The 144,179-nt window shown below is 42.4% G+C and overlaps 2 protein-coding genes across 2 annotated transcripts; one reads left to right on the forward strand and one right to left on the reverse strand.

The window, feature by feature from the left end:
- Window positions 1–21,747: 21,747 nt before the first annotated feature.
- pkd2l1 (polycystic kidney disease 2-like 1) lies at window positions 21,748–94,626 on the forward strand. The gene is made up of 15 exons (XM_052027487.1): window positions 21,748–22,114; window positions 25,205–25,318; window positions 40,075–40,202; window positions 51,906–52,153; window positions 53,816–54,040; window positions 59,040–59,268; window positions 62,811–62,981; window positions 64,568–64,749; window positions 71,733–71,853; window positions 76,732–76,830; window positions 82,073–82,194; window positions 83,233–83,350; window positions 86,972–87,111; window positions 87,297–87,432; window positions 92,993–94,626. Exons 1-15 carry the CDS (start codon window positions 21,859–21,861, stop codon window positions 93,023–93,025), a joined length of 2,322 nt encoding a protein of 773 aa, XP_051883447.1. The 5' UTR covers window positions 21,748–21,858; the 3' UTR covers window positions 93,026–94,626.
- A 7,909-nt stretch (window positions 94,627–102,535) lies between these two features.
- Window positions 102,536–111,926, reverse strand: LOC127576946 (protein phosphatase 1K, mitochondrial-like). Its single transcript, XM_052027772.1, has 6 exons — window positions 111,473–111,926; window positions 111,349–111,387; window positions 109,101–109,266; window positions 105,459–105,603; window positions 105,224–105,358; window positions 102,536–102,667 (listed from the first exon to the last, which is right to left on the reverse strand). The coding sequence occupies exons 1-6, from the start codon at window positions 111,924–111,926 to the stop codon at window positions 102,536–102,538; spliced, it is 1,071 nt and encodes a 356-aa protein (XP_051883732.1).
- Window positions 111,927–144,179: the final 32,253 nt, after the last annotated feature.

Consider the following 144,179-nt stretch of genomic DNA (forward strand, 5'->3'; position numbering starts at 1 on the left):
AAGACAATAACCTTTCTCTCAATGTCAGCAAAACAAAAGAGCTGGTCATTGACTTCAAGAAAGGGGGCAGTGTACATGCACCGGTCTATATCAATGGTGCTGAGGAAAAGATGGTTGAGAGCTTCAAGTTCCTCGGACTGAACATCACCAATAGCCTGTCCTGGTCCAACCACGTAGATGCCACGGCCAAAAAAACTCACCAGCGCCTCTACTTCCCCAGGAGGCTAAAGAAATTTGACACGTCCCCTTTGACACTCACCAACTTTTATCAATGCACCATAGAAAGCATCCTATCTGGATGCATCACGGCTTGGTATGCAACTGCTCTGCCCAGGACCGCAAGAAACTGCAGAGAGTTGTGGACACAGCCCAGCACATCACAGAAACCAGCCTACCCTCCATGGACTGTGTCTATACCTCTCGCTACCTTGGTGAAGCAGCCAACATAATCAAAGACCCCACCCACCTGGGTCATTCTCTCTTCTCTCCTCTCCCATCAGGCAGAAGATACAGGAGCCTGAGAGCACATACCACCAGGCTCAAGGACAGCTTCTATCCCACAATGATAAGACTATTGAATGGTTCCCTTATACGATGAGATGGACCCTTGACCTCACATCTACCTTGTTTGACCTTGCACCTTATTGTCTACCTGCAATGCACTTCCCTGTAGCTGTGACACTTTACTCTGTAATCTGTCATTGTTTTTACCCTGTACTACCTCAATGCACTCTGTACTACCTCAGTGCACTGTGTAATGAATTGATCTGTATGAACAGTATGCAAGTCAAGTTTTTCACTGTACCTCAGTACAAGTGACAATAATAAACCAATGCCAACACCAAAAGAGTCAACTTTGGAGAGGAATGTAAGGAATCTCAGAGGAATCCGGGTTGCAAACTGAAATTGGAACATTGTCTGGGAACAGCTGGGCAATTCAAAATGTACTCTGACCATATCTGGGGCATGGTAGTGGAGCAGAATTACCAGACTAGTAATCCAGTGACCCTGGATTTGGCAGAATGGATTTTAAATTTGGTTAATAAACTGCAATTTGGGAGAAGAAAAAAATACCAACTAGTTTTAATAATGTTGACCATGAAAAGTACCATCTGTTGTAAAGACCCAGCTGGTTCACTAATATCCCTCAGTGGAGGAAATATGCTATCTTTAACCAGTCTCACTTGTATATGACTCCAAACCCACCCCTTGTTGTACCATTACTGCTACATCTACGCCGAGAAAGAATAAAACTGGATAGACAACCAGGCATCAACCCAGGCATCGAATTTGGACACAGGAAAGTCGCTCCCAGCCCAGCTGACCTTGCAAAGTCCTCAGACACATCAAAGACATCCCACAAACTAGTCAGTCATCACTACCCAACATGAGGGATAAACCAACTTGACCATCCTCACCAATTTACCTGTGGCAGATAATCTGTCCAATGACAGCATTGGTGGAAGTGACCATCTTCTGGAGATAAAGTTCCATTAACTTTGATTAAACTAAGGACACACCCCATCATATTGTGTGGCACTCCAAATGTGCTTGATGGGTTAGAGTCACAGTGGATCTGGCAGTTCATAATTGAGCATTCATGAGGACTGTGGACCATCAGATGCAGAAACATTTCTGCAACCTGTAACCTTGCGTCCTGGCACATCTCTCAGTCTTCCAGTGAGGAGTGCAGAAGGTCATGTCAGGATCAAGACCAGGCATATCCAAAAATGAGCAACAAACAATCTGCTGGAGGAACTCAGCAGGCCGAGCAGCATCTGCGGGAGGAAAGGAATTGTTGGTGTTTCTGGTCAAAACCCTGAACCAGGAGCTGTGTTTCTACCTAAAGATGATTTTACCAGGCTAATGAAGCTGCAATACAACAAAAAGCAGCATACAATTGAGAGAGCCTAAGTGGTGTCACAAGCAATGGATCAGATCTGCAGTCCCACCCCAATTTGCCATGAATGGTGGTGGACAGTTAAATGGCTAACAGGAAGAGAAGGCTTCAAGAACATCCTCATCAGTGAGGAGTCTTTTATGAGTGCTAAGGAAAAAGCTGGAATAGTTGCAACCGTGTTCAGCCAGAAGTACTGAACAGAGGATCCATCTCACCTTCCTTGTGAGAAAGCACTGTCACTGGAGCCAGCCTACACCCAATTTGACTCACTCCACATGAAATCAAGAAACAGCTGAGAGTACAGGATATGGCAAAGACTACGGAACAAACAACATCCCAGTTGTGGAACTGAAGACCTGCATTCCAGAATTAGCTGCACCTCTAGCCAAGATATTCTGGTACAGGTGGCAACCATCCAACATGTGGAAAAATACCAGGCACATCCTATTCAGAGAAAAGCAGGGCGAATCCAATCTGTCTACTCTCCAATCAGTCTACTCAACGAAGAGATGAAGCTGTCACTAACGATGCTCACAAGTGGCATTTACTCCCCAATGCCCAATTTGGCACTTGTTAGGATCATTCAGTTCCAAACCTGATCATAGCACCCTAGCAGTACACACAGACCCAGCCATGTGGCAGCAGTTCATGGCTGAGATTTCAGCTTCAAGGTCAGCACAGCTGTAGGCCACTTAAAGACTGTGTGCTATAATAGGAGCCGAGACCACTGCCCTCACAGCTCTCTTCACTCCCAACCAGTTACAGCCTACTGCCATCACAGGGCTAGAATCCGATTGACATGAGTTTTGAGTCTATGAGTAGTGGGTTCACATGGCTGGGGGTTTGTGAAGCATCTCTCAGGATGACAGCATCCTCTCTGCTAATGCTAGTACTTCAATGGTCCCTTCACATTTTCCTTACAGCTAGCCGGCACTGACTGGGATGCCACTCTTGCCAAGGCAGTGCTGCCCCAGCCAGAGCACCCAGTCTCACCGTGCTCGTTCTCCTGTTGTTGGTCTCACAACAGGCCAGGTTGTGGAGGATGCACCCAATGATGACAAAGTGCAAGTCTCTCTCTGGAGACCCCTGAGGGTGATTCTTAATTGGTCTGGCACCAGAATCTGCCCATGACACTCCAAGTGAATCCATGGGTTATACCAGTACTCTACAGCAGGACCCAGATAGTGGTGAACCAAGGGAGGAAGGCATAACCTTGGATTCCCAAGAGCCAACTCTTGGGTGTAGTTGCTCAAATATGTCGAGCTCCATGGATTAGCTGAGAATGAGGGAGTTTTGTGGTCTCGCTGCTTATGTGGCATTCACCTTGTAGTAAATTTTCACTTCAGTTTTAATTGTTTTTACATGTTTCATATTTCCAGGAACATTTAAAAACTATTAAAAAAATTATTCAGCTTTTGCAACTGGCACAACTGAGTGCAGGGCTTCGCTGGCTGACATCAACTCAAAGGTGCTCCTCACTGCACTGCTGGAAACCCAGGCACAGGTTCAGAACACGGCACTGGAGTCTGGGATCCTTCAGGCAGTAAGTTGGCACTCTGCATCCAGGCCACGCAGGTACAGGCGCGGAAGAGCAGGTGGTGATTTCAGGCAGGGTCCATGTCAGCGAGATCCTTTCCAATAAATTTTTCAATGGAAAGTCTTTCATCAGGTTTTAGAGACAAATTTTAAATTAGTTATTGCTGTAATTTATTTCTTAGCCAAACAAATACAATTGAGAATCAAGCAGAGTACACAAAGAACAAGGAAAAGAGGAAGGAAATGAGCCTGGCCAGATGATCAAAGTTTCAATGGGGGAGCACTTTGGGAACAGCGATCATAATGCTGTAAGTTTTAAGATGGTTATGATAAGGATAAGGTTGGTCCTTGGGTGAAAGTGCTAAGTTTAAAGGCTAATTACAACAATATTGGATAGGAACTTTGGAAAGTAGCTAGGGCCCTCCTGTTTGAAGGTAAATCCATCTCTGACATGTGGGAGTCCTTTAAAGGCCCTGGTTAGAGTTCAGGACCAGCATGTCCCTGTGAGGATGAAAGATAAAGATGGCAAGGTTCAGGAACCTTGGCTGACGAGATATATTGTAAAAAAGAAAGGAAGCATACGTAAGGTTTAAGAAACTGAAATTGGACAAGGCCCTTGAGGAATATGAAAGAACCAGGAAAGAACTTAAACAAAGAATTAGGAGGCTAAAGGGGGCCATGAAATGGCCTTGGCGAGTAGGATTAAGAAGAATCTTAAGCATTTTATATGTATATTAGAAGTTAGAGGGGAGCTAGGGGAAGGACAGATGAGGGAATCTGTGCCTGGAGCCAGTGGGTGAGGTCCCAAATAAGTACGTTGCATCAGTATTCACCAAGGAGAAGGACAAGGATGATGATGAGATCGGGGGGGGGGGGGGGGGGTAGGAGTGGGGGGTGGGGGGGGTAGGTATGTTAATATTCTAGGACATATCAACATTAAGGAGGAGCCATTGGGTTGCACAACCAGAAGCTCGAGATGGCTGTTGTGAACAAAGCGCAGGTGCTCTGCAAAATGGTCATCCAGTCCACACTTGGTTTCACCAATGAAGAGGATACCACATGGGGAGCACCGAATGCAGTAGGCCAGGTTTGGAGGAGGTGCAGGTAACCCTCTGCATCACTTGAAAGGGCTGTTTAGGTCGCTGGATGGTAGTGAGGGAGGAGGTGTAGGAACAGGTGTATGGTTGCAGGGAAAAGTGCCGGGGACAGGGAAGGGTAGGTGGGGAGGAATGAATGGACCAGGGAGTCACAAAGATAGTGGTCCCTACAGAAAGCAGAAAGGGGATTAAGGGAGGGGGGAGGGGAAGATATGACTGGTGGTGAGACCGCATTGGAACTGGTGGAAATGGCGGAGGATGATGTGTTGAATGCAGAGGGTGAAAGGTGAGGATCAAGGGAACTCTATTGCTGCTCTGTCTGCGGAAGGGTGTGGTGATGAAGGCAGACATGCGGGAAATGGAGGACATGTGTGCGAGGGCTCCATGAACTATGGCAGAGGGGAAGCCTTGTTTCCAGAAGAAGGAGGACATTTCAGAAACCCTGGAGTAGAAGGCCTCATCTCAGTGGAGATGTGGAAATTGGGAAAAAGGGATGGCATCCTCACAGGAGACAGGGTGGGAGGAGGTATAGTCGGAGTAGCTGTGGATGTCAGTATGTTTATAGAAGATGTCAGTGGCAAGTCTGTCTCCTGAGATGAAGGTAGAGAGATCCAGGAAAGGAAGAAAAGTGTCAGAGATAGTCCAGGTGAATTTAAGGGCAGGGTCAAAGTTGGTGGCAAAGGTGATGAAATTGATGAGTTCTACCTGAGGGCAGGAAGCAGCACCAATGCAGTTGTTGAAGCAGCGTGGAAAGAATTGGGACTGTGTCCAAGAAGTTCAGTTTGGAATAAGGTCTATTCCACGTAGCCAAAAAAAAAGAGAAGAGTAGCGAGGGCCCAATGCTGGTGCACATAGGTACCTCTTTGATCTACAGAAAGTAGGAGGAATTGAAAGAGAGGTTGTTGTTGAGGGTAAGGACGATTTCTGCCAAGTGGATGAGAGTGTTAGTGAAGGGCAACTGGCTGAGTCTAGTTAAAGAATAAAATTAAGGGCCCTAAGACATTCCTGATGGGGAATGGAGGTGTATAGCGACTGGGTGTCCATGGTAAGGATGAGTTGGCTGGGACCAAGGAATTGGAAATCAAAATGGTGGAGAGCAGGAGAGGTGTCCTGGATGTAAGTGAGATGGATTCCAGGTGTGACAAAATGAGTTCAGTCAGAGAAGAACAGGCTGAAACAATGGGCCAACCAAGGCGGTCCTGTTTGTGGGTCTCAGGTAGGAGAGAGAAGCAGGCAGTGCAGGGTTCCGCTCAGCCACATCTTCTGCTCTACGCCCATTTTTGTTTTCCTCAGGGAGCACTCTCTTTGTGACGTCCTGGTCTGCTTAATTTCTCCCTGCAGCTATAGGAGGTGTAACACCTGTCTCTTCACTTCCTCACCCACCACCATCCAGGGACGCAAACAGAGGTTCATCTGCACCTCTTCCAACCTGTTCTACTGCACTGGGTCCTCACAATGTGGCTTTCTCTATACTGGTGAAACCAAATGTAGATTAGGCAGCTGTTTTGCAGAGCACCTGCTCTTTGACCACAATGACAATCTCAAGCTTCCAGTTGTATGTCACTTTAACTCTCCTTCCCACTCCCACACCAAGCTGCCTGGCCTCAGACTTCTCTATTGCTACAGAGAAGCCAAATACAAATTGAAAGAACAACATCTGCTTGGGTAGCTTACAGCCCAATGGTATGAACATTGAATTTTCCAATTACAGGTAACTCACATCCCTGATGTTCTACTCCCACACACACTCACCTGTCCATCCACATTTCTTCTCCCTTTGTTCACCTTTCCCACCCCCTCCAACACCAGGTTCCATCTGTCCATCAGCCCTTCACATCTGGCTAGACCTATGACCTACCAGTTTCTATCCCACTGCTATATACTGGCAATCTTTCCTCTTCCCTCTCATTCCTGATGCAGGGTCTCGACCTGAAACATCAACTTACACCTTTTGCCTTTACAGATGCTACTTAACCCACTGAGTTCTTCAAGTGTTCTGTTTCTTTTTGTTGCAGATTCCATCTGCAGTCTGATTTGTCTCCAGTCATACAAGAGCCTGATTTCAATATGTTAATGTTATAGCAGGCTTTCCACAATGGAATACTGGGATATCTCCATATATCACATTTAAAAATGCCACATACCTGGTTGGCTATAGTCTCTTTTTGCACACGTGATTATTTGATTGATTTACTAACAGTGTCTCACTCTGCCCCACACCTACCTATAAGGGAATTACACCAAGCACAGTGCAGCTTCTCTGACTTCACTTGACATTGGTGAATATGTTTAAAGGATGGATTAAAGCTGGTTGCACAATCAGAAAATGAACATAAGATGGCACTCTTTGCTGAGGCAGAAACGCATTCACCTTAAACAAATCACTTACTCTGTTTGCAAATTGCCTTTTTATGCAGTTACTTTGTGCAAAAGTGGACCAATATTCCAGAATGAAGTGAGCCCAGAAAGGGATCACCTCATTCACCTCTCCCCAGGCTTCAAAAGAATGATTCTGTTTAAAAGATAAAAGCCACATTCACAATGATTAAAACTTCTTAGTAAATACCCAAATAGTACCAGAAAAATTCATGATAAAACTTCTTACATTATTATAATTCACTTACACTATTTTGAAGTTAATAGTTCTATGGTTCTCTCGCACTTCCAAATCTGTCATTTTTAAAGGAAGTTTCTGACTCATTGGGCTCTCCCACCATGGAATTTTCCTGTTATTCGACATTCCAGGAATCCTTCAGTACCAGACTGATGTGGCAACCTAGAGCATGTGCTCAGATCTTGAATCCACAATACACTTAACCATGGCCAAAACCTGTTTGAAATAAATGATCATCCTTCATAAATGTTATTTTGATCATGACTGCTCTAACCATAAAGACAAAGACTAACCATTGTTCAAGATTCAGTTGAGCTAATATTAAATTATTAGATTGTAAGTACTAACACAAGTATTCATGGTTTGTTTAAGTAAATATGTCTAGACCTGATTAATCCAGCTGTCCACATCTCAACTGCATTTTTAAATAAAATCCACAACCAAGAGGGAGAACAGGTACATGTGAACATTATAGTATCCAAGCTTCCCTCCAGGTTAGAGTCATAGAGTTGTTCAGCCCAGAAACAGGCCCTTCAGCCCACCACATCCATACTGACCTTTTTGCCCAACTACACTAATCCCATTTGCCTGTATTAGGTTCCCTCTATGCCTTGCCTATTAAAGTGTTTGTCTAAATTTCTCTTAAATGTAATGATTGTACCTGGTTCCACTTCCTTTGGCAGCGAGTTCTGGATGTCAGTCTCTCTCTGTGTAAAATAAATTTCCCCATCAGATCGTCTTTAAAACTCCATTCCCTCACAGTAAACCTTTGCCATCTTGTTTTTGATGCTCCAGACATGAGAGAAAGATTCTGACTATCTACGCTAGCTCTGCCTCTTATAGTTTTATATACCCTTACGCTCCTTCACTCCAAGGAGAACAGCCTATCCAGTCTCTCCCCATAACTAAAGTCCTCCAATCCAGGCAATACCCTGGTGAATCTCCTCTACACTCTGTCCAGCACAATCACATCTTTCCTATAGTGTGGTGACCAGAACTTCACAAAATACTCTAAGTGCGGTCCAACCAGTGTTTTGTAAAGTTGCAACATAACATCCCAACATTTACATTCTGTACCCTGACTTATGAAGACAAGCATGCCATAAACCTGCTTCACCACCCTATTTACCTGTGTTGCCACTCCCAGAGAACTACGGACTTGACCCCTAAGGTCCTTCTATTCATCACATTCCTTAGCGTCCTACCATTTACTCTGTATGTCCAGCTCCTTCTTAACTTCCCAAAATGCATTACCTTGCACATGTCAGGATTAATTTGCATTTGCCAACGCTTGTCCAAATGTCCATCTGGTCTATATCCTGCTATAGCATTGGAGTACTATCCATATCACTATCCATAACATCACCAATTCTCGTGTCATCTGCAAACTTACTAATCATTCCTGTAGCTAATACACAGTATATCACAAACAACAAAGGTCCCAGCACTGATCGCTGTAGTACACCACCGGTCACAGACTTCCAATCAGAAAAGTAAACTTCCACCACCATCCTCTGCCTCCTATCACCAAGCTAACCTTGGATCCAATCAGCCAGCTTATTTGGATCTCATGTGCCTCAACCGTCTGAACCAGCCTACCGTGTGGGATGCCATCAGATGCCTAATAAAGTCCATATAGACAACATCTACTATCCCTAGTCAGCCCCCACTTTTCAAATATACAGAAATCATATCCCTTAGAATTTTCTCCAGTAATAGTCGCAGAGTCATAGTCATAGATTTATACAGCAAGGAAACAGGCCCTTCATCCCAACTTGTTCATGCCAACCAAGATGCCTATCTATGCTCATGCCACTTGGTTGTGTTTGACCCATATCCCTCTAAACCTTTGTTATCCATGCACCTGTCTGTCTTTTAAACATTGTATTGTACCTGCCTCTACCACTTCCTGTGGCAGCTCGTTCCTCAAACCCACCATCCTCTGTGTGGAAAAAATTGCCCCTCACATCCCTTTGCCCTCTCACCTTAAATTTATGCCCTCTAGTTTTAGACTCCCCTACCCTGGGAAAAAGACTGACCATTTACTTTATCTATGCCCCTCTTGATTTTATATACCTCTATAAGGTCACCCTTCAGCTCATTCGCTCCAAGGAAAAAAAGCCTCTACTAGCATCTCCTTATAACTCAAGCCCTGCAGTCCAGATAATATCCTTGTGAATCTTTTCTGCACCCTTTCCAGCTTAATGACATCCTTCCATAGCTGGGTGACCAGAACTGCACACCGTACTCCAACTGTGGTCTCATCTATGACTCATACAGTCCCAACTCCTGAACTCAGTGCCATGACTGATGAAGGCAAGCATGCCAAACACCTTCTTCACCACCCTGCCTACCTTTGTCGCCACTATCCCTATCACTGATGTAAGGCTCACTGCCTGTAATTACCTGGCTTATGCCTACACCCTTCTTAAAGGAACAACATTTGCTATCCTCCAGTCTTCTGGTACCTCACCTGTGGATAACAAAGATACAAAAATTTCTGTCAGGCCCACAGCTATCTCCTCGTTTGCTTCCCATAACATCCTGGGATAAATCCCATCCAGCCTTGGGGATTTATGAACTCTTATGTGTACCAAGATATCTAACATCTCGACCTGCTTAATATTGATCTGCTCCAGACTATCAATGTATCCATCCCTAACCACACTGTCTTCCACACTCTCATCCTCCACAATGAACATGTGGAGAGACATCCTGATATGAACATGTATCTCCAACTCTTAAAATCCTTAATATTATTCTGAAAGCATCTTAACTGTGATGTATTTTGGGGTGGACTTTGCATTATATTGTGAGGCTGCAGAGTGGCGCAGCTAGTGGAGCCACTGCTTCACAGCGCCAGAGACCCGGGTTCAATCCTGACCTTGGGTGCTGTCTCTGTGGAGTTTACACATTCACCTTATGACCGCATGGGTTTTCTCTGGGTGCTCCAGTTTCCCACAACGTCCTAAAGATATGCGGTTTGGTAGGTTAATTGGCCACTGAATATTGCCCCTAGCATGTAGGTGAGGGGTAGAATCTGGGGGTGGTTGATAAGGACATGGGGAGAATGAAAAAAGAATTAATGTATGTTAGTGTAAGTGGTGGTTGATGGTCAGTGCAAACAAGGTGAGCCAAAGTGCCTTTTTCCATGCTGTGTGTCTTAATGACTCTAAATTCTACCCACAGTAATATCTAAAGGACACCAGGAGCTTCAAACAAGGTATGTACTCTATTCTGTTCTGACAGTATCCCCACCAACATGTGGTACTTATGTCATATTAGAGTCATAGAGTAATATAGCACGGAAACAGGCCCTTCAGCCCAACTGTTTCATGCATACCACAGCATCCTTCCTGCTCGTCCCAGCTACCCGTGTTCGCCCCATAACCCTCCAAGCCCCTATCCTCCATGTACTTATACAAGTGCATCTTAAATGTTTCAATGGTACCTGCCTCAACCACATCCTCTGGCAGCTCATTCCAGGTACTCGCTACCCTCTGTGTGAAGAAGTTACCTCTCAGGTCTCTTTGAAATCTCTCCACTGTTATCTTGTATCTGTTCTCTCCAGTTATGGACTCACCAACCCTGGGGAAAAGACAATGACCTTCCACCTTAGAACATAGAACATAGAACAATTACAGCACAATTCAGACTCTTCGACCCACAAAGCTGTGCCGAACATGTCCCTATCCTAGAAATTACTAGGCTTACCCATAGCCCTCTATTTTACTCAGTTCCATATACCAATCTAACAGTCTCTTGAAAGACCCTAACGTATCAGCCTTCACCACAATTTCCGGCAGCCCATTCCACGCACTCACCACTCTCTGAGTAAAAAACTTGCCCCTGACATCTCCTCTATATCTACTCCCCAGCACCTTAAACCTATGTCTTCTTGTGGCCACCATTTCAGCCCTGGGGAAAAGCCTCTGACTATCTATCCGATCAATACCTCTCATCATCTTATACACCTCTATCAGGTCCCCCCTCATCCTCCGTCTCTCCAAGGAGAAAAGGCCGAGTTCCCTCAACCTGCTTTCATAAAGCATGCTCCGCATCCCAGGCAGCATCCTTGTAAATCTCCTCTGTACCCTCTCTATGGCTTCCACACCTTTCCTGTAGTGAGGCGACCAAAACTGAGCACAGTACTCCAGGTGGGGTCTGACCAGGGACCTATATAGCTGCAACAATACCTCACGGCTCCTAAATTCAATTCCACGATTGATGAAGGACAATACACCATATGCCTTCTTAACCACGGAGTCAACCTGCGCCACCACTTTGAGCGTCCTATGGACTCGGACCCCAAGATACCTCTGATCCTCCACACTGCCAAGAATCCTACCATTAAGACTATATTCCGCCAACATATTTGACCTACCAAAATGAACCACTTCACACTTATCTGGGTTGAACTCCATCTGCCACTTCTCAGCCCAACTCTGCATCCTATCTATGTCCCTCTGTAACCTCTGACAGCCCTCCAAACTATCCACAACACCCCCAACCTTCGTGTCATCCGCAAACTTACTAACCCACCCCTCCACTTCCTCATCCAGGTCATTTATAAAAATCACAAATAGTAAGGGTCCCAGTACAGATCCCTGAGGTACACCACTGGTCACCGACCTCCACTCAGAATACGACCCTTCAACCACCACTCTTTGCCTTCTGTGGGCCAGCCAGTTCTGGATCCACACTGCAATGTCCCCTTGGATCCCACGTCTCCTCACTTTCTCCATAAGCCTCGCATGGGGTGCCTTATCAAACACCTTGCTGAAATCCATATATACTACATCTATTACTCTCCCTTCATCGATGTGCTTAGTCACATCCTCAAAAAATTCAATCAGGCTCGTAAGGCAGGACCTGCCCTTAACAAAGCCATGCTGACTATTCCTAATCATATTATACCTCTCCAAATGTTCATAAATCCTGCCTCTCAGGATCTTCTCCATTAGATTACCAACCACTGAGGTAAGACTTGCTGGTCTATAATTTCCTGGGCTATCTCTACTCCCTTTCTTGAATAATCGAACAACATCTGCAAGCCTCCAATCTTCCAGAACCTCTCCCACCTCCATGGACGACACAGAGATCATCGTCAGAGGTTCTGCAATCTCCTCCCTCGCCTCCCACAGCAACCTGGGGTACATCTCATCCAGTCCTGGCGACTTATCTAACTTGATGCTTTCCAAAAGTTTCAGCACCTCCTCTTTTCTAATATCTACATGCTCAAGCTTTTCAGACCACTGCAAGTCCCCACTACAATCACCCAGATCTTTTTCCATGGTGAATACTGACATAAAGTATTCATTAATTACCTCTGCTATTTCTTCCAGATCCATACACACTTTCCCACTGCTGCACTTGATAGGCCCTATCCTTTTGCATTTCATCCTCTTACTCTTCACATACTTCTAGAACGCCTTGGGGTTTTCCTTGATCCTGCCTGCCAAGGCCTTCTCATGTCCCCTTCTGGCTCTCCTAATCTCTTTCTTAAGTTCCTTCCTTTTAGCTTTGTACTCCTCCAGATCTCTAACATTACCTAGCTCTCTGTACCTTTTGTATGCTTTTCTTTTCCTTTTGACTAGATTTATGCCTTCGTACACCATGGTTCCTGTATCCTGTCATGACTCCCCTGTCTCATCGGAACATGTCTGTTCAGAGCTCCACACAAATATCCCCTGAATATTTGCCACATATCTTCTGCACTTTTCCCAGAGAACATCTGTTCCCAATTTAATCTTCCAATTTCCTGCCTGAGAGCCTCATAATTCCCTTTACTCCAAGTAAACACCTTTCTAGCCTATCTTTTCCTATCCCTCTCTAGTGCTAATGTAAAGGAGATAGAATTATGATCACTATCATACCCCTCATGATTTTATAAACTTTAATGAGGTCAACCCTCATTCTCCTACGCTCCAGGGAATAAAGATCCAGCGTGGCCAAACTCTCCCTATAACTCAGGCCCTCTATCCAGGCAGCATCCTTGTAAATCTCTTTTGCACCCTTTCCAGCTTGACGAAGTCTCTCCTGTAACAGGGTGACCAAAACTGTACACAATGTGTGCAAAGTGCGGCCTCACCAACGATTTGTATAACTGCAACATAATGTCCCTACTCCTGAACTCAATGCCCTGACTGATGAAGGCCAACATGCTAAACACCTTCTTCACCACCCTCCCTACTTTCATGGCCATTTTCAGCGAACTGTGCACTTGTACCCCCAGGTCCCTCTGTTCCACAACACTCATCAGTGCCTTGCCATTCTCTGTACAAGTCCCTCCCCGGTTTGACTGTCCAAAATGCATCACCTTGGTAAACATCATTACATTGGATACTTCGAGGAAATCCTAATGTGGTATGGCCGAAAGTTACAAGATAAGGAGATAGTTATTTAAAACTGGGGTACATGGGAACTTGTTCTTGCAGAAGTGGTAAATCCCTGGAATTCAATGACTCAGAGGGTTGTGGAAGCTGATTCAGTGGAGGTATTTAAAGACGAGGTAAATATATTTGCAACCAGCGTCAGCCAGAAACACTGAATAGATCAGTTTCCTTCTGAGACCCCCACAGAAGCCAGTCTTCAGCCAATTTGATTTACTCCACATGTTATCAAGAAATGGCTAAGACCACTGGATAAAGCAAATAAAACAGATAACATCCTAGCTTTGGTATTAAATTTTTAAATTAAATTAAGTTTTATTTACAGCATGGTAACAGGCCCTTCTGGCCCAACGAGTCCACGCCGCCCATCTTAAACCTAAATTAACCTACCCGTACATCTTTGGAACGTGGGAGGAAACCGGAGCACTCGGAGGAAACCCATGCAGACACAGGAGAACATACAAACTCCTTACAGACAGAGACGGGAATCGAATCCCAATCGCTGGCGCTGTAATAACATCACGCTAACCGCTACACTACCGTGCTGCCCCCAATCATCTACTGAGAACATGATCCAAAACCAGCCATGCCTCTGGCCAATCTGTTCCATTGATTACAGCATTAACATCCACTCAGCTATGTAGAAAGTTGCCCAAGTATGGCCTGTTAACAAACAGCAGGACAAATCCAATCAGGCTAATTACTACTCAATCAGCCTACCCTCAATCATCATGAAAGTGTTAGAAGCTGTGGTCAACAGTGCCATCATGAATCTACGGTCCAGGTTTCATTTGAACCACTTGGCTCAAAATCTCATCAGTGATTTGGTTCAAATATGGGCCAAAGAATTAAATGAGGCACAGAGGCATCCAGCACAGAAACAAGCCCTTTGGCCTACCACATCCACACCAAACCATCTACATGAAACCTAATTTTCTCTACTCACATCCCCATCAACTCCCCCTCTTCCCTTCACTCACCTACACCGGGGCAATTTACAGTAGCCAATTAACCTCCCAATCAGCACATCTTTGGCATGTAGGAGGAAAATGAAGCACCAAGAGGTTCACTTCTTAAAATATTTTTGATTGGCCAACTCATGGAAGTTGCAATGCTACATCCCAAAGCAGCAAGAAGGGTTTTTGTACCCATGAGCTCAAACTGGATCCTTTTGTCCCTTAAACCATACACACCTGTCTCTCAGTGCATAATCTAAAACCTTGCCAAAGCTACAATGCCTTGACAGTTCTTTGAGTGTGACCATATAATCACTTGCTAGTTTTCCCATTTTCTGATTGCATGTGCCTAATTTATAGCTCTCCCCATCCCAGATGTCTGTGGGTTGAACCATTCTTCTGACATTGCTACTACCTCTGCTTAGTTTTCTCTGGAGCTGGCGCAGATGCAGTTTGTTTCAGAAGTGATTTCTGAGAATACAGGTGATTTCTCTGATGTGGTGGTAGTCCACAAGCCTTAGTCTAGGTAAGTAAGTAAGTTCAAATCCTGCAACAGCAATTGTGGAATATCAATTAACTAAATAATGTAGAATTTTTAAAAATAGCTTTCAGAACGATGACCACAGACAGGGTAAAGTAACTTAATTTTCTTGTTGGTACTGTTGTTGCAAACATAGTGCCACTTTCTCACTGGTACACTGCACCAAGTTATTTCCACCTCTGTCCACAGAGCTGTTGGATCGTTGTGAAAACCAGCCTGGTTCACGAATTTCCTTAGCAAGGAATTGTGGTCCGTATGTGATTCCACATGTTGTATGTGACTGCATTAACCACCCTATATAATAAATAGCCTAGCAAGCTATACAGTTCTATCATAACTGCTACTTTACTGCACTGGTTCAGGAAGGTGGCCCACTATCGTCTTCTGAAGGGTAAATGGGAATTAAATGCTGGCTCTTCCAGTAATGCTCACATCAAGAACAAAATACCTTGTTTTCAATCTGCAGCATTCAATACGTTCTCAATACTGTCTTCCACGTTAAAAATATTAGCCTTGAAAAACATCTCCAACTTCTTAATGTACAATATGAATGATTGACAAGACTTGTTATACATCCCAGGAGTCTGCTTCGGGCTCAGCTGCCAGTTCCTTTCCTTTCCTGCCAAGTGGTGGCCCTCTATTCTAGATTCCAGGGAATATTAGAAAACGTGCAGAAGCTGGAAATCTGAATAAAAAAACAAAACAGAACGTTGGAAGCATTTAGCAGATCAAGTAGCATCATAGAACCATAGAACCATAGAAAACTACAGCACAGAAACCATTCAGCCCTTCTAGTCTGTGCCGAAACATTATTCTGCTAGTCCCATTTACCTGCCCCCAGCCCATACCCCTCCAGACCTCTCTTGTCCATGTATCTATCCAATTTACTCTTAAAAGTTAAGAGCGAGCCCACATTTACCACATCAGATGGCAGCCCATTCCAAACTCCCACCACTCTTTGAGTGAAGAAGTTCCCTCTAATGTTCCCCCTAAACCTTTCCCCTTTCACCCTAAAGCCATGTCCTCTCGTACTGATCTCTCCTAATCTAGGTGGAAAGAGCCTACTCACATTAACTCTGTCTATGCCCCTCATCATTTTGTAAACCTCTATCATACCTCCCCTCATTCTTCTCCACTCCAAGGAATTAAGTCCTAACATGCTCAGTCTTTCCCTGTAATTCAACTCCTGAAGACCCGGCAACATTCTTGTAAATCTCCTCTGCACTTTCTCAATCTTACTGACATCCTTCCTGTAGTTCGGCGACCAGAACTGCTCACAATATTCTAAATTTGGTCTCACCAATGACTTATACAACCTCACCAAAACATTCCAACTCCTGTACTCAATACTTTGATTTATAAATGCCAGGATGACATCAGGGGAAAGTGAAACAGAGTTAACATTTGGGGTCGAAATCCCTTCAACAGAGCTGCGAATACGAGAAAACAAGATAGTTTCAAGTTGCGGAGGTGATGGTGATGGGGGTGGGGTTGTTGATGAATAGGACAAAAGGACAATCTGTGATAGTGTGAGACCAGGGTTACCATAATTATAAATTGTACTGGTCCTCAGGTCAAGTAGGGACAATTGGAAGGTGACAGTGCAAACGAAGAAGTGTAATGTGTTTGCAGGACATGCCAGGCAGGTCGGGCTGTGCCAATGGAGAGAGGAGATTGAACCAATATCACAGAAGGATGACTTGCAGCAGTAATGATCCATTCTGGTAGAATTAGAGAAAGCACATAACGGAAAATATTTTTAAAAATTGCAGCTGGTGGAAATCTCAAGGAAGTTATCTGAAGTTGGAAAATTTGATATTGAGCTTGAAAGGCTACAACTTGTCCAGATGGAAGATGCAGTGCTGTTCTTCAAGCTTGCATTGGGCCTTGTTATAAACATTGCAGAAGGCTACAGACTGATGGGTCATATTGGGAGTAACAGGCCAACAGGAAGCTCAAGGTTGCCCCTGCAGACTGAACACGGGTACTCCGCAAAGCAAGTCATCCAATCTACATTTGTTTTTTCCAGTATAGAACTGTGAACATCAAATGCAATAGACTAAAGGGCAGGCACGGTAGTGTAATGGTTAGTGTAACGCTTTACAGTGCCAGCGACCTGGGTTCAATTCCGGCCACTCTCTGTAAGGAGTTTGTACATTCTCCCCATGTCTGCGTGGGTTTCCTCCGGGTGCTCTGGTTTCCTCCTGCATTCTAAAGATGTACGGGTTAGGAAGTTGTGGGCACGCTATGTTGGTGCCGGAAGCGTGGCGACACTTGCGAGCTGCCCACAGAACACTCTACACAAAAGATACTGTGTGTTTCGATATACATGTGACTTATGTTATTTTATGTAGATTGGAAGTGCAAGTGAATTGCTGCTTCACCTGGAAGTAGTGTTTGGGTCCCTGGATGGTGGGAAGGGAAGGGAAGGGTGATAGGACCTGTTATACCTGCTGTGGTTGCATGGGAAAGTGCCAGAGGTTGGGAAGTGGCTACTGGGGGGTGGAAGAGTGGACCAGGGAATCACGGAGAGAACGATCCCCTCAAAAATGCTAAAAGTGCAGGGGAATGTGGAGGTTGGTGGAATTGCAACCTGGGGGAGTGTAATCAAGGCTTGTCAGTTGTTCATATTTTATATGAAGAGGATGGAGATGTTTTGCATGGGTATTAATATTTGGAAAGTTTAAGACAATGTTAAGAATGCATTGAAGGCTGTAGTTTTAAACAGCAGCATTTTTTTTTGTTTCCCACTGGTCAAGGTGTAGGAAGTGACAATTTAGTATCATGGATACTCTTCAAAAAGTAGTCTTGAAATATTTTGAAAATTTCAGATGCTACTTTAAGTGGAAGTCTTTCTAAATCCCTTTTATCCTTTGAATCACAGAGACATACAAAACACGGATTTATGCCCTTCAGCCCGTCAAATCCCTGCCAACCATCAAACATACATTTATACAGATCTCTATTTTATCCTCCCCACATTCACATCAGCTCCCCAAGATTCTACCACTCCCTACAGAGCAGGGGTAACTTACAGTGGCCAATTAACCAACCAGGAGGTGGGAGGAAAACAGAGAGTCCAGGGTGAACCACACAATCACAGGTAGAGCGTGCAAATTCCGCACTGATAACACTGTAGGTCAGAATTGAAGCTGGGGTCACTGGAGCTGTGAGATATCAGTCCTACTAGCTGCCCCACACAGAGTCTGTTTCAGCCAAGAGGAGAGACTGGAGAGACTGTGTTTGTTTTCCTTGGAGTTGGAGGGCAAGGGAAAATCTGATAGAGATATACAAAATTATGAAGAGCATAGTAAATTATTAGTAAATTTTCTCGATCTAAACCTCTAAAACTCTAAAACTCGATGCCATAGGTTTATGGTAAGGGGTGAGAAGTTTAGAGGGGGCCCAAAGAATACTTTATCTTCATTCAGGAGGTGATTGGAATCTGGAACACAATGCCTGAGTGGGTGGTGGAAGTGGGTACTCCCATAGCATTGAAGACTTATCTGGGCAAGTGCTTGAATCACCAAGGCATATAAGGCTGTGGACAAAGTGCTGTAAACGGGACTAGGAAAGATGGGGACCTCATGGTTGACATGGATATGGTGGGCCAAAGAGCTGGGTGACTGTATGACTCTTTATCTTCCATCTGAAAGATAGCATCTCTGACATTTAGAACCGCACTGAAATCAAAGTCTAAATTTTATGCTCTATCATAGAGTTTAACTGATAACCTTTTAGGCTAAAACCAACAACTCAATCTTAGTGTGGGTAAATGATGGCCAACATAGCTATGGTGGACTGAAGGGCCTGTTTCTGTGCTGCATGACTCTATGATTCAAACAGATGACCAAATCAATTGCTATGTATGGAAGGTTGCTGTACGCAAAGGGGGCGTTGTGGTTCCAATGTTAATTAGAGCCCACAGTTCAAAATAGTAACTTGACAGTTAAAGTGCTTCAAAATGTCCTGAGTTGTGAAAGATGGTGTATAAGTGCAAGTTCTTTATTTCTCATATGGAACTCATATTGAATAGTGGGCACTATTTCCAGGCTATGGTAAATAATGTGGTGGCTCTATTGATCAAAGGCTCTGATACAGCATGAGAAACGAAAGAATATTGAAGGTTCAAAGGGAGAATCGATTTGGTTAGAAATTAAGAAAAAGAGGAATATTATCCTGCCAGGATTATATTGTAATGGGCACAAAGGAAAAGAATTACTGAAATGTATGCATGATAACACTGTGTTTCAAGCCCAATGAGAAAGCAAGATCTCCAAGATGCAGATCTATGGACTGAACTGGTGCAGTGGGAGAACTTCAGATTATGCCTCTCTTCAAATACAAGGAGAGATGTAAACATGGAAACTACAGGACACTCCAGTTTGATTATGGTGGTGGAAAAATGTAAATTGGTATTAATCCAGGACAAAATTCAATGGCAGCTGAGAACTAAAGGCAAATGAAAACTAGCCCTATTCATGAAAAAATTGACAAATCAAGTCTGACTAACTTGATCAGGTTCTGCGATGATTGGCGTGGATAGTTGATGGTAAAGTGGTTGATGTTTTGTACATGGGATTTGAAAGGATGTTCGATAAACTACCTGTAATAGGTTATTGAGCAAAATTAAAGCTCAAACGATTCAAAGGAGTAGTAATAGTATACAGTAGATATAAAATTGACTAAGGGACAGAAAGTAAAGATTGAAGATGCATCTTCAGTTTTGTGGGCTCTGAGGTGGCTGATGAAGCAAATGTGGGAACTACAGAGTTTTTCACAGAAAGGGTAGGAAGCGTCTGAAAGGGGTGTGGGTAGGTTGTGAGGTAGTGTGCTCCTTCTGCCATTTACACAAGCGTTGTTGCATCTCAACCTGAAATGAAAGTAATTCACCATAGATTTTTTTACCCCTGTTACTTTAAAGCTCTGTTCAAAATGACAAGTTTCAGACATATAAAATTATGTTTCTATGTTTTTTTTCCAAATTCTGGTTTGTATTAACATCAAAAGTTTTCAGGTAGAATTTATCTAAGATTCAAAGCTGGATGGCAGTTTATAAGGAGGACGCAGAGAGGCTTCAGGGGAAGAAGATGTGCTATTAATCAGCAAGGATGATGGGTGATGTGGCAAAATGGGCATTCATCCATTTTGATAGAAAAGTAGGGAGGCAGGGTACATTTTAAATGGTGAGAGATTGAAAGGTGTTGATGGTCAGAAGTACCGGGATGCCTTTGTACATGAATCACCAAAAATTAACATGCAAGTACAGAAAGCAATTAGGAAGGTAAGTGGTATGCTAGGCTTTATTTGCAAGAGGATTTAAGTACAAGAGTAAAGCCATTTATGTAGGGCCGAGTATGACCACACCTGAAATACTGCACACAGATCTAATCTCCCTACATTAAGCAGAATGGGAATGCAATGAAGGTTCACCAAACTAATTCTGGGACAGGGGATTGTCTGATGAGTAGAAACTAAGCAGATTGGGCGGTGCTCTCCAGAATTCAGAAGAATGAGAGGTGATCTCATTAAAACATAGATAACTCTTAGGAGGCTTGAGGTGGTAGATGCAGGGATGATGTGGAGCCTGGTTGAGGAGATCAGAACCAGGGTTAGTGCCTCAACATAAGGGGTTGGCCATTCAAGACTGAGGTGAGGAAAAAAAATCTTTTGAATTCACCACCCAGTGGAGTATGGAGTCTCAGTTACCGAGTAGGTTCTCTATAATAGATGGATTTTTGGATATTAAAGGGGTCAAGAGATATGCAGAAAACGGCAGGAATAATGGAACAGCCGTGGTCTTAATGCAAGGGGAACAGGCAAGTTTCTGTTTCCTATGGTTCATGAATACTTGCACGATATCTTACCATTTCTTCTCGTATTAACCAATCACTATTTACTGTCACCTAACTCGGTTGTTAAATTGCAGTTACTGCCCGCAGCTGTGACTGTTTCAGTTCAAACAGGGCTGAGGTCCGTGACAATTGGTAACCAACTTTGCCTTTCCCAGAGCCTAACAGGTCAGAAGTCTTGAGGGTTTTCAGCCATTACCTGTTCCCCTAAGCTTGATCATTAGTATAAAAATCAGCACGAACATTTACTTCTTGCACTTAGAATTTTATCAAACTCGGAAAATCTCCAACCATCAGGTTCGGGTCATTTTCGTAACATGGGATTAGAACATTGACAAAACTCAATTTTATTGGTGGAAGTGGGGCAAAAATCTGTGACCAAATTTATACGCGTTGGGGTATATACTGTGGGGTAATGCAAGCAGGGGGGCAAATCACAATCCAACTTCAGTTTTTATGGGGACTTCACTCGGCCATAACTCCACCGTTCCGTCTAAACCGAAAAATCTTAAGAGACCGAATTAGTTTTTAAATGTTCTGCTCTCCGAAACCTTCGAACGATTTCCGACCTTGGGCACCGCAGCCAAGGGACGTGAATCAGATGTTGCCAACTGCAAATGGGTTCTGTAACGATCTGTCCTCGTCCATTAAGCGCAATGCGACCATCTCCCTGGGGGATTCAGCAACACTCTAGTCTCGCTGCCTGTGCCCTGGACTTTTCTGTGCTTCGCATTCGCCACCTTTCCCACTGGGAGCTCCAGTTCTCCCAGGACCCATCCCCTCCCCTTCGCCCGGCGTCACCTCAGAGCAGGCTGGGTGAAAGGGGCGTTGACAAGACTGACAGTGGTGTCTGACCCGCACTCTGCCTGCCAGCTGTTAAGCTTTCATTGCGAACCGCTGTGCAGACGGCTCGCCACAGCTGGGACCCAAGTAAACCCGAGCTCTTGTGTGAAAGACTGAGCTCGACAACATGAGCTTAGGTTGGGACAACGATCTGAAGCTGCCGATCCAAGAGGTGCACGAAATGGAAAGTTTACCAAATAAGAACGCCTGGGATAACGCAGCGTACGAGGGTTCGCCTCCCCGCTCCCCTTTGAAAGTGCAGGCTATCTACAACCCCAGCTCTTTCCCAAACAACCCTTACGGATGCGAAAAGCCCCCAATGTACCCGGAAAAGAGCAAACCTTCCTCGGGATGTTGCACGGCGTTCATTAACGGAATTCGCAGTAAGTTAGAGGGGTTCGGGCCATGTCCAACTGGGGTTTTCAGGAGGGTCCGGTCTCAGCATAGTTTTAATTCACCGGACTGATTTTAGCAAAAAATGTTTAAATGCTGAAATATTAACGGGCTTAACATTTACCCGACTTCCATATTCCAGGTATTTCTATTTTAGTCTGAGCCCAACTTAACATATTAAAGAAATATCTTTTTCCCCCCTGAAAAGTGTTTTCCTTTGCTTGCTGAAATGTGGGATAAATACAAATCTTATGCTACTCCTGGGATGAAATAGTTAATAGTGAAAAAAGAAAGCTAACATTTATATAGAACCTATCTTGGTCCAGGAGGCCCCAAACACTTTGCAGCCAATAAAGGACTTGCAAAGTGTAGCCATGTAAGAAACAATGCAGTCAATCTGGATTTGGGGAGCACCCATAAAGAGCAATGGGATCATGACTAAATATTGGTCAGGACACTGGGGATTAACCATCCCTGCTCTTGAAGTATTGCCATGGGATCATTTCCATCCGAGAGAGCAGATGTGACCATGGTTTAATGTCTTATTGAAAACCTATTTCTGACAATCTAGCAGTAGTCCAGGAACAATGAGCATTTTGCAAAATCATTCCAACATCACATGGAAAGGTTTGTTGAGAAAATGGTGATGTAGACATTTGAAAGGGAGAAGTGTGGAGAAATGCTGATGAGAAAATCTCTGGAGATTGCACAGCCATATCGCCAACAGTATTGGAATGGAACCTGCAGTCGGACTAACTCATGTAAAATGCAGCTGATGTTTTGCATTGAAATGGTCACAATTTAACTCAATGTCAGGTGCAGCTATCAAGCTGAAGTATACTTTCAGAACAGTCTCTCTTCAATGGTTATCCATATGCATTTTATAAGAATACAACTTCAGGGAACAATCTGGTTTAAAAAGCGAACAGTTGGACCTCCTGGCTAGCTAATGAAGATATATGTTTTTTTTCACGTTTTGAGAAAGTGTTGAAGGCTACCTCAGCTCCCAGAACAAGCAAGGGTAGAATGCTCTGTACGCTCTGATTATTGGCTGAAAATGGTGCAAACAGTCCTTTGCAATATATCTGCAAGGCTTCCACCAAAATTTTGGTGAATGATTGAAAGAATCCTCAGAAATTAGTATAGTTCCAGTCTACAAAAGTCAGTTTCATTTTCTGTCCTGACTTGACAGATCTAGAGACATAAGCATAAAAGTCTAGGCTGAGACTCCAAAGGATTGCTGCAGAATCAGAGGTGCTAACTAATGGATGTGACATTAAACAAAGGCCATATCTGCCTTCTGAGGTGAAAAGAATACATGATACTTTGAAGATGGGTAGAGGAATTAATCCAGATGTCACGGCAACATTTTATCTCCTAATCAGCATCTCATACATGTCCTTCTATATCAAATGAAGACGTGAAATAGAGGTTCATTAGACTTACTTTTTTGGGTGAGAAAATTGTATTTCCTCAAGTTTAGATGAACTGGAGGTGATTTTAGTGAAGTGATTAAAATTAGCAGGATAGATGTTGAGAGACTGCTTCCCATGGTTAGGCAGCCTTGAACTATTTGAGGGTATGGTCTTGGGATAAGAAGCCAGGTATATAAGGTGGCAAGAGGAGGATTTTTTTCTTTACTTAGTGTGGGAATTGTAGAATAAATTCGAGTCAGATTTAGATTTTTCTGCATACTATTGTGATAGTGAGACAATGATATTGTTATTAATTGGGAGATAAATAATCCATCCCTTGCATTCTTTACACTCTCTTGTGTGAGCACCAGGACATTCTGTCAGTTTTGGACAGAAATGATTAATGAGTGCAGAGGGTCTTGCAATCATTACAGCCACAAATTCCAGGACAATAAGAAGGATGCACAGAACCAAATGAAATTCATCTTCGGACTCGTGTTGAGGGACAAAAATCTTTTTATAGACTTTCAGTCTTTAAATTCTCTTTAATTTTGCACAGCAATTTCAACACTCTACACATCCAGTATTATATCATGGTTGAGGGTAACAACAAGAATAATTATTTGATTCCCCTCCCTCTTTGATTCTGAGAGTATGGGCTAGTGGAATTGTCCTTAAACCTAGCTAGAGTGTAATAATGAAGTTTATACCATTCAAGTCATAGGATACACAAAACCATAAAATTAATTGGAAAATGTCTATTGAAGAATGAATTATTATTTCAAGCCACATAATCACTTTACGTTTGAAGCCACAGATATGTACATAGAACACAGAAAAGTAGAGCACAGCATTTAGCCCACCATGTTTACGCCAACCATGATGTCAATATAACTAATCCCATCTGCCTGCACATGGTCTGTATCTCTGTATTCCCTCCATTTTCATGTGTCTGTCTAAATGCCTCTTAGCTATAGGAATCTTGTCTGATTCTACCATCAGACCTGACAGCATGTTCCAGACACCTGCCACCTCCTGTGTAAAAAAAAAAAAATTTCCTTGCACAACTCCTTTAGATTTTACCCCTCTCACCTTAAACCTATGCTATCTAGTATTTGACATTTCCACCCTGGGAAAAGGACTCTGACTATCATAATATGTCTGTCATAATTTTATATACTTCTATCAGTTCAGCCTTCAACACTCTAGAGAAAACAGTCCAAATTTGTCCAACCTCTCCTTATAGCTAATACTCTTCAACCCAGACAATATTGTGGTAAACCTCTTCTGCACCCTCTCCAAAGCCTTCACATCCTTCCTGTAATGTGGTGACCAGAACTGCACACAATACTCCAAATGTGGCCAAACTAAAGATGTGTACAGCTGCAACATGACTTTTATATTCAGTGCCCTCACTGACGAAGGCAAGCATGCCATATGCCTTCTTTACCACCCTATCTGCTTGTGTTGCCACTTTCAGGGAGCTATGGACTTGCACCCCAAGATCCCTCTGTACATCAATGCCATTTACTGTATACTGTCCTCTTGTATACACGGCAGGGTCCTTAAATATCTGACAATACTGTTTGGAGACTGTAGCATTTGTTGCTGTTATATCTTTTAAATATTGTACTGAATGTGTCTTTGTTCCTTTCATGATTGCAGGCTTGTGGGGCACAAAACTGACTGAGAATCTGTCCAACAACCCAGAGCTGTACATCAGGAGAACCTTACGTGAATTAATAGTTTACGTAGTTTTCCTTGTGGACATTTGTTTATGTAAGTAAGTTATGTTTAACCATACAGTATCCACATTCTGTTCTAGCTCCTTTATTGATTTTAAAAGGACAAATACACTTTGATTTAAATTTTCTTTTATTTTTCCAGTGTGGAGTAAGTTCTTCTGTAAATTTTCTTCCAATATGCACTGCATTAAAGGGGTGGTATGAAATAGTGGACTGAATCATGCTTGATTCTGCCTGCTCTCTGCTCTCAGTTCCCGTGCTGTTCAAGCAGCCATACCAGTTATTTGCAAACCTGCAGAATTAAATAATAATAAAAAATACAAACGCTGTTAGAAATGTATTTTAAACAATAAAATAAAGAAGAAAAAAACAATATGCACACCTATATTTAACCCTTTTCGATCAAAGTCGACTAACCCATTCAAATGAATGGGATCGATAGAAATCAGAGACAAGCCTACAGGTGCAGAGGGGTTCACTGATCTCTGGCAAGGCCAAGTATGTTTTGGGCTGTTGTCACCACTATTGAGACCCTCTCGTCTTAATCAGCGTAGAAACTCATATATACCTACAGAAGTGGCTTGTTTCACTGTTCTTGGCCTGTGGGCCCACTGGCATTTAATTAGTTGCCTAACCCCAAATGGCCTTGAGAAGATGAGGTTGGTGTTCAACAGGCCTTGAACACCAGCCACATGTGATTACAGAGGATGTACTAGGATTTTCAGCCTAGAACAGAGAAGGAATGGTCATCTATGGGATGGTTTGTGACTTCCCCTGGAATCTACTGCCCTTGTACTTCAAGGTGGTGAAGGTTATAAGGTTTGGGTGGTGATGGCAAATAAGCCTTGGTGATTGTGTCAATTCAAATTTAAATTGAGGGGCCAGGTGGCCTATTCCTGCTCCTATTTTCTTGTGTTCTTGTGTTTCAATGCATCTTGAAGATTGTACACATTGCACATTGGTAACAGATTGGGGTGGACATTTAAAGTGCTGGACGGGTATTAGATCAAGTTGACTGCTAGGTATTGAACTTATTGAGTTTTGCTGCGGCAGCACTCATTCAGGCAAATGCAAAATATTCCATCCGTTCAGAAACATAGAAACATAAAAAAAGGAAGGAGTAGGCTCTTTCGAGCCTGCTCTGTCATTCAGTATGATCGCGGCTGATCCTCTCTCCCCCTACCCTTTAACCCCTCGTTCTGTCTAGAAATTTATCTCCTTATTATGTATATTCAAGCAATTTGACCTTCAACTCCTTCTGTGGTAGAGAATTTCACAGGTTCGCCTCATCTCTGTTGTAAATGTCACGTCCTGCACTCTGTGACTGTGACCCCCGGTTTTGGATTCCCTAGCTGGGGAAACACCCTATATGCATCTGGCTTGTTGAGTCCTGTCAGAATTTTGTATGTTTCGATGAGTCCGTGACTAGTGGTGTTCCGCAGGGATCTGTACTGAGACCTCTGCTGTTTGTGATATATATAAATGACTTGGATGAGAACATGGATGGGAGGATTAGTAAGTTTGCAGACGATACAAAGATTAGTGAGATTGTGGATAGTGTAGAAGATTGCCAAAGGATACAGCAGGATATAGCTCAGCTGCAGATATGGGCAGAGAAATGGCAGATGGTGTTTATCTGGCCAAGTGTAAATTATTGCTTTTTGGGAGATCAAATGTAAAGGGACAGTACACAGTTAATGGCAGGACCCTTAACAGTGTTGATGTACAGAGGGATCTTATCTTCCAAGATCATTGCTCCCTGAAAGTGGTTGCACAAGTCGATAGGGTAGGAAAGAAGGTGTATGGCATTCTTGTCTTTATCGGTTGAAGCATTGAGTTCAAGAGTCAGGAAGTTATGTTGTAGCTTTATAAAACTCTGGTTAGGCCGCATCTGGAGAATTGCATTCACTTCTGGTCGTCCCATTGTAGGAAGGATGTGGAGGTTTTGGAGAGGGTGCAGAAGATGTTTACCAGGACGCTGCCTGGATTAGAGGGCATGTGCTATACGGAGAGGTTGGACAAACCTGGGGTGTTTTCTCTGGAGCAACGGACGCTAAGGGGAGATGGAATATAAGATTATGAGAGGTATAGATAGAGTAGATAGCTGGTATCTTTTCCCCAGGGTTGAAATGTCTAATACCAGAGGGCATGCATTTAAGGTGAGAGCGGTTAGTTCAAATGAGATGTGCGTGGCAAATGTTTTACACAGAGCGTAGTGGGTGCCTGAAATGAACTGCCAGGGGTGGTAGTGGAGGCAAATATATTAGAGGTGTTTAAGAGACTCTTAGATAAGCACATGACTATGCAGAGAATGGAGGGATATGGACTTGTATAGGCAGAAGGGATGAGTTTAGTTAGGCTTTTAATTACTAATTTAATTAGTTCGGCACAACATTGTGGGCCAGAGGGCCTGTTGTTATGCTGTATTTTTCTACGTTCTATGTTGAGATGTACTCTCATTCATCTGAACTCTCATAAATATAGCCCTAGTCAACCCAATCTCTCTCATACAATAGTACCACCATCCCAGGAATCAATCTGGTTTACTCCCTTTATGAGAAGTATATCCCATCCTAGCAAAGACTAAACCAATATATCAGTTGTGATCTTATCAAAACCATTGATAATTCTTCCCTGTTGAGAGTACAGAGGCTTTAGAGAGGCAGGAGATAAGCCATATGTCATGGAATACACAACCACTGAAATGCTTTTGTAGCAAGATGCTTCGTGTTTGGGCTCTCTCTTTGGAAGCTTCAATTTCCTGCTGCCAGTGTTGTTCAAACCAACCTGGCTACTGTCCAAGGCTCATTAAGTGAATTCTTGGCTACTTCATTTCAGTTAGAAATTGTAAATGGAGATGAATTCTGTGCAATTTGGGGAAATAGGCCTACTCATGACATTTTGTTGAAAGGGAAGTTATTGATGCCAAAGTTGAATATCCTTGAACATGACGTGTTGTCCTGAAGAACTGCGACAATATCCTCAGGTTCCTATGAACCATAACTATTTGTCTGAGTTAGATATGACTTTCTTCATTTGTTTTGATTTTACGCACATTCATTGGTGACACAATGGAATAAATGCTGGCTTGGTATCATTATTGAACAATTATTCTTGGATGGGTCTGTTGTTAACTCCTTCCATCATTTTGACAGTTGAGTGTAGGCTGATAGTATAGTGGTTGGTCAGCTTGGAGTCACCCTGCTTTATGTAAACAAAACAATTCTTGGTAATTTTTCACTATCAATGACATAGCTCGACTGGAACAGATCAGCCTGATGGCGAGCTTGTTCTGGAGCAGCACTTCCGCTTGGATACTCTTGAGACCCAGAGCCTTTACTGCATCTGGGTTTTCTTGATGTCTCCTGGATTCAAATTGGCTGAAACCAAAGATGTCTGATGATGAGGATCTTAGGAAAAATCCAGAAAGACTATCTTAGCACTTCTTACATAAACTGGTTGCAAATGTACACAAGTGTCCTTTTCCATAAGTTTGGGGTGATCATGGAGCCCTTCCTCCTGTTCGTTGTTCTACTACCCACCTCCATTGGTTGTTTTCAGCATCCTGCCATGTGCACTGGCCTGAACCATTTGTTCCAGAGGTACTGGGCAGTGTCTTCTCTGACAAGTATTTTTAATGTTTTAGTGAAATCAGAATTGTCTTCTCTTAGAATTAAATTAAAACATTAAAAAAGGACATTTTCATGCTGTTAGTCACGATCATAAAGTAAAACCCAAGAAGGCGTCCTCCCTCTCAACATATGGATTTACCTTGGATGCTCCAGTTTCCTCCCACATCCCAAAGACTTGCTAGTTGGTTAATTGGCTACTGTAAATTTCTCCTCATGTAGATGGATAGCAAGAAAATCGGAGCGGAGAAAGGGGCTGGTTCATAGACAAGTGTGAGAGAAGAGGGAAATAAGTGAGGAAATAGGATCGATGAGATTACTCTGAGAGCTGACACAGACTCGATGGGCTGAATGGCCTCTTTATATGGTGTAAGAAAATATGAGAAATGCAAGATAAGAGAAGTCACTTGGCCCATCTGCCTTAAATCCATTATACTTCCATAAAATCTAAAGAATTCATGTTTTAATTAATTTATTTTTCTTGTGAATGCTGCTTATATGACGCTATGTGCCTGTGATGCTGCTGCAAGTAAGTTTTTCATTGCACCTGTGCATACATGTCCATTTGACAATAAAATCAACTTTAATTTGGAATTAAATTTTATCTTGGGGTGTCCACAGTTGTTCACCTGGTTTATTCTGGATGCCATTCCCCTCAAAAGGCTGTACTGTTGTGTGATCTAATGGGTGACTTTCCCTTGTTATTTAAAGAGTTTAAATTGACATACAAGAGGTAACCTTAATGCTGACACAGAACCTTGTAAACTTTCTCCTTTACTGTAGTAGGCCATTGTATCTTTTGATAATGTTTGATGGTACATTAAGGCTTTACATGCTTAGTGGGAGATTTTAAAATTAGTGATTTTTAAAGTTTGAGATATGGAATAAAATTCGCTCTCATAGAACTTGTGAAAAAAGTAAATAAATAAACACATGTATTTTTTCAATTCTCATTTCTTGACACATGCACAGATGACACAGGGTCACCTGTATCATTGCATTTTCTGGGGAAAAACTATTCTGCAAGATTTTGTAGGGATTTCTGTCAAAAGAAAAGTTGCGATTGTTAATTTCACATCTCAAGACATGTCAAAACATTTCAGGTTGTATGAGATACTTTTGGAGTGTAACTATTGTAACCAGAGTTGTTGCCCCACGCATCCAGTGGCCTGAGTTCAATCGTGACCTCTGGTTCTGGCTATGTGGAGTTTGCATGTTCTCCCTGTGCCCCAGTTTCTTTCCACATCTCAAAAATGTGCGAGTTGGTGGTGGGTTAATTGTATGCAATAAATTGCACCTGTCATATAGGTGAGTGGTAGAATCTGGGGGAGGTTGATGGGAATGTAGGAGAATAAAAAGGGTTAGGGAAGTATCTGTGTATAAATGGGTGCTTAATAGTTGGTGTGGACTTGGTAGGCTGGGGGCTTTTCCATGCTGTATCTACAACTCTATGGCTTTCATTTGTTTCATAATGGCAGTATATAGCAACATGACTGCCATTTTGTACATGACAGATTCCACAAACAAAGGTTTGTGTGTTGGTTACTAGATGAATATTGTCCCAGACTTCAGGAAACTGCTGATCTTGCTCATGGTGCTCTGCCTTCTTTTATGGAAGGCACTTGTTTAACATTTCAAACAAAGGATAGAATCTGCAGTACTTCCTCTTTACTCTAATGAAGTGTCATCCTGCATTTTGTGCTCAAATCATGCACTGGTTCTTTAATCCATAACCTTCTGACTCAGTTGCACAATAACTGCCCATGGTTGAAGATTGGCATTGCAAAGAATGCCCAACTTTCCTACTAAACTACATTCTACAGATTTAAGTCATAGTAAAGGAGCTACAGGCATGTCTGTGTTTTAGGGCAAGTTGCACTTTCTGTATCTCTGTGTATAGCACAATACATGATGTTCTCATCGCAGTTCTCAGTTTATCATCTCCATTGAGACGTGCCATTATCCATACATACAAGACTTAATTATATTAATCCCCTGATTATTTGGAATGGACCTCAGACCTATTTTGAATGCAACACTCAAAAATTGAAGGGAGCAGCATCAGCAAAGATTTACTGTCCCTGTTTCTGTAGTCCTGTCTCAGGTAAGAAATCATAAACTACCATTTTCATAGTTTTCATTAATCCCATGTTTTCTTTACCATTGTTATAGAGATCATGTTACCCTCCTTTACCATGCATAATCTGTTTAATAGACTGAAGTGGCTTCATAATAGTTTTTGTTTCATAATATGTTTACAAATCTTGGATTGTTTAAGTTTTATCTTGTGAAACATGGATAAGTTTAGTGCTTTGCAGATGTGAGTGGAATTGGCTTCGTAAAGTTTGAAACAACTACAACAAATTTAGTGGCACCTTCTCGACTGAAGTTGCAGGCATGAAGGTGCGAGATTAATGATTAGTTAGAATGAAGTAGAATATAACTCCCCTTGAACATGTGAAGCTGATGGAGGAGACCATATATTTTTGAATCAAAATCGTCTGGATTTTATTCATAGAAGAATGTTAGTTTAATGCAACACACAAAACGCTGGAGGAACTCAGCCGGTCAGGCAGTGTCTGTGGAAGGAAATGGACAGCTGGTGTTTCAGGTTGAGACCCTTCATCTGCCCTGACCCACTGAGTTCTTCCAGCATTTCATGTATTGCTCTAGATTCCAATATATGCCATCTCTTGTGTCTCAATGTTAGTTTAATGTTCATGTTCTAAGTTAAGATTATGAATTCATTGCTCTATTATTCCTGAATTATCTGTTGGATAATCTACCTCTAGCTTTAGTGTTCAAGTGTCAGAGATTTGCTTAATGGCAACTCCTAGTGTGTAGGGTCACTCACTCTGAATGTAGTATATCAAACAATGTGTGCAACTTGCCCTAAAATACTGTCGTTATTGTAGCCCCTTTACTATGGCTCAAATCTGTGCAAGGTAGTTAGTAGGAATGTTTTCTGTGTCATTTGTTGAGTAGAAGAAAAACATGCAGAAATTTTCCAGAGCTATCAATTACTTGGATGAATTGACTCCACAACCTTGATCAAAAGAGTTGTCTGTTAGAAAACTTCTAGAAAGTCAAGTTGAAATTTATTGTCATGTACATAAGTACGGTGATGTACAGGTACAACGAAAAACTTGCTTGCAGCAACGTCACAGGCACATAGGTGCAGACAAAACACAGAATATAAATTATACATAAGATTATACCATACAGTGAAAAAAAGTGTGCAAATGCAAGACCTTAGTGCAAAACAAATAATTGAAGACAAGTCCATAGTAATGCAAGAGGTGGTCTGTCGTGTTTCATTGCTGAGGTAGGGTTAGGGTTGTGTAGGTAGGTTCAAGAACCTGATGGTTGTAGAGAAGTAGCTGTTCCTGAACCTGGTGGTGTGGGACTTAAGGCTTCTCTACCTCCTGCCTGACAGTAGCAGCGAGAAGAGGTTATGTCCCAGATGGTGGGGATCCTCGATGATAGATGCCGACTTCTTGAGGCAGCACCTCCTGTAGATGCTGTCAGTGGTGGGAAGGGCTGAGCCCACGATGGACTGAGCTGTATCCATCGCTTTTTGCAGCCTCTTGCATTCCTGTGCATTGGAATTGCCATACCAGCCATTGAATGGAGCTTGGATTATTTGGCACACAGCCATGCAAGTGTCCATTCTTGTTTCTTGGATAGTGAAATAATTCCAGATGAGGATGACCATTTAGTACATCCAAGTCTAGAATGACCCATAAATCCAATTATATCCATTATTTTATCCAGATTGTGTCAATTTCCCTGTGTACTAAACAGTTTGGTGTTATAGGTCAGCATGAGAATGATTCAATTTTTGTGTGAATATACCTTCAGGATGAAACAAATTTGGTTGGGACAAACAATTCAAGAGTTGGGACGTCATGAAACAACTCTACAAGACATTGGTGAGACCACACTTGGAATATTATGTGCCATTCTGGTCACCATTCTATAAGAAGGATGTGATTAAGCTAGAGAGAGTGCAGAGAACATTCACAAGGATGTTGCTGCGACTGGAGGGCTTGAGTTATAAGGAGAGACTGGATAGGCTGGGACTGTTTCCCATGGAGCAAAGGAGGCTGGGAGGTGACCTTATAGAGGTTTATAAAATCATGAAGGGCATAGAAAAGGTGGATGGTCAAAGTCTTTTTCCCAGTGTAGGGAGGTCTAAAACTAGGCAGCATAGGTTTAAATTAGAGGGCAAAGGTTTAAAGGGTCCCGAGAGGCAAGTTTTTTACACAGAAGTTGGTGGTTATGCAGAACAAACTGCCAGGTACAATTACAAGGTTTAAAAGACATTTGGATATGTACGTGGATAGGAAAGGTTTAGAGGGATATGGGCCAAATGCAGGCAAATGGGACTGGCTCAGGTAGGCATCTTGGTCAGCATGGATAAGTTAGACCGAAGGGCCTGTTTGATTTTGTCTCAGAGTAGATCAACTCTTCATCCAGAGGGATTAACTGCAATTACTTCCAAGAAACTTGGTAACATCCAAGATGGAACAGTCTGCCTAATTCTTAACTTCCAGGCTTTTACATCTTGTTGCATTGTGGCTGCAGTGTGCACAATTTTATTGCAACAATTCATCAAGATTACTTCACTTCTTAGTCTCTGTTGTTGAGGACACCGTTATCACAAGTTATAATGAGACACCGTTATCACAAGTTCCACTCAAGGTCACACAACACCAATCACTTGAATTTCCTTAGTCTCCACAATGTACAGCATAATCTATAGCTTCATGGAAGCAAATTCAGGCAAAAATTAGCACTGAGCAAAAGAGTAAGATGTTAGAATTGGTAACTTAAGGATTTGTGTGAGAAATAGGTTTTATGAAAGTAACTCATACACAGATAGAGAGGCTGGAAGAGCTATGGAAAAAATACCAGTGTTTATGGCCTGGACAGCTGAAAGTACAATTGCTATTGGTGGGGCGAAGTGCTTGCACAAGAAGACAGACTTGGAGGGAAACATATTTCTTTGAGGCCTGGAAAAGTGTTCAGAGGTAGGGAGCATCAAGACTGTGAAGACAATTGAAGACATGTATGAAAAGTTTCAATGGACTAGGGGCCAGTGTAGATTGGTGAGCAAAGGATCAATGAGTGATGGAACTCCTTTTCAAATTTGAAAAGGGACATCAAAACTATGGTGGGATTGGAAGATGGAGGACTAATCAGGAGAACATTGGAATAGCCCAGTCTGGGGGCAGCAGAGTCAGAGTTGAAGGTTTCAGCTGAAGCCGTAGATGGAGATGGTTCATGTTATGGAGGGAGATAGTAGGCATGCTTTAAGATGCTGGAAAAATGGGTTGAATGTTCAGCCACAGCTAACCTGAAGATTGCAAACAATCTGGCTTAGTTTGAGATTGTGGCCAGAGAACAGGATGGAATCGTTGGGAAGATCATAATTTTCATTGAAGACTAAAAGCAATGGTTTAGGTTTTTCCAGTGACTAAACAGAGGAAATTCATCTAATAGTCTTGACAACATAGAGACAGTTAAGGGATTAAGATATGTTGTTGGCACAATGTGGAACATCATCAGAATGTATGTGGAACATGAGGTCTTGTTTTCATTTGATATTACTGAGGCAAGCCATGAAGTTATGGGAAGGCTTTGTAGGAGATTCTCTGGCCACGATCAGTAAGAGTGGAACAAGGCAAAAACAGTTCTATACAAGTGGACAATGAAGGAAAAGCTTTGGACAGCAGAGTGGCACAGATAGTAGGCCTGCTACCTCACAGCTCCAGTGACCCAGGTTCAGTGTTGACCTCCAGTGTTGTCTGTGTGGAATTTACACATTCTCCCTGTGACTGCTTGGGTTTCCTCAGGGTGCTTCAGTTTCCTCGCACATCCCAAAGATGTGGGGTTTGGTAGTTTAATTGGCCACTGTAAATTGACCCTTGTGGTAGAATCTGGGGGAGTTCATGAGAATGTGTGAAGTATAAAATGAGATTAGTGTAAATGGGCACAGTGTGGCATCAGGTCAAAGGGCCTGTGTTACTCTGACTCTAAGATGATGGTGCCATCAGCTACGTCAAAGGCTACGGACAGATGAGAAACAATACAAGATGGTTTACCACAGTCACGCACAGAAAGGAAGTACTTTGTGAATTTAGTTAGGGTCACACCAGATCTACGTAGCAGCAGAAATCTGACCAGCAGTTTCAAACATGGAATTGCAGAAAAGAGGAAGACTGATTAGGGACATGAAGGCACATGCAGAGAGTTTGGAGAGTGAAGGAGATTTAAGATGGAGTGGCCGTTTGCATTTTTGGGTTGACCCAAGGTTAGCTATACTTTGAGGAGCAAGCAGCAACAGCAAATTTTACAGGAGAAGTGACATTTCCTGAGTCTAGAAAACTGCTCATAAAGGCAGCTGGATTGGGGGATGGGGTGAAAAATGCAACCGAATACAAAGCTAATCATCAAATAGAAAGCTTCAGCACTCTCAAGGAAATGTGGTTGGGAGAGCAGGTTGGCCTCAATCATTGGAGAGGGTTTAGTGGATGATAAAAGAAAAACTAGGGAAAGGCATGAGTTCAGGGGTGAGGCAAGTGAAGATTTCAAGGAAAACTTGAGTGCATTGGGTTAGATGGGGGAGAGGTGCACCAGTGGCAACTGAATGGATGATCCCAGTCATTCAGGGGGCAGATGCTTAAAAAGAAGCCTGTGATTATCCTTGCAAGGTTATTCTGTGTTTCAAAGCATTAGAAAAACTTTTCCACATTTGCTGTAGTTTATGAGTGCTGTTGGTAGAGCTTTGGTGAGCTTAACTGTTTCGGCTGCTTAGCAAGTTCCAAGTAAAGGGCAGAGGAGAAAATATTTACAGAGTGATCTCTTCCTAAAGATTACAATTGTCTGGTACTCACAGACAGGTTGCCCTGTATAGGTTTGAGATAATTGCTCTTAATAACAGCCTTTTACTTCCTAGGTTTTTGTTTTTGGCAGCTGGCCAGAGGATTGTTTTATTACTTCTCCTGTTTGCTCAGCTTCCTCAAGTACACAACATCTGTTTGTCTTTTTTGGAGTTTTCTATTTGATGATCCATTCACTATAATTAATCTTGGCTTCAGATTGCATTTTTGACTTTACACACCAACTAGCACTGATGTCATGAATTTCAATATAACCAACATAAAAGCAGCAGAATTATGTGTGCTTTATTCTAAGTAACAATGTCCATTCTACTTTGCTGTTGAATTAATAGGTACCTGGAAAAAGGTGATATGGAAGCAGACCTTGTGTTTATGTTTTAAAACATCCTGTTTTGGTTGTGAGCAAGCTAAATTATGACATTATGTGCTTTCGATCACAAAACATTCTGAATGGTTCATTTGTAAATTGGTTCTTCTGCAGCACTATTAATTCACTATCTCTGACAGACACGTGTAATAATTTAACACTTAGTGCTAAACATTTTGTAATTTAATTAAAAAAGATGAGCCACTGATTCATGAATCAGAGGCAGTGACAAATATTTGGGAACTGTGAACTTAGTGTCACCCAAGCACTTAATAGGTTTGAAGAAAAATGGAAGTGATGAATGACTGACGTATCAAAGCAGAAGGTGCGTCTGATAAAGAGATCTTTCTCTTTATGTTTAAGGTTGATGTTTCCTCGGATGAATGAAGAAATACAAGATGATGTTTTATGTGGTGTTTCTGTCTTTCTGGTTTGATTGATTACTGGGAGTTTGTCTGGATCTTTTACTTATTTTGCCTGTTGCTTAAGGATCTCTGTCAGGCTCTGAAAGGTTTCTATTAATTTTGGTTTCAGATAGCTACCACCAATTAACTAGGTTTTTAATCTCAATCTTAGGAATTTTCTATAATTCTCATCTCAATGACACATTCTGTATAACCGCAAAGGGAAGCAAATCACAGGGAAAAGTTACGGATGACTTGACTCCCATTTGGGATGATAAAATTTTATTTTTTTAACTCATAGTGAAAAGGATTATGTTTCCTCAAGTTGCATTGATCAACGTTTACGGACATTGGTCTATTCCATAGGGAATGAAGATTTGTATAATATGGTTTCTGCCAGCCCATTTGCTCTCAGTGAAAAATTAATTGATGACTTTATTTTGATAATTCTCTTTTTATCATATAACATCAATTGTAAAAATTATCTTGATTGTTCCAAATAAAATTGGTAAATTGGTTTATTATTGTCACATGTACCAAGGTGCAGTGAAAAACTTCTCTTGCATACCGTTTGTACAGATCAATTCATTACACAGTGCGTTGAGGTAGTGCAGGGGAAAGCAATAACGGGGTGCAGAATAACGCGTTACAGTACAGAGACAGTGCAGTGCCGGTAAACAGTGGTCACAACAAGGTAGATTGTGAGGTCAAGAGTCCATCCTATCGTACTAGAGAACCATTCAATAATCTTATAACAGTGGCATAAAAGGTGTCCTTGAGCCTGGTGGTACGTGCTTTCAGGCTTTTGTATCTTCTGCCCTATAGGAGGAGGGGAGAAGAGAAAATGTCCAGGGAGGGTGATCTTTGATTATGCTGGCTGCTTTACCAAGGCAGCGAGAAGTATAGACAAAGTCCATGGAGGGGAGGCTGGTTTCCGTGATGTGCTGAGCTATGTCCACAACTCTGCAGTTTCTTGTGGTCACGGGCACAGCAGTTGCCATACCAAGCCGTGATGCATCCAGATAGGATGCTTTCTATGGTGCATCGATAAAAATTGGTGAAGGTCAAAGGGGCATGCCAAATTTCTTTAGCCTCCTGAGGAAGTGGAGGTGCTGGTGAGCTTTCTTGGCCATGACGTCAATGTGGTTTGACCAGGACAGGCTATTGGTGAAGTTCACTGCTAGGAACTTGCTCAGCACCATTGATGTAAACAGGAGCATGTCTATCACACCCCCTTCCTGAACTCAATAACCTGCTCTTTTGTTCTGCTGACATTGAGAGAAATGTTGTTGTCATGACACCATGTTACTAGGCTCTCTATCTCTTTCCTGTACTCTGACTCATCATTATTTGAGATACAGCCCACTACAGTGGTATCATCTACAAACTTGTAGATGGAGTTAGAGCAGAATCTGGCCATGCAGTCGTGATTGTATAGGGAGTATACACTCAGTTTAAATTTAAAAGCAAACTTCTTTCAGCTCTGTTTTTCATGACATTTTATGAGGATTTGGCAAGTTAAACTAGGGCAGAACTTACACAATAAATGGCAGGGCCCTGGAGAGTGTGTAGAACAGAGAGACCTAGGAGGTACAAGTATGTAGTTCACTGAAAGAGGCGACAAGGTGGTGAAGAAGGTGTGTAGCGCACTTGCGTTCATCCATCAGGGCATTGTCTACAAGAGTTGAGACATCATGTTACAGCTGTACAAGACATTGGTAAGACCGCTCTTGGAGTATTATGTGCAGTTCTGGTTGCCCAGCTATAGGAAGGATGTCATTCAGCTGGAAAGAATGCAGTAAAGATTCACAAGGTTGATACTGGAGGGCTTGAGTTATGAGGAGAGACTGGATAGGCTGGGGCTATTTTCCTTGGAGCATAGGAGGCTGAGGGGTTACCTTATGGAGGTATATAAGATCATGAGGGCGCAGATAAGGTGAATGGTCACATTCCCAAGGTAGGGGAGTCTAAAATTAGAGGGCACAGATTTAAGGTGAGAGGAGAAAGATTGAAAGGGGATATGAGAAGCAAGTTTTTCCACACAGAAGGTGGTGAGTTTGTGGAATGAGCTGCCAGAGGAAGTGGTAGAGGTGGATACAATTACAACACTTAAAAAAAAATTGGACAGGTGCATGGATAGAAATGATTTAAGGGGACAGGGGCTAAACGCAGGCAAACAGGACTAGCCCAGGTTGAAAACTTGATGGATATTGACAGGTTGGACTGAAGGGCTTGTTTTCCATGCTGTATAGACTCTATGATTGAAAATTCACTATACCTGAATTATGACAATGATTGGTTATAATCAAGTTGTTATAATCAAGTTCCCAATCACAAGTCCAAATGTTGTTGCAAGTTTTCTGAAACCATAACAAAGCCGAGAAATTTAAACTATACAATGAGTTCCAGCTCAGAAAATGCTCTGTTCACGTGAAGTCACAATGCTGAGTTGATAAGAAATGAAGGGTCAGACCTTCCCACCAGACCTGCAGCAAAGCAGGTGTTCCGGCTGCCTGATTCAGAAGGTGCAGCTCTAAAATAAGCCTTAAAGGTCTTATCTGTGTTACGTATGATTTGTGAGGAACATTCAGATAACAAAGTCCTCCAACTTCTCTGCACTGTTACCCAGCTGAGTAGCGCCACACTCATTTCTCTATCCAATCAAAGTCAGAAAATGACCTGCACTAACTTGGTGACCCTCAAGGATCCGTCTTTGGGCAACATCATCCCCAAACACAACATCCAACTCTGTTCCAGCCACCTCTGTCTCTACCACTGCACTGTCTCTGAATTCTCTGTCATACTGTATTTCCAGCATCCAGTAATAGACGAGCTGAAACTTCTTACAACTTGGGAAAACCAAAGCTTTTGTCTTCAGTCCTCATCTGTGAACCCCATCCATATCCTTGGCAAATACCTGAGGCCAAATCAAACCATCTGCAATAGGTATGTCAAAGCTGACCAAAGGTGAAGCTCGCACCATAGAGCCACATAATCACTAAGGTGAACTATTAATCAAATCCACCCTTGCCCATGCTTATTTGCTGATGAATACTTCATACATTTATCACATCTAGACTTGAGTATTGCAGCACACTATCCAGTGGCCTCTCTCAATTTACCCTTGCAAACTTGATGTTGTCCAAGTTGTTTTCTGTGCCAGGATATGTATTCTTCTTTCCCACAGCAACTTATCATGGATTTCAACTGGACTGGGTAGCCTTTCTTTTTTGAATACTGCTATCCTTTTAATCACCTCCCCTTTATCTATTTTTATCTAATCCAGTCTCCCCTTTGTTATTTTTGAACAAGGCTCACATTTTAGCTGGCAATGATATAATTTGCTTGATAAGGAGGGAGAAATATTTCATGTACAGCTTTGTTAGTACTCTTTGCAGAAAAATGAAAGTCCTCAATATCAGCTAGACATGATAATTAACAATTCAATTGGTATCAATAATCATCTGGATTCTATTTTTTGCCAGTGACCTACGGAATGACCAGTTCAAATACCTATTACTACACCAAGGTCATGTCAAACCTCTTCCTCTCAACTGCAGTAGATTCAGGGGTCACCTTTCAAACCATCCACAGCATGGCTGACTTCTGGAATGTAAGTAGAATTCAGTGTAATACTTTTCTATAACAACACTGCAATGTGTAAAGCATCATGTGTTATGCCAGAGGGTGTTTCTCAATCATATATAATGTCCAAAGTTCTCAGAATTGATATTTGCTGAGAATGCAGATGTTTGTAGCCTTGGTCTCGAAAGGTGTATTACAGTTGTGTTGTGTGGGAGAGGGTGGCATATAATTCTTGTGCAGGACATATCAGCAAACAGATTCCATTATGAGCAAGGGCGAAGCACATGAGAACACGGCAGGCAAGTGTGTGGAGAAATTCAGGTCATCCACAGATTGTAGTCCTGGGATAGAAGAGAGTGGGGTGGTGTTGGAAGTATTGGGACCTTGAGCTGAGGTGGGGGGTGGTGAGATGGAGCAACACCTGAAGAAGAGGCAGCAAAGGATGGAGAAGCTCCAGGAGAAAGGATGTTGAAGAACAGAGTGGTGACCCACTTGATCAGGTGCTGGAAAAGCAATCAGGCAGTTGAGGCTGGGGGGAGTTGTTGGTCGTGATAGGGCCAGGATCCTGGGGAGGGATATCTGAATAAATATTCACTGAATGACTCAGATTGCTGATCTGTTCTGTGGCAGCAGCTAATCATCAGTAGCACAACAACAGGCTAGTCTTCATATATGGTATTGGTATTAGTTTATTATTATCACTTGTACCGAGGTACAGTGGAAAACTTGTCTTGCATATCGTTCGTACAGATCAATTCATTACACAGTGCATTGAGGTAGTACAGAGTGCATTGAAGTAGTACAGGGTAAAAATAATAACAGAATACAGAGTAAAGTGTCACAGCTACAGGGAAGTGCATTGCAGGTAGACAATAAGGTGCAAGGTCAAACAAGGTAGATTGTGAAGTCCATCTCATCGTATAAGGGAACCATTCAATAGTCACCATGGGATAGAAGCTGCCCTTGAGCCTGGTGGGATGTGCCCTCAGGCTCCTGTATCTTCTGCCTGATGGGAGGGAAGAGAAGAGAGAATGACCTGGGTGGGTGGGGTCTTTGATTGTGCTGGTTGCTTCACCAAGGCAGCAAGAGGTATAGACAGAGTCCATGGAGGGGAGGCTGGTTTCCGTAATGCGCTGGACTGTGTCCACAACTCTTTGCAGTTTCTTGCGGTCTTGGGCAGAGCAGTTGCTGTACCAAGCCGTGATGCATCCAGATAGGATGCTTTCTATGGTGCATTGATAAAATTGGTGAGTGTCAAAGGGGACGTGCCAAATTTCTTTAGCCTCCTGAGGAAGTAGAGGCACTGATGAGCTTTCCTGGCTGTGGTGTCTATGTGGTTGGACCAGGACAGGCTATTGGTGATGTTCACTTCCAGGAACTTGAAGCTCTCAACCCTCTCAAACTCAGCACCACTGATGTAGACAGGTGCATGTACACCGCTCCCTTTCCTGAAGTCAATGACCAGTTCTTTTGTTTTGCTGACATTGAGGGAAAGGTTGTTGTCATGACACCATGTCACTAAGCTCTCTATCTCCTTCCTGTACTTCGACTCATCATTATTTCAGATGCGGCCTACTATAGTGGTATCATCTGCAAACTTGTAGATAGAGTTAGAACAGAATCTGGCCACGCAGTCATGAGTATATAAGGAGTAGAGTAGAGGGCTGAGGACGCAGCCTTGTGGGGCACCAGTGTTGAGAATAATCGTGCTGGAGGTATTGCTGCCTATCCTGATTGCGGTCTGTTGGTCAGAAAGTCAAGGATTCAGTTACAGGGGGAGGTGTTGAGTCCCAGGTCTCGGACTTTGGTGATGAGTTTGCTTGGAATTATAGTATCGAAGGCAGAGCTGTAGTCAATAAACAATAGTCTAACATAGGTGTCTTTACTGTCCAGATGCTCCAGAGATGAGTGTAGGGCCAAGGAGATGGCGTCTGCTATAGACCTGTTATGGCAGTAGGCGAATTGCAGTGGGTCGAGGTTTTCCAGGGGGCTGGAGTTAATGCATGGCATGACCAGCATCTTAAAGCACTCCATGATGGTGGATGTCAGAGCCACCGAGCAAATGATTCAGGGTGAGCCTCAAAATCCGTGTGATTCATTCAGACAAGTTGTCACGCCCTTGTGCTCTGCAGGTCACTAACCTGCAAGCACCATTAGGTGGTCTGCCTACTCGTCCTGCTCCTCAGCTCAGGTGGGTAATACTAAGACTGATTTTCTTAGAGAGCAGAGCAATGACTCTAATGGACCTTGCTGGTCCACACAAGCTTCAGCTAACACTACAGTCTAAAGCTGAGCTACACTGCTGGAAGTGCTAGCATTCAGCTGAGACCTTAAACCAGGGCCCTGTTGGCTCTGTCAGGTAGATGCAAAAGATCTCACAACAAAGAGCATGCTTTCCTTCCAAAGATTATTTAACAACTTGAAATTGGGAATTGCTACTGCTGATTGCAAACATTACACCTTTGCACGCGCAAGTCAGGTGCCTGACAACTGATGCAGGTCCCTTGGTGAGACTTTCACTGCTGGATGCACACGGTGAGACTTTCACTGCTGGATGCACACAGTGAAACCAACCTGCAGACTGTCTGCAGCATAATAACAAATTCATTTAGTGCAGCATCAAGAGGATGGCTCCATTCCTCCCCCTCTACCCACCCAACAACCCTCTGCCTTACCAATTCCTGTCTCAGAGCTGGACTTCCAGGCTCCCCACTCTTTCTACAACCTGCCCACTGATCATTTATGATGCCATCTCTGAGCAGTTCACCCTGAATCACTTGCCCATCGCTCACTGCTGAAGTGTGACCTTCAGAGGTTTACAAAATTATGAAGGGCAGAGGTAGGGTAGATGGTCAGAATCCTTTTCCCTGGGTAGGGGAGTCTAAAACTAGAGCACACACGTTTAAGATGAAAGGAGAGAAATTTAAAGGAGATTTTTCGCAGAGGGTGGTGAATATTTGGAGCATGCTGCCAGCGGAGGCAGATACAATTACAATGCTTAAAAGGAGTTTGGGCTGGTACTTGAATAGGAAAGGAGTAGAGGGGTACAGGCCTAATGCGGGAAATGGGATTAACATAGACAGGCATCACAGCCAGCATGGATGAGGTGGTCTGAAAGGGCCCAGTTCTGTGCTGTACATTTCTATGATTCTATCATTCACTTCTAGTGACATGTAGTAAATTGAAAATGTAGATGCAGCTCATTGCATTTGTGATTAGCGAATAAAAATTGTATAATAGACACAGCAGTTAGGCATTCAGTCTCGATACTCATACTCACACGGAGCATGGATGTGTATTCTAAACATTTTGTGTATTTATTGACCTGATGGTAAGATAAACAGCAAAAGGAGCATATGTTTACAATTGAGTGATTTGCCTGCTTGATTACTGAATGGTGGCAGATGCTTGCTAAGTAAACATGCCCATATAAAGTCCATTTGTAGGTATTGTGTAAGCATTTGTGAGATGTTCATGAGTAAATTAGTTGATAGGGTTAATAGTGTCACAGCTGTGACCATGCAATTTCTGTTGGGCACTTAATAAGGATGGAAACATGGAATTTCTAAGCTTTTATGTTTAAATTTTAATAATGGAAATGAGATAAGGATATAGTTTCTATTGTAATACATTAGCAACACAAAGTGTAAGTATATTAGTGAATTTCTCTTTTAGTTGGAATATGACGTGGCTACCAAACTAATACAGCCACTTATCTATTAGGACTCTTGTTGGATCAAAAATTCAGGAGGGGTTATCATTGCAAAGATTAATGAGGTGAAAAACTGCTCAGAATCGCAAACGATTTCAGGCAGACAGCTGAAGTGAGGATGGGATGTTTGGATGGAGTGACGACTGTGTGTGTGTGTGTGTGTGAGAGAGAGAGAGTGTGTGTCTCTCAGTGAAATAGTGTGCTTGTAGCTTCAGTGGCACCTTTGTACCTTTACAAGATCAAACGTGCCGAGAAATTATGCAGTAAACCATGGTGGAGCTTAGTGGTAATATTAAACTGGGCCTCCTGCAAAATACTATGAAATGTCCAAAGTGATGTTTGAAAAAGCACTTGGATGGTTTGTGCCAGGGATAAAGCATTCAGATGGTCAGTGGGTGGATCTTGGGTTGGACCTCCCTGCTAACGTTTTGTGACTCATGCATTTAAGCAGGGTTGCTGGAACTGTGAGACAGTAGCTCTAGGCTATGCATGATTTAAAACAAACCTCTTAGCTGTATGATTGTGGGCTTCAAATGTTGGCCCCTTGAAGCATCATCTTACCATTAAAACCCACTCTGATCAATGCATTGTAATGTAGATTTATCTCAGCCACTGTGATGTGGAGCAGTAGTCCTACACGTTCAAGTTCTCAAAGGTGCTTATGCTACTGAGGTCAGAGCTTTTTAACCTATCAAGAAGTAGAGATTTTGTATAAATTGATTTAAGTTAGTGGATCAGGGAATCAGTTATAAGCACACAAGTGGACTTGCAAAGCAGGATGTGAGGGATCACTGTACATCCTCCGGGCTTTCCCAGTTGAATATCAGTGGATTTTGTTGGTGTTAAGGATTGGATTCTATGGAGGGTTATTTGGTTTGTATTAGGAATAAGGCTTCTTCTGAAAAGCATCTTTCTGCAAATCTCCCTCTTCTGCTGTGCTAGGAGGCAGCTGCTGTTAAATTGGGTCTTACACCCAAAAGCCACCTTCTTCCCCCATGTGCTTCTTGTTGCTGCAGCTTTTCAGCCTCAGGCACTGGGTATCCTTACTGTTGTTGCCCTGGCACTGGCTGCTGTCTTAAATTGGCTGATTCGTGCAGCGTACAGTACACAATGAAGAAGTCTCCTCACATGGTTGCAAGATGTCAGCAGACTGATCCAAGCAATGGAATCTCACTTTTAGAAATATATTAACCTTTTCCACATAAATTTCAGCACTTCGGTGGTTCTCAATGTGTCACTGCTGTGATAGGACTGTGATCTGACATGTGATGAACCAGGGCAGTAGAAGATAGCCCTTGTTCCCCAGTGGAATAGTGTTGGGTGCTGAACATGTCTACAGTGCAGGCTCCCTGAGGATGAAGGTATCAAGGCGTGTTACTGACCATGAGGAAATTCTAGTGATCCTCAACCACCTGCAAGTCCTTGATGTTGATGAATAGCTGTTGGTTATTAGCAGAGCCCTGTGGGCTTGAGTGCAGAAGATGGGGAGCTGGCAATGTTGCAAATCCCATTACCTGAAATGTCACCTGTTCTGCACTGAACTGAAGGAAGATGAGATCATTTCTTTGCAAATACAGTACAAGGATGACGTCTCCTATATCAGCAATGAGCAGCAAATTGGGAGAGATCTGCTATGACCGCTTGGAAGAATCATCTGGCAAGGATGTAGAGAGTCAATAAGGCTCTGACCTTCACAGGGAGACCAGTCACTTACTACGAAGTTCGCAGTTGCAGTCAGAACTCCAATCTTGTCACAAGAACTTGAATCAGGCAATGTGCAAATGGTGATGTTGTTTACAAGTGCGTATCATGCCAAGTAAATTTGAAATGCTAGAGTAGATCACAAATGGAAGTGTCTGGTCCAATTTTGTAATGACCACAGTTTTATCTGGAAGTGATTTTGAGCCTGATCTACTCCAGGCACAATTAGCATACAAAAACTGGGTACTAATGGGAATGTACAGCAGTCAATTTTTCTATTCATTCAAATTTCTACACTGCGCACCAGCACAATTGGTAAATGAGTTTAAACGAATCACATTGTAGTTTGCTGAATGTGGACCACCAGGCAAAAGTGTATCATGAGAACAGGCAAATCATTATTTCCTTGTTTACAAAATTACACTGTTTTCATCTTCAGGAATAGCTTTTCCATATTTCCTCATGACATACAGGAAGGTCATTTGGCCCATCGAGTCTGTGCTGGCTATCCATCAATCCTGTTCTGCACTAATTTGCCTGTTACCTGCTCTCTCAAATATGCCCATTAATACCTTCTGGTTCCCCCACCAACCACCAGGGGTAATTTACTGTAGCCAATTAACCTAATAACCAGCGCACAATGAGATGAAAGAGGAATCAGAACACCCAGAGGAAACCCACGTGTTCATAGTGAGAATGTGAAACCACCATGAAGACAGCACTGAAGGTCAAAATCAAACCTGTTGATGGGCCATAAGACAATTGGGCCACCTGCAGCATCATTTTGCTTTCCTTCAGTTTATAATGAAAATAGTGAAGCTGCAGTAATATGACTGTCCAGAGAATGGTCCACCAGTGGTTCAGCAATGAGGGGATGTCTCAGCCATCTGCAGGAACAAAATCTTGAACTGTTATTACAGGGAGTGGAAGCCACCAAAATATAGGCCTATGGAGAAGTTTTCTGAAAGCTGGCTCCCACGATGCTGCCTTGGCTGACAGGAAACTATGTCAGAAAATTGTGCACACTCTCCAGAATCTCCCATCGCAGTGAAGGGAAGTCATGATAAAAACAATTCATAACTGGTTAATTCTTGTACTCATTTTACAATTGTATTGCTTACCTGTGGTAATTCCACATGGAATTGTTGGAAGTCCATGCAGTAATTGAATGTGAAGGAATGAACTTGCATTTATGTTACATCTTATTACTTGTTCAGGACATCCAAATGTCAAAGTATGGCTTTTGAAATGTAATCACTGTTTTAAAAGCAAAGAAAGCAGACAATGTATACACAGCAAGATTCCACAAAAGACAATCACCATGGATGTTCAGACTCTAAAATGCAAACAAAAAATGTAGGAACACGGAGCAGGTAGCATCAGTGAAGATATCTTCTGCTGAAGTAGTCTTTCCCTGTTGTCTTTCCTGCACCTTATAAACAGATGACCTCCCGGCGAACAGGTATCTTCTCTGTGATCAAACTGAATTATGATCCACTGCTTCACCAAAGACCACTCACCTTCAGCTCCTATCTAAACCCTCAACCTTTTGCTGACCCCCATTAAACCCTAATAATCAAAACACATGGGTCCACCCCCTTAATGACGTCTACCACTGGCAGCAGGAACTTACCTGCTTCTGCTATGCTGCCCCTTCTGGAAAATACCCCATGCAACAGGAAGGTATACTTGTTAAAGCCATGCTTCATGTTTTAATATCTTGCGTGAATTAGGGTATGACTCGCTCTAATCCAATATACATAACACTGATGTAAATGGTGAACAAAACAGACTCACTTTGGTTCTTGCTATCTATTTCTAACCACTGTCAGTCAACTCAAAGCTCCCACCCTACTTCTTTTCTGTTTTTTTAATCCAATTAGCCACCTTTCCTCAATCTACTCTTTAAAAAAAAAGGTCCTTCATGGCAGGCTAGTCTGGAAGGTTAGATCACATGGTATCCAGGGGGAAATAGCAGATTGGATTCATAATTGGCTCAGTGGCAGGAAGCAGAAGGTGATAGTGGAGGATTGTTTCTCAGACTGGAGACCTGTGCCTAATGGTGTGACGCGGGGTTGGTGTTGGGACCTTTATTGTTTGTAATTTAGATGTGAATGTACAAGACATGGTTAGTAAGTTTGTGGATGATACTAAACTAGGTGGTGTTGAGGATTGGCATATGGCTTTCAATCCAGATAAATGTGAGGTATTGCATTTTGGGAGATCAAACCAGGGTAGGACATACAGTGAATGGTAGGGTCCTGGAGAGTATTATGGAATAGAGGGACCCAGGAGTGCAAGTGCATAGTTCACTGACAGCAGCGTCACAGGTAGATAGGGTGGTGATGAAGGCATTTGGCATGCTGGCCTTTATCAGTCGGGGCACAGTGTATAGGAGATGGGAAGATATGTTGCAGTTTTATAAGACATTGAGGCCAAACTTGGAGTATTGTGTACAGTTTGGTCACCCTGTTATGGGAAATATGTTAGTAAACTAGAAAGAGTGCCGAAAAGATTTACCGGGATGTTGCCTGGACTTCGGGGTCTGAGTTACAAGGAATTTTTCGTAGACTAGGACTTTATTCCCTGGAACATAAGAGATTGAGGGGGTGATATGATAGACATATATAAGAACATGAGGGGCATAGACAGGGTGAAAGCACGTAGTCTTTTTCTCAGTTCCCAGGGAGGGGGTGCTAAAAACAAGAGGGCATAGGTTTAAGATCAGAGGCGAGAGATTTAGAAGAGACTTCAGGGCAGCTTCTTCATGCAAAGGGTGGTGCATATTTGGAATGAGCTTCCAGAAATAATGGTTGAGGTGAGCACTTGAGCAATATTTAAAAGCCAACTAGATAAGTACATGGATAGGAGCGGTTATGGGCCAAACACAGGCAGATGGGACTAGCTCACTGGGCAACACAGTCGGCATGGATGAGTTGGGCCAAAGGACCTGTTTCCATGTTGTATTATTCTATGACTCTAAAAATTATTCAATAATACAAAGTGAAAATACTGTGAATGTTGGAAGTCAGAAATTAAAAATATAGAAAATACTTGAAATTTGTCTGGAAAAATGAAAAGAAGCCTAATGTCTAAATGGTGAGAGATTGCAAAGCTCTGAGGTTCAGATTGCTAGTGAAACAGAGTGAAAAATTTGGGAGGTTATGTTTTAATTTTCAAGATTGGTATGGTCTTCTTATTTAAAGAAGAACATTAATGCATTTTAGGCATTTCAGAGAAGGTTTACTAGACCAATACATAGAAACATAGAAAAGCTACAGCACAATTCAGGCCCTTCAGCCCACAAAGCTCTGCCGAACATGTCCCTACCTTAGACATTACTAGGCTTACCCATAGCCCTCTATTTTTCTCAGCTCCATGTACCTATCCAAAAGTCTCTTAAAAGACTCTATGGTATCCGCCTCCACCACCGTTGCCGACAGCCCATTCCATGCACTCACCACTCTCTGAGTAAAAAACTTACCCCTGACATCTCCTCTATACCTGCTCCCCAGCACCTTAAACCTATGTCCTCTTGTGGCAACCATTTCAGCCCTGGGAAAAAGCCTCTGACTATCCACACAATCAATGCCTCTCATCATCTTATACACCTCTATCGCTCCAAGGAGAAAAGGCCAAGTTCCCTCAAACTGTTTTCATAAGGCATGCTCCCCAATCTAGGCAGCATCCTTGTAAATCTCCTCTGCATCCTTTCTATGGCTTCCATGTCCTTCCTGTAGTGAGGCGACCAGAACTGAGCACAGTACTCCAAGTGGGGTCTGACCAGGGTCCTATATAGCTGCAACATTATCTCTTGGCTTCTAAATTCAGTTCCACAATTGATGAAAGAATATGCCTTCTTAACCACAGAGTCAACCTGTGCAGCTGCTTTGAGCGTCCTATGGACTCGGACCCCAAGATCCCTCTGATTCTCCACACTGCCAAGAGTTCTACCATTAATGCTATACTCTGCCATCATATTTGACCTACCAAAATGAACCACTTCACACATATATGGGTTGAACTCCATCTGACACTTCTCAGCCCAGTTTTGCATCCTATCTATGTCCCTCTGTAACCTCTGACAGCCCTCCAAACTATCCACAACACCCCCAACCTTTGTGTCATCCGCAAACTTACTAACCCATCGCTCCACTTCCTCATCCAGGTCATTTATAAAAATCACAGAGTAAGGGTCCCAGAACAGATCCCTGAGGTACAGCACTGGTCACCGACCTCCATGCAGAATACGACCAGTCAACAACCACTCTTTGCTTCCTGTGGGCCAGCCAGTTCTGGATCCACATTACAATGTCCCCTTGGATCCCATGCCTCCTTACTTTCTCAATAAGCCTTGCATGTGGTACCTTATCAAATGCCTTGCTGAAATCTATATACACTACATCTACTGCTCTCCCTTCATCATGTGTTTAGTCACATCCTGAAAAAATTCAATCAGGTTCATAAGACAGGACCTGCCCTTGACAAGGCCATGCTGACTATTCCTAATCATATTATACCTCTCCAAATGTTCATAAATCCTGCCTCTCAGGATCTTCTCCATCAACTTACCAACCACTGAGGTAAGACTCACTGGTCTATAATTTCCTGGGCTATCCCTACTCCCTTTCTTGAATAAGGGAACAACATCCACAACCCTCCAATCCTCCTGAACCTCTCCTGTCTCCGTTGATGATGCAAAGATCATCGTCAGAGGCTCCGCAATCTCCTCCCTCACCTCCCACAGCAGCCTGGGGTACATCTCATCCGGTCCCGGCGACTTATCCAACTTGATGCTTTCCAAAAGTTCCAGCACCTCCTCTTTCTGAATATCTACATGCTCAAGCTTTTCAGCCTGCTGCAAGTCCTCACTACAATCCCCCAGATCTTTTTCCATAGTGAATACTGATATAAGGTATTCATTAAGTACCTCTGCTATTTCTTCTGGATCCATACACACTTTCCCACTGCTGCACTTGATAGGCCCTATTCTCTCGCATCTTATCCTCTTGCTCTTCACATACTTGTAGAATGCCTTGGGGGTTTCCTTACTCCTGCCCACCAAGGCCTTCTCATGTCCCCTTCTGGGTCTCCTAATTTCCTTCTTAAGGTCCTTCCTGTTAGCTTTACACTCTTCCAGATCTCTAACATTACCTAACTCTCTGAACCTTTTGTAAGCTTTTCTTTTCCTTTTGACTAGATTTATTACAGCCTTTGTACACCATGGTTCCTGTATCCTATCATAACTTCCCTGCCTCATTGGAACATGCCTATGCAGAACTCCACACAAATATCCCCTGAATATTTGCCACATACATGGACTGGCAAGGTGTCTTATGAAGAAAGGCAAGGCTTGTGTCTTCTGGAGTTTAGAAGAGTGAGAGGGGAATTGACTGAAAGGCACAAAGGGGTCTTGACAGGGTGGATGTCGAGAGTATAATTCCACCTGTTGGAAGGTCTAGAACCAAGAGTCACTGTTTACAAATTCTAACCACAGATATATTAGAGATTGTATATCATCTGGGTGGACTTCCTTGCTTTCACAAGAGTCATAAGGGTCACTCATTTAAGGCAAAGTTGAGGGGAAACCTTTTTCCCTCAGAGATTTTGAGTCTTTGGACCTCAAAAAGTAGAGAAAGTAGAGTCTTTGAATATTCTTAAAGCAGAGGTAGATAGACTCTTGATAGGCAAACTGGTCGGCAGGAATGTGGAGGTTATGATCAGTTGAATTATGGTGTTATTAAATGATGGAATAGGCTCAAAGGATCAAGAGACCTCCTCCTGTTCCTAATGAAATGGCAGATCAAGCAGTTAATGTTTCAGGTCAGTAATATTTCATAGAAATTGGGAAAAATTGGAGATAAATAAGCTTCAAGATGCAGAAGAAAAGGTCAGTACAGCCTTCTGCATCAGCATCCTGTAGTTAATGAGAATGTTCCTGTTTTCTGTTGTGGTCAATGAACTCTGATTTGCATGTTTTATTCAACTGTTCCAGGCGGTGCTCTCTCTGGATCCTAATCAGATTATCAATGGAGAAACAGCAGCAGGGGGACTTGCAGTTCACATTTTCTCATTTTTGCTCCATTCCAACATAAAAAATAAGAATCTAGTATCACTTTTACATATTTAAGAAAACATTGTAGCATTGTAACATTGCTTGTAGCAATAACCCACAAATTTCCTAAGAATATTAACCTGTCAATATCACACTGTTGTAATTTTGTAATGTAAATAATGTCTTGAAACACTCAAAATCACAGGTTTGTTTCTGAAGTTTGCAGCAGCCTGTTTCATTTAATGCTTTCATTTTATGTTCAGTATGCACAGGGCCCGTTGCTGAATGGATTGTACTGGACCAAATGGTACAACAGTGATTTGATTTCACATGGTCCTCATTCATTTATTTACTATGAAAATATGCTTCTGGGTGTTCCCCGAATCCGACAGATCAAAGTCATGAATAGTTCCTGTGTAGTTCATAAGGACTTTCGAAAAGACATCATTGGATGCTATGATATCTATACAGCAGATAATGAAAATAAATCACCAATCAAAAATGGAAGTGCGTGAGTGTAATCTTTTTACTTAACGAATGGATTGCAAACATCATTGCAACTAATAGCTATATTGTATATTCTACTCTTCTCCCCTCTTCCTAATAAGGCATTACTTTTGAGTGGGATCATGAATACTTTTCACCTTCTGAGTTAATTGATCTCCACTCACCTACAACAATGTGTTCCAAATAACCAGTGGTTAGCCCCTGAATGCAGATGGGTGAAAGAGATTTTATGATGGGACCTGTAGTACAGAGCCTCATTCAAAGCAAGGGTGACCTGTGCTCCCATCGAGAAAGACTGCACCAGGAGCTTCAGCATAATAACAACAGCAGAGAAGTCTAAGCCACCTGTGACATCAAGTAGCCTAAAACTTATTTTATTGATGGTTCACATAAACTAATCTTGAACTAATCATGAACATGTTATACCAATATTTTTCATGATAGATTAACTGAATCAGTATGCATTTAAAGAAAAACAGATAAAAAAGACATTTTATTTGATGTGTTATATTCGTATTCTGGATTAAAATAAAAGAAATGAGTCATATCTATTTTAAACCATGCCTTCATTAAGACTAAACTATGAATACATTTTGTGAAAGCTAGAAAGTTCACACTTTCTATCACTAGATAATCTCCATTACAAAAATCATTATAATCTTAGTGGACTTTTCTACAACTCTAGCCTCTCATGGAACCTTCATGTTCTTTGGAAAGTGAGGTAGAGAGGTTTATGGATAGAATTCCAATACATGGCGTTTAGAGAGCTGAAGGTGTGGTGCAACATTCAGTGATGAACAGAAAACCCAGACATTCAACTACCACAACACTTAAAAGTCTCGGTAGATATACCATAAAAATAGGCAAAGAGCATTTTGGATTTTATAAAGAGAAGCAGTAGAAGAATAAAAAAGTAAAAGTTAGTTGTAGAAGGTAATAGTCAGGACACAGTTAGAACCCTACATCATGGAAGTGAAGGTGTTCATGCAGACATTGCCCACATTGCACTGCAATACAGTACATCAGCAGGGATCATGCCAGGGAGAAGAAATTGTAGGTAGGATGAGGGACTTGAGAATCTGGTGGTACTTCCACTGGAGTAGAAGGTTTAACCAAAGTTTTGAAAGTTATATAAGTTTTGACAGGGTGAATAGGTAACTGGAATTATCCTGGATTGGAGAGCCTGTGATCAGCAGTCATTAATTTAAAGGTAATGAATAGGAGAGAGTTGAGAGGAAAGGCATACACACAAAGGGATATTGGCCATGGAGTAGTTGTGGCAGAGACCATTGTATCTTTAGAGGGGAATTGGAATAAATACTTGATGCAAATAGAAACAGGATTATGGAATGCAGAGTATAGGAAAGAAGTCGTTGCAAGAAAGAGCATACTTACTTCTGATGGGCCAAATGTCCTTCTGTGTGGCTTTGCGGCTCTGCCTAATCCTATTCCTTGGAATCTTCATCCTACTCCTCTCTGCCTCAAACCTTCTGAAAACCTACTTATTCAACCACATCTTTTGTTATATCTTCTAATTCTCCTATATACAGTACTTGGTATCTAACTGTGTTTGATCTCTCTGAAACTATTGAAAAGATTTCTCTGCTTAGGGAACTATAGAATTGAAAATTTGCTGTTATTAATCATGAAAATGGTCTGTGCATAGGTGGACATACTATTCTGAGAAAGAACTTGGAGGTTCCTCACACTGGGGTAAAATAACGGTCTACGGTGGTGGTGGTTATTACCAGGATCTCAAGACAAATATGGATGAAAGTGCCGCAATTCTGCAAGATCTGAAGGATAGCCTATGGTTGGACAGGGGAACTCGAGCAGTTTTCATTGATTTCTCAGTGTACAATGCCAACATTAACCTCTTCTGTGTTATAAGGTAGGTCATACCAAGTTCAGTTTGGCTCAGAACGAATATCATAGACCATAATTTATTAAAACAGATGACCCTCCCCCACATGGCCATTGGGGTTAAGGAAATTTGCCCTTACAGAATTCACAACTCACTACCCAAAAATTTGAGATACGGAATAAAATTCGCTCTCTGGATATTGATGTGAAAAAAAGTAAATAAATCAACACAATTTTTTTTCATACACACGCAGGTGACATATTATGGAAAATCGTGATACAGACCGTTTTCTAGGAACACAACCCCCACCACCCCCCATAATACAGGGTCACCTGTATAACTGTTGCTAACTATTGAAAAGTTTGGTTAACTTCATTTACTCAATCTCTGAATTTCTGAAGTCGAATGAACCCAAGCATTTCACGCATGCACACACACACGCACACACGTATATGCACACACATATATGCATACACACACATGCACACACTCAAACACATGCACACACACAAATATGCATGCACACACACACAATTTAAAATACTTATATTTTGGATTACAGCAAGTCTAAAAATGTTACAGCAGTAGTGATTCTATTTAATTGTGTTTTATATGACTTTGAGTACACAGACTTCCAACTTCAACAGCAGTGAAAACACAGGCTGCAGAGACAAGCTGCCTGTTGAAGTAAGAACTTTTGCCATCACGTGGATAGAAAGTGGTTGAACCACTCTCACCATCCTAAGAATTTAGACCACATTAAAATTTGGAAAATAACTTAGATGTGTTATTTTGCTGATGCAGAAAGATTGAATGAGAGGCTAGTATGTAAGTACAAGTAATTAGGAAGCTAACAGAATGCTAATACTTATTGGTACTATAATATAAAACTAGGGAGGTTATGCTTCAGTTATATAGTGGTCTCGTTATTTAAGGAAAGATGCTATTATATTCCAAGTGGTTGAGAGAAGGTTTATTAGACTAATACCTGGAATGGGCAAATTGCCTTATGAGGCTAGGCTTGTCTGCTAGAGTTCAACAGTAAAAAAGGGAACTATATAAATATAACATCCTGACAGATCTTGACAAGTGGATGTGGAGAGGATATTTTCTCTTGTGGGAGAGTTCAGAATTAGGGGTCGCTGTTTAAAAATAAGAGGTTGCCCATTTAAGCTGGAGGCGAAGGCAGTTTTTTTTTATCTCATAGGATACTGTATTGTTCTATGTTTTATGTTCTAACTCATTTTTCAAAGGGCCATAGAAGCAGAGTCATTGAATATTTTTAAAGCAGAGGTAGATAGATTATTGATAAACAATGGCAAAAGATAGTGGTGGCAAGATGCTTTTCTGATTGAAAGTCTGTGATCAGTGGTGTACCCCAGGGATCGATGCTGGAACCTTTGTTGTTTGTTGTTCTATTAACGACTTGGATGTGAATGTAAAAAGTATGATTAGTAAGTTTGGGGATGATACAAAAGTTGGTAGTGTTGTGAATAGCAAGGAAGGTTGTCTAAGTCTACAGCAGGACAGAGATCAGCTGGAAGGTTGGGAGGACCATTAGCAGATACATAAAGTATAAGAAGCAAGGATCAGATAGGGCTTGTGAGGAATATAGAGTAGCAAGGAAGGAACTTAAGAAGGGGCTGAGGAGAGAAAGAAGGGGACATGAAAAGGCTTTGGCAAGTAGGGTTAAGGAGAATCCCAAGGCTTTTTTCTCGTATGTGAAGAGCAGAAGGATGGCTAGAGTAAAGGTAGGTCCGATTAGAAACAAAGGTGGGAGGCTGTGCCTGGAAGCTGTAGAAGTGGGTGAGGTTCTCAATGAATACTTCTCTCCAGTATTCACCAAGGAGAGGGGTCTTCATGACTCTGAGGACAGTGTTGGTAAGGTTAATGTTCTGGAGCATGTAGATATCAAGAGAGAGGATGTGTTGGAGCTGTTAGAAAATATTAGGACAGATAAGTCCCCGGGGCCTGACGGAATATTCCCCAGGCTGCTTCGCAAGGCGAGGGAGGAGATTGCCGAACCATTGGCTAGGATCTTTGAGTCCTCGTTGTCCATGGGGATGGTACCGGAGGACTGGAGGGTGGCAAATGTTGTCCCCTTATTCAAAAAAGGTAGTAGGTATAGTCCAGGGAATTACAGACCAGTGAGCCTTACGTCTGTGGTGGGCAAGCTGTTAGAAAGGATTCTAAGAGATAGGATCTATGAGCATTTAGAGAATCATGGACTAATTAGGGACAGCCAGCATGGCTTTGTGAAGAGAAGATCTTGCCTCTCAAGCCTGATAGGGTTCTTTGAGGAGGTGACTAGGAAGATTGATGAGGGCAGTGTAGTAGATGTGGTCTACATGGATTTTAGTAAGGCGTTTGATAAGGTTCCACATGGTAGGCTTCTTCAGAAGGTCAGAGGCCAAGGGATCCAGGGAGGTTTGGCCATGTGGATTCAGAATTGGCTTGCCTGTAGAAAGCAGAGGGTTGTGGTTGAGGGAGTGCATTCGGATTGGAGGGCTGTGACTAGTGGTGTCCCACAGGGATCAGTTCTGGGACCTCTACTCTTCGTGATATTTATTAATGACTTAGATGAGGGAGTGGACGGGTGGGTTAGCAAAGTTTGCAGACGACACAAAGATAGGTGGTGTTGTGAATTGTATGGACGGCTGTCGAAGCTTACAGTGGGATATTGATAGGATGCAGAGCTGGGCTGACAAGTGGCAGATGGAGTTCAATCTGGAGAAGTGTGAGGTGGTACACTTTGGAAGGACTAACTCCAATGCAGAGTACAAGGTTACTGTCAGGATTCTGGGGAGTGTGGAGGAGCAGAGGGATCTGGGGGTCCATATCCACAGATCACTGAAAGTTGCCTCACAGGTGTATAGGGTAGTTAAGAAAGCTTATGGGATGTTTGCTTTCATAAATCGTGGGATAGAGTTTAAGAGCCGCGAAGTAATGATGCAGCTTTACAAAACTCTGGTTAGACCACACTTGGAGTACTGTGTCCAGTTCTGGTCACCTCATTATAGGAAGGATGTGGAGGCATTGGAGAGGGTGCAGAGGAGATTTACCAGGATGCTGCCTGGATTAGAGAGTATGGATTATGAGGAGACACTAAAGGAGCTAGGACTTTACTCATTGGAGAGAAGGAGGATGAGAGGAGACATGATAGAGGTATACAAAATATTAAGAGGAATAGATAGAGTAGACAGCCAGTGCCTCTTTCCCAGAGCACCAATGCTCAATACAAGAGGACATGGCTTTAAAGTAATGGGTGGGAAGTTCCAGGGAGATGTCAGAGGGAGGTTTCTCACCCAGAGAGTGATTGGGGCATGGAATGCGCTGCCTGGGGAGGTGGTGGAGGCTGATACGTTGGTTAAATCCAAGAGATTGATAAATAAGCATATGGAGGAATTTAAAATAGAGGGATATGTGGGAGGAAGGGGTTAGATAGTCTTAGGTGTGGTTTGAAGGTCGGCACAACATGGTGGGCCGAAGGGCCTGTATTGTGCTGTATTGTTCTATGGTTCAGATAGAATTTAATCCCAACAAGAGCAAGCTGATGCATTTTGGGGAGTTAGGTAGTAGTAGGACATATACATCAAAAGGTAAAGTGCTAAGGAATGTTGATGGACCTTGGGGTTCAAGTGCATGGTTCCCTGAAAGGGCAATACTGGCATATGGTATGCTTGCCTTCATAGGTTGTGGCATATGCTATAAAAGTTGGGATGTTATGTTGCAACTTTACAAACACTGGTTGGTCCACACTTGGAGTATTGTGTGCGTTCTGCCACACTCAGAAGGATGTTGTTGTGCTGGAGAGAGTGCAGAGGAGATTGACCAGGATGTTGGCTGGATTGGAGGACTGCAGTTCTGGGGAGAGACTGGATAGGCTGGGCTTGTTTTCCCTGGAGGGAAGGAGGCTGAGGGGTATATAAAATTATAAGAGGCATAGATAGGGTAGATAGTCTGAATCATTTCCCCATCATATAAAAAAACGGCATTGGTTTAAGGTGAGATGAAGAAGGTTTATACGGGATTTAAGGGCAAGGTTTTTTTTAAACATAGAGAGTGGTTGATATTTGGAACTCACTGCCAGAAGTGGTGGTGGAGTCAGATACAATCACTGTGCTTAAGTGACATTTAGACAGGCACTTAAATGGGCCAGGCATAGAGGAATATGGAATTAATATGGGATTAGTGTAGATGGGAAAAAGGTTGGGATGGACCTGGTGGGCTGAAGGGCCATTTCTTTGCTGTACAACTCAATGTTACTGCAGGTAAACTGAATGCCAAGATGTTATTAAATGGTGAAGCAGGATCAAGGGTTCTAATGACCTTCTCCTGCTGCCAGTTTGTTTGTTTGTATTTTGAAAAACAAAAACAGGTAGTTGCTGGATATCTGAAATAAAAACAGAAAATGCTGGAATTTTTCAATAGGTCAGGCTGCATCCCTGGAGAGAGAGATCCCTTTTGTCAGAACTGGGAAATGTTAGTTTGATTCTGGTTATCTGTTCCCTTTTCATGTGACGCTGTGTCAGGAGAGCACCACCACATCAGGGACATTTTTAAACAAAATCAAATTCACTCTCCTTGATTCTGGACACTTTTGGCTGAATTTCAATAGGGACCAGAATTTTTAACCTTTTGCATTCACACATTGGATGGAAGGAAGTTATTTTTAGTGAATATTTTTTGTATTCTTTTGGCCAAGAAACATGAAGTATATTGTCTTTAATGGATTAAATTGTGGTTTATTAACAGCCATTGGTCCCTTTTACAGAAGGTACTTGTTAGAATCTTTCTTGCTTTTTAAAAATGTGTCAAAATACATGTTTACATGGTGGCAGTACAGAATAATTTGAGACCTTTTAAATATTTAGCAACATGCAGTCCAGGCTTAAGCCTTTAGTCCATCTGGTGCAATATTTTATGTCCCAAAATCCCTTATATGTGTTCTCAGTCTTCAAAAGCATGTGGTGAGCTGTCAAAGATTAATATTTACCAAAGTATTTATTATTCTATTTTGTTAAAGGCTTGTGGTAGAATTCCCTGCAACAGGTGGTGCAATCCCTTCCTCACAGTTCCGCACAGTGAAACTCATCCGTTACGTCAACAACTGGGATTATTTTATCATAGCCTGTGAAATAATCTTCTGTGTCTTCATCCTCTATTACATTGTGGAAGAAATATTGGAACTCAGGATACATAAACTGCAGTACTTCAAATGTATTTGGAATTGCTTGGACCTGGTGGTAATTCTGGTAAGTTCCTATTTTCATTCTTCTGTTGTAACAGCAAGACCAACGTGCACTTATGTAGCACTTCTAACATGTCAAGACTATCACACAAAGTGTTATTACATAGAAAATGGCACTAAAGCACTGAAAGTAGAGTGGAGCAATGGCATAGCAGTTGGGCTGCAGCATCACAGCTCCAGCAGCCCAGATTTCTTCCTGATCTTGGGTGCTTTCTGTGTGGAGTTTGCACGTCCTTCCTGTGAACACCAGGGTTTCCTCCAGGTGCACCAGTTTCCTCCACAGTGACGTGCTCCTGTTAATTTCCCCTTGTGCAAGATGGTGGCAGGTGAGTTGGAGGGAGAAGGGAGTTTGATGGGTTGTGAGGGAGAAATAGGGAACCAAGGGAAGGGGGTGGACTGACGGAAATGTCTGAGAGATGGCAGGTGGACTAGATGGCCTCCGGTGTCACTTTGCAATTAGAACAAAATATTAGGGTAGATAACCAAAGTGGGTCAAACAAGTGGGTTTTGAGTAGTATCAGAAACAGATGTAGCAGGATCCTGAAGAGAATTTCAGAAGCTGGGGTCCCGGCGGCCAAAGGATCAACCACCAATGGTAGAGCGATTCAATTTAGTTTGAACAAGAAGTCAGAGTTTGAGAAGCAAAACTATTTCAAAGGATGAGGAGGTTGTCGAGGTGGAGATGGCAAAACCATGGAGGGATTTGTGAACTGGAATAAGGATGTTAAAATCAAAGCATTGCTTCACCAGCTACCAGTGTATTTCGACTAGTAGGCAGGATAATGGGTGAATGGGATCTGGTGTTACATTGAACCCAGAAGCAGAGTTTTGGATGATCTTAAATTTATGAAGAGCAGATGAAGAAGGTTGGCCAAGACTGCACTGCTATAATCAAGTCTAGGAGTCGTGAACCACGAATAAGAGGTTCAGCAACAGTGAGCTGTGACAGGAAAGAGCTGGGTGTTACAGATGTGAAAATAGGTGGTCATAGCGATGGCAGGTATATGAGGTCCAAAATTCAATACCAGATCAGTTATCATCTGGGGTAAGGGGGTAAGAGATTTAGAGAGAACCTGAGGTGGACCTATTACACCCAAGGAGTGGTGAGTACCTGGAATGCACTGCCGGAGAGACTGATGAAAGCAGAGTCACTGACAGCATTTAAGAAGTGTCTAGATGAGCACTTAAATGGGCTAGGCACAGAACACAACGGGCCAAGTGCTGGAAGATGGGATTAAATGAGATGGGTGCTCACAGGTTGGTGTGGACAGTTGCCAGTGAGAAGGATGGAGTTGGTGGCAGGGGAATGGAGTTTGTGACTGAAGATTACAGCCTTGGGCTTCTCAGAAGTTTAATTGGAGAAAATTCCTATTGATCCAGTACTGCATGACAAACAGCGGAGAGGTGAACGGTGGTGAGGATGAGGTAATCTGCGGTCATCGGCATATTTGTGGAAACTGCCATGTTTTCAGATGCTTTCGCCAGAGGAAGTGACGTGGATCAGAAATAGGCGGGGGCAAAGATGGATTCACTGACTTTGACTGGTGGTTAGGAATAGTACCAAGTGACTGCAGCCCTGCAAAACAACAGCGGCAGTGTGTTGGTGAATGGTGGGTTGTAGATGGTAAAGGCTATAGGCAGATTAAGAAAGGACTGAGTGCCTTTATCACAATAACATAGAGAATATTCTGGGTAATTCTCTTCATGGTATGAGATGTCTGGCATGGAATGTGACTGACATCTGAACAAGACAGCTCCTATCACTTCTCCTCCTTAAGATGAAACACCCACAACATGTGCCAAGTCTTGATGGATACCTGACAAATAAGTGATACATGTTTGTGGCAGAATATTTTTGGTTACCCACTTATAAGTTACTGATTACCAACACCATCATTGATGAGAATCAAACAGATGAGTGGCTGCTTTATTAGATGGTAATCTTTTGAGTATTGAGGGCAGATTTTCTGGTTACTTATTTCTGATCTGGAATCTTGTATTTGAGTACATTTATTGATATGCAATCCCAGTGGGCGAAAACACAGTCAAGAAACTTATCTTTGATTTACAAGTAGTTTAATGCAATTTACAAATTTATTTGATGTATCAACTTATACATATTATTGATTAAGAATTACAGGTTTACATTTATGAATATAACATTATTTTGCCAATTTAAAAGCCATTTTAAAACATTTTGGTCAGTTAAACCTGGGCAGGACCTCCATAGTAAACAGTAGGGCCTTGGAGAGTGTTGACGGACAGAGAGAGCTAGGAGTATAAGTACATAGATCCCTGAAAGTGGCGACACAGGTAAACAGGGTGGTGAAGAAGGCTTTTAGCATGCTAGACTTCATCAGTCAGGGCAGTGAGTACAAGAGTTGGGATGTCATGCCACAGCTCTACAAGACATTGGTGAGACCATACTTTGAGAATTTTGTGCAGTTCTGGTCACCCAGCTATAGGAAGGATGTCATTAAGCTGAAAGGATGCAGAAGAGATCCACAGGGATGTTATTGGGACTGGAGGGCATGAGTTATAAGGAGAGACTGGATAGGCTGGATATTTGTTCCCTGGAGCATAGGAGGCTGAGGTGTGATCCTATTGGGGTATTTAAATCATGAGGGGCATAGGTTTAAGGTGAGAGAGGAGAAATTTAAAGGGGCTCAGAGGGGCAGTTTTTTTTGTACAGGGGTTGGTGGGTATGTGGAATGGTACATGAATTGGAGAGGTTTAGAGGGATATGGAGCAAATGCAGGCAAATGAGACTGGCTCAGGTAGTCAGCTTGGTCTGCATGAATGAGTTGGGCTGAAGGGCTTCTTTCTGTGCTGTATAACCCTATGACTTTAAAAGCCATTTCAATAAACATAATCTATATGTATTTATTATTATAATCATTAATGTACATGTCCTGCTTGTCATTGTAACATGAAGTAGAATAGAGTGACATGGTCCACTATTCACTAGGCAAACAGAACTGCACAAAATACTCAAAGTATGGTCTCACCAATGTTCTTGTACAGCTGTAGCATGACGTCCCAACTCTTGTACTCACTGCCCTGACTGATGAAGACTAGCATGCTAAAAGCCGTCTTCACCACCCTGTTTTTAACTGTGTCACTGCTTTCAGGGATCTATGTACTTCACTTCGGCACAGACTAGAAGGGCCGAATGGCCTGTTTACTGTGCTGTGGTGTTCTATGGTTCTATACTCCTAGGTCTCTCCATCTGTCAACAGGGCCCTACCGTTTACTGTGTAAGTCCTGTCCAGGTTTAACTGACCAAAATGTTTTAAAATGGCTTTTAAATTGGCAAAATAATGTTATATTCATAAATCTAATATATATATATATATATATATATATACACACACACACATACATACACAGAAAAATTATATTATACATCAAATAAATTTGTAAATTGCATTACTCTATTTGTAAATCAAAGATCTGTAAAAATAATGAATATTATTTTCCATTAAAGTTTGGTTTCAAGAGTTTATAAAGACAGTGAATAACAAACCAGTCTTCTGTTTTTTTCAGCTCTCCCTACTCTCAATAGGATTCCACATTTTCCGCACCATTAAAGTGAACATACTGATGGGAGCACTGCTGACTGATCCAGAATCCTACGCTGACTTTGAGTTCTTAGCATTTTGGCAGACCCAATACAATAATATGAATGCTGTCAACTTGTTTTTTGCTTGGATAAAGGTAGAAAAAAGTTCTTGTCATAATTCCTCTGTATATCCTAAAGCATCTTAAATTTGAGTGACTTTTTTGAAGTCTTGCCGTTGGTATAGGTTCTTGCAGACTATAATTCAGACATGACATCACCAATGGCTGCCCTGAATGTTCCACTCTCAGTGATGGTCATGATCTCCCCAGCTCATTGCAGCATTGTAATTTCACTGATTGCTGTGAATATTGTTAGTTTTGTTCTTCGTTACTAAGACTACCACTGGGAAGATGAACCTGCTGATTGTACTGCTAATTCCTGAGCTATTTTTGTCACTAAACATTTAAGTTTGTTTTATTGTCATTAAAAGATTGGCAGATATTAAGAGTAACTCCTCAGTTTGCATTGCTTATCAAACAGATTTGAATCTGTAGCTTGTCATGGAAAAAGGTTGATTAAAGCTCTATCTTAAGTTACAATGCCTTTTTGCACAATGCCATTTCTTAGAGTTTTTTTTCTCATTTCTTTAATTCACATGCATTCACTTGTCTAAAATATTTACAAGAGTTTAAACTGGAAGCCCCTGTAAACTGGGTGGCACGGTAGTGTAGTGGTTAGCGCGACGCTATTACAGCACCAGCGATCGGGGTTCGATTCCCGTCGCTGTCTGTAAGGAGTTTTTACGGTCTCCCGAGTCTGCATGGGTTTCCTCTGGGTTCTCCGGTTTCCTCCCACATTGCAAAGACGTACAGGTAGGTTAATTGGGTTTAAAATGGGCGGCGCAGACTCGTTGGGCCTGAGGGGCCTGTTACCATGCTGTAAATAAAATTTTTGAAATTTAAAAATTTAATTTTCTGATCGTGACAAAAGTAACAACATATTTATAAGGATTCTGTGATGTAGCCAAATATCCCAAGGCATTTCATAAGAATGTTATCAAACAAAACAACATCAAATCACATCAGATATTAGGGCAGAAAGAGAGGTGAAGAAGTTTGTAAAGACAATTACAGAGCTTAATGTCTTGGCAGCTGAAGCCGCAACAGACAATAGTGCAGCAGTTGTATTTGACAGATGATCAAGTGGTCAAAATAGGAAATGCCCAGGTATGTAGAGATGAAAGGAATTATGGAGATAGGCAGCAATGAGTCCAAAGAAAGATTTAAAAAAACTACTGAGGCATTGCTTGACTGGGAGCCAACATAGGTCAGCAAGCTCAGGATGGACTGAATGGTGGAAGCTATTGACAGTAAAGTTTTGGATTACCCCAAAGCCGTAGAGGGTAGAAAGAGAAAGGCTAGCCATGCTTGCATTGAAATAGTCAAGTCTAGAAGTAAAAAAGGCATGGTTGAGGGTTTCAGTGGCGGGTAAGCTGAGGCATTTGAGGAAGGGGTTGAGTCATGCCATGTAATGGAGTTAGAAATAGACAGTCTTGGTATTGGCACAGATATGAGATCTGAAGTACACCTTGGAGTCAAGTATGACATCAATGTACTCAACAAAATGGTTCAATTTGGAGCAATTCCCAAGGAAGAGGATGGACTCAATGACTGGGAACTAAGTTTATGACTTTTTTTTTCACAAACATTATTTTCCTAATACTTCTCTTATTTTAACTCAGATCTTCAAGTATATAAGTTTTAACAAGACAATGACCCAGCTATCCTCAACCCTGGCTCGATGTGCCAAAGATATTCTTGGCTTTGCAATTATGTTCTTCATTGTTTTCTTCGCCTATGCTCAGCTGGGATATCTTCTGTTTGGAACCCAAGTGCAAAACTTCAGTACTTTCCTCAAATGCATGTGAGTACTTTACTGCTTCAGACCATATAAAACACTAGAAGAATACATCATTTCAACTACAAAAATCAGAAATCATTTGTCATTATTCTTTCCAGTAAATTCAGAAAATGATAAGGAGATGATAGTTAATTAATTGACACATTAATAGTTAGTTGACAAATTTCAATTAGTAATTGTTAATTATATATAAGATTGTTGGTGTAGTTACAATTTTTCTGGAAAGTAGAAACAACCACACAGGTTTTGCTGTAAGGCTTCTGGCGTGAGTGGCAGCATTGGACTGACAGTGAGAACTATCTTTTGTTCCAATGGATTTTGAGCACAAGTTATATTTCAAGGGTAGTTTCATGAGGCTCTGCTATCAACACAATGCCTCACTAAATACAAGAATAAATCAGAAACTAAACCATAACCCTAATCCCAATGTTACAACATTACAACTTACAAAACAGCAAATAAATCTTTATTTATCCATTCATGAAATATGGTGTCATTGATTGCCAGTGGCATTGATTTGCCAATCTTTAATTGTACTGAAGAAGGCTGCCTTCTTGACAAGTGGTTTGCAAGCCCATTTCCGAAGGGAGTTAACAAATACCCACATTGCATTGGCCAGTCCATCTAAGGATGACAACTTACCTTCCCTAAATAACATTAAGGATGCAGATAAGTTTTAACAATAATCTGGTGATTTTATGGTCACTATTATTGATACTGGCCTTTTTTTTTTCAAATTACCTAACAAAATTTAAATCCCCCAGTTCATTTAATGGATTTCCAGATTAATAGTTCAGGCTTCAGAATCAGAGTCAGGTTTATTATCACTGACTTATATGTCATGAATTTTGTTGTTTTGCAGCAGCAGTACAGTACAAAGACATGAAATTACTATAAATTACTAAGTAAATAAATAGTGCCCCCAAAAAAAAGGAATAACGAAATAGTATTCACGGACCATTCAGAGATCTGTTGGCGGAGGAGAAGAAGCTGTTCCGAAATCGTTGAGTGTGGATCTTCAGGCTCCTGTACCCCCTCCCCTGGTAGTAAAGAGAAGAGGGCATGTCCCGGATGGTGAGGGTCCTTAGTGATGGATGCCACCCTCTTGAGGCACTGCCTCTTGAAGATGTTGTTGATGGTGGGGAGGGTTGTGCCCCTGATGGAGCTGACTGAGCCATTAACTAATCCTCGGCCAGCAGTGGACACTCACAATCTCATCAGTCACACCTTCAACAGATGTCTGGGAGCCCAATGTGGGTCAAAGTTAATTTTAAGGCTGATGATAGGTCAGTGACCCAATACATTAACTCTGTTTTACTGCCTCCACAGAATGGATGCTAAATGCATTCTCTGTTTTCATTTAAAATTTCTAGCATCTGCTCTATTTTACCTTAACCTAAATGTGGAATATTTTGCAGTCTCGGGATTGTGTAGCAGCTATGAAGTATGTAAATGTAGGTATTGCGTAAGGAGTTGGGACATCGTATTCTGGTCGCCTAGCTAAAGGAAGGTTGTCACTAAGCTGGAAAGGGTGCAAAAAAGATTCATAAGTATGTTACCAGGACTGGAAGGCTTGAGTTATAAGGAGAGACTGGATAGGCTGGGACTGTTTTTCCTGGAGCATTGGAGGTTGTGGGTGACCTTATAGAGGTTTATAAAATCATGAGGGCCGTAGATAAGGTGAATGGTCATAGTCTTTTTCCCAGGATAGGGGAGTCTAAAACTAGAGGTCATAGGTTTAAGGTGAGAGGGGAAAGATTTAAAGGGGACCCGAGGGGCAATGTTTTCACACAGAGGGTGGTGTGTATGTGGAATGAGCTGCCAGAGGAAGTGGTAGAGGAGGTACAATTACAACGTTTAAGATATATTTGGACAGGTACGTGGATATGAAAGGTTTAAAGGACATGGGCCAAACAGAAACAAATGGAACTAGGTCTGATAGGCTACTTGGTTGGTATGGATGAATTGGGTCGAAGGGCCTGTTTCCATGCTGTGTGACTCTCTATGACTCTAAGTGTGACATACTGCAAAGTCCTGCAAAAATGGCCAGATAAACTGTTTAGTAATACTAATTGAAGGGTAAATGCTGGTAAAGGCAGTAGAAGAACTTTCTTATTTCCAATAATTTCATGAAATATTTTTTTTATTAACCTGTGGGAATAGACAAAATCTTGATTTAACATTTCAAATGATAGACAGCATCTCCTACACCAAAGTGTTCCCTCACTACAGATTTTGTGGACCACATGGATTATGTGCTCAGGTACTACCCAAATGGTTGTGTGTGTTGAACTTAACTTTTTCACTCTCCAGCCATGGATGTTTCATCTGTGGAAATATCTTGGAAGCAGTTTAAAATTTTCAGGTAATTAATTGCCGGGGAATTAATTGTTCATGCACAACAAAAGAAATGTGGCATAAAATATTACAGCTGATTGTCATTTGTTTGGTGTTATGTGAAAGTATTAAATGATATTGGTAGATTGCATTTGGGATTAATCGTGTGTTCAGAGATGCTGCTGCAAGAGGATGGAATGGTTTGTGAATGTGGTTTCATTCGCAGTTGAAAACAACCACTGACCCTGTTGGTTTCAGTGCAGCATTCCTGCTGCAAGTTCTTGCAGTTTTCAGCACCAGTTCAGCTGGTGTGAGCTCTGAAGCCACCTCTTAAAGGCACGTTCCATGATACAGACACACTCTTCCCCGCCCCCCCCCCACCCTTTCCAAGTGTAGATTAATGCTGTGCCTCAGAACTTTTTCTAATAACTTCTACAGTCATTAGGCTCACAGACCTATCATTACCAGGCTTTTTCCTGCAGTCCAACGTAAATAAAGGTATCACATTTGCTGTCCTCTAGTCATCTGGCACCTCTTCTGTGGCCAGTGAAAATTTAAAAATCTTTCTCAAGGCCTGAGCAATCACCACCCTGGCCTCCCATAGCAGCCTGGAGTACATCTCATCAGTCACTGGGGATTTAACCGCCTTTAAGCCCATCAAGATATCTAATACCTCCTCCTTTTTAATAGTAACTTGTTCTAGAATTTCACCATTCCCCTTCCTGAAATCTCCAGTGACAATGTCATTCTCATTAGTGAATTTAGAGAGAAGTTTTCATTTAAGATCTCATTTATGCCCTCTGACTCCACACACATATTGCCCCTCTGGCCTCTAATGGGTCCTTTGTTACCCTCTTGCCCTTAAAATACTTTGGATTTTCCTTAATGAAGTCTACTAATGATATTTCATGCTCCCTCTTTTCTCTCCTAATTTTGTTTTTAAGTACAATCACACATTTTCTATCCTCCTGTCAGGCCTCTGCTGTTTTCAGTTGCAGATACTTGCAAATGCTTCTTTTTTTCTTTATCAAACCCTTGATTTTCCATGAAATCCAGGGTTCATTGGACTTGTTTTTCTTATACTTCACCTTCATGGGAAGACGTTGACCCAGAACTCCCATTAAACTTTTTAAAATGATTCACACATCAAATCTGGACTTACCATTAAACAATACAGGCCCTTCGGCCCACCATGTTGTGCCGAACTTTAAACCACATCAAGGACTATCTAACTCCTTCCTCCCACATATCCCTCTATCTTAAATTCCTCCATATGCTTACCCAACGATCTCTTGAACTTGACCAACGTATCAGCCTCCACCACCACCCCAGGCAGCGCATTCCATGCACCAACCACTCTCTGGGTGAAAAACCTCCCTCTGACATCTCCCTTGAACTTCCCACCCATTACTTTAAAGCCATGTCCTCTTGTATTGACCATTGGTGCCCTGGGAAAGAGGCGCTGGCTGTCCACTCTATCTATTCCTCTTAATATTTTGTATACCTCTATCATTGTCTCCCCTCATCCTCCTCCTCTCCAATGAGAACAGCCCGAGCTCCTTTAGTGTCTCCTCATAATCCATACTCTCTAATACAGGCAGCATCCTGGTAAATCTCCTCTGCACCCTTTCCAACACCTCCACATCCTTCCTATAATGAGGTGACCAGAAATGGACACAGTACTCCAAGTGTGGTCTAACCAGAGTTTTGTAAAGCTGCACCATTACCTAGTGGCTCTTAAACTCAATCCCACAATTTATGAAAGCTAACATCCCATAAGCTTTCTTAACTACCCAATCCACTTGTGAGGCAACTTTCAGTGATCTGTGGATATGGACCCCCAGATCCCTCTGCTCCTCCACACTGCCCAGAATCCTGCCATTTACCTTGTACTCCGCCTTGGAGTTTGTCTTTCCAAAGTGTACCCACCTCACACTTCTCCAGATCGAACTCCATCTGCCACTTGTCAGCCCAGCTCTGCATCCTATCAATATCCCACTGTAAGCTTCGACAGCCCTCCACACTATCCACAACACCACCAATCTTCGTGTCATCTGCAAACTTGCTAACCCACCCTTCCACCCCCCCCTCATCTAAGTCATTAATAAATATCACAAAAAGTAGAGGTCCCAGAACCGATCCCTGTGGGACACCACTAGTCACAGCCCTCCAATCTGAATGCACTCCCTCCACCACAACCCTCTGCTTTCTACAGGCAAGCCAATTCTGAATCCACACTGCCAAGCCTCCCTGGATCCCTTGGCCTCTGACCTTCTGAAGAAGCCTACCATATGGAACCTTATCAAAGGCCTTACTAAAATCCACGTAGACCACATCCACTGCACTACCCTCATCAATCTTCCCGGTCACCTCCTCAAAGAACCCTATCAGGTTTGAGAGGCAAGATCTTCCCTTCACAAAGCCATGCTGGCTGTCCCTAATCAGTCCATGATTCTCTAAATGCTCATAGATACTATCTCTTAGAATCCTTTCTAGCAGCTTACCCACCACAGACGTAAGGCTCACTGGTCTGTAATTCCCTGGATTATCCCTACTACCTTTTTTGAATAAGGGGACAACATTCGCCACCCTCCAATCCTCCAGTACCATCCCCATGGACAACGAGGACTCAAAGGTCCTAGCCAATGGTTCAGCAATCTCCTCCCTCACCTCACAAAGCAGCCTGGGGAATATTCCGTCAGGCCCCGGGGACTTATCTGTCCTAATATTTTCTAACAACTCCAACACATCCTCTCACTTGATATCTACATGCTCTAGAACATTACCCTTACCAACACTGTCCTCAGCGTCATCAAGACCCCTCTCCTTGGTGAATACTGAAGAGAAGTATTCATTGAGAACCTTACCAACTTCCACAGCTTCCAGGCACATCCTCCCACCTTTGTCTTTAATCGGACCTACCTTTACTCTAGCCATCCCTCTGCTCTTCACGTATGAGAAAAAAGCCTTGGGATTCTCCTTAACCCTACTCGCCAAAGACTTTTCATGTCCCCTTCTCACTCTCCTCAGCCCCTTCTGAAGTTCCTCCCTTGCTACTCTATATTCCTCACGAGCCCTCTCTGATCCTTGCTGCTTACACCTTATGTATGCTGCCTTCTTCTTCCTAACTAGCTGTTCCACATCTCTTGTCACCCATGGTTCCTTCACTCTGCCATTCCTTCTCTGCCTCACCGGGACAACTTTATCTCTAACATCCTGCGAGAGATCCCTGAACATCAACCACATCTCCACAGTACATTTCCCTTCAAAAATGTCATCCCAATTTACCCTCTCAAGTTCTCGCCTTATAGCCTCATAATTCGCCTTTCCCCAATTAAATATCTTCCCGTCCTCTTTGCTCCTATCCCTGTCCATGACAATGCTAAAGGTTATGGAGCAGTGGTCACTGTCCCCCAAATGCTCACCCACCGATCGATCTGTCACCTGACCCAGTTCATTACCTAAAACTAGATCTAATATGGCATTCCCTCTGGTCAGCCTGTCAACATACTGTGACAGGAATCCATCCTGTACACACTTAAACTCCGCCCCATCTACACCTTTGGCACTAAGCAGGTGCCAATCAATATTTGGGAAGTTGAAGTCTCCCACGATAATAACCCTGTTATTTTTGCATCTTTCCAAAATCTGCTCCTCAGTATCCCTACTGCTACCGGGGGGCCTATAGAATACTCCCAGTAGAGCAACTGCTCCTTTCTTGTTCCTAACTTCCACCCATACTGACTCTAGAGAGGATCCTTCTACATTATCCACCCTTTCTGCAGCTGTAATAGTGTCTCTGACCAGTATCGCCACCCCTCCTCCTCTTCTCCCCCCTCCCTATCCCTTTTAAAACACTGAAAACCAGGAATATTCAATATCCATTCCTGCCCTGACGTCAGCCATGTCTCTGTAATAGCCACGATATCATAGTCCCATGTACTTATCCAAGCTCTCAGTTCATCTCCCTTCTGATGCTTCTTGCATTTAAGTAAATGCACTTTAGCCCATCCACCTTACTACTTTTATACCCTGTACTCTGCTTCTCCTTCCTCAAAGCTTCTCTACCTGTTAGATCTGACTTTTCCCCATCCCCTTCTTCCTCTGACCTACTCCTCCGGTTCCCATCCCCCCTGCAAACTAGTTTAAACCATCCCAAACCACCCTAGCAAACCTGGCTGCAAGGCTTACCTGCAACTAGGTGCTCCAGGTCTACAACCAGAAGGAATAGCATGTGGAATATTTGTAGATATTAATTATCAACCAGATTGTCATTGCTGAGTAACTTTGGAACCCACATTTCAGGAACCCAAAATTCATTTTCCACCTCAGTTTGGAAATTCAAGAGGCTGAATAGATCATTACCAAGTAATGAAGATGAAGAGATATTCAGGGACAACCAGGAATAAGGGGAAATTGCAGAGACTATATCCCAGTTGGAAGAAACAGTGCAGTCCAGAACCAGGTGGCAAGTGATCTTGGGCAACTTTAGGCGTAATGCAGGAGGGAGTAGTAATCACAGGAAACATACAGTATCTTGGGAAGTTGTGCACTGTGTATTGACATGGTTCACTCACTACCCATTGGGAGTGCTCAATCAGATCCTGATGTGCTTTTCGTCATCTAATTCTGCTTTAATTTCTTTCCAGCTTCACTCAGTTTCGAATAATCCTTGGAGACTTCAACTTTGATGAGATAGACAATGCCAACAGAATCTTGGGTCCAATTTATTTTGTCACCTATGTATTCTTTGTCTTCTTTGTTCTGCTTGTAAGTTACAATTTGTATTGAATTACTTATAAATGATGGAAGCTCGAGAGGAGAGATTTGTCACTTTGAAGGTGATGGTCAAAATATGGCAGAGATCGTCAAACAAAAAACACCAGGGTGAGATAAGTAAGTGAGACAATGAGTGAGATGAGGGACGTTACAATGAATAGAAGTTGTGCATTTTAGCTATTCCAGTAGAGTTGAAAGGCATCAGGATGTCAAGGACTAATGTGGTGTATCCAAGGCAGGTTTAAAAAAAGGAAGTTGGTCGAGTTAATATTTTCTCCTGACAAGAGGCCATTCAGCCCATCAAATCCATGCCAATTCTCAGAGCAATCCATTAAATCCCATTCCCTTTTTCTCTGTAACCCATTTTCATACATCCTCTTGATTCTCCTACCAAGGCATAAGTTACAGTAGTCAATTAGCCTACCAACCAACACATATTTGGAATGTGGGACAGAACCAGAGCAGCAGGGGAAACCCACATGGTCACAGGGAGAATGTGTAAACTCCACACACATTACCTGAGGTCATCATCAAACCCAGGTCATTGGAGCTATGAAACAGCTGTTTTGCTGGAACTGAGCTAAGGTGAGTGGGATGGAGTTAAATGAAGTTAAGTATCTAACGACCTGTCTTCGACCAATTGGCATGGCAACCCATTCTAAACCAACAGTCTTTAAACATGGAGGTCGCGCCTCTCTAGCAATCATGAGAAGTGATCTTTGGGCTTTTCTGAGGCCTGAGTGGGTGTCTTCTCCCTCTTGTACCTATCTAGCTGCTCCTTGTTTGCAACAAACCATCCACCCCAAACCACTTCCTGTGGTGGCAAATTCTGCAGCCTCACCTCTCGAATAAAGAAAATTCTCATGAGTTCTGTATTTGATTTTGCTGTGACTTTGAACAAATCAAAAATTCCAAAGGAACTCAGAAGTTGTCTATGAAGTAAATCTAAAAATAGACGATAGCTTCACAGATGGAATTCACAGTCAGTGGGTGATATCTACTTGGACTTCACTAAGGCAGGTCCAGAAGGTTAGGGCACAAGGGATCCAAGGTGTGTTGGCAGACTAGATCCAACATTGTTTGGGTGATAAGAGGCAGAGAGTAGTGGTGGGCTGGTGTTTTTCTGAGTGGAAATCTGTAACAAGTCGTGTACTGCAGGAATCAGTCCTGAGACCTTTGTTGTTTGTAATATATATATAAAAGACTTGGATGAGAATCTAGGTGGTCTGATTAGTAAGTTTGCCGATGACACGAAAATTGGTGGAGTCAGAGACAGCAAAGAAGTTTGTTGGAGGGTACAGCGGGACATAACTCAGCTGGAAAGTTGGGTGGATTTGTGGCAGAATCAAGGCATATGTAAAGTAATAGCCTTTGGGGGGTCACATTCAGGTACAATAAGTGGCAGGGACCTTAGGGGGTACAGAGAAATCTTGGGGTGCAAGTCCATAGCTTGGGTGAAAGTAGTAATGCAGGTGGATAGGGTGGTGAGAAAGGTATTTGGCATGCTTGCCTTCATAGGCCAAGCCACTCAGTGTAAGAGTATGTTGCAGTCGTACAAAACATTAGTTGGATCGCACTTGGAGTATTGCGTGCAGTTCTGATCGCCACACTACGAGAAGGATGTAGTAGCCACAGAGAGTGTGCAGAAGAGACTCACCAGGATGTTGCTGGGAATGGTGGGTTGTATTATAAGGAGAGATTGGATAGGATGGGTTTATTCTCAAGGGAATGTACGAGGCTGAGGGATGTTCTTATAGAGGTTTATGAAATTACGACAGGCATTTTCCCAGGGCTGGGGATCTAGAACTAGAGGGCGCGGGTGTAAGGTGAGGGGGGAGAAATTTAAAGGAGATCTGAGGAGGAAGTTTGTCACATAGAGGGTGGTGAATATCTGAAACAAGCTTCCAGAGAAGGTAGTGGAGGCAGATACAAATACAACATCTAAAAGCATTTGGACAGGTACGTGAATAGGGAAGAAGTAGAGGGATACAAGCCTAATGCAGGCAAATGGGATCAGTGTGGATCGGTGTCACAGTTGGCTGAATGGGTCAGTTTCCATGCTGTATGATTCTGTGATTCTATAATAAGATAGGATTGGCATTGTAATTATACTCCGAGTGGAAAATTACCTGAGTGCTGTGGAAGGACATAAGAATGTTTGGATATAGGTTCATAAGAAAAAGAAAGCAAGATCTCGGGTTGTTAAGGCCACCATGGCCACAAAATATAATGAGATGAGAGCTGGAAAATTGGATACACAATTGGCGATGGTAGAAAGCAGAGGGTGATGGCTGAAGGTTGTTTCTCAGACTGGAGGCTTGTGACTAGTGGTGTGCCTCAGGGATCGGTGCTGGGCCCATTGTTGTTTGTCATCTATATCAATGATTCGGATAAGAATGTACAAGGCATGGATAGCAAGCTTGCAGATGACACTAAAATAGGTGGTATAGTGGACAATGAAGGAGGTTATCAAAAATTACAGGGGAATCTTGATCAGCTGAATAAGTGGGCCGAGGAATGGCAAATGGAGTTTAATTTGGATAAGTGTGAGGTGTTGCATTTTGGAAAGTCCAAATCCAGGTAGGACTTTCACAGTGAATGACAGGGCCCTGGGTAGTGTTGTAGATGAGAGGGGCTTAGGAGTACAAGTACTTGGAGTACTTGTACTTCGGAGTACAAGTCCCTGAAAGTGGAGCCACAGGTAGACAGGGTGGTGAAGAAGGCTTTTGGCACACTGGCCTTCATAAGTCAGGGCATTGAGTATAGAAATTGGGATGTTATGTTGATGTTGGTGAGCCTGCATTTGGAATATTGTGTTCTGTTTTGGTCACCCTGCTATAGGAAAGATGTTATTAAACGGGAAAGAGTGTAAAAAGGATTTACAAGGATGTTGTCAGGGACCGAGTTATAGGGAGAGGTTGGACAGGCTAGGACTTCATTCCTTGGAGCATAGGAGACTGAGAGGTGATCTTATTGAGGTGTATGAAATTATGAGGGGCATAGACAGGGTGAATGCACTCGGTCTTTTTCCCAGGGTTGGGAATCAAGAACTAGAGGGCATAGGTTTAAGGTTAGAGGGGAAGGATTTAATAGGAACATGAGGATAAGGATTTTACACAAGGATTGGTATGTATGTGGAATGAACTGCCAGAGAAAGTGGTTGAGGCAGGTACAATAACAATATTTAAAAGACAGGTACTTGGATTGGAAAGGTTTAGAACACCTGGTGTTGTAAATTCCATCAATTTCCTTTAATTTACCCATATTAGTCACCAAAAATATGAAATACTGTTTATGTCATTCTTTTATTATCCCTACAAATCTTATGAATTTCCCATCCTGAACTGGTTCTCTCCCATATTGGAAGAACAATTCATTTCTGAGAGACTGGTGTCTGACATATTGGTTGTTTACTGGACAGGTCCTGTATCTCACACACCAGAGTAAGAATGGCTTCAGGAGATGACTGCTGTATATCATTTTCATTATCTCTCAGTGACACACAACACTATCAAACTTGGAATATCAACAATATCGAAAAGACAACCAGCTGATCTCTGCGATCCAAGCACTGAGCGAAAACCCTTTGCTTCTTTGTTGAACTTGGAGGGAAATACAGCCACTGGCACAAGCAATGGACACTCTGACAATTGCCTGGCTAAACTGGCTGCTATTCTGCCAATCAACTTCAACCAAATCAAACAAAAAATCAAAATACTAGAGAGCATAGCTTTAAGGTGAGAGGGGGCAAGTTTAAAGAGGATATGCGGGGCAAGTTTTTTTACACAGAGAGTGGCAGGTACCTGGAGGGGTGGTAGTGGAAGAAAGTATGATAGTGGCATTCAAGAGGCTTTTAGACAGGCACATGAGTATGCAGGGAGTGGAGGAATATGGATCATGTGCCAGCAGAAGGGATTAGTTTAATTTGGCATCATGTTCGACACAGACATTGTGGGCCAAAGGCCTGTTCCTGTGCTGTACTATATTTGTAGTGTTCTATGCTCTAAACCAAGACACAGGTCAGCAACTTCCACCTGTGTGTCCACAAGTGTGAACAAAGATTGAAGCATCATCAGGAATAGCAACTTTTTGAATTACAGCACAGCCCACATAGAAAGACCAAGAAAGGAAAATCAGCACCCGAATCAACATCATCCACAAGTTTGCAAGTTTGCTCACAATCAGGATCTCCACACTTGCCCTGTGTATTCTCCAACATTTAATGCACTTGCTCAGTATGGGAACAAGTCAGCAATGTGAAGAAAATCAATTACTGGAGGCAACCTTAAACCAACCAACATCAATAGCTTCATTTTCTATGCTGGAACAATACAGCCAAGCACCTGGAGATCCCTGGCCAGCCAAGCTGGGAGGAAGTAATAGACAGAGGACACCAAACTCCATTCATTGTCCACATGGTCACACCATGGTAGCCAATGCCTGGAGCTGTGAAGGAATTTCCTCATGATCTCAGTAGTGAATGTCCACGACCATCGGTGAGGTGACAGGCATGACCTGGGGATCTTAGCGCAGGGATCAGCAAGGGGATTAGGGCAACTAAGGAATTTCCTGAAAGCTGGGAGGAGGGTTAGATCGCTTAGAAGACGCAAACCATCTCCAAGTTGAAGTTCGCAGGTCAGGAGCCAGCAGAGCAAAATGAGAATACTCCCCATCAAATCAAGTAACAATGACAAGAGGCAAACCATCCATTGTCCACTGCTCAGTATAGAGCAAGGTCAGGCCAGGGCCAAACCATAAACAGTACTTGTCTCTGGAGCAAAATATGAATTTTGTAGATCCATGTGATGTAAAAGGAAGAATTATTCATACCATTTAATTTAATCATTTATCAACTGCTTTCTATTACAGAATATGTTCCTGGCCATTATAAATGATACATACTCAGAAGTGAAGGCAGATCTTTCCAATCAGAAAAATGAACTTCAAATTACAGACATCATTAAACAGGTTTGCTTTCATATGACAATATTAATGTTTTATGTAATAAAATAATAACTAAATAGCTGTAAGTTTCATTGCTTAAGAATGAATACATTTCAGATAGTTGATATTGGAAACATCATCCACGAAATCTCCATCACAATATTCACACTGAAGAGGCATTAACTTTTTGTTATTATTGTTGGGATACAAGTGTACCTTGCTGGTCCGTAGTTATCCAGGGCCATTAAGGCAGTAATTCTCACTGGACTGAGGTTGCATACATCCAAGAAAGATACAGTGAATTAATTGTGTTACATCCAGAAGTTTTTGAGCCAATCCACAAATAAGCAGATCTAATGGAATCCACATTGCAGCTAACCTGATGGAGTCTGAGCTCACAGCCTTTCAGCTGTGCCACACTAGACTACCAAACTGATCACTCAACTAATGCCTACTAAAATGTGATTATATTTCACTTACCTTGATGCTTTCTCTGCTTTGGAGTTCTCATGGGCCAGTATAGTGGAATGCAGTGAAAACTAGTCCTTGGCAAAATTATAGCCCCAGCACAGGGCAACGGTGAGGGATTTACAGATGTCCTGACAAAAATGACAGCAGGCTATCTTTTATCAGGTTCCTGTTTGGCAAAAAGCAGTTCGCACTAGGCGGGAAAGGTTGTATCTGAGGTTTAGGCGGGAGCGAGGGAATGGGAAGAAGAGGCAGGCTGTAGAGATGGCAGGAAGGTTGATCACGGGAAAGGAAAGATTGAGGTTGGGCTCCTCAGATGGAGGCCAGAGAGCTCATTATGGAGATTAGTGGGGAAATTGCAGAGGAAGAGGGGAAGATGAAGATTGAGGAATGGGAATTGTAGAGATTATAGAGGGGGCATTGGGGATGGGTGGGCTGAGTAATCACAGACACTCTGCAGAGGTTTGCATGGTGGGCCTAGTGGAAACACCCCTGCCCATCCTAAAAACAAGTACTGTTATGAATGCACTAATGAAAACAGAAATCAGAATGGTTGCCCACTCTGACTCACTCTTCTGAGCTATTTGGTCATGCACTCTGACTCACTTCATGAGAGTGGATTGGTTGGCTATTCCATGATCTGGCACAAGTAAAACCAGAAATGATGGAGCTGAATTCTGTTTTGAAGTTATTAAAATAAAGGCTACTTTCTGCATGCCCCAAACCCACTGGTTTTCAGGAATTAACATTATCTCCAAACGTTCCTAATGTTTCAGGCTGAAGACCTTAGCTCTGTTTCTCTTCCCACAGATACGGCCTGATCTTCTGTGCATTTCAGGCATTTTCTGTTTTCATTTAGATGCTCCAAAAACTCCTTGCAAATCATTTTGATCATTTTCAGAACTCCTGTTTTATAGAAATAAAGTCTGCATTTAAAATAAACATCTTTTATTGCAGCACCGAATTAATCAGAAGGCTCAAATATGAACACAGCCCCCACTTGTGGTTGAACATGAGCCATCCATTTTGTCTAAGTCCAGTGAGAATGTTGAGTCAATAAATACAACAACATCCCGTTCAACCACCAGGAAGGAAGTGCAGGTGAAGGTCAGGCTACAACAACGTGCAGACTCCAATCTCCACCGTACAGAATGCAATTTCTGCTCCCAGCTCATGCCATCACAGCAGACTGCTGTCTGCATGCCCTCGATTAGATCATCTCTTGCACAGTACTTGTTCAAGGTGATAAATGTGAACTTGTAACTCTGGAAATGTGTTACTTTTTAAACCTTGTACAAGCTTAAACTTAAACAACACCCTTTAGGAGGACTATGTAGTTCTGGTCACCATACTATAGAAAGGATGTGATTAAGCTGGATAGGGTGCAGAAAAGATTCACAAGGATGTTACCGGGACTGGAGGACTTGAGTTATAAGGAGAGACTGGATAGGCTGGGACTGTTTTCATAGAGCAAAGGAGGCTGACGGGTGACCTTACAGAGGTTTATAAAATCATGAGGGCTGTAGATAAGGTGAAGGTCACAGTCTTTTTCCCAGGGTAGTGGGAATCTAAAACTAGAGGGCATAGGTTTAAGGTGAGAGGGGAAAGAATTAAAGGGGACCCGAGGGGCAAACTTTTCATAGTTAAGATGGCGGGTATTTGGAATGAGCTGTCAGAGGATGTGATAGAGGCAGTACAACATTTAAAACACATTTCGACAAGTACATGGATAGAAAAGGAATAGAGGGATATGGGCCAAATGCAGGAAAATGGGACTAGCTGAGGAAGGCACCCCAGTCTCATGGATGAGTTGGGCCAAAAGGCCTGTTTCCGTTCTGTATAACTATAACTCTGACTCAAAGTGCATCAGGGTGGACTCCATTTTACCTTTGAGCTAAATATCTCATCTACAGCAGCACACATTTTTGTAACTTTGGTTACTCATTACAAACTGCACCTTTATAGAATTGAAATATTATGTATTGGTTTATTATTGTCACTTGCACCGAGGTACAGTGAAAAACTTGTCTTGCATACAGATCAATTCATTACACAGTGCAGCTACATTGAGTTAGTACGGAGTGCATTGAGGTAGTACAGGTAAAAACAATAACAGAGTACAGAGTAAAGTGTCACAGCTACAGGGAAGTGCATTGCAGGTAGACAATAAGGTGCAAGGTCACAATGAGGTAGATCGTGAGGTCAAGAGTCCATCTCAACATATAAGGGAACCGTTCAATACTCTCATCACAGTGGGATAGAAGCTGTCCATGAGCCTGGTGGTATGTGCCCTCAGGCTCCTGTATCTTCTGCCTGATGGGAGAGGAGAGGAGAGAGAATGACCCAGGTGGGTGGGGTCTTTGATTATGCTGGCTGCTTCACCAAGGCAGCGAGAGGTAAAGACAGAGTCCATGGAGGGAAGGCTGGTTTACGTGATGTGCTGGGCTATGTCCACAACTCTCTGCAGTTTCTTGCGGTCCTGGGCAGAGCAGTTGCCATATCAAGCCGTGATGCATCCAAATAGGTGCATTGATAAAAGTTGGTGAGTGTCAAAGGGGACATGCCAAATTTCTTTAGCCTCCTGAGGAAGTAGAGGTGCTGGTGAGTTTTTTTGGCCATGGTGTCTACATGGTTGGACCAGGACAGGCTATTGGTGATGTTCACTCCTAGGAACTTGAAGCTCTCAACCCTCTTGACCTCAGCACCATTGATACAGACAGGTGCATGTACACCGCCCCCTTTCCTGAAGTCAATGACCAGCTCTTTTGTTTTGCTGACACTGACGGAAAGGTTGTCGTCATGACACCATGTCACTAAGCTCTCTATCTCCTTCCTGTACTCCAACTCATCGAATACCAGCACTGGGTCCATAGCCTTCTATATCTTGACGATTGAAACCCTTATCTGGGGGGTACTACTTAAACATTGTGAAAGTACCTGCCTCCACCACCCAGTCAGGTGCTGCATTCCAGATTCCATCCACCCTCTGGGTGCAAATGTTCTTTCTCAGATCCCCTCTAAACCTTTTATTCTTTACCCTAAAACTATGCCCTCTAGTTTTAGATTTCTCTGCTATGGGGAATAGTTTTCTTGTATAAACTCTGTCTTTCCCCCTAAAAATGCGTGTACCGCTTCAGGTCGCCCCTCAGCCTCCTCCACTCCGGGGAAAACAAATCCAGCCTTTCTAGTTTCTCCCCACAGCTGAAGTGCTCCACCACAGGCAATGTCCCAGTGAAAACAGAAAACGCTGTAAATACTCAGTAGGCCAGACTGCATCTGGGGAAGAGAAAACATAGTTATTGTTCAAGGTTAAAGAGCCTTCGTCAGACCTGGGAAGAAGACAAAAGAAGACAGAGGAGAGGGAGCAGTTAGAGAGTGAGAACATAGAGAAAAGAACATTGGTAAAAGAGTATAGGAGTTGCAAAATGCGGAGCAGGAAGACATGCCCAGCAGGTCAGGGTGGGCATGTCTTCTACTCCCAGGGGGAGAAAAGATTTTTAAAAAAGGGGACAAATACAAATGAGCTGAGCCAACATCACAGATAAGTGATTGATACAAGCAGAGAGGTCTCGTTACCTAAAGATGTAGAATTCAATATTGAGTCATGAAGGCTGCAACGTGCCCAGAGTGCTGTTCCTCAAGCTTGTGTTGGGCCTCATTGTAACAGTGCAGGAGGCCACAGATGAATCGGTCAGAGTGGGATGGAGAATTAAAGTGGCAGGCAACGGGAAGTACTTCAGCTGTGGCCTAACTCATATTTTAACCAAAATATCTAATTAATATATCCAAATTAATAGAGGTTTATGCATACTGCAGCACACTAACTTTTTACATGTTGAATCTCTAAACTCCTGGTGCAAGCCGGATGTCCTAGGCTGTGAAAGTGTTACATTGTTTGAAAAGCAGGCACAACACGTAACCCTACTGTCCAGTCTTCATCTTATTAGGCAGTCCCTTGGGATTGAGGAGGACTTGTATCCACTCTGATTTTTGTGGGTTCTGAGGCAGCCAATGAGGCTAATGTGGGAACTGTGGACTCTTTCTTCCATAGGTGGGGAGATGGTGGCTGACGGGTCCAGTGGTTGGGCAGTTGGTGAAGTGGTACTCTCCTTCAGCTGCTTATGCAGAGCTCCTTTGTGCTCCTGATGCATGGACTGAGGTTCTCGATCCATGCTGAATGCTCCTTCTCCATGTTGAGTGATCATGGGACAGAGGTTCTCATGAGTCAGTGAGGATGTTGCTCTTCTTCAAGGAAGTTTTGAGTACACGCTTAAAACATTTTCTCTGCCCACCTGTTAATCTCCTCCCATGACAGATCTCAGAATAGAGTGAGGGTTTCAGGAGCCCGACGTTAGGCATGCAAAAACATGGCCTACCCAACTTACCTGCCTGAGAGTAGACAGGGCCTGAATGCTGGGGATGTTGGCCTCTGAGAAGAGTCTAATGTTAGTTTACTCTTCCTTCCGGTAAATTTGTAGAGGCAGCATTGGTGATATATTCCCTGTGTATTGCAGTTTCGTTCACACATAGATACAGAGAAGTCAACAAGTTTAGTGCTCAAACATTCTATAAAACTACTCTGCAGAGAAAGTTTTCAGGTAATTTATGAGAATTTGTAATTTAATGAGACACGAGCATTGTGACACCAGTGTTCAAAAATTAACACCACTGCATGGTGGTCCTCTGTACGTCCGTGGCAATGAAATAAAGGGGAGAGAAATTTCATATGAGCAAGCATTGTTATCTGTTAACATTAAGTTCTAGATTTATGTCCTGATATTTCCTGTTTGAACTTTAGGGCTATAATAAGGCTTTGATGAAAATGAAGCTGAAAAAAGAGCGAATTTCTGATGTGCAGAAAGCTCTACAGAATGGATCCAAGAAGCTGGATTTTGAGGATTTTAGAAGCAATCTTAAGGGGTAAAAATTTAATTGTAATATAGATTTTAAATTATAGTGGCTGAAAACATTTATTTACAGGACAGTTTTAAAATGTTTTCTAGATGAATTGTGGAAATTATGAAAATGACATACCAGAATTCCCAATTTGCGTGCACAGCGTGGGTGTTCGTGAACAAGGTTTCCTAAAATTAACACTTGTAAATAAAAAGTGAAAAAAGTAAAGGTGATAGGAATCTGAAACAGTAACACAACAATGATGGAAATGCAGCCGTCTAGAAATTGGATGGTGTGTCCCCACCTCCCTTCCAGCAGTGGCAGAATCCAGCTGTTACATGTCAGTTTTTGACACCCGACTGAACCAAGCAATTGTTGAAGGTGGACATTTGCCTGGCATTGCTGCTGCATGGTTGTTACGGTTGAGGCTGATGGTGGGCAAGGCTTGTGTCTTGCTGTGAGGAATTCCTCCCAGTGGATCACAATTCAAAGTAGGTTTGAATTTATTTTTGTATTCAGTGGGGAGTTTGCCATGTTTAGCTGTCTCTGCTCACAGCAGGCTCCTGACTATTGAGTTTTTCCTGGCTCTGGACTCAACATTTGAGACTCAGAAAAATCATAAGTGCATCGCACTGATCTCATACACCATCATCTCATAGAAGGGACAATTTCCCTTTCAAATATGGGACAGTTAGCATTTCTGACCAAAGTGACAGACATGCTGGGAAGGTCTTTCTTCTGGTTTCTCAGGGTTCTGGGCCACGGTCTCACCCTCTTTTACCTTTGTCAAGTTCCTGCTCGTTCTCCTGGCTCAGGGCAGATAGCCCCTGTGTGGAGGGATCCTAACACCATTCCTGCCATTGAGGGGAAACCAGAAAGATGTGCTGCACAAACTGGGGTGATGAAGGACCTGGGAGGACCTGGACGGTGCAGGTGGGGGTGTTGGGTATTGAAACCAGTGAGTTCCCAAAAAGCTATTCGCACTGGGACCATCCACTTTTATGGCCCGTTTAGTTACAACTTGCTTGATGGCTTTGTAGTCAAGAACCAACTATTTTTCAGCTTGGGCCACTCTGACCAAGAGATCAAAGATACTTTTGCAAGATTTGACTATGACGACAATAAAATACTGGATGAAGAAGAGCAGATGAGGATGAGGAATGAATTAGAAGAAAAGAAGGTAAGAAAATTAGACCTAAGAGCATGAATTGACCAATATTGGTATATATTGGTACAATACATGTTCAACCCAGATAAGTGTGAAGTGGTTCATTTTGGTAGATCAAATATGTTGGCGGAATACAGTATTAATGGTAGGACTCTTGGCAGTGTGGAGGATCAGAGGGATCTTGGGGTCCGAGTCCATAGGACGCTCAAAGCGGTTGCGCAGGTTGACTCTGTAGTTAAGAAGGCATATGGTGTATTGTCCTTCATCAATCGGGAAATCGGATTTAGGAGCCGTGAGGTATTGTTGCAGCTATATCGGTCCCTGGTCAGACCCCACTTGGAGTATTGTGCTCAGTTCTGGTCGCCTCACTACAGGAAAGATGTGGAAGCCATAGAGAGGGTGCAGAAGAGATTTACAAGGATGCTGCCAGGAATGCGGAACATGCCTTATGAAAGCAGGTTAAGGGAACTCGGCCTTTTCTCCTTGGAGAGACGGAGGATGAGGGGGGACCTGACAGAGGTGTATAAGATGATGAGAGGTATTGATAGGGTAGATAGTCAGAGGCTTTTCCCCAGGGCTGAATTGGTGGCCACAAGAGGACATAGGTTTAAGGTGCTGGGGAGTAGATATAGAGGTGATATCAGGGGTAAGTTTTTTACTCAGAGAGTGGTGAGTGCGTGGAATGGGCTGCCGGCAATGGTGGTGGAGGCGGATATGATAGGGTCTTTCAAGAGACTGTTAGGTACATGGAGCTGAGTAAAATAGAGGGCTATGGGTAAGCCTAGTAATTTCTAGGGTAGGGACATGTTTGGCGCAGCTTTGTGGGCCGAAGGGCCTGAATTGTGCTGTAATTGTTCTATGTTCTAAGAGTAATATGTGAGAATTGAGATATTGAGATGATTATGAATATATAATGACTAAATATATAATGAAAATATAATGATTATCCAGTCATTGACATTTGTAATTAAGGACTTGTTTGAACATCAGGTGTAGAATACACAAACTATAAAGAATTGTGATTTCTTAAATATAACTTTATAAGGAAAGTAAAAAGTAATACTGGAATGCTTCCATGGACAAGAGATTTTAGCTAATAAGGTCAAACCGAAAAAATTGTTTTTTTTCCTCCTTGAGGCAGAGGAAAACTGTTAGAGGACTGCAGGATTATGATATTTAGTTGGGGTAAATGGGCTGGTAGGGGCAGGGGTAGATGTTCCCATTAGCAGATGGTTTGAGGTCAGATCCAGAAATGATGGGCATATGCTATGCCTCCTAGTATTTGACATTTCCACTCTGGGAAAAAGACTCTGACCTTACTTATGCCTCTCATAATTTTATATCCCTCCATCAGGTCACCTCTCTGCCTTTGACGCTGCAGAGAAAACATTCCAAGTTTGTCCAAACTCTCTTTATAGCAACATCCTGGTGAACCTCTGCACCCCCTCCAAAGCCACCACATCCTTCCTATAGTATGGCGACCAGAAATGCCCACAATACGTGACTGAACCAAAGTTTTATACGGCTGCAACATGACTTCCTGATTCTTATACTTAATGCCCCAACCAATGAAGGCAAGCATGCTGTATGCCTTTGTTACTACCTCATCCACTTGTTTCACCACTTTCAGGGAACTATGAATTTGTATCCCAAGATCCCTCTGTACATCAATACTCCAAAGGATCCAAATATTTAATGTACACTATCCTCTTACATTTGACCTCCCAAAGTGCATCACCTCACATTTGTCCAGCTTAAGCTCAATCTGCCATTTCTCTACGCAAATTTCCAACTGATCCTGCTTTATCCTTTCAAAACCTTCCTCACTATCCACAACTCTGCCAATTTTTGCGTCATCTGCAAGTGTACTATTCAGACCACCTATATTTTCATTCAGATCATTACTATTTATCACAGAAAACAGAGGTCCCAGCAATGATCCTTGCAGAATATCACTGTCACAAACCTACAGACAGAAAGCACCCTTCTACCACTTCCTTCTGTCTTCTATGACCAGGCCAATTTTGGATCCAATTGACCAACACGGTGTAGATCCCATGTGACTTAATCTAATGTACCAGCCTACCAAGAGGAACTTTGTTAAATTGTGTACTAATGTCCATGTAGACAACATCCGCGGAACTGCCCTCATCAATCACCTTCGTCACTTGCTCAAAAAACTCAATTAAATTTTGTGAGACAGGACCTCCTCCACACCAAAGCCATGTTGACTTTCCCTAACAAGTCCGTGCTTTTCCAAATGCGAGTAATCCTGTCCCTAGGAATCTTCTCCAATAATTTCCCTACTACTGATGTAAGGCTCACCGGCCTGGGTTGTCCCTGTTGCCTTTCTTAAACAAAGGAACAATGTCGGCAATACTCCAGTTTACTTGTCACCTCACCCATGGCTAAAGAGGATACAAAGATCTCTTTCAAAGCCCCAGCAACCTCCTTCCTTGTCTCCCTTAGCATTCTGTGATAGATCCCATCAGGCCCTGGGGATTTATGGGATGTTTTTCAATACCTCCTCCTTCTTAATATCAACATGCCCCAGAATATCAACATACCTGATCTCGCCGCCATCCATGTCCTTCTCCTTGAATACCAATGTGAAACACTCATTAAGGACCTCATCCACACATCTGGCTCTCCTCTGGGTGACCTGAGGTATGTCCACTTAAGGACAAAGTACTTCCTTTGTCCTTGAGTGGACCTGCCCTTTGCCTAGCTACCCTCTTCCTCCTAATATATGTATAAAACACCTTACAATTCTCCTTTATCCTACTTATGAAGGACATTTCAAGGCCCGTTTTAGCCCTCCTAACTTCTTGTTTAAGTTCCTCCCTCCTTCCTTTAAATTCCTCGAGAGCAGTGTCTAATTTCAGCTTCCTAAACTTTACATATGGTTCCTTTTCTTTTTGACCAAACTTACAATATCTCTTGTCATCTAAGGTTCCTGAACTTTGCCATCCTTACTTTCATCCTCACGGGAAGATGCTGGTCATGACTTCTAATTAACTGGCCTTTAAAAAAAACTCCCTCGTGGACTTACCCTGAAACAGCCACTCCCAATCTTGCTTGTTATAAGACAATGAAATCTCCAGAGAAGTAGCTATTATAATTAACCAAACATTCATTCTCTTCACCGCTGGTGCTCTGTGTGAACCATGTCTAAAATGTACTATAGTCACTCGCCCAGACTATTCCAATAACAATCTTACTCACAATCTCTACCACCAAGAAGAACAAGGGAAGTAGGTACATGGGAACATCATGAAGTTCCCATGCACCTTCCCCTCCTACATGCAGATTCCCCTCCAAGTCTCACGCTGGCCTGACTTGGAAATATATTGTCAGTCCTTCATCACCATTGGGTCTAAATCCTGGAACTCCCCGCTCGACAGCACTGCAGGAATACTTTTGCCAGAAGATCTGCGACAGTTTATTTGGGTGGTTCTGTGGGAATTAAAGATAGGGAATAAATGCTGGCTTTGCAAAATTTGAATCATTTCCTGACTGTGTTTATTACCTGGGAAGTAAACTTTCTGATTACAGTGTATTCAAGTATTACTAGATCAAACTAACATTCTGTTGTTAACAGATCACTTTAATATCTATTATTATATTTCACAGATTGCTCTGAATGCTGAGATAGAGAACTTGGGAAGGAACATGGACAATTCAAAAGTTTTCAGCCAGTCTGCTGACTTTGATAATGTAAAAGACAACAGCAACAAACCAAACAGCGGTGTGACAAATGAGGAGTTCCAAGCGTATGTATCTAGGGATTCGATGGTGGATGCTAAAATAAAAATGAAGTGGAGCGTAGGAATCTAACAGACCTAGTATTATTAAAATCGTCACGCGATGCTAAACAAGTACTTTCTTAGCAAGCAAATTTCCTGTTAGTACCAGCATTTTATGAAGTGTTGCTAACACAACGTGATGTTATTTTCAGGTTGGAATACCGGGTTGTCCAGCTGGAACATTCGGTTAGCAATATTATATCTAAAGTTCATGCGATCACTGTTAAACTTGAGATAATGGAAAAAAACAAAGATGCGAAGGGAAAGTTGCTCCAAAATGTTCAAGAGGTAAAGCTGATCTGTCACTTTAACTTCCTTCACTCAATGTTCTTTGGTGAACTGAGAGAAAGAAAGTCAGGGGGTGCCTTTCAAATATTGATTTGGGCTTAAACCCAAAAACTAACGAGGCTAAACTCAAAAATTACAAGGGTAAAAGAAAAAGACATGGAGACAAAAGAATGCAGATTGGGCTGAAACATACTGCAGGGGAATGCTGAAATCCCTTTGGTGACCACATGTTATGGGAGGCTGAAAGAGATCACAAGTGAAAGGAGAATTTTTGTGTATTAGCAACGGATTGCAGTTGTAGCTGACCCTTGCTCTTTGATGTGTATTCACGGTACTTTTCCAGCTTGGGAACAGTGGGCATTAAGCATCAGCACATCAGAACAACACCTAACCGCAACAATTGGCGTAGGTGTGTGACTTTGGAGGAGGGAGGGTGGCAGGACAGTAATTGAACTCCTTGAGTTTGCACACAGAAACACTCCAATGTTTCATGTCAGCCAATTGATCTCCAGAAACATGCTCCACTCTGATCAGTTTTCCATAGACAGTTTTCCAGTCCCGATGAAGGGTCTTGGCCTGAAACGTCGACTGTTCATTTCCCTCCATAGATGCTGCCTGACCCGCTGAGTTCCTCCAGTGTTTTGTGTTCATGGCTCCAGATTTCCAGCATCTGCAGCTCTCTTGTGTTTCCATAGATTGGTGACTCTTCTGGAGGTATTTGCTCAGGGACAGCATCCAGACACTCTCAGAAAATGTGTGACAGTGGTTAACACTTTTGTTTTATGGTCTAAGACTTTTTTTCAAATAGTTGTTGTGGATACTCCACCATCTCCTTGTGCATTGTCATGGACAAGGATAGGAGCAAAGAGGACAGGAAAATATTTAATTGGGGAAGGGTAAATTATGAGGCAATAAGGCTAGAACTTGCAAGTGTGAACTGGGATGACATTTTTGAAGGGAAATGTACTATGGAGATGTGGTCGTTGTTAAAGGATCTCTTGCAGGACGTTAGGGATAAATTTGTCCCGGTGAGGCAGAGAAAGAATGGCAGGGTGAAGGAACCATGGGTGACAAGAGAGGTGGAGCATCTAGTTGGAGGAAGAAGGCAGCATACATAAGGTTTAGCCGGCAAGGATCAGATAGGTCTCGAGGAATATAGGGTAGCAGGGAAGGAACTGAGAAGGGGCTGAGGAGAGCAAGAAGGGGACATGAAAAGGCTTTGGCAAGTAGGGTTAAGGAAAACCCCAAGGCATTTTTCAATTATGTGAAGAGCAGAAGGATGACAGGAGTAAAGGTAGGACCGATTAGGGATAAAGGTGGGAAGATGTGCCTGGAAGCTGTGGAAGTGGGTGAGGTCCTTAATGAATATTTCTCTTCAGTATTCACCAAGGAGAGGGGCCTTGATGACGCTGAGGACAGTGTTGGTAAGGGTAATGTTCTAGAGCATATTGATATCAAGAGAGAGGAGGTGTTGGAGCTGTTAGAAAATATTAGGACAGATGTCCCTGGGGCCTGACGGAATATTCCCCAGGGTGCTCTGGGAGTCAAGGGAGGATATTACTGAGCCTTTGGAGGATCTTGGAGTCCTCATTGTCCACAGGAATGGTACCAGAGGATTGGAGGGTGGCAAATGTTATCCCCTTATTCAAAAACGGTAGTAGGGATAGTCCAGGGAATTATAGACCAGTGAGCCTTACGTCTGTGGTGGGCAAGCTGTTGGAAAGGATTCTTAGAGATAGGATCTATGGGCATTTGGAGAATCATGGTCTGATCGTGGACAGCCAGCATGGCTTTGTGAAGGGCAGATCATGTCTCACAAGCCTGATAGTGTTCTTTGAAGAGGTGACCAGACAGATTGATGAGGGTAATGCAGTAGCTGTGGTCTACATGGATTTTAGTAAGGCAGTTGACAAGGTTCCACATGGTAGGCTTTCTCAGAAGGTCAGAGGGTATTGGATCCAGGGAGGCTTGGCTGTGTGGATTCAGAATTGGCTTGCCTGTAGAAAGCAGAGGGTTGTGGTGGAGGGAGTACATTCGGATTGGAGGGCTGTGACTAGTGGTGTCCCACAGGGATCAGTTCTGGGACCTCTGCTTTTCGTGATTTTTATTAATGACTTGGATGAAGGGGTAAAAGGGTGGGTTGGCAAGTTTTCAGATGACACAAAGGTTGGTGGTGTAGTGGATAGTGTAGAGGATTGTCGAAGATTGCAGAGGGACATTGATAGGATGCAGAGCTGGGCAGATGGATTTCAATCCAGAGAAGTGTGAGGTGGTACGCTTTGGAAGGACAAACTCCAAGGCAGAGTACAGAGTTAATGGCAGGACTCTGGGTAATGTGGAGGAGCAGAGGGATCTAGGGGTCCATATCCACAGATCCCTGAAAGTTGCCTCACAGATGGATAGGGTAGCTAAGAAAGCTTATGGGATGTTAGCTTTTTTAAGTCGAGGGATCGAGTTTAAGAGCCACAAGGTAATGATGCAGATCTACAAAACTCTGGTTAGACCACACTTGGAGTACTGTGTCCAGTTCTGGTCGCCTCAGATGGATGTGGAAGTGTTGGAAAGGGTGCAGATTTACCAGGATGCTGCCTGGTTTAGAGAGCATGCATTATGAGGAAACACTAAGGGAGCTAGGGCTTTACTCTTTGGAGAGAAGGAGGATGAGAGGAGACATGATAGTAGTGTACAAAATATCTCTTAATAGATAGAGTGGACAGCCAGCGCCTCTTTCCCAGGGCACCAATGCTCAATACAAGAGGGCATGGCTTTAAGGTAATGGGTGGAAAGTTCGAGGGAGATATCAGAGGAAGGTTTTTTACCCAGAGAGTGGTTGGGCATGTAATGTGCTGCCTGGGGCAGTGGGTGGAGACAGGTACATTGGTCAAATTCAACAGATTACTAGATAAGCATATGGAAGAATTTAAAATAGAAGGGTATGTAGGAGGAAGGGGTTAGATGGTTTTAGGTCAGCACAACATTGTGGGCTGAAGGGCCTGTATTGTGCTGTATTTTTCTATGTTCTATCTAACTGAAACAAAACTCAAAAGATGAAAGTGCTGCATGTAAGATGTTTTAGTAATGTTTTACATGTACCCTTTCAAATATACATATGAAGTACAACTGTTTTTTGCTAAAAACCAAGTTCAGTTTTAACATTAGCATGCAGCAAAATTCAAATAACACAACTTCCCTTGTCTGATCAAAAACATTTCACATCATCTTCTGTCCTGTGGTGCTCTCGTGTGGACAATCTCCTGCTTGCCATAGAAAGCCAACCCCCGTCCTCCCCACATGATATTTTTATGCTTTCACGGAGGTATCTGATGACTATGAGGAACTTGGTGTATTGCTATATCCCTCTCAAAGCACAGTGAGTTACTAAATGGCCTTGTTAATATTAAAATTAGGCCGATGTTATATTTTACACTGAAACATTATGGTGAAAACACCCCCCCCCCCCCCCACACACACATCTGGCCCACACTCATCTCAGAAAATCCATTATTTTGTTAAGCACCTCAGTCAACTTGATTCTGCAAAAATATTTGTTGCCAAAAGAACAAGTACATAATGGCAACTGTGATCCAAATTACTGGGCGAGTAGTTTTAAAAGATGGCAGGAGATTTCACAATGCAGTTTATGGAGAGTTTTAACTGTATCATCTTAATGAGCTTTAGTAAGAGTCGAGAGAAGCAGGTACACAGTTTGAGAACTGGAACCAGTGTGCAAGTGATCAATGTCTGGAATGAGTGAGGACTGAAGAGATAATTGTGGTATTATTGGCCCAAGGCGGAGTTGCACACCTTTGTGATTCACTCATTTTGTTTGACTTTGCGTTGTTATTTTGCTGACAAATTCTCTCTGTGAACATACTGGAAAACACAGAGCGTGGAACAGTGCAGAACAGGATCAGGCCCTTCAGCCCATCTTGTCTGCACCAACCATGACACCAATCTAAACTTATTCCATCTGCCTACACATGGTCCATATCCCACTATTCCCAGCCTGTTCATGTGTCTGTCTAAATGCCTCTTAAACATTGTTATTGTATTCTGTTTCTACCACCTCCCCTGCCGGGGTGTTCTGGACACCTACTACTCTCTGTAAAAAAAAACTTGTTCTGCATATCTTCTTTAAACACCGCAACCCCCCCCCCCCACCCCCACCTTAAACCTATGCCCTCTAATATCTGACATTTCCAAATCGGAAACGAGCCTCTGACTATCTACACTTCTCATAGTTTTATATAATTCCAGCAGGTCACCTCTCAGCCTCCGACGTTGCAGAGAAAACTATCCAAGTCTGTCCAACCTCTTTACGGCTACTCTCCAATCCAGGCAATGTTGTGGCAAACCTCTTCTGCACCCTCTCCAAAGCCTTCAGATCCTTCCTATATTGTAGTGACCAGAACTGCACACAGTACTCCAAATGTGGCCCAACTCAAGTTTTATAAAGCATGGAACAGTGCAGAACAGGATCAGGCCCTTCAGCCCATCATGTCTGCACCAAGCATGACACCAATCTAAACTTTTATATTCAAGTTGCATTTCTACTTTCAGATAAAGCTAAAACCAGGGGCCTCTTTCCAGAATAACTCCTAATAAATACAGTAGACAAAAAAGGAAGAAGTTGCACTGCTTGGAATCTTGGACTTCGAGCTACAGAAAGCATTTGAGGCAAATGTCATAGATGCTTTCAAGTAGAAAATAGGCAAAGAAAATTATGTTGAACAGATGAAGTGAGGCAACTAGAATGGGAGGGACTTAAAACATAAAAGATAGAACAGTGCAGCACAGGAGAGGAAAAGAGTTAATGTTTCAGTTCCATTAACTTTTCATCAGAACACTCTGGAAGCACTCTTCAAGGAGATGCCACCACCTTCTCAAGAGTAATTAGGGATAGGCAATGCTGGCCTTGTCTGCAACGGCACATCCACCGGAAAACAGAAACCAGAGGAGCTCATGCAGTAGGCATACTTTTTTTTTCCTTGAATTGTTCATCATTGATGAAAACCTACTATAAGTAATGCACATTGGGAACAAAATAAATGATATCTTTGATTTTCTGACTACATATCAGTGATGCTAACTTTAATGGTCTAGTTCCATTGGCTTTACCTAATGACCTTGTGGGTAAAGATGGTGCCTACCATAATGCCCAATCACAAGGGCCAGAAGGCCTTATGTTGACCAGCTGATTAGGGTGATGAACAGACCTCCAACCATGACTCCTGTTCCTCTGATTGTATATGGCCGGGTGTGTTGACATTAGCAGATTTCAGCATGGCCTTGCATCATGTTTGTACCATCTCGATCAACTTCATGTGGGGAAGAAGATATAAGGGAAAATGGAATTGGGTTGGGTTGATGGAGGGAGTTTGGTGGTGTAGTCGGGAATATTCCTGAGAGAACATGACATTACACTGCAAAAGCCACAACTATAAATGGGAATTTGTGTTCATCCGAATAATTCATGTTTCAGAGAATTAATTACTTTCAAATGGATATCATGGATTTGGCTGCTTAAGAATAACACTTTGCTTTAAATTGCTTTCTCAAGGGTGAAAAACATGATGCGATTGAGAACCTGTAACACTCAGGAAAGGAAGAGCAGTAAAACTGGGACTCTGGCCTGGCTCCAAACTGAAATCATTGAGAAGACTTCCCCTGGTCACAGCTCACTCCGCCTTGGCCAGCCCACCTGGACTTCACCTTAAAGAATAAGCAGCAACCTCATTCTCATGCTCACCTTCAGAAATGGAAACTTCCCAAAAGGCTCAGATGGGGTCTTGTAACAACGTGTAGTGCCGGTTATAGATGTCACAAAATAATAGCTGATCTTTGATTATTTGATTTCCCATAACTTATCATTTATGTAGTGCTTCAAGCTGTGAGACTGGATAATTTCTAAATGTTAGCATATATTCATTTAATTAGAATAATATTCTAATTACACATGGAGAAACATGAATTAATATGGGCCATTTATCCCAGCTTTGAACCAAGAGGCCATTTTTGATGTGGCTGTTGGGTACCACTAATATATAAAATTATAATTTTACTGAGTACATGCAACTTAACCAGTGTTGAGCAACATGACTATTAAAAGGAATATCACTCTGGCTCCAAAATGTGTTCAACCAGCTTTGGTCTCTGCCTCATCAACCCCTACACATCACTTCCTGTCCCATGCTCTGAATGCCAGCTGATGACTCTGACTTTCCCCAATTGCCCGATTGGCTTGAAATCACTGCACACCAGCTGCCATTCCACGCACAGGAGGTCTGGATCTCAAAATTGCCCAGTTTATCCCAGTGTCTACAAGGCACGAATTAATGACCTTGCATTTTGTTTACCCAAAGTGAAAATCAGCATGTCTTCATATGCTAATTCCTGTATCTGAAATGTTCTCAAATTCAGAAAACAGTCTGTCTGAAGACACCCAAACTCAGTTTTCACAAATTGCTTCCAGAGTCCATCACTTCTGTCATCTCACCCAGTGTCCGAGACATTGTGACTACTCTCTCCCCACAATTTGTACTGTGATGATCATTGGATGCTACACTGCAGCTCTTACTTTAAGCTCAAAGGACTAACCTCCCCACGGCTTGACTCTAGATCTTTCAAAGCTTATCAGTAAATCTTACACAGTTTCCTCTGCAGGGTCTCTCTCTGCCTGATCCTAACTGCCAGTCAGGTCAACAGACTGGCTTTTATAAAATGATATCAACTACAATGAGAAAGAGACACATGAGGGTCGTGTGGTGAGATTGGGAGCCATGCAGAAATAGAGATGACATAAAAGGGAGCAGCAAATAAATCAGCCCTGTTTTCCACAGCTCTTTTTAAATAGTCAAAAATTCCACTTCCCGGGAAGGAAGAAAATACATCCATACTGGCACTGGAGCCTGTCTTAGTTTATTCAAACAGAGTAAACCCTTCAAAGAGCTGAGACCCTCTGGTAGGGTTAGTGACAGATTGAGAGCCCTCCTGCTGCAACTCAAGGGAAAGAGTACAGTTAAGGAATTTTGGTCCTATGAACTTCCTGACCTTTTATTTCTCAAAGGTTGTTCTCTGAACTCTGTTGTACATTATTACCTTAAAATTCAAATAATAATCTGCCTATCAGTGTACATTGTCCTTTCTCTACCAACCAAGCCCTTGCTGAGCCAACTAATAAACTGGTAGTTATTTGATGTGTCTCTTTCTCATTGTAGTTGATAACATTTTATAGAAGTGTAACTGCTTAAAAAATTGAGAAATGATTCAGACAGGCTTTTTAATCTATTTCTCATCAAATATGTGAATATCTTCACGTTCTCGAAAAAAAAATTCCTCAATTATCCTCCACTTGTCTTCCTACTTACCTCTTGTTTCATATTGAGGCCAAATTTAGGAATGGGTGTAGGATTGTCAGCCCATCAAGCCCTTTCCATTTTACACATTTTCTCTTTATTCCATAACATCCTTGGTTATTAAAAATCTCACAGATTAAGTTAACAGTTGACCCAGCATTAATTGTCACATGCAGAAAGAGAGTTCCAAATTTCTACGGTCTTCTGTACACTGCATCTTCCTAACTTCACTCCCAAAAGCCTTGGCTCTAATTTTTAGATGGTGCTGCCTGTTCCTACCAGTAGAGGCCCATCCTCTTTCACTCTCTATCACCTTGTCCCTTAACCTCCAAAATACTTGCATCATAAATTAAGCCTATGAATTCAGGTACCATTCCAGTAAATTTATGCTTCACACTTTTCAGGCTAATATATCCTTTCTAAGATGCAGTGCCAAGACAATACTGAAAGCATGGTTTAATCAGAGTTTAGTTTAGCAGAAGCATAATTTCTACCCTTTGAAGTAAATCCAAGAGAGAGGGAGAGAGCTTATCACATTTGTTTTCTTTGCCTAGCCATAAACAATTTGTACTTAGAGGTTCTAGTCTCTTTGGGCCTCCACTTTTCTACCTTTTCACCATTTAGAATATACTCAATTCATTTTATGTTCACATTTAGCTTCACATTTGTCAAATCACTTGCTATAGCTTTGCTCACCTGATCAATCGTCTAATAGAATCATATAACTTTTACAGCACAGAAAAAGGCCATTCAGCCCATTTTGACCATGCCAACCAAAAATGGATTTAAGGTTAATCCCATTTCCCAGCTCTCTTTGCCCTGCAGGTTAGGGCTCTTCAGGTGCTCACCCAGGGGCCTTTTAAATATGATGAGGGTTTTTACATCCACTTCCCTTTCAGGCAAAAATATTTATTTATAATTCTCCAATCCTTCCACTAATTAGCTTAAATCAATTACTCTCCTTTTGCAGTTCCGTGCCTTCACCTACGCTACTTATAGTGCTCCAAGTCATCAGCAAACTTGGATACATAGCTTTCTATCCTCTCATCCTAGTCATTTATAAATGTGCAGCCTCCAAACACAGATCTGAGTACCAGTTCATTATTCCCTTGCTGCTCAGCCAGTTTCCTAGCCAGTTCACTGATCTGTCCTCAATTCCATGAGATTCAGCTTTTTCTGGCCGTCTGCAATGAGAGACTTTATCAAGTGCTTTCTGAAAGTTCATATGATTAACATCCATGTTGATTACCCCTTTGAAAAGTTCAGTCAGTCAGGTCCATCAGACACAATCTTCTCTTTACAAGTCTATGCTAACCCTCTCTGATGAAGAGAAAGCATCCAGTGTCTTTAGTCACTTTAATCATGGACTCTAGTGATTTTCCAACAAAAGACATTAGGGATAAGTGGTCTATAATCTCCTGTCTTCTGGCAACCTTCTTTATAAAGGGTGGGTATTGCATGGGTTGCTGATTTACTCCTAGATGGAGAGTATATGATTATACACACCATAGTGTCTAAATTCTGAGTGTTAATCTCCCTATCAAATTCCTAATATATGCAGGGCTCTGTGGTAGGAGGGTTCTGCCAATTAATAACCTTGTTCACTAGACCAGATTGGCAAAATTGGAAACTGTATTACCAGCGCCCCTTTCCTGTGAGAAGCTCAGTGTATTCCTTATCCATACAAAGGTGTTCATCTGTTTACGTTCCTGCAGCTGATTCAAGTTGTGGCTTTAAGCTCCAATCCAAGATTTGAACACTTAAATCTGACGCCAGGGGGCTAGCTCATGGCATTATAAACAGAGCAGGGAACTCTCCCTCTGGCCAACACCATTGAAACAGATTAGGTGGTCATTTTTATGATTTGATGTTAATGTGACTTTGGTACTAGAACGAGTTACTTCATTTTCCTATGTAATATCAACAGGTAATTTATTGGTTATGAAACATCTTAGGAGTTAGGGTGTGAAGAATGGTGTACAAAGATAATTAATACAAGCTACTTATAAGATATCTCGTCTTTTCTAACAAATCTATATGTTGCTGTTGAAATCATGGTCTTAATGCTCATTCAGTGTCTTTGTTAGATCGTGATATTTACTCATGGCAGTTTTAAAATGCAGCAACACAAAATCTAAAAACTATTTAAGCAGTTACAAGTGTGTTCTTTATGCAAAAGCTTAAACTTGGATTTGCAACAGCTAGAAAAAATGATAGAAACCTAGGTATATTTGTGTACATACCATTTTGTAGAGCTTGTGTGTTTTTTCATGTAAATTGGATCTGTTCACTGCAACGAAAACACATAGACTGAATAATGTGGCTGCTTCTCCATTGCTGGCCTTATATGATCATGCCTCAATGGAAGATAATGGCAACAAGACTGTGGGTAAGTCACAATGATTGAATGTGCTGTATCTCACTCTTAAAGTACACAAGAATTGGAATTATATATCTCTCATATCCCTTTCAGAATATCCCAAAGTTCTCAACATTAACATTCACGTTATCAACAAGAGCCACCAGCTGACTCATATGGCAGCCCAATTGTTAAGTAGCTATGAAATACTTCTTTCAATCCATTTACTCTGGTCATATGGACAGTGACTGTGTTAAAAACAGTGCTGTGTTGGATGCAAAGTGCTCTGTGATCATAAAATCATAAAGGTTGGTGGATAAATGCAAGCTCTCTCTTTAGTTCTTGATCTGCATTGACCTGCATCTCTATGATCCTGGATGTTCATGGTCCCAGGCTGTGTTAGTAATAGATTCTGGTAGATTTCCACAGTCCTAAATTCTGGATTCTCCTCATCCTGGATTATAGTAGACAGGGGAGCCCAAGGTGCAGGAGGGTGGTAGTAATAGAATCTATCATCCTCGATTCTGTTGGGCATGGAATTCTGTTGATTCTGGATTTTCATGGACATAACACTATTGCTCAAGCATCAATGAAAAATACTACAGAACCCCAGAAATAAAAACAATTGAAAAGTAATGAAACAAATAGCAGAAGATCCTACAAAAGCACAGTGCTAGATAAATGATGGAATATTGATTGAATATAGATCCCAGTTTTTCATATAATCAGATCGATGCCCTTTTCTCTATAGATAATAACAGACTTAGAGCACTTTCAGTGTTCTTTTTCTTTCTGCTGTGTATTACTGGAACAAGTGATTGACAAGAATCAGAGAGGAGCAGGTGTGAGACATTCAAATAGTGGTCAAATGTATTTAGATTTAAAGCTTTTCCCTCATTTTCCCTTTCAGTTGTGATGCACAAGTGCAAAAGTTATCCTCATTACCTACAGGTTTAGGATTCACTAGGAATGTAATGTCGATCATAAAGCACTTTGACTACAGAATATCTAATGTACTTTACCTGCATGTGTTAGATTTGATGTTTATAAAAGTGAATTGCTTAACTGACTTAAGTATAAATTTTAATAAACATATATAAGCAATGCCATGTTGATTCATTTTTATTTACAACTGCTGTACAATTCTAATATTTTGAACTGCATGACAAGCTGTCCTTACACAGATAAGAGGTGGTCTATGCTGGATTATTAATCAAGGTTAGTAGAAGTCTGTTTGCATTCCCGTGATAATCAATGCAAGTTCTGCACATGGAAACACAAGCAATTCATTTTGAACTATTGGGCCTGATACATGTATCAGGAATCCAGCTGTGTGTTTGGGGCAACAGGCAGCACTCCGAAGATACAGGCAAATGGCCAAGAATTGGACTGCGGAGTGGAGAGGGAAAGGGGAGATGACAGGTTGGAAGAGTGGTGGGGAGGAGGTGGCCAAAGTGATGGTGGGGAAAATACTTGCAGATCAACTGTTAATACAGTTAATCTGACTGCCAGGATGGTAAAGGTTAAATTAGATGCGCTTTAGTTCCTAGCAATTCCTGTTCTGACACCAGAACAAGTGGAAAAACCTGAGCATTTAATCCACTCTTCTTAATAATTTATTCGCACTCAACATGACAGAAGACCAATTTTATTCATTCCATCACGAAGAGGAATAAAAATGGACACAAAGTTTACATCCAGATACAAAAGAGTTTTACTACTGAATATGCCATATGCACATGATGACATCAAACACCATTAATATGAACCACCATTCTCAATTCAAGTTCTATACACACATACATATTAAATTTTGTTGTAATGGGTTATAACAGAGGCCATATGGGTGGAGCTGAGGAATAGGAAAGGTGTGGCCACACTCATAGGGTTGTATTATAGACTACCCAATAGTCAGAAAGAATTGGAGGAACAAATCCGTAGTGAGATAGCAGACCGATGTAAGAAACAGGAAGTTGTAATAGGGCTTTTTAACTTTCCACATATTGACTGGGACTCCCACACTGTGAAAGGGCTGGATAGCTTGAAATTTGTCAAATGTGTTCAGTAAAGTTTTCTAAATCAATATATAGAGGTACCAACGAGAGAGAATGCAATACTTGATCTCCTATTAGGGAACCAGACAGGTCAGGTGACAGAAGTATGTGTAGGTGAGCATTTTGGGTCCAGTGACCATTAATTTCAAGTTAATTATGGATAAGCGTAGGTCTGGTCCTCGAGTTGAGGCTCTAAATTGGAGAAAGGCCAATTTTGTGGAAATGAGAAAGGATCTAGGAAAAGTGGATTGGGATAAATTGTTTTCTGGCAAGGATGTGTTCAGTAAGTGGAAGGCCTTCAAAGGTGAAATTTTGAGAGTGCAGAGTTTGCATGTTCCTGCCAGGATTAAAGGCAAAGTTAACAAGCATAGGGAACCTTGGTTTTTCAAGGGATATTGGCGATCTGGTTAAGAAAAAGAGAGAGGTGTATAGTAGGTATAGGCAACAAGGAACAAATGAGGTACTTGAAGAGTATAGAAAATGTAAGAAAATACTAAAGAAGGAAATCAGGAAGGCAAAAAGAAGACATAAGGTGTTTTGTCAGATAATGTGAAGGTAAACCTGAAGGGTTTCTACAAGTATATTAAGAGTAAAAGGTTAATAAGGGACAAAATTGGTCCCCTAGATCAGAGTGGTCATCTATGTGTGGAGCCTCAGGAGATGGGGGAGATCTTAAACAGTTTTTTTGCATCAGTATTTACTCAGGAAACAGGCAGAGAGGATATGGAAGGAAGGGAAACAAGCAGTAGGATCATGGAACATATAGAGATTAAAGAGGAGGAGGTTCTTGCTGCTTTACAGCGAATAAAGGTAGATAAATCCCCTGGGCCTGACAAGATATTTCCTCAGACATTGAGAGAGACTAGTGTAGAAATTGCAGGGGCCCTGGCATATATATTTAAAATGTCCTTAGCCATGGGTGCAGTGCTGGAGGACTGGAGGGTAGCTTATCTTGGTCCGTTGTTTAAAAAAAGGATCTAAAAGTAAACCAGGTAATTACAGGCCGGTAAGCTTGACATCAGTAGTAGGTAAATTATTGGAAGGTGTTCTGAGAGATCGGATATACAAGCATTTGGACAGCCAAGGGATGATTAAGGATAGTCAGCATGGCTTTGTACGTGGTAGATCGTGGTTAACGAATCTTGTAGAGTCGTTCAAGGAGGTTACCAAGAGAGTAAATGAAGGAAAGGCTGTGGATGTTGTATACATGGACTTTAGTAAGGCCTTTGACAAGGTCCCACATGGGAGGTTAGTTCAGAAGGTTCAGTCACTAGGTGTCCATGGAAAGGTTGTAAACTGGATTCGAAATTGGCTGTGTGGGAGAAGACAGAGAGTGGTAGTGGATGATTGTTTCTCAAACTAGAGGCCTGTGACAAGTGGTTTGCCTCAGGGATCTGTGCTGGGGCCATTGTTGTTTGTTGTCTGTGTCAATGATCTAGATGATAATGTAGTAAATTGGATCAGCAAGTTTGCTGATGACACTAAGATTGACGGTGTAGTGGACAGTGAGGAAGGCTTTCAAAGCTTGCAGAGGGATCTGAACCAACTGGAAGAATGGGCCAGAAAATGGCAGATAGAATTTAATGCAGACAAGTGTGAGGTGTTGCATTTTGGAAGGACAAATCAAGGGAGGACATACACAGTAAATGGTAGGGCACTGAGGAGTGCGGAGGAACAAAGGGATCTGGGAGTTCAGATACATAATTCCCTGAAAGTGGCGTCCCAGATAGACAGGGTTGTAAAAAAGATTTTTGGCATCCTGGCATTCATAAATCAAAGTATTGAGCACAGGAGTTGGGATGTTATGGTGAGGTTATATAAGACATTGGTGAGGCCAAATTTGGAGTATTGTGTGCAGTTCTGGTCACCTAACTATAGGAAGGATATCAGTAAGATTGAAAGAGTGCAGAGGAGATTTACTAGAATGTTTCCAGGTCTTCAGGATTTGAGTTACAGGGAAAGATTGAACAGGTTAGGACTTTATTCCTTGGAGTGTAGAAGAATGAGGGGAGATTTGAGAGAGGTTTACAAAATTATGAGGGGTATCGACAGAGTTAATGCGAGTAGGCTCTTTCCACCTAGATTAGGAGAGATAAGTATGAGAGGGCTTTAGGGTGAAAGGGGAAAGGTTTAGGGGGAACATTAGGGGGAAACTTCTTTACTCAAAGAGTGTTGGGAGTGTGGAATGGGCTGCTATCTGATGTGATAAATGCAGGCTCACTCCTGAGTTTTAAGAATAAATTGGATAGATACATGGACGGGAGAGGTCTGGAGGGTTATGGACTGGGTGCAGGTAAATGGGACTAGTGGAATAACATTTCGGCACAGACTAGAAGGGCCGAATGGCCTGTGGTCTGTGCTGTAGTGTTCTATGGTTCTATAATGTGTAACTTCTGTTGTAATGTTTTGAGAAAGTTTAAATTGAGAAACAAAAACAGACAAGTTTTAAAATATTAAACCCCTAACAATTACAGCTTGTTGGAAACAGTACTCATGATATTGCTTGGCAATAATTAACATATTAAAAGGGTACCAAGAAGGGCAAGATATGAGTTTAGTTGTATTTATCAGGCAACAGAAACTTCATGCCAATGATTCACCCTTTGAAATATAGTCAGCAAAATAGCATTTTTGCAAATGTTACAATAGCGCTGTACATTTCTGGGGACAATTAACTCCATTACTTTGGCATGCTTGGGACCTGGAGTGTTGTTGGCCAGGTCAATTGTCCGGATTATTGGATGTTATTGCACAAATAATCCTCCAACACACACAGTAGCATAATAAATTTTCAGGAAAACCTGGTAAGTTGAAAGGGAGTGCAGGAAAAAGAACTCAGTGAGCTTAAGGAAGCATGGGAACAGCACCCAGTAAACCAGATGCTGAACTATCCAGGTTTCTGAAAAATCAGACAGCGATATATTAAAAATGTTACTGTCTCTGAATTTACTTCTGCATTTGCCTCTTGCCAGAAGTTGCTGCATCACTTTTGTACAAATAGCAACAAGTATTATTGACTTCCAACATTAACAGGAAAATATGGATAACAAGTTGTAGCTACAAATTAACTTTGGCAAAGGCAATTTTCAATGGCCAAGTGAAAGGAAAGGATTGATATATGATGCCCTGTATAAAAGAAATATCAGTATCATTTATAAGTTAACAACTAACCCAGATGGAGAAACAATACATTCTTCTGTAAAGGGTATTTCAATACGTCATCCAACCGTTAACAAAAGTTAAAACTACAGCAGTGGTCGTAAAAAATGCAAAAAAATGCTTTTACAGACAAGATCCAGACAAGGGAGAGTCGTTTTCCGATATCAGTGCAGCACTCAATGCCATCGGGAGCCTGCCACCATCATTCTTCCAAAACTGGTACAAGTGAGTGAAGTGCTGTATTTTCCCCAAGCTCCAAATGGCACAACGATGGTGGTTACATTATCATGGGAACCATATTGCAATGCCTGAAAGTTACATTTAAAAATTAAAAGTAGTTCTTAACAGGACAAGAATTATTAATGCCTTAGAGGCTCTGGGACCAAGTGGATGATGGGGAAAGTTTAGCTACATTTGGAAGAAGTTAATAGAGCTAATTACCATTATAAATGTAGAAATCAACAAATATACAAGCCAATGCTAGATACCAATGAAGGAATATCACTTAATTAAGATGCAAACTACACTTGGCAACAGCGGCAAATAAGGGAAGAGGACTTTGCCTTCAAGGTGACCAGCAGCAGTTTTCAGAAAGTGAAGTGCAGCAACAGGAGCCAGCCGATTGGTCAGTATGAGTCAGGTGACTGCAGAAACTAGCTAAATGATTGGTGAGTACAGCACGGAAACAGGCCCTTTGGCCCAACTTGTTCATGCCAACCAAGTTGCCTACCTGAGCCAGTCCCATTTGCCTGTGTATGGCCCATGTCGCTCTAGCCTTTCCTATCCACATACCAGTCCAAATGACTTTTAAACATTGTAATTGTACCCACCTCCCATCTGCACCCACCTCTACAGTCCCAGTATCATCTTTGTTAATCTTTTCTGCATCCTTTCTAGCTTAATAACTTCTTTCCTATAGCTGGGTGACCAGAACTTCACACAATCCTCTAAGTGTGGTCTCACCAATGACTTGTACAGCTGTAACATGATGTCCCAACTCCTGGACTCAATGCTACCACCCCGTCTACCTGTGTCACCACTTTCAGGGAACTATGTTCCTGTACCCCTAAGTCTCTCTGATCTACAACATTCTCTAGGGCCCTACCATTTACTGTGCAAGTCCTGTCCTGGTTCACTGACCAGGTCATGCACTTCAGTGAGAGAAATCATAAGGAAGGTTATTATTTAAAAGGTGAGAAACTGAAAGTGAGGGAAGTACAAAGGATTTCACAAAAAGCTAGTAGGCAGATCCAACAAGTAGTTGAGAAGGCAAACAGCATTTCATTGCAAAGCAGTTGGAGTTTAAAAATAGAGAGGTTTTGTTACAAGAGTGCTGTTGAGGCCTCACTTGAAATAATGCATACAGTTTTGGTCCCATTATCTAAAAGAAGATATAGGAGGACATTGGAGGCAGTCCGAAGAAGATTCACTGGGCTAATTTTTGGGATGACAAGGTTGTCCTATCAAGAGAGATTAAATAGCTTGGAGCTGCATTCTTTGGAATTTAGAAGAATTAAGGGTGTTCTTATTCAAACATATAGGAGCCTAAGGGGGCTTGATAGGGTGGCTGTTAGGATGTTTTCGCTTGTGGGAGAGTCAGGAACAAGGGGACATAGCAAGAAAATAAGGGGCTGGACATTTAAAACTGAGGTACATAGAAATTTCTCCTTACAGAGGATGGTGAATTTCTGGAATCCTCTGCCCAACATCATTAGAAGCTTCTAAAGTGGAGGTGGATTAATATTTGATAGATCGAGGAACAGAGGTGTATGGCACAAAAGAGGAGTTGAGGCCAGCATAGGTCAGCTGGGATCATATTAGATGGCAGGGCAGGCTTGAAAAGCCCAAAGGCCTACTCCAGCTCCTCTTCTCTTGTGTTCTTCTGTTATGCACCAAGGTAAAATGGTTCAGGAACTAGTTGTCATACATTAGGGCAAGCACGGTAGTGTAGTGGTTAGCGTAACGCTATTACAGTGCCAATGACCCAGGTTCAATTCTGGCCGTTGTCTGTAAGGAATTTGTACATTCTCCCTGTGTCTGCGTGGGTTTCCTCCTGGTGCTCCGGTTTCCTCCCACATTCCAAAGATGTATGGATTAGGAAGTTGTGGGCATGCTATGTCGGCGCTAGAAGCATGGCAATGCTTGCAGGCTGCCCCCAGAACACTCTTCACAAAAGGTGCATTTCACTGTGTGTTTCGATGTACATGTGATTAAAAAAGATATCTTATTATGATGCATATACAAATCCTAATTCCATTTCAGTATGTCACCAAATACTCTTTTTGTTGATGTGCAGTGGAGAGCATTCTGACTGGTTGCATCACAGCCCTCCAGTATTGTGGAGGTTCCAATACACAGGATCGCAAAAGGCTGCAGAGGGTTGTAGACTCAGCCAGCTCCACCACAAGCACAACACTCCCCACCATCAAGGACATCTTCAAGAGGCGGCACCTCAAGAAGGTAACAGCCATCACTAAGGACCCTCACCATCCAGGTCATGCTCTCTTTCTGTTACTGCCATTGGGGAGGAGGTACAGGATCCTGAAGAGCCACATTCAATGATTCAAAAATAGCTTCTTCCTCTCTGCCATCAGATTTCTGAAAGGTCCATGAACCCATGAACACTACCTTATTATTCCTTTTTTTTGCACTATTTATTTATTTTTGTAATTTATAGTAATTTTATGTCTTTGCTGCTGCAAAACAACACATTTCACATCATATGTCAGTGATAATAAATCTGATTCTGATTCTATAATAGGAGCTAGGGGATTTATGACAAAAGGTCATTGCCCACAACACAGGAATGACAAATCGGGCTGTTCATGCAGAACTAAGGTTTTTAATCAATGATCTTTTCTTGCCTGCTCGTTTATAACAGCTGCAGCTTCTGATGGATCTTGGCACCTTTTCACAACATCACACACTTCTTGGGCCTCCATAAATGCACTAACTCCATCAGTAGTCAGGACCAGGAAACAGTCTTTCATATGTTGCAACTAGTAAAGATGAAAAAAAAGCCATAGGTAGATGCTATAGTTACAAATCACTTGGATAAGAAATGTGCAAGAGACCACAGATGAGGCCCAGACTTTTTACCTCCACGGTTTTAACTTCCGGTTGAGCAGTTACTCCATATGGTTTGAGATCCACATCCCCAATGCTACGGGTCATGGCTAATCGACCATTCACATATGGGTTGGTGGCACAGCTCCAATCTATGAAACCGCCACACTCCTTGATCCTTGTATTAAGAAAATAAGTCTCCTAATCTTAAAAATTCAAATGCAATTTCCATTCAACTTAATTCCAAGAAAAGTTAATATATTTACTATTCAATAGCAGTTTCTTTAAAGTGAACAATAACCCAAATCTGAGTGGTTAACTGTCCAAATTTTCCTCTCCACTGGATAGCTCATTTTCCTCCAGAAAGATGAAGCAGGAAACCAAAGGGGTTGATGGTGGACTGACAATAGATAATATTTATAGAATGAATACACAAGATACAACATCTGGTATGAAAATAAGTCATGAAGGATGGTTCAACAGTGCCTTATGAAGGAAATTTAAGGTAGCACTACATCCAAAGAAAAACAAAATCGCTGGAAAAAGCAATGTGCCCAAGGAGCAGTTTGGAATTAATCAAAGGAGGAATGTAAATGTGAAATCTGACTGTAAAAGCTTCTGTGAAAATGTGAAGAGACAGAAATTAATGAATGCAAAATGTTATATCTTCACAAAGAAAGAAACAAATAACCTTCCAGATACGTTAGAGAACCGAAGGCTGAATGAAAGGAAAGAATTGAAGGAAATTAGTACGTAAAGAAATAATGCTAAGGAAATTAATGGGGTAAAAGCTGACAAATCCCCATGGCCTGATGATCTATACCTCAGAGTCTATAGGAAGTAGCCTTGGAAATAGTGGTGGTCATCTTCCAAACTTCTTTGGACTCTGGAGCTATTCCTAGAAATAGGAGGTAGCAAATGTAACCCCACTATTACTTCTTTAATAAAAGGAGAGAAAAAACAAAAGCAGGGAATTATTGACCAGTTAGCCTGATATCAGTAGTGGGGAAAATGCTGACATCGCTTATAAAAGAAAAATCCTTAATGGAATTGGACATAATCAGCATGGATTTATGAAAGGGAAATTATAATTGAAAAATTTAGAGTTTTATTTGAGGGTGTAGCCAGTAGAATAGATGAGATAACTAGTGAATATGATGTTTCTGGACTTCTTGAAAGCTTTTCATATGATAAATTAGTGTGCAAAATTAAAGCACATAGGACTGGGGATAATATACTGGCATGAACTGGTTGACAGACACTAAAGAGAGAGTGGGAACTAGGGTCACTTTCTGGGTGACAGGCAGTGACTAATGGGGAGGGACAGGAATCAGTGCTAAGGCCAATGCTATTCACGACGTATATCAATGATTTAGAACATAGAACAGTACAGGTCCTTTGGCCCACGATGTCTGTGCCGACCATGATGCCAGTTGAAACTAATTCCATCCGTCTGCACATTCCCTGCCTGTTTATGTGCCTGTCTAAATGCCTCTGAAATGTTGGTATCGTATCTGCTTCCACCACACCTCTCCCCCTACCCCAGCACCTCCTCAGGGAGTTATGGACTTGCACACTTGATCCCTCTGTAAATCTATGCTCCCAAGGGTCCTCCCATTTACTGTATACCTTTCATCTGGCATTTAACCTCCCAAAAAGCATCACCTCACACTTGTCTAGATTAAACTCCATACTGATGCAGGGGGCAGGGTTTCAGGCTCTTGGATCACTGGAACCTCTTCTGGGGCAAGGGCGACCTGTACAAGAGGGACGGGGATGCACCTTATCTGGAGGGGAACCAATATCCTGGCTGGGAAGTTTGCTGGTGCTACTCAGGAGGGTTTAAACTAGTTTGCAGGGGGATGGGAACCAGACCACCAGGTCAGAAAGTGGAGGAATTGAGAGTAAGTCTGTAAGGAAGGACAAGCAGGAATGAGGTAATAGACATGATGGGATGGAAGGGTTGAAGTGTGTTTATTTTAATCCTAACAGTATTAAGGGAGGGTGATGAACTTAGAGCATGGATCAGTACATGGAACTATGATGTTGTGGTCATTACAGAGACTTGGTTGAGAGAGGGACAGGACTGGGTGCTTAATGTTCCAGGGCTTCAATGTAGAGGGAGATAGAGAGAGAGGTGAAAGAGCAGGGGAGAAGTTGTGCTATTAAACAGGGACAATATCGCAGCTGCACTCAGGCGGGACACAATGGAGGGTTCATCCACTGAGTCTATATGGGTAGAACTCAAAAATAAGAAAGGTGCAATCATTCGGATGGGATTATACTATAGACCCCTCAATAGCCACTGGGACATTGAGGAACAGATATGCAGACAGATTAAGGAAAGGTATAAAAACGGTAAGGTTGTTGTTGTGGGTGGCTTCAACTTCCCTCATATAGACTTTGACCTCCTCAGTGCAAGAGGTTTAGATGGGGCTGAACTTGTTAGGTACATCCAGGAGGGTTTCTTAAATCAGTATGTAGATGGTCCAACTAGAAGAGGGGCCATACTGGACCTGGTGTTGGGAAATGAGCCTGGCCAGGTGACTGACCATTCAGTGGGAGAACATTTAGGGAACAGTGATCACAACTCTTAGTTTTAAGATAGCTATGAATAAGGATAAGTATGGATCTTACAGGAGAGTATTAAATTAGAAAAGGGCAAACTATGAGAGTATTAGGCAGGAACTAGGGAGAGTTAATTGGGAACTGCTGTTCTTGGGCAAGTCCACATCTTACACGTGGAGGGTGTTTAAAGACCAACTGCACAGAGAACAGGACAGGTATGTTCCAGTAAGAAGGAAGGACTAGGATGGCAAGGTCAGGGAACTTTGGATGACAAGAGAGGTGGTGAATTTAGTCAAAAAGAAAAAGGAAGCATATGTAAGGCTTTGGAAGCTAAAATCAAATGGAGCCCTTGAGGATTGTAAAGAAGCTAGAAAAGAATGCAAGAAGAGAATTAGGAGAGCCAGAAGGGGCCATAAAAAGTCCTTGGCAAGTAAGATTAAAGAGAATCCCAAGGCATTCCATACATACATCAAGAGCAAGAAGATAACTAGGAAGAGGGTAGGACCACAAGGATAAAGGAGAGAACATGTGCTTGGAGGTGGAGGATGTGAGCGAGGTCCTAAATGAGTACTTTGCATCAGTATTTACCAAGGAGAAGAACATGGAGAATAGTGAGATCAGCACGGAGCCTGCTAGTAAGCTACGGCACGTTGAGATAAAGAAAGAGGTGGTGTTGGGTCTCTTGAAGAACATTAAGGTGGAAAAGTCCCTAGGACCTGATGGGACATACCCTGGGTTATTGAGAGAGACAAGAGACCAAGATGGCCTGGTCTTCTGCCTGGTTCTGGTATAACACACTAAAACTACCTCCACACACAGTTTCAAATATGCAGGTCAAATTTTCACCTTGGATACAATGTCATTTCAGCTAATCACTTAACACTTGGGACATTTTTACCAATCTCTCTCCTCATTCAGTGATTATTTTAAAACGACTCTTTTCAATGACAATAAAAATTCTTAACATTAAGAATCAATGTTTCAACTAGTTCCCCATCACTGGCATACTACTGGTAACTTAATATAGTACATGTTGCATTAATGTCTTTTCCACAGTAGTCACTTGAATGAGATTGTTCTGAAAATTTACATTAAAGTACAAGTCACCTTTTTCTTTCATCTCGCCTCCTTGGGGTGTGATCTTCAGTTAATTGCTCAGCTTTTCCTTCATGACAAAGAATAGCTGGGCTATCTCCAACATTAGCCACCATAAGAAGAGATTCTTCCTTCAACAAAGCCACAGTTGCAGTTGTTCCTGATGTGAATAGTGCACCTGGAAGGTTAAAAAGGATACAAACAAAATGTGAGTTGTCAGCCTACTATAATCCAATGTTTGGATGATCCAGCTAAAAGTGCCTTAGGTCTTCCTATCACAAGAGAATAGATAGAATTTGATTGAGAAGAACAAAAACAAATCAAGGCTTTCAAAAACAAAAGCAATATGACTCAAAAGTAACCAAAAGGAGTTTTTATTCAAACAAACTGGAGCACTTAGTTCCATGACTCACCCAACAAGTCTTTATCAAAATGCAACTCCCACAACCACATCCCAGCTGATATTATATCATAGCAGTGGGGAAATTCGCAGGACTCCCTCAGTTTGTTGCTCATCGATCTGCTCATGCAGTGGATCCCATCAAGTGCAAGTTTAACCAACAGCAATTAGTCAATATACAAAAAAGGATAAACTCAAAGAGTTTACATAGTAATGTTTAAAACATCTGTAATCTTCTGAAGCCCAGACAAGGAACAGCTGGACTCCTTCACCTAGACTGAAATATAAAAGTAGTAACAAACAAAAGCCAGCACGGCTTGTTTACAAATCAATTAAGAAATCTCTTAATGCCGCTTCTTCATGTCTTATATAGCAGTTTATTTCTTTTATTGTTATACCACAAATCGGGCAGTTAAACACTCAGAAGTAATCTTGAGATGCAAGTTAAACGCTTTACTCTTCAGCAAGTGTTTCTTTTTGCATAAACATTTGCAGATTGGAGCTACTTTTCAAAACTAGTTACAGGAAGATAAAATATCAGACTGCTTCTAATGAGTAAAGCTCATGACAGAAAAAAAACTGTCCAGCCATTGAATTTTTTATTTTAACAGGAATCTTGCCCTGATATCGTGGGGATAGGGGCACCGAGTGCCAGCAACAGAACATCAACATTTGAAAAGCAATGCTATTAAACCTGGAAGATGGCAAGCCCTTTAATAGGATACAAAATAAAACAGGGAATTCAGGCTAAAGGCAAGAAGGAGGAATAGCAACAGCTATCAGTGAGAATGCTTATGGACATAAAGCAAATTTTCCCGAAAATTGGTATAGTTAAGAGACCCAGATGAATGATTTGGAGACAATTTAAAATTCCACTAGCGTTTGAGAAGATTAATTCATTCTGAAATTTAAAAGGAGGTGTCAATGTGGTGACCATTACATAAACAGATGTTTGTAAATGTGTTTCTGGTTCAGTAATGGAAAGGAAATCGGATATCCTTACTCAGTCTGCCCAGAGCACCACTAATGTGGGCTGAGTAACTGGACTCTGAAATGGAAATACCAGCTGCAAGGATGGGTCAGTCATTGAGCATCCACAATACCCACAACCCATGTGAAAACAAAGATAAAAAAGGCAATTATTAAAACAAAGCATGATAAAAACAGGAAATCAAAGCAAGATGAAAACCCTTTAACATGGTTAGGAATGAAAATAATGAATGGACGAGCTTTGCCACTGTCTCTTCAGCTCCCCATTTAGCACCTTTATCCTCAAGGTAGAGATACCGTAGAAATCAGGCAGCATCTTTAAAATGATGGAGCAAGCTCGAGGTCTCAGACAGGAGAACCCAGTACCTGGTTATCAAATACAAACATTTGCAATACCTGGTTTAAAGCCTGGCCTTTCTGATCAGACATTAAACCAAGGCCTGCTCACTGCCAGATGTAAATGATACCATGGGTACTATTTATAGGAAGACAGAGTTTTCAATGTTGTTCTGATCAATATTTATCGCTTTACCAATATCAAAGCAACTTGGTCATTTTCACTTTTCTGTTTAAAAGAGGTTGCTAACTACACATTAGCTGCTATGTTGCCATACCTTACAACACTTAAACAGTAAAGTGTTTTGAGCTTTCCTGAAGTTGTGGCAAGTGTAACATTAAAACAAATCTTTCTATAAAAGTTTAAGGCTCAAACTTGACAATGCTTTGGAATCAATGGGAATAAACAATTGATATCATGTTAGAAACTGAGAAGGTTTCACACACGCAAGTCATTTCATTTGTTGCAACATAAACACCACATTCCAGGTGTTAGTAACTGTCAAAATTAAATACTAGAATATTGTAACTTACCTTTCCCTGAATCACAGACATCTTGCATGAAGTCACTATCTATTTGGAGAAAAGATTTCAGCAAGACATTTTCCAAATTTACTTCTGACTGTAGATTATGTCTAAAAATATAAAAAAAAATTACCAGTTGCACCCAAGTTGGTTGAAAATTCAGGTACTATTAGGAAGTAAATACTTGCGTACTGAATATAATGTCCAATGTATCTGGAACAAAACTCAGCGGCATCAGTCCCTCCGTGTCCATCAAAGACAGCAAAGCAGAACAACCCATCGGAGAGTTCAGCTATACTGAAACGATCTTCATTGTCCCTTCTTTTTCCAATCTGACTTGCATAGCCAATGTTGGCAACCTTTTTACTTTGAAGATTTGCTACTCGAGGCGGTAGAACAACTGGGTCGTTTAACCAAATGCCAAACCTGTCCCAAGGTGCCAAGTGTTTCTGTCTTGCAACAGCTGCTCCATTTGATTTAGCACTGGAAGAAAGGTAGGACTTTTGCTGGATACATGTGAGCTTCGCTACTTTAGCAGCTGCAGCTCCATGATATCGACATACAAGAGCAATTGCAAGCGTAGCCATAATGAAGTTACAAAGACCTAGAGAAAACAAAATGTTACTCATTGACATTGCTTAGGAGGTCAAAATCTGCATTGTAAAGTGAAAGCTTTCACACCGCTGTTTACTAAGAATCATAAACGTACCACACTGCAATCTCTGGGCACATGTTTTCAGCAATAATGATTAAACAACTTAATTAAATTATCGATAAAAGTGCAATAATACAAAAATGATCTAATGTGCACATACCTCTTAGCACTATTGGGTCAAAGCATGGGGATGTTCCAATGTGATATCAGTTACCACCTCTTACCACATTACCTGCAGTCACACTAACCTTTTGGACCTCTGCTGTCAATACTACAATCCTTCAGAAACACAATGCCCCAATCTGAGTGACTCAAGCCAGTCTAATTCCCATAATCACTGGTGCATGCTGTTGGCCCATAGCAATAGCAGGTATCTTGACCTATCTATTCCAAATAGGTGCACAACACCATCTTGGTCCACCTCAGCAGAAGATGATTATAATATTCCAAATCCAGAGCCAGTCCCATCACTGAACTAACGCCTTGGCGCCTTTGAGCAAATTCATAGTTGACATGGTGGTCTTCTTTATTTGCAAAAATACCTTTGAGTATTCCTATTTCCCTTTCTACATCTTCTGACTCTACTGTATGTAAAGTACCCCAGCCATCTGTTTCATACACTTGTTCCTGTGCTTCCAAGGTACACAGGGTTTACACTAGGCCATTTTGAATGGGTGTCCTGAGGCTCTGCACCTTTTCTGCCCATGCGAAAGAGGCCATCATGCCTGCAGCAATCACGTGAGTCAGCCTTGAAGATCAATCATGCCACCATTACTAATTGTCAGTTTATCTCTTGTTTAGAACTACATCCCAACTGAAGATTCCTCACATTCTCATGTACAATCTTCCGAAGGTGGCAAACCTACACGCTTCCTTCAATGTTGGGCCCACTGCATTAATCTACTTCTCTTGAATTTGCAACAACACCCAAAGTGTCTGCTCACTATCTGCACATTGCCCTCATATGATACTTTGGCAGTAGCTCGGTTTTTTTTTAAATTTTTATTTACAGCGTGGTAACAGGCCCTTCCAGCCCAATGAGTCCACGCCACCCATTTTAAACTCAAATTAACCTACCCGTACATCTTTGGAATGTGGGAGGTGATGGTAGAGTCAATGTTTCATGCTCCCAGCCCTATTGCCAGCAACAATATTGCAGTTCTCTCCTCAGATGTTGTGTTTCTCTATTTCCTGACCCAGGACCTCAATGATATAGTTCACCTTACAGAAGCAACTCCACACCGTCCACATAACAGGTGAATGGCTGAGTCTGCTCACACCCCAAGCTTCCCAATCTACCTTGCTGAGCCATTTCCTGCCATCCTTACCACATCTGCTTCCACTCACAGAACTCAGTTCTCTGGTTTTACTATGTGGAGGTCTGTCTCCTGTCACTCTCACAAGCAGCAACATACCAAGCTCGACATCAATATAATGTCTGAAAATTTCACATTCATCAACACTCAAACATGTTACATTTCCCTCAAGTTCTTCCTTAACCAGAATTAAATCTTTCCTCCCACAATGCCAAAAGCCACATGATTTCTGAAACCAGATACATGTTCTTCAGCATCTTCTGTAGCAAATGTGTTGGCAGAATCCAATCACAACAGCTGTATGAGCAACTAGACAGACAGCAGACCACAGGCCTGAAGTTAGCTGTTCCAGAAGAATGGACAATTGCAGTGTTCATGGGATGTTCACGTGGGAGACACCAGAAATTACAGCTCCACCTGCTCAAACCTGCAAATCCACTGTTCATTAGATTTTTGATTTCTAATTTCAGAAGTATACAATTTAAAAAATAATTTGGATCCCCACCAAGGGAGGAGCTCCAAAAGAACTGTGTTTCTGCATTTCTGAAGATACTTACTGTTTCTCTCTCCAGAGATACTTTTTTTTATTTTAACCAAGTTACAAACTCTCCCCTCTAGATCAAGCAAAGACTCTCCACACATTTAGGAGAAATAATCCTGACCTATTCTCTGCATTCCTCCCTAAAGGGGACGAAATTCCAGCTGTGTTGGGGATATCTCACACAACACTGTCTGCAGGCAGGCAACAAGTTAGTTCATGAAGTCCTTGTTGGTCCATACCTCTACCTTGTGGGCCAAGCCAGGATGTCACTCAGCACCCCCAGTTATCATCCAAAGAAGCAGACATTACCAGCATTTGTTTGTAAAGTTTTTAATCAGATTTAACAGTTACAACATTAAGTGAGCCATTTCAAAAATCTGTAGAAACGAACATCATTAAATGATAACTGCACAGGATCAAACAAATGCACAGGATCTACATTCAATTCTGATTAACATTTCCTGATTTGGACAGCTATTTTTTAAACCAAGAATGAACAGGAAAGGGTTGGGGGGTGGGGGGGGGGGGGGGGGGGGAGAAGAGGAAAAGAATAAAAACAGACGAACCTGGCAGAGCACAGGATAATTATGTCACCGGCAACGAAGCTTCCAAATTGCCTGTGCACTCACATCACAAACGATATTCTTTCCTGATGCGAACCAATTGTTTTCTCAGTACAGCATAGTTTCCATCTCCTACTTTGGGCCCGGACACACCAATAATCCCCCTGTCCACCCCTCACACCACTGGCAGGCATGGCACCCCCACCCCACCCGGGGGAGTGATAGGCCTCATCTGAGTTTGAATACAACACCCCAAAAGGACATATCTCCTCTAACCCTTCTCACACAACCTTTTTCACAGCCCACATACAACCAGGAATGTCTCCTCCATAATCTCCACCCAATCCCATGCCTCCAATTCTCCTGTGAAATCTCAGCATTAACCCCAACAGGCACAGAACAGAGCCCCCCTCCAAAAATTACCCCATTCCATAATCCCAATCAACTCCACCCTGCTCCCTTGTCTATCCATCTCCCTCCCACTCCAACCTCCCCCCTCTCTTTCCCAGCCGCCTCTTTCCCCATTCCAAACTCCTTCCCAGTTGTCCAATGACCCTGCGCTACCCAAATGTACGTACCCGCACGCAAACAAAGCGCAACGTGCACAAGCAATGTCCAAGCTTTCGGCAAATGTCTTAAGGGTTGGCCAGGCTTTATATTCGGGCGCGGAGTGATACTTCGCTGGCCTCCAATAATCCGCTGAGCAGAGGAACAAGACACCACAGAGCGGAGTGGAGAACCTCACGGAGTGGAGCCCAGCGCTGACCGGGCGCGGAGTGCGCTCCCCTTGCTCGCAGCGCAGCACTATCCTGGCATTGTCTGTGCTCCTCGGACAGCACTGTGGAGTACAACTCTGTCCTAACGCTCTTTGTGTTTCTGTCTCAGCATTCCCACCACAGATCTGTCCTGATAAAGTCTGCATTGCTCTCTCGAAACCGCGATTAGAAGGGCTGCAGAGGCAGGCGCACTGCCTCTCCGTTGTTCAGCAGTGTCCAGTGGAGCGGCACATTTTGTGTTAGTCTCTCCACTACAACCCGCGCGACAGCAGTGGCCATCACTGCACCGTCAAAACGTCGGTCGCGCATCTCACACAACAGTTCCCAAGGCTTTCTGCTGGCCCAGTTTGTCATTTGCAATTCCCAGTGTGGATCTACCCTGGTACAGGTCGTGTTTAACGCGACTCCGGTGCCCAGTGTAGCTCTGACCCGCACGGTTGTGCTTCCCAGACCGCAGTGCCCAGCGCAGTAACACGGTGGCACAGGCTGTGTTTCACGGGCAGCAGAGCCCAGCACAACATGCATCTTCGTTGTCAGCAGGGTCTGATGCAAATCTCTTCAAGTACAGTTTATGTTCTTGCCTTGGGACGGCAACACTCAGTACATCTCCGTCCAGCACCGATTACGTTGCTGTCTGTCGACAGCTGTATCCATCGCCTATCTCTGTACAGGCACAGTTGTGTTGCTGCCCCTCGACAGCAGCTTCAAATGCCGGTCAGTTTGTGTTCAAAATCATAGAACATCAAACATACAACAGGAACAGGCCCTTCAGCGCACGATGTCTGTGCCGACCTTGATGCCAATCTAACTAATCCCATCTGCCTGCACAGGATCTCTCTGTCTCTATGCCCGACCTGTTCATGTGTCTGCCTAAACTATTGTATCTGCCTCTCCTGGCAGTGAGTTCCAGCTACCTAACACTCTCTGTGTAAAAAAACTTGCCTCACACATCTCCTTTAAACTTTACCCCTCTCACTGTAGGGCTATGCCCTCTAGTATTTGACATTTCCACTCCTCTACCCTCTCTATGCTTCTCACGAAGTTATAGACTTCTATCAGGTCTCCCCTCAGCCTCTGACACTCCAACAAAGACAATCCAAATTTGTCCAACCTCTCCTTACATCTAATACTTTCCAATCCAGACAGTATTTTGGTGAACAACTTCTGGACCCTCTCCAAAGCCCCCACATCCGTCCTGTAATGTGGCGACTAGAACTGCACACTATACTCCAAATGTGGCCTAATCAATGTTTTATACAGCTGCAACATAACTTCTCAACATTTATACTCATCTGACCAATGAAGGCAAGCATGCTGAATGCCTTTGTAAAGTCATAGAGTAGTTCAGCAGGGCAATGGGTCCTTTGGCCTAGTTCATCCTCTTTACCCCTCTGTCCACTTGTTTTGCCACTATCAGTGAGCTATGGACTTGCACAGTACACCTGCAGTCCTGTTGTGGCTCCAAAGTAGCTTATTTTACCTTTCTCTCTCAGCAGAGTTGTGCTGTGCAGTTCTGCCCTGGTACAGTCTGCCTTTCTTTCAACAGTGATGTCCTGGGACGGATTCTGTTCTCAAGAGCAGAGTCCAACAAATCCTTGCCTTGATACAGTTTACATTCTTCTCTCCCTTTAGCAATGCCCAACATAGCAGTGTTCTCACTCAATTTGTGTTTCTCTTGATGGCCTTGTGCTGGTAATAATTTGTCATGACACCAGTGTCAAACACAGTTCTGTTCTGGCTGAGGTTCTGTTCTACTCTCGACTGAGTTGCTGAGGGCAGATCTGTTTTACTCTTCATTGTATTTTTCTCAACAGTGGTGCCCATTAGTGCCTATCACACCTCTGTACTAGTACAGTTTTGTGTCTCTCTCAACAGTGGTGCCCTGCACTGCCCTGTCCTGACTCTGCAGTGCTGTGTCTTAACAGGAATATCCAAACGTGCTCCATCCTAGCATAGTCTGTATTTCCATCGAGAAAGCAGTGCCAATGTCTAGTTACAGTTCGTGTTGTCTCTCAACAACAATGTCCATCTGTACTCACAGTTTCTGTATTTGTTCTCTTCACAACGGTATCTAACACAGTTTTTCCCCAACACAGATTGTGTTTCATACTCTTGACAACAGTGTCAAGTGTAGCTCCATCCTGGTACAGTTCTGTTCCTGTTTCCTGACAAGTCACTAGCTGTGTTTCATAGCAGTAATGTCAACGTGTTTTGTCCTGTCACTGGCTGTGTTTCACAGGTGGCAGTAACTCACACAGTTTTGTTCCAGCGGAGTTTCTCTCCCACAATAATAATATGCGGAATGGTTCTGAAATGGTGTCATTTGTGTTCCTTTCTCAACAGAGTTATGTTGGGCAGATCGTCAAGGCACATTTCGCACTTCTCACAATAACAGTGCCCAACGTTGGCACAGTCTATGTTGCTGTCTTTCAACACAGGTCTGTACTGCTGTATTATGTCTTTCTGTTTCTTGACAACGGTGCCCTGTGCAGTTTCATCCAGGCACAGTTTGTATTTCACTCTCTCAACACCAATGGCCAGCACAGCAGTAAGCTGACACTGTCTGGTAAAGTAGTGCCTCAGCAGAGCACACCACTGAATTGTTCTAGGTCTGCTTGTGTTACTCTCATCCTTGAAAGCAGTGCCCAGAGCAGCACAGTCCTGGTACAGTTTATGGTTTATTGACAGCAGTGCCCAGAGCTGGTCTGTCCTGCATTTAGTGTTCTCACAGCCGTGACAGCACTGTCTCAGAAATGTTTATTTTTCTTGAATGCTCAATCAATTCAGATACTGAAATAAAAACACAGAGGAGAAGGAAAGATTAGATTAAGACATGTTTTTTCTCAAACTATAACATGTTTAAACTTAGAAAAAATTAGGAGTGGTACTGTTGATCCTTTGCTTAAATTTGAGGAAATTTGGAGTCCATTTATTCAGTATTTCCATATGATATAAGCTGACCTTTTTCAAATCCCTTTCAATAACCTTTGAATACAGAGGAGAGGAGCTAACAGCATAATAATGTTTTTTTTAACCGAAGAAATATCAGTCCAGTTTTTTTTTGAAGTTTTTGGTTTGTTTTTGTTTATTTTTTTTGATTTGGGGGTTCTCTTTTCATATAATCAAATTTCTTTTCAATTTTTTTTTGTATCATGCTCACTTAGCAAGAGAGCAGGAGGTCCAGATTATATATTTTACTCCCTGTGAGCATATATATTAACTGTTATTGTTGTTATCCCGATCTCTTCACACCATGTGTATAATCATTAATGTTATGTATATTAATTTGAATTAATTTGAAATTCAATAAAAAGATTGAAAAAGAAAGATTAAGACATGGAACCAAAACAAAAGAAGTACAGTGTATGGCAGTTCAGGTAATGGAAATTCGCACTTACAGAATTCACAAACCAAAAAACTTGAGATACTGAATAAAAATTTGTTTTGTGAAAATAAATATATAATAACCAAACACAAAATGTATACAGAGAACTGAACAAGTTTACCAAGGACAACGATCACAGGCTGCCAGTTCACAGCTGGAGGCCACTTAAGGGATTTGCTTTGGCAACTATTAATATTTGTACAACAATACTTTATCAAACAACGTAACATCTATTTCTAGTTAATTAAAACAACAACTCTTTCTCTTCTACCTACAATACAATCAGAATTCCATTGCCTATACACCATACGCCCACGAGGTGTTGAGAGAAAAGCTTCCCGTAGGAATAAACCACCACTTATAACGTGGGATTCAATGGGAAAAAATGGTTCGCATTATGGAAAATCATGATTCGAACAGTTTTCCAGGAACACAACCCCTCTGTAATGGGGAGATACATTGCATAATAATATGATAGCTGTCAAGTTGAACTCCATAGCAATGTTTATGTTTATGTTGGCAAGTTGCCCCCAGTTTAAGGCACAAATCACAATTGGGCATTTTTAGCATCACTTGTTCCAACCAAGTTACTCCACCTGTGAGAATGAGATAGTACATGGCCGTATGTAGCAGGAATGAGACAACATTCAGACATAGGCAGATAAGTGAAAGTAACATTTGTGCCACACCTGTGAGCTAATGAATATTTCCAACAAAAAAATACACTATTGTAGCCAAACGCAATGCACTACGAGGAACGACACAGAGGCAGCGAATGCTGAACTCAAGACTCTTTACTTCAAACCAAAAGCACGCCAAACTCTCTACCCAAAAATCCTCGCGATCCAAGGGGTGGACATGACGTCAGACTGTTCCGAAACAGTTTCTGTTCCGAAACAGTCAGACTGTTCCAAACTCACTAGTTTTCAGGTTCTTCTCCACTGTAAGTTCGGAGAGTTATTCATTTAAAACCTGTGACGTCAGAAGGTCCGCCCCGAACGGGTAGTTCAAAACGCGTTTCCACGCGTGCGCCCGTAGCTCCCAATGGCAGTTCGAGCCCCGCATGTGTGGGCCGCCACACTATCTCCTTTTTACAATCAACTACATTGCTTTTGCTAAACAGCCCACGTCAACATCCATGGGCTCTAGAATAACAGCCAACACAGTCCCTTTCAAATAATGGTGAACAACTCTGATCAGCACAAACAACCTTCAACAAGTGTTCACCACTCATAAATTTTGATCCCACAGATGCGCACTGAGGCAATGCACATCATGTTTAGCATTGACTGGCTGCTGAAACTATTACAAGGCCACATCAGAAATCTTTTGCGCATTCTGCACTTAGAGTCATAAAGTTATACAGCACAGAAACAGGCCCTTCAGCCCAACCCGTCAATGCTGACTAAGATATCTAACTAAGCCAGTTCCATTTCCTGTGTTTGGCTCGTGGCAATCTAAACCTCTCCTATCCACGAACCTGTCCAAATGTCTTTTAAACTTTATAATTGTACCTGCCTCTATCACTTCCTCTGGCAGCTCGTTCCATATACCCACCATCCTCTGTGTGAAAAATTTGTCCCTCAGGTCCCTTTTAAATCTTTCCTCTCTCACCTTAAACCTATGCCCTCTAGTTTTAGACTCCCCTACCCTGGAAAAAAGACTGTGACTATCTACCCTATTTATGCTCCTCAGGATTTTATAAACCTCCATCAGGTTACTCCTTCACTCCATGGAAAACAATCCCAGGCTATCCAGTTTCTCCTTAAAATGTAATCACTCCAGTCCCAGAAATATTCTTGGTGAATCTGTTCTGCACTCTCTCTAACTTAATCACATTCTTCCAGTAACATGGTGACCAGAACTGCACACAATACTCCAACAGCAATTTCACCAACAGCTTGTACAGCTGTAACATGATGCCCCAATTCCTGTATTTAATGCCCCAACCGATGAAAGCTAGCATGTCATACGCCATCTTCCTCACCTGTCTATCTGTGTTGCCACCTTCAGGGAACTATGTGCTTGTACCCCTTGGTCTCTCTGTTCTACAACACTCAAGGCCCTGCCATTCACTGTGTACATCTGCCCTGCCTTAACTTCCCAAAATGAATCACTTCACACTTGTCCAAGTTAAATTCCATCTGCTCTTCACTTACCTACTTTCCCATTTTATCTTATATCCTTTTTTAACCTTAGATAACCTTCTTCATTGTCCACTATACCACCAATTTTGGTGGGATCTGCAAACTTACTAATCGTGCCACCTACATTCCCAACAAAATCATTCATATAAATGACAAACAAAGGACCCAGCACCAAATCCAGTAGCACATCTCCCATCACAGGCCTCCAATCTGAAAAACTAACCTCTACTACCACCCTCTGACTCTTTTCACCATGCAATTATGTATCCAATTGGATAGCTCATCCTGGATTCCATATGATCTATTCTTCCAGACTAGCATGCACGACCTTGTCAAAGGCCTTGCTAAAGTCCATGTAGAAAATGTCTACTACTCTGCCCTCGTCAATCCTCTTCGTCAACTCTTCAAAAAACTTAATCAAATTTGTGAGACATGGCTCCCCACGCACAAAGTCATGCTGACTATCCCTAATCAGTCCTTGCCTTTCCAAATACAGATAAAACTTGTCTCTCAGAACCCCCTTCAGTAACTTACCCACCACAAATGTTAGGCTCACTGGCCTGTAGCTTTCAGCTTGTTCTTTCAGCCCTTCTTAAATAAAGACACAATAGCCACCCTCCGATCTTCTGGTACCTCACCTGTGCCCAAGGAAGAAACGGAAATCTCTTTATGCATTCCAGCAATTTCTTTCCTTGCTTCCCACAATGTCTTGGATATACTTGGTCAGACCCTCTGGATTTATCCACCCTTAAGCACTTCAAGACCACCAACACCTCCTTTTTCATAATATGGTTATATATCAGGACATCACTGTTCTCTTCCCCGAACTCACTAGTTTTCATGTTCTTCTCCAGAAAGTTCTGAGAGTTATTCATTTAAAACCTCACCCATCTCCCATGGCTCCACACACAGATGACCACATTGATTGTTAAAGTGATCTACTCTCTCCCTAGTTACCTTTTTGCTCATTATGTACTCATAGAACCTCTTAGGATTCTCATGTTCCCTGTTTGCCTTCCTAATTCCTTTCTTAAATGGCACTTCTCAAGGGACTCACTTGATCACAGCTGCCTATGCCTGACATACACCTTCTTTTTCCTGTCCAGAGCCTCAATATCACTGGTCAGGGTTCTCCAATCCTGCCACCACTGCCCTCCTCTCTAACTAGAACATGCTGGCCCCAAACTCCCCCAGGTCACTATTAAAAGCCCCCCACTTAGCAGACGTCCCTTCACCTACTCCCAATCAATCTTTGCAAGTTCCTGTCTAACGTCATCAGAATTAGCTTTGCTGCAATTTAGGACTTTAACGTGGGCCAGTCATATCTTTTTCCATAACTACTTTAGAATAGAATTATGGTCACTGCTCCAAAGTGCTCCCCCACTGACACATCAAACACTTGCCCAGCCTCATTTCCAAAGAGGAGGTCCAGTGTTGCCTCCTCTCTAGTAGGACCATCTACATATTGCTGCAGAAAGCTTTCCTGGATACACTAAGCAAATTCTGCACCATGCAATCTGTTAATACTATGGCAGTCCCAGTCAATACTATGCAAGTTAAAATCACCTATTAATCGTCCTCAATGAGTATTTCTCCTCAGCTTTTACCTTGGAGAAGGACATAAAGACTTCAGACCTTGAGATAGTTAATGGGAAGGTCTTGAGGATAGTCTGCATTACAGGTACTGGATGTCTTAAAAAGTATTAAGGTAGATAAGTCTCCAGGGCCTGATCAGGAATATCCAAGAAAACTGCAGGATTGTGGGAGCGCTGGCTTAGATATATGCATCATCATAGCCAGAAGACTGAAGGGTGGCTAATGTTATACCTTTATTTAAGAAGGGCTGCAAAGGAAAACATGGGAACTAAAGACCAGTAGGCCTAACATCTGTGGTAGGTAAGTTACTAGAGGAGATTCTGAGAGATAAGATATACAAGCATTTGGGAACACAGGGGTTGATTAGGGATAGTTAGCATGGCTTTGTATGTGAGAGATCATGTCTCACGAATTTGATTGAGTTTCTTGAAGAAGTAACCAAGCAGACCAATGAGGGCAGGGTGGTAGATGTGGTCTATATGAACTTCAGTAAGGCCTTTTGATAAGGTTCCACATGGTAGGTTGCTGTGGAAAGTTAGATCGCCTGGGATCCAGGGAGAGCTAGCTAATTGGATACAAATTGCCTTGATGGTAGGAAACAAAAGGTGATAGTGAAATGTTGTTTATCAGACTGGAGGCCCGAGACTAGTGGTGCTCCCCAGGGGTCGGTGGTGGGCCCATTGCTATTTGTCATCTATATCAATGATTTGGATAAGAATGTACAAGGCATGGTTAGTAATTTTGGAGATGACACTAAAATAGGTGGTGTTCTTGACAGTGAAGATGGTTATCAGGATTTACAGAAGGATCTTGATCAGCTGGGTAAGTGGGCCGAGGAATGGCAAATGGAGTTGAATTCGGATAAGTGCAAGGTGTTGTATTTTGGGAAGACAAATGAGGGTAGGATTTTCACAGTGAACGGTAGGGCCCTGGGGAGAAAACAGGGACCTAGGAGTACAAATATATGGTTCCCTGAAAATGGTGTCACAGGTAGGCAGGGTGTAATTGGAATTGGTTTATTATTGTCACTTGTACTGAGGTACAGTGAAAAACTTGTCTTGCGTACTGTTCATACAGATCAATTCATTACATGTGCATTGAGATAGCACAAGGTACAACAATACAGAATGCAGAGGAAAGTGTCACAGCTACAGAGACAATGGATTGCAAGTAGACAATAAGGTGCAAGGTCATAATGAGGTAGATTGTGAGGTCAAGCGTCCATCTTATCATACTAGGGAACTATTCAATAGTTTTATAACAGGAGGATAGAAGCTGTCCTTGAACCTGGTGGTATATGCTTTCATGCTTTTGTATCTTCTGCCCAATGGGAGAGGGGAGAAGAGAGATGGACTGGGTGGGTGGAGTCTTTGATTATGCTGGTTGCTTTACCGAGGCAGTAAAAAGTATAGACAGAGTCGATGGAGGGGAGGCTGGTTTCCATGATGTGCTGAGCTGTGTCCACAATTCTCTGCAGTTTCTTGCAATCCCGGGCAGAGCATTTGCCATACCAAGCTGTGATGCATCCAAATAGGATGCTTTCTATGGTGCATCGATAAAAGTTGGTGTGTATTAAAGGGAACATCTCAAATTTCTTTAGCCTCCTGAGGAAGTAGAGGCACTGCTGAGCTTTCTTGGCCGTGGTGTCTATGTGGTTGGACCAGGTCAGTCTATTGGTGATATTCACTCCTAGAAACTTGAAGTTCTCAAACCTCACAACCTCAGCACCGTTGATGTAGACAGGTGCATGTGTACCACCCCCTTTCCTGAAGTCAATGACCAGCTCTTTTGTTATGCTGACATTGAGGGAAAGGTTGTTGTCATGACACCATGTCACTAAGCTCTCTATCTCCTTCCTGTACTCCGACTCATCATTATTTGATATACAGCCCACTATGGTGGTATCATCCGCAAACTTGTAAATCGAGTTAGAGCAGAATCTGGCCATGCAGTCATGAGTATATAGTGAGTAGAGTAGAGGTCTGAGGATGCAGCTTTGTGGGGCACCAGTGTTGAGAATAATTGTGCCGGAGGTGTTGCTGCCTATCCTGATTGCGGTCTGTTGGTCAGAAAGTCAAGGATCCAGTTGCAGAGGGAGGTGTTGAGTCCCAGGTCCCAGAGTTTGGTGACGAGTTTGCTCGGAATTATAGTATCGAAGGCAGAGCTGTAGTCAATAAACAGTAGTCTAACATAGGAGCCTTTACTGTCCAGATGCTCCAGAGTTGAGTGTAGGGCCAGGGAGATGGCATCCACAGTAGACTTGTTTCAGCAGTAGGTGAATTGCGGTGGGTTGAGGTTTTCTGGGAGGCTGGAGTTAATGCATGCCATGACCTGCCTCTCAAAGCACTTCATGATGGTGGATGTCAAAGTCAACAGGCAGTAGTCATTAAGGCACATTACCTTGTTTTTTTTACTGGGTATGGGGATAATAATGGTCTTCTTAAAGCAGGTAGGAACCTCAGATTGGGAGGTTAAAAATGTCTACAAATACCCTTGCCAGCTGATCTGCACAGGATCTGAGGACATGGCCAGGGATACCATCCAGGCCAGATGCTTTCCTCAGGTTCACTCTCCGGAAGACTGATCTTACGTCCTCAGCAGTGACCATGGGTTCAGCTGCATTGGAGGCTGTTGGGGTGGGTGGTCACATACCAATCCCCTTCTGTTCAAAACACGCATAGAATCCATTAAGCTCATCGGGAAGGGATGTGCTGTTGTCGGCAATGCTGCTCGGTTTCATTTTGTAGCCCGTGATAGCATGTAAGCCCTGCCACAACTGATGGCTGGTCTGAGACTTGATTTTGGACCGACATTGTCTCTTGGCATCTCTGATAGCTTTACGGAGGTCATATTTCTATTTCTCGTAAAGGTCAGGGTCACCTGATTTGAATGCTGCTGTCCTAGACTTCAGTAGGGAGTGGATCTCCCGGTTCATCCATGGTTTCTGCTTTGGTGCACAGTCCTCAACACACTTGCTGATAAAGTCTGTGATGGTGGTGACATTCTCATCTAGACTAACAGATGAGTCTTTGAACATTGACCAGTCCACTGACTCAAAGCAGTCATGTAGAAGCTGATCTATTTCCTTGGATCCTCCCATTTCAGCTTCTGTTTGTATGCAGGGAGGAGCACAGCCTGGTGGTCTAACTTAGCAAAGTGAGGATGGGGGGTGGCTCGGTGGACATCTTTGATGGTTGTATAGCAAAGGTCAAGGGCGTTTGGGCCCCTGGTGGGACAGGAGATGTGCTGGTAGTATTTTGGTAACACACTCTTGAGGTTGGCCCGGTTGAAGTCACCCGCAATGATGAAGAGGGCCTCAGGGTATCCCATTTCAAGGCTGTTAACCACAGAATATAGTTCATTGAGTGCAGGCTTCATGTCCATCTGGGGTGGGATTTAGACTGCCGTCAGGATAGCTAAAGTGAACTCCCATGGCAGGTAGTATGGGCGGCACTTCACCGTTAGATATTCCAGGTTGGGACCTTTCTCACTGGAGCATAGGTGAATGAGGGGTGATCTTATGGAAGTGTGTAAAATTATGAAGGGCATAGATAGGGTGAATGCACACAGTCTTTTTCCCAGGATTGGGTAATCAAGAACTAGAGGGCATTAGTTTAAGTTGAGAGGGTAGAGATTTATAGGGACCTGAGGGGCAACTTTTTCACCAGAGAGTGGTCAGTATATGGAATGAGCTGCCAGAGGAAGTGGTTGAGGCAGGTACATTAACAACATTTAAAAGGTACTTGGACAGGTAGATAGATTGGAAAGGTTTAGAGGGATATGGACCAAATGAAGGCAAATGTGATGAGCTTAAATGGAAATCTTGGTCAGCGTGGACCAGTTGGGCTGAAGGGCTTGTTTCTATGCTGTATGACTCTAACAACCCTATTATTCCCACACCTATCTGTGATATACAGATTTGCTTCTCTAATTCCCACTGGCAATTAGGAGGCCAATAGTACAATCCCATCAAAGTGACCACCCTCTTCTTATTTCTAAGATGTCCCCATATATCCTCACTGGACATTCCTCCCAGAAGATCCTGTCTAAGTGTTGCAGTGATGTTCTCCCTAATCAATATCACAACTCCCTTTCCTCTCTTACTCCAGCTCTATCACATCTGTACCCCAGAACATTGAGCTGCCAGTCCTGCCCATCCCACAACCATGTTCCTGTAATAGCTATGATATCACTGTGTTTATCCATGCCCTGAGTTCATCTGCCTTACTTGTCAGGATTTAGCCTATCAGACCTGCCTTGTTCCCTGCCCTGCCTACTGGACTTGTTCGCTTTAACTTCTATCTCTGCCTCTCCTTTCTCATCTGCCACACTACTGCCAGATCAGTTTAAACTTTCTTGAATAGCTCTAGCAAATGTCAAAGCCTCTCTTGACAAAACCTCAGCACTTATACCTCAAACACAGCACTTTGATCTCAGACACAGCCACCTTCAGAAAGGACACTCCAGAATGGTTGAACAGGATCTAATCATACTTTACAATCCTAGTGCACATATTCCAGCACTTTCTAATTACTTTTTATTGATCACCAAACAATTCACAACCAGAGACTTCATTCTTAGAAAGCTTAAATTTTGGTAGAGGAATTGTTTAGCTGTCATTCATAATTATTAATTGTTAAATAGTTATTTATAGTGTTAATTATTAGATCACTTTCTGTGCCAAATTTAATAGTTTCATTAAATAAACATATAGGATAATTCAGTGTAAGGTGGTTTTATTTCCAAAACTGACAAAGTGGGGCAAATCAACCAGCAAATTGTGGTGGCTCACAATCCCAACTATATCCTTCCCACTGTCGATTTCTGCTGATTTATAAAGATAAACTGGTTGTCTAAGAATTGCTATTTGTTCAGCAAAATCTGGCCTGGTATATTCAGGAGAAAGGTGGGCAATAGAGACAGCAAGTGCAAGCAGTATTGATTAAAGACTTCTTAAAGCCCTGAGAAGTGACATTGAGCTTCAGGGTTCAAAGACAGGATCTACCTGGTTCAGCTCAAGAACAGAAATAGTTTGATGCTGATTCCATATTAGAGATTGCCAAGTGGTGGGAAAGAAATGGAGGAGCTACTAGCAGATACATTTCATAAAGATTTATCAAAAGATGGGGGTGATATCAGTTATCCTAATATGAACTGGATAAAGATACAACTTTAATGTTGAAGAGAGGAAGACACTCTTCAATGTGTACTAGAGAACTTGATCAGTATATGGAAGGGAGCATTGTTGAGCAGGTGAAGTTCACATTAAGGAAACAGTAGGTTAGACTAATTATGAAAAAGAACAAGAAAAAAATTCGAGTGAAAATATTCAAGTGAAGGAGTAATAATTTCAATAAACTGATAATGAATCTCCCTCAGGTGGACTAGAATTAAACTTCTAGAAATTAATCAAAAATCCAGGCTAAGAATAGTGCTGCATACAGGCTTGTGCTTGTTTGATTCAGTTTTGGAGGAGATGGGTGTGGTGGTGATAAAAAAAATCACCTATATTTCAACAGATTAAGCCATGTAAATTGAAAAGTAATATATATCATCTTTAGAGTCGTTAAAGAGATAGCTCTCAAATGCTTGGAGTGGCAGTGCGGTCTGGAGTGAACTGCGGTGAGAACAGTCGGGACACACGCAGGACCCAGCACCTCACACCTCTGTCACTAGGCTGGAGACTATAGTGGCAGAGGTAGAACATAGTAGATAGGACACAATCTCCGCAAAAATTGTGGAAAGATAATGATCAAAAACCTGGTCCATTATTGCTTCTGAAATGAATCTGCCAATGTCTTCTGCAACAGACTGCCCAATAAACTTGGAGGTAAGATCTATTCCTTTAAGCAGCATGTGAGTGGGCCAGATTCCTCTTGTGCCTGCTTTTCTATTTATGGTCCACACTATGTGTTCGTCATGTCTTGATGCTCCAATAGAGCAGTAAAGTCAAACATGCATTGCACAATGATTGATGTCATTTCTGATGTGTGGTGTTTGGTGTATTATGTTCATGGAAACATGCAAGCCACTACGTATATACAAAGTCCCCTGTGCACACAGTGATGCTATAATTCAATTGCATTTTACATTAAAAAAGCACAAATTTCACAGGCAAAGGGCCTAGGTGAAGTAATGATTAAGCATCAGGAAGCATGCAAAGAAAAGATAATTTGGGTTGAAAGTAAACATATTACCTTTGGAAGGAAGGAAAAATATCTGAAAGTATAACTCCCTGGATGTTTAAAGAAACTGGATCTCTGGGAAAAACCTTCTGGGTATTTATTTCAGTTTCTTTATTTTTGCCAGCATATATGAATTTTTGGAAGCAGGAAATCATTGTAAGTATGAATGGTTGTATCCAAAGCAATCATCAGCCAACAGTAGGCTGACATTAGTGGGAAAGGAGCAGTGAGCACAGGGTATGTAATCTGTTGTTTTTAGCAAATGTGAGAAGTACGCAATGGATAAAAATGCAGATAAGGTTCTGATGGCAGAATCTAACTGCAAATTTTATGTGAGGTCAGGCCAATTTGTTAGCCAGCTCCTCTCAGAAAATCTTGCATCTCCCATGCCCTGGGCTTCCCTCCTGACTTTCGACCATAATGCCTTCCTAACTCCCTGTGCACTTTCCTTACTGCCTTGGACCCTTTGTGTAGTTTCATGTTACCCATAATATCATCCCTAGGCAACTGGCACTTCCCATCAGCAAACTGACAGCCAGTTTACAGCTGAAACCATGAGACCTCAACACCACAGGGTGCGGGACAATTTGCTGCAACTCACGAGTTAAAATCTAAGTTCAACTATTTGCAGAAATGAAATTCAATGTTGCTAATCACTTGATACCTCTGGTAATCCAAGGACTCCAGCACTTTGTTCCAGCTGTTGACTGATTTATCTTCTCAACTAAGTTCATTGAGTTTGCCTCAGGATACAACAGGCTAAAATAAACTAGTCAAAATATTACTGCATGCAGTGTGTGAGGTTCCTCTGCGTCAGAATAAAACTTACATTACTTATTTTCCAGGTTGAAATAGCAATGTAGAGCCTACCAGTTTAGCTGTAGTGTAGCCTGTCACCAATTCTTGTGGGCCTATTGCTAAACTGTTGGGCTCATTTTTCATTCATGATGTGGGGCTGCCTAAAGAATGCTGTTAGTTAGAAATATGACAATTTTCAAAGGACCATTCTATAAAAATTATTATCAATGAGCCAAGCACTAGACCTGCTCTGCTTAGTATTATTTAGCAGTCCTGATCCCATGGATCCTGTGATTCACCTCTGCCAGTTCCAACCGCATTTCTAGAATTTACCTGGAGGTTGGTGTGATTAAAAGCATGCCCCAAAATTAATTATTTTGTCTAGGCAAACTACCTAGGATAACCAGCATTGGTAGTTCGTGACAAATATATGGACAAGGGCTGGAGCACTGATTTCTATTGTCCTTGGGGCTCTAGATGGGCCCTGGAATTCCATTCATTGCTTTAGGTTTTGTGGTAGTTTCCCAAATACATACTTCCTACCATTATTGTGCATTAGTAAGGTATTTATCTAGTAACAAGTCCCTGAGCAAACAAAGTGCACTTCTGCAATTCCATTAGGGAATTAGGACTAAGATAGGCATCAGTGGTTTTCCTCAGTCAGATGTTTGGCCAATTTGTCATGAACATATCAGTCTGAAATTCCTCGGCTCATGACATAATGAGAATATTCTTGTGCCGTTCATACTGCCATGTATCCTTGTACTCAAATAGATTCTTATACAATATTAATTAAACAATTAGTAAATAATATTCAGCTGTTTGAGACTGTATGTTATCCTGTCATAAAGTTCATCTTTTGAGAATTCCAAAGAAGTACCCTAAATACATTAACTAAGAAAAAACACCTGGTACATTTCCATTCGTTGCTGCACCTAATAATAGCCCAGAGTAACTCAGCCTTGATGACTCTACAAATACTTAGTTAGGAGCACATGAGAAATATGAGCTCAGTTAGTAACTTAAAACTGCAACATGATTTTATATTCAGAAATGATTTTCTGTTCCAAAATCTTTGAAGTATTTCCACATAAGCTCTTAATTTCTTGGTCAATAAACATTTCTAAAAACATTTGTGCACTACACCCATAAAAATTAAGAGCAGTGGGCCATTCGGCCCCTCAAACCTGCTCCACCATTCAGTGAAATCATGGCTAATCTGATTGTAACCTCATCCCTGCATTCCTGCCTACCCTCTGTCATCCACTTGCAGATCAAGAATCTGCCTTAAAAAATATTCAGAGACGCTGCTTCCACTGGGCTTAGAGGAGTTTAGAGAAAGAAAATCACCCCTTCCTCATCTTAAAGGGCTTCATTTTTAGTGGTGACTCCCAGTTGTAGATTGTTCCTCAAGAAAACCTTTTCTGAACTGCTTCTAATGTATTAACATCCTTCCTAAAATAAGGAGACCAGTACTGTAGACGGTACTCCCAATATGTTCTCTTCAATACCCTTTATAACTGAAGGAAAGCATCCTATTTTTGCTTTTAATTCTCTTAGCAATGAACACTATTGTTCAATTTGCTTTGCTGATTATTTGCTATACCTGCAGACCAAGCTTTGTAAATTATGTACCAGGACAGCTAGTTCTCTCTACATCTCAGAGCTCTGCAATCTCTTACCATTTAGAGAATATGATTTTTCTGCTCTTGCTAAAATCGACAATTTTTCCACATTATACTCCACTTCCCCACACACCAAATCCAGAGGCATAGAATCAGAGTCGTACAGCACAGAAATGGGCCCACCACATCTATGCTGTCCTGTTTGCCCATCTACAGTACACCTTCTTATATACCATTATTAAATCACTTCCCCTCACCCCCACCACCCCCCCTCCCGCCCCCCAACACACAGCCTCTTTTGTTCCAGGGAAAACAAGCGCAGCCTATCCAATCTCTTTTCATAAATAGAGCCCCCCAATCCAGGAAATATCCTGTTAAATCTCCTCTGCACTCTCTCCAGCACAACCACATCCTTCCTATCATGCACGACCAGAACTGCTCTATGGGGCATTGGTGAGACCTCATTTGGAATACTGTGTGCAGTTTTGGGCCCCTTATCTTTGGAAGGATGTACTGATGTTGGAGAGGGTTCAGAGAAGATTTACAAGGATGATTCCAGGAATGAAAGGGCTGACGTACGAGGAGCGTTTGTCGGTTCTTGGACTGTACTCACTGGACTACAGAAGAATGAGAGGGGACCTCATAGAAACATTTCGAATGTTGAAAGGACTGGACAGAGTAGATGTGGCCAAGCTGTTTCCCTTGGTTGGTGAGTTCAGGACCAGAGGGCACAGTCTGAGAATTAGAGGGTACACGTTTAGAACAGAGATGAGGAGAAATTTCTTTAGCCAGAGGGTCGTGGATTTGTGGAATTTGTTGCTACGTACGGCTGTGGAGGCCCGATCATTGGGGGTGTTTAAGGAGGAGATTGATAGTTATCTAATCAGTCAGGGTATCAAGGGACTTGGGGAAAAGGCCGGGAATTGGGGCTAGGAGGGAGAAGAGTTTAGCTCATGGTGAAGTGGCGGAGCAGACTCGATGGGCCAAATGGCCTCCTTCTGCTCCTTTGTCTTGTGACCTTGTGACCTTGTGCACACAATACTCCAAGTGCAGCCTAGCCAGTGTTTTGTAAAATTGCAACATAATGTTCCAACTTTTATATTCTATACCCCAACCTATGAAAGCAAGCAGGACATATGCCTTCTTCACTACCCTGTCAGCCTAGGTTGACACTTTCAGGAAACAATGGACTTGGACCCCTAGGTCTCTCTGTTCACCAGCATTACTTGATGCCCTACCATTTACTGTATAAATCCTACCCATTTTTGACTTCCCAAAATGCATCACCTTGCACTTGCTGGGATTATATCCATCTGCCAAAGTACCACCTAACTTTCCATCCGATCTATATCCTGCTCTGGCCCTAAACAACCTTTCTCGCTATCCACAACAGCAGCAATTTTCATGTCATCTGCAAACTTACCAATATTCCTCCTACATTCACAGCCAACTCACTAATATATATTACAAGCAGCAGAAGTCCCTGCGGTACACTAGTTACAGACTTCCAATCAGAAAAATATCCTTTCACCACTATCTTTTGTCTATCACCAAGGCAATTTTGAATCCAATTAGCCAGCCTGCCTTGAATCCCATATGCCTTAACCTTCTGGAGTAGCCTATCATGCGGGACCTTTTTCACCCAGAGAGTAGTGAGTACCTGGAATATACTGCCTGAAAGAGTAGTGGATGCAGAGTCAGTGGGAGCATTTAAGAAGTGTCTAGAGGAGCACTTGAATTGCCTAGGCATAGAAGGCTATGGGCCACGTGTTGGAAGATGGGATTAATAACAGATGGGTCTCTACTGGTCGATGTGGTCATGGTAAATTAAATTGGTAAATTGGTTTACTATGGTCACATGTACTAAGGTACAGTGAAAAACTTTGTTTCGCATGCCATCCATACAGATCATTTCATAACAGTGCATTGAGGTAGTACAAGGGAAAACAGTAACAGAATGCAGAATAAAGTGTTACTGTAACAGAGAACGTGTAGTGCAGACAGACAATAAGGTGCAAGATCATAATGAGGTAGATTACATAAGAACATAAGAACTAGGAGCAGGAGTAGGCCATCTGGCCCATCGAGCCTGCTGCTCCATTCAATAAGATCATGGTTGATCTGGCCGTGGACTCAGATCCACCTACCTGCCTTTTCCCCATAACCCTTAATTCCCCTCCTATGCCAAAATCTATCTAAATGTGTCTTAAATATATTTAATGAGGTAGCCTCTACTGCTTCCCTGGCCAGAGAATTCCACAAATTCACTACTCTCTGGGAAAAGCAGCTTCTCCTCATCTCCGTCCTAAATTTATTCCCCTGAATCTTGAGGCAATGTCCCCTAGTTCTAGTCTCACCTACCAGTGGAAACAACCTTCTGCCTCTACCTTATCTATCCCTTTCATAATTTTATATGTTTCCATAAGATCCCCTCTCATTCTTCTGAATGCCAGTGAGTATAGTCCCAAACGACTCAATCTCTCCTCATAAGCTAACCACATCATCTTTGCAATCAACCTGGTGAACCTCCTCCGCACCACCTCCAAAGCCAGTATATCCCTCCTCAAATAAGGTGACCAGAACTGCACACAGTACTCCAGGTACAGCCTCACCAGTACCCTGGACAGTTGCAGCATAGCCTCCCTCCTCTTAAATTCAATCCCTCTGGCAACAAAGGCCAACATTCCATTTGCCTTCTTGATAACCTGTTGTACCTGCAAACCAACCTTTTGCAATTCATGTCCCTCTGCACAACAGTATACTGCAATCTTTCACCATTTAAATAATAATCTGATCTTCTATTTTTCCTTGTGAGGTCAAGAGTCCATCTTATCATTCTATTGGACTGTTCAATAGTCGAAGAGAAACGTGATAGAAGCTGCCTGGTGGTACGTACTTTCAGGTGAGGTGAATGGCTTGGTTCCATGCTGTATGGCTATATGACTCTATATAGGAGCTTGTCCATGTCCCTGGGACCACACATAGATTATCCCTTTTGTCCCTAAGGAAGCCCAATCTTTTCCTAGCTTCCTCTTGCCCTCCTAATATACTAAAGTAGAATGACATAAGACTCTCCTTAATCTTACCTGCCAAGGATATTTCATGGCCTCTTTCTGCCTTCATAACTTGTTTCTTAAGTAGTCTCCAACACCCTCTGTATTCCTCAAGGGACTCACTTGATTGTAGTTGCCTATACTTATCATATGCTTCCCTTTATTTCTTGATCAAACCTTCAATAACTTTTGTCATCCAAACTTCCCTAATTTTGCCATCTATGCCTTTTATCCTTACCGGAACGTACTAGTCCTGAACTCTTGCCAACTCTCTTTTAAAAGACTCTGCTTGTCAGATGTCGTTTTATCCTTAAGCATCTGTTCCCAATCTACTTTCACTAGGTCCTCTCTTGTGCTACTGAAATCAGCCTTCCCCCAATTTAGGACCCTAACTTGAAAACCTTATCCCTTTCCATAACTACCTTAAAATTACAGAATTATTATCACTGTCTCCAAAGTGTTCACTAACTGACTATTCCACCATCTGCTGGGTTTCATTTCCTATCACAACCTTTCTATATTATTTGTAGGTTCCTTATGTCCTCTTCACAATTTACTTCACTATCTTCCTATCATCAGCAAATTTAGCAACCACACCCCCAGTGTCTTCATCTAGTCGTGTATATAAAGGTAAGGAGCTATATTCCCAGCACCAATTCCTGTAGCACACCACCCATAACATTTTGCCAGAAGGAAAAAGACCCCTTTATGCCTACTCTGTTTCCTAGCACCAGCCAATTTTCTATCCACACCAACTTGTTACCTCCTGCACCATGAAATTTATTTTCTGCAATAACCTTTGATGGGGACTTTATCAAGAACCTTTTGGAAATCTGTATCGCATATCCACTGGTTCCCTATTATCCAAAGCCTACGTTACTTCTTCAAGGAACTCCATAATGTGATCAAACATGATCCTCCTTTCACAAAAACATGTTAACTGTCCAATTACCTTTAATTTTTCTAAGTGCCCTTCAATAATGTGTTCAACAATTACTTATAATATTTTCCCTATGACAGATGTAAAATGAATTAGCCTGTCACCTCCTCCTTTCTGTCTCTTTTTGAATAATGGAATAACATTTTCTATTTTCAAATGTAAAGGGACAGCGTCAAATGTAGAGGGACAGTACAGTTAATGCAGGACCCTTAACTTGGGTCCAAAAGTGGCAGCACAGGTTGATAGGGTGGCAAAGAAGGCATATGGCATGCTTGCCTTTATTACTCGAAGCGTTGAGTTCAAGAGTCAGGAAATTATGTTGCAGCTTTTTAAACTCTGGTTAGGCCACATCTGGAATACTGCATTCAATTCTGGTTGCCCCATTATAGGAAGGATGTGGAGGCTTTGGAGACAGTGCAGAAGAGGTTTACTAGAATGCTGCCTGGATTAGAGGGCATGTACTATACGGAGAAGTTGGACAAACTTGGGTTGTTGAGCAGAGGCTGAGGGGAAACTTGATAGAAATTTTTATTATGACAGGCATAAATCAAGTAGACAACCAGTATCTTTTTCCCCAGGGTTGAAATGTCCAATACTAGAGGGCATGCATTTAAGGTAAGAAGGGGTAAGTTCAAAGGAGATGTGTGGGGCAAGTTTTTTTAAACAGAGAGTGGTGGGTGCCTCGCTGCCAGGGGTGGTATTGAAGGCAAACATGATAGAGGTGTTTAAGAGGCTCTTAGATAAGCCATTGAATGCACAGAGAATAGAGGGATTCTCTATTGTGATTACATTGTGTAGGCAGAATGGACTAGTTTAGTAAGGCATTTAATTAATAATTCATATAGTTTGGCACAACATCGTGGGCAGAAGTGTCTATTCCTGTGCTGTACTGTTCTATGCTCCATGTTCTTTGTTATATTTTCCAAACAAATGGAATGTTCCCCAAATGGTGGAAAGTTTGGAAAATTCTTATTAGTTTATCTAGAGATGTAATCATTGGTAGAAAGATTTACCATAGCATATACCTCAAACTAACATATTTTGTGGGAAAAAGGACCTGCAGGCACACAGCAAGAAAAACAAGTGGCCACCAAAGTGCTCTGCACCCTTTCACCTCAGAAGAAAATAACAATAAGCTTTACTATGGCCAATACTGTCAATAGAGTTCCAGCATACCAGGCAACAGATCACAGTGAGATGTGAATGTTTGGGTAATCCTTATGTTAAAAGCTTTTAAGAAGCCTCTTAAAAATGGCATGCCTTACATGCTACTGCATGAAAGAAGGCATGGCAGGACATTTGGCCAGTCTGATAAGTTGCTACCAACTACTTGCACAGAATTAGGAATTAATTGATAACCTGACTTCTCAGAATATTGATGAGAAGTGCAGATTTCATAATGGTCAACTGCTTGTGGACAATAATGACCCCAATGAATTGTGGAGTTCTGCACCTGTACAAGGTCAGTAATGATTAGCAAGTAGCATGTATATGATGTAGCTTAAATAAACGGTGCAATATTTTAAATGTATGAACTTGTTTCAAAATGTTTCTGACGCATCTTAGAGTTTCAATACCAATGCTGTAATGAAATCATAGATGCACCAGCTACTTTCCTAGAAGCTTAAGAAGATTTGGCATGTCACCAAATACTCTAACAAACTTCTACAGATGCTCTGTTGAAAGTGTCCTGACTGATTGCATGATGGCTTGGTAAGGCAATTCCAGCCAACAGTAATGTAAGAGGTTGCAGAGTGTTGTCAACACATCCTGATCCATCACGGGTACAGCCCTCTCCACCACTGACAGGATCTACAGGAGGCACTGGCTCAAGAAGGTGGCATCTATCATCAAGGATTGCCAACATCCAGGTCATGCCCACTTCTTGCTGTTATCGTCAGGCAGGAGGTACTGAAGCCTGAAGTCCCACTCCATCAAGTTCAGGAACATCTACTTTCCTACAACCTGCACAACCCTAACCCTACCTCAGCAATGGAACACTACGGACCAGCTCTTGCACTACCGTGGACTTGTCACTTTATGTTTTTTTGCACTAATGTCTTGTTTTTACACATTTATTTTTTTCTCTTCACTGTCTTGTAGAACTTATGTATAATTTAGCTTTTGTCTGTTCTCTGAGCCTATGTGCCTGTGATGCTACTGCAAGCAAACTTTTCATTGTACCTCACCGTACTTATGCACAAAACAATAAACTCAACTTGACTGGACTTGACTTGAAAGGTGTTAAAGATCATTAAGATTGTACAGCTTGCAGTAACAAAATCAAAGCATATTGATGAGTGTCAAAAGAAAAAATAATGTTCAAAGGCTATATTGCTTCAAAATTATGTTTAAAATCTGCAGACTATGAAGTTCATGGCACTAATTTAGACTGTGGTATTGTTTGAAACAGAAAGGTAACGGGACAGAACAAGGTGCAAATGATGCTACCAAAGTATAGCACCTGAAACAAGTAGAGTAGAACATTGTTTTAAAAGAGAGAAAGAAGAGGTTGAAACATCCAGAAGGCCATGTCCTGAAGCAGAAGACATTTCTAACAGAATGCAAAACTCTCTGTGACACACAAGAGATTCTGCAGATGCTGGAATCTGGAGCAACACACACAAAATGCTGGAGGAACTCAGAGGTCAGGCAGCATCTATGGAGGGAAATAAACAGTCGACGTTTCAGGTTGAGACCGTTCCCTCACCCATGCTGAGCTCGTCAATTTCATCAACTTTGCCTCCAACTTCCACCCTGTCTTCAAATTTAGTTGGTCCATTTCCCACAGCTACCTTGTCAACACCTCTTCCCACCCTGTCACTTACAAAGATGCTATCCCCTTCTCCCAGTTCCTCTGCCTCCGCTGCATCTGTTCCCATGATGAGGCTTTCCGTTCCAGGACATCTGAGATGTCCTCTTTATTCAGTAAATGGGGTTTCCCTTCCACCACCATCAATGCTGCCTTCACCTGTATCTCCTCCATTTCCCACACATCTGCCCTCACCTCATATCCCCCCCCCAAACATAACATATCCCCCCACTCGCCACCCTCCACAGGGATTGCTCTCTCCATGACTCCCTTGTCTACTTGTCCCTTCCCCACTGATGACCCTCCCAGAACTTAAACCTGCAAACACGCTAAGTGCTACACCTGTTCCTACACTTCCTCCCTTTCAGGGCCCCAGACAGTCCTTCCAGGTGAGCCAGTGCTTCACCTGTGAACCTGAGGGTGTCATTTATTGCATCCGCTGCTCCTGGTGTGGCCTCCTCTACATCGGTGAGACCCGATGCAGATTGGGTGACCACTTTGTTGAGCACCTTCGTAAAAGCAAGGACCTCCTGGTGGCCAGACACTTTACATCAACATCTCACTCCCATACCGACATGTCTATCCATGGCCTCCTCTACTGCTACGTTGAGGCCAGACACAGGTTGGAGGAACAACACCTCATATTCCGCCTTGGTAGTCTCCAACCTGACGGCCTCGACATCGATTTCTCTAACTTCTGGTAATCCATCCCCTCTTCCCCTCCCCTTTGTCTTCCCTCATTCCTGTGGCCCCCTCCACCGCCCTCATGACCTGCCCATGTATTCCCCACCTCCTTCCCTTTATTCCATGGTCTACTATCCTCTCCTACCGGATTCCTTCTTTTTCAGCCCTTTGCCTCTTCTACCTATCACCTCTCAGCTTCTTACAACACTCCCTTCCATACCCCCTTCCCCCACCCACCTACCTTCCCCCCTCACCTAGATTCACCTATCACCTGCCAGCCTATGCTTCTCCCCCTCCCCTGATCTTCTTATTCTGGTTTCTGCCCTCTTCCTTACCAGTCCTGATGAAGGGTCTCAACCCAAAATGTCAACTGTTTACTTCCCTCCATTGATGCTGCCTGACCTGTTGAGTTCCTCCAACATTTTGTGTGTGTTACAAAACAACCTGTAGAAGGGTCCCAAACAAGGATAGTTCATTTTGTGAGTGAACAAACAAAATGATAAGGAATAGCTCCAATGGAGTGTCTGAATGGACGCCTGACAACAACTTTTCACAATGCAGAGGCGTTCAATGGGGAACAGCTAGGGATAAGAAGTGGAAGTCAGAGAGAATTTGATTATATATGTTATAATATGTTATGTAGCAGGATACCAGCGTACCTTTCTTCAGGATGCAAAGATAGCAGAGCAGCAAAATCAGATTGAGCTCTGCAGTGCCAATTGGTCCAAGCTGCTGTCTTACTAAGCAAATACAGGATTCATGGAGAAGCTCTGCCGCACTCTGAAGAAGAGCCAAGTCACAGTAATGTGCTAGTATTTAGAAGCTAGCGAAGCAGCTAGGGCAAGAACACACAATTATAGCAGCAGTGACCATGAGAAACACTCAAGTCCATTACAACCAAAGAATTGATGAATATCATAGAGACTTATAACTCCCCACTGCCTTCACTTATGTGAAAAGTCTTGCACTTTGTAGTAAAGACAACAAAGAGAAAATCCCCTATACAGACCAATGTTCATATCTGGAGATAGTTCTGATCATCACCTTAGTATTGGTATTGGTTTATTATTGTCACTTGTACAAAGGTACAGTGAAAAACTTGTCTTGCATACCATTAGTACAGATCAATTCATTGCACAGTGCATTGAGGTTGTACAGGGTAAAAACAATGACAGAGTACAGAGTAAAGTGTCAGAGCTACAGAGAAAGTGCATTGCTGGTACACAATAAGGTGCAAGGTCATAACAAGGTAGATTGTGAGGTCAAGAGTCCATCTCATCGCATAAGGGAACCATTCAATAGTCTTATCACCATGGGATAGAAGCTGCCCTTGAGCCTTGTGGTATGTTCCCTCAGGCTCCTGTATCTTCTGCCTGATGGGAGAGGGGAGAAGAGAGAATGACCTGGGTAGATGGGGCCTTTGGTTATGCTGGCTGCTTCACCAAGGCAGCAAGAGATATAGGCAGAGTCCATGGAGGGGAGGCTGGTTTCTGTGATGTGCTCAGCTGTGTCCATAACTCTCTGCAGTTTCTTGAGGTCCCAGGCACAGCAGTTGCCATACCAAGCCATGATGCATCCAGATAGGATGCTTTCTATGGAGCATCAATAAAAATTTGAGAGTGTCAAAGGGGATATGCCAAACTTCTTTAGCCTCCTGAAGAAGTAGAGGCACTGGTGAGCTTTTTTGGCCGTGGCGTCTACGTGGTTGGACCAGGACAGGCTATTGGTGATGTTTACTCTCGGCCACAGCACCAGTAATGCGGACGTTTGCATGTATGCCACCCCCTTTCCTGAAGTTGATGACCAGCTCTTTTGTTTTGCTGACATTGAGGGAAAGGCTGTTGTCATGACACCATGTCACTAAACTCTATCTCCTTCCTGTACTTTGACTCCTCGTTATTTGAGATATGGCCCACTACGGTGGTATCATCTACAAACTTGTAGATGGATTTAGAGCAAAATCTGGCCACGCAGTCGTGAATATATATAGAGGGCCAAGAACGTAGCCCTGTGGGACACCAGTGTTGAGAATAATCGTGCTGGAGGTGTTGCTGCCTATCCTCACTGATTGCGGTCTGTTGGTCAGAAAGTCAAGGATCCAGTTGCAGAGGGAGGTGTTGAGTCCCAGGTCTCGGAGTTTGGTGATGAGTTTGCTTGGAATTATAGTATTGAAGTGGAGCTGTAATCAATAAATAATAGTCTAACATAGGTGTCTTTACTATCCAGATGCTCCAGAGATGAGTGTAGGGCCAGGGAGATGGCATCCACTGTAGACCTGTTTCAGCAGCAAGCAAATTGCAGTGGGTCGAGGCTCTCCAGGAGGCTGGAGTTAATGTGTGCCATGCCAGCCTCTCAAAGCACTTCATGATGATGGAGGTCAGAGCCACTGGTCGGTAGTCATTAAGGCATGTTACCTTGATTTTCTTAGGTACCAGGATGATAATGATCTTCTTAAAACAGGTGGGAATCTCAGATTGAAGCAGGGTGAGGTTAAATATGTCTGCAAATACCCCCACTAGCTGATCAGCACAATATCTGAGGACATGGCCATGGACACCATTCGGGCCAGATGCTTTCTTCGGGTTCACTCTCCGGAAGACTGATCTTACATCCTTGATGGTGACTACGAGTTCAGTTGCATTGGAGGCTGTCAGGGTGGGTGGTGACAACCCACCTTAGTATAAAAAACCCAGTCAGTGCGCTGATTAGGTATCATATGGATCACAGAAGAGCACAGTACAGGAACAGGCTGTTTGGCCCACAATGTCTGTGCTGTGATGCCAATTTAAACTAATCCTATCTGACTGCACATGGTCTATATCAACCCATTCCCTGCCTTTCAAGTGCCTGTCCAAATGCCTCTTAAATTGTTACTGTACACTACTTCCCCTGGCAGCACGTTCCAGGCACTTACCACTCTCTGTGTAAATAAAAACTTGCCTCGTAAATCTCCTTTCAAACTTCCCCTCCCTCACTTTAAAGCTGTGCCCTCTCATATTTGACATTTCCATCCTAGGAAAATGACTCTATGCCTCTCATAATTTTATATGCTTCTATCAGGTCCCCCTTCAGCCTCCGATGCTCTGAGAAAACAATCCAAGTGTGATTGTTATAGCTTACAGCTAATACTCTCTGATCCAGGCAACATCCAAGGCTATTAGGGGAAGTGAGGGAAGAGATTGCTGCGCCTTTGGCGACGATCTTTGTGTCCTCACTGGCCACAGGAACAGTGCCAGATGATTGGAGGGTGGCAAATGTTGTTCCTTGTTTAAGAAAGGGAGTAGGAATAACCCTGGGAATTACAGACCAGTGAGACTTACTTCAGTGGTGGGCAAATTACTGGAGAAGATTCTTAAAGACAGGATTTATAGGCATTTGGAGAAGCATAGGCTGATTAGGGACAGTCAGCATGGCTTTGTGAGGGGCAGGTTGTGCCTCACGAGCCTGATTGAATTCTTTGAGGATGTGACAAAGCACATTGATGAAGGTAGAGCAGTGGATGTGGTTAACATGGATTTTAGTAAGGCATTTGATAAGGATCCTCATGGAAGGCTTATTCAGAAAGGCAGGAGGCATGGGATCCAGGAAAACTTGGCTGTGTGGATTCAGAATTGGCTCGCCCATAGAAGACAGAGGGTGGTGGTAGATGGAGCATATTCTGCCTGGAGGTCAGTGACCAGTGGTGTTCCACAGGGATCTGTTCTGGGACCCCTGCTCTTTGTGATTTTTATGTGACTTGGATGAGGATGTGGAAGTGTGGGTTAGTAAGTTTGCTGATGATACAAAGGTTGGGGATATTGTGGATAGTGCAGAATGTTGCCGTAGGTTACAACAGGATATTAGTAGAATGTAGACCTGGGCTGAGAAGTAGTAGATGGAGTTCAACCTTGAAAAAGTGTGAAGTGATACACTTTGGGAAATCGAATTTGAAGGCAGAATATAAAGTTAATGGCAGGACTCTTAGCAGTGTGGAGGAACAGAGGGATCTTGGGGTCCACGTCCATAGATCCCTCAAGGTTGCCGCGCATATCAATAGAGTTGTTAAGAAGGTGTATGGTGTGTTGGCCTTCATTAGTTGGGGTATTGAGTTCAAGAGACGCAAGGTGATGTTGCAGCTCTATGGAACTCTGGTTAGACCACACTTGGAGTATTGTGTTCAGTTCTGGTCACCTCATTATAGGAAGGATGTGGAAGCTTTAGAGAGGGTGCAGAGGAGATTTAACAGGATGTTGCCTGGATTGGAGAGCATGTCTTATGAGGATAGGTTGAGTGAGCTAGGGCTTTTCTCTTTGGAGAGAAGGAGGATGAGAGGTGACTTGATAGAGGTGTACAAGATGATGAGGCATAGATTGAGTAGACAGTCAGAGACTTTTCCCCAGGGTGAAAATAGCTAACATGAAGGGACATGGTTTTAAGGTGATTGGAAGAAGATATAAGGGGGATGTCAGGGGTAAGTTTTTTTTTACATCGAGTGGTGGGTGTGTGGAACACACTGCTGGCTGTGGTTGCGGGAGCAGATACATTAGGGACATTTAAGAGGACTCTAGACACATGACTGATAGAGAAATGGGGGCTATGTGGGAGGGAAGGGCTAGATAGATCTTGGAGCAGGATAAAATGTTGGCACAACATTGTGGGCCAAAGGGCCTGTATTGTGCTGTAATGTTCTATGCTGATGAACCTCTTCTGCACCCTCTCCAAAGCCTCTGCATCGAAACCCCAATTGATGAAGTCCAGCAGGACATACAACTTCTTTATCACCCTATCCACCTGTACTGCCACTTTCAGAGAACTATGGACTAGTGCCCCAAGTTCTCCCTATACATCAATGCCCCCAAGGGTCCTACCATTACTCTGCACTTTCCTCTTACATTTAACCTCCCAAAGTGCAACACCTCACACTTGTCCAGATTAAACTCTATCTCCCCATTTCTCTGCCCAAATTTCCAACTGATCTGTATCCTGCTGTATCCTTTGACAAACTTCCTCACGATCCACAACTCCACCAATTTTTATGTCATCTGCAAACATGGTAATCAGCCCACCTACATTTTCATCCAAACAACAGAGGTCCCACCACTGATTCCTGTGGAACACCAGTGGTCACAGGCCTCTGGTCAGAAATACACCCCTCCACCATTATCCTCTGTCTTCTATGGCAAAGACAATTTTGAATTCAATCCAACAACTCACTGTGGATCCCATGTGCCTTAATCTTCTGGATCAGACTACTACAAGGGACCTTGAATGCTTTACCACTCACTTTCCTCAGGATAAAAACACAATCATGTCTAAGTTACCTGACTAAAAACAGAAAAAACCCTTGGACCCAGCCAGTGAAGAGTCTTTAATTATTTTAAGTCAAGAAGGCTGCGAGGAACAAAGCCAAGTGTTTATATTAATGGAATTTTTCAAATCACCTCAGGCAGTCAAGTATTTTTAGAAAGTTTAATTGTTCTTATTGTATTTTAATGTTTTACAGTGAAAATAACTACAGCAGCTTGAACTGTAGCAGCTTGTATAGTGTTTAACAGCTTGGCATTTTTAAAAAAATACTTAAACTCAGAATGATTCAAAAGCAGTCATAGTTTTTGTGAGCTTCAGATTCATCAAGACTGGCTCAGCATGCTGTCAGATTCTTTTCTACGTTTATACAGCTAGGGCTTGCTGCACAACCACTTAACAGCCCTTCTCCAACTGCTGCTGAAGATGACATTATGGTTTGGAAGTCCCTGCCACCAAATGTTCACAGACAGGAATGCAA

The sequence above is a fragment of the Pristis pectinata genome, chromosome 12 (assembly GCF_009764475.1).
Source record: "Pristis pectinata isolate sPriPec2 chromosome 12, sPriPec2.1.pri, whole genome shotgun sequence".
Taxonomy (NCBI): domain Eukaryota; kingdom Metazoa; phylum Chordata; class Chondrichthyes; order Rhinopristiformes; family Pristidae; genus Pristis; species Pristis pectinata.

Coding starts and splice junctions, on each gene's coding strand:
- pkd2l1 (XM_052027487.1), top strand. CDS start 21,859: ATGAGCTTAGGTTGGGACAACGATCTGAAGCTGCCGATCCAAGAGGTG. Junction 76,831..82,072: donor TTACAGACATCATTAAACAG/GTTTGCTTTCAT, acceptor TTTGAACTTTAG/GGCTATAATAAGGCTTTGAT. Junction 87,112..87,296: donor ACAAATGAGGAGTTCCAAGC/GTATGTATCTAG, acceptor TGTTATTTTCAG/GTTGGAATACCGGGTTGTCC.
- LOC127576946 (XM_052027772.1), bottom strand. CDS start 111,926: ATGGCTACGCTTGCAATTGCTCTTGTATGTCGATATCATGGAGCTGCA. Junction 109,267..111,348: donor TGTCTGTGATTCAGGGAAAG/GTAAGTTACAAT, acceptor TTAACCTTCCAG/GTGCACTATTCACATCAGGA. Junction 105,359..105,458: donor CGGAAGTTAAAACCGTGGAG/GTAAAAAGTCTG, acceptor CATCTTTACTAG/TTGCAACATATGAAAGACTG.